Source organism: Ornithorhynchus anatinus, chromosome 19, assembly GCF_004115215.2.
Source record: "Ornithorhynchus anatinus isolate Pmale09 chromosome 19, mOrnAna1.pri.v4, whole genome shotgun sequence".
NCBI lineage: Eukaryota > Metazoa > Chordata > Mammalia > Monotremata > Ornithorhynchidae > Ornithorhynchus > Ornithorhynchus anatinus.
Genome location: NC_041746.1, coordinates 17,348,957 through 17,493,135, shown reverse-complemented (window position 1 = coordinate 17,493,135; position 144,179 = coordinate 17,348,957). Strand labels below are relative to the sequence as shown.

Below are 144,179 nucleotides of genomic sequence, written 5' to 3'. Positions count from 1 at the left end.
CCGTAGTGGCAAGGAATGAAGGTGGAACACAAGGCAGTTAAGAGCCCCAGGCCACAGCTGTCGATCAAGAGGACTACCAGGCCAGTTAGGTAGGAGTAGGCCATGAAGGCTACTCACTAGCCACACTGGCCACAACCCAGATTAGGTGCCATTTCTGGGGTAATAATAATAATGGGTGGAATTTGTTAAGCACTTACTATGTTCTTAAAACGGGCGCTGTGTTTTTAAACAAATCAGGTTGGACACAGACCTTGTCCCACACAGGGCTCATGCTCTTAATCCCCATTTTCCTAGATGAGGTAACTGAGGCACAGAGAAGCTGCCCAAGGTTACCCAAGCAGGATTAGGACTCGGGCCTTCTGATTCTCAGGTGCATGCTCTTTCCACGAGGCTATGCTGCTTCTCTAAAAGTACAGCGATAAGAGAAGAGAGGGATTGGTAGGTGAGACAGAGGGTGTGAGCCCAGGGAATGAGAAAGGGTGAGAACAGCCGATAGGCAGAATCTCCAAGAAATGCCCATTTGACTTCCCGTGGACCTAATCAGGTTTGCTACCACGGAACTAATCTAACTAAAAACGAATACGTGAATATGTAATGATTTTGGTATCTGTTAGGCGCTTACTACGTGCAGAGCACTGTTCTAAGCGCTGGGGCAGATACAGGGTAATCAGGTTGTCCCGCATGAGGCTCACAGTTAATCCCCATTTTCCAGATGAGGTAACTGAGGCCCAGAGCAGTGAAGTGACTCGCCCACAGTCACCCAGCTGACAAGTGGCAGAGCCGGGAGTCGAACTCATGACCTCCGACTCCGAAGCCCAGGATCTTTCCACTGAGCCACGCTGCTTCCCATAGATGAATGAAGCTATATCACTCATCCGTGATTGAGTACGTAAACCCAAATCATTTTGGTAAAACAGGCTCCCTATCTCGTTTCAGGAACCAACCCATTTATAACATTGTGCATGTGAGAAAACCCGTTTTGACCTACAACATTTTACAACATCGGGATTCACCCGTCTCATAAATCCAAAGATGGTCTATATTTCCTTTTGAGATTTGGTCCTTGGCCTCCTTTCCTAGTTTGAACACATTTTCTACCCCAGCCTGCTATGCCGGGAGATGATCCCTAGTCCCGCTTTGCAAATCACTTTCTTTCATTCTTGCCTTTTCCTTGTACTGGTGAATGTTTAACTGGGGTCAGTCAGATTCCATGATTGGTCTCTTCTCTTTTTGTAAACTAATCCACACATCTCTGCTCTAGGCCTCACCCTTCTGTCCAGTGTGTCTCCCCAGTTGTAACTCTTTCCCCGGCAGATGTATCGTTTTTCGATTTGATTTTTGAAGTTCCTCCTCCAGTTATCCGTCCTGTTCAATCCGTTTCCCAGGCTAACACTTACCTTCGTGTCTACCTGTATGTATTACAGCCTGTTTTTCTTGTTTCTCCTTCGCCGATCAAAGGTGAAATGGAGTAGAAATACTGAGGCTCTTTTATAGATGCAGGTGCATTTATCATGATGTACAAACACCTTAAAATGCTTGATAATCCGGTTATTGTCTGTAAAGAAATGGAAGGAAATGGGAGATGTAAGTGGTTTATATTTTTTTCTCCTAAATTACATTTTTTTTTTACTATGGACTGATCAAGGGTTTTAGAGGAATTTAAAGATCAAGCGTTCCGGGATTGGGGGATGGGGTTATTTTTAGTGGAATAGGAGTCAATCAAACAGTCAGGGCTATTTATTGAGAGCTTATTATGTGCAGAGCACTTTACGAAACACTTGGGAGCAGACAAAATACAAAAAGAGTTGGTAGATACATTCTCTGCCCACCAGGAACTTACTGTCTAGACGGGAAGCCGGGCATTAAAATACAACACAGACAGTCACGAGTGGTGTGGGGCTGAGGCGGTGTCAGAGCTTTCTTGTGTCCCCTCGGTTGTAACTCTTTCCCCCCAAGATTTATTGTTTTTCGATTTGATTTTTGAATTTCCTCCTCCAGTTATCCCTCCCGTTCCATCCCTGTCCCAGGCTAACACTTACCTCCGTGTCTACTTGTATATATTACAGGCTGTTTGTCTCGTTTCTTCTGCTGCGATCGAAGGTGAAATGCAGTAGAAATATTGAGGATCTTTTCCCGGGCGCGGAGCACTGTGCCAAGCAACTGGGAGAGTAAAGTAGAACAATATAATAGATACAGTCCCTGCCCACGGTGAGCTTACAGTCTAGTGAATATCGAGGGCCTAAAGGGTACAGATCCAAGGGCAAGCCGTTGTAGTAATAGTCATAATAATAACGATAGCAATTCTGGTATTTGTTCTGAGCACTGGGTAGATGCAGACAAATTGGGTTAGAAACGCTTCCTGTCCCACTTGGGGCTCATCATCTTAATCCCCGTTTTAAAGATGAGGTAACTGAGGCACAGAGAAGCAGCGTGGCTCAGTGGAAAGAGCACAGGCTTGGGAGTCACTTGGGAGTCGGAGGTCATGAGCTCGAATCCCGGTTCAGCCGCTTGCCAGCTGTGTGACTTTGGGCAAGTCACTTAACTTCTCTGTGCCTCAGTTACCTCATCTGTAAAGTGGGGATGAAGACTGTGAGCCCCACGTGGGACAACCCTCTGCCTTCAAACACGCCCACGTCTCCCCCATCCTAAAAAAACCCGCTCTCGACCCCACTTCCCCCTCCAGTTATCGTCCTATCTCCCTACTACCCTTCCTTTCCAAAATCTTAGAACGAGTCGTCTACAATCGATGCCTAGAATTCCTTAACTCCCATTCTCTCCTAGACCCCCTCCGATCTGGCTTCCGTCCCCTCCACTCTACCGAGACCGCTCTCTCTAAGGTCACCCGTGACCTCCTTCTTGCCAAATCCAATGGCTCCTACTCCGTTCTGATCCTCCTCGACCTCTCTGCTGCCTTTGACACTGTCGACCATCCCCTCCTCCTCCATACCTTATCTCACCTTGGCTTCACGGACTCCGTCCTCTCCCGGTTCTCCTCTTACCTCTCTGGCCGATCATTCTCGGTCTCCTACGCCGGAGCCTCCTCCCCCTCCCATCCTTTAACTGTCGGAGTTCCTCGAGGGTCAGTTCTTGGCCCTCTTCTGTTCTCCATTTACACTCACTCCCTCGGTGAACTCATCCGCTCTCACGGCTTCGACTACCATCTCTACGCAGATGACACGCAGATCTACATCTCCGCCCCTGTCCTCTCCCCCTCCCTTCGGGCTCGCATCTCCTCCCGCCTCCGGGACGTCTCCACCTGGATGTCGGCCCGCCACCTAAAACTCAACATGAGCGAGACTGAGCTCCTCATCTTCCCTCCCAAGCCCGGTCCTCTCCCAGACTTCTCCGTCACCGTGGATGGCACGACCATCCTTCCCGTCCCGCAGGCCCGCGATCTCGGTGTCATCCTTGACTCGTCCCTCTCGTTCACCCCACACATCCTATCCGTTACCGAGACCTGCCGGTTTCACCTCTACGATATCGCCAAGATCCGCCCTTTCCTCTCCACCCAGACGGCTACCTTACTATTACGGGCTCTCGTTATATCCCGGCTAGACTACCGTGTCGGCCTTCTCTCCGACCTCCCTTCCTCCTCTCTCGCCCCGCTCCGGTCTATTCTTCACTCCGCTGCCCGGCTCATCTTCCCGCAGAAACGATCTGGGCATGTCACTCCCCTTCTTAAACAACTCCAGTGGTTGCCTATCGACCTCCGCTCCAAACAGAAACTCCTCACTCTAGGCTTCGAGGCTCTCCATCACCTCGCCCCTTCCTACCTCTCCTCCCTTCTCTCTTTCTACCGCCCACCCCGCACGCTCCGCTCCTCCGCCGCCCGCCTCCTCGCCGTCCCTCGGTCTCGCCCATCCCGCCGTCGACCCCCGGGTCACGTCCTCCCGCGGTCCCGGAAGGCCCTCCCTCCTCACCTCCGCCAAACTGATTCTCTTTCCCTCTTCAAAACCTTACTTAAAAATCACCTCCTCCAAGAGGCCTTCCCAGACCGAGCTCCTCTTCCCCCTCTACTCCCTCTGCCATCCCCCCTTTACCTCTCCGCAGCTAAAGCCTCATTTTCCCCTTTTCCCTCTGCTCCTCCACCTCTCCCTTCCCATCCCCACAGCACTGTACCCGTCCGCTCGACTGTATATATTTTCGTTACCCTATTTATTTTGTTAATGAATTGTACATCGCCTTGATTCTATTTAGTTGCCATCGGTTTTTATGAGATGTTCTTCCCCTTGACGCTGTTTAGTGCCATTGTTCTTGTCCGTCCGTCTCCCCCGATTAGACCGTGAGCCCGTCAAACGGCAGGGACCGTCTCTATCTGTTGCCGACTTGTTCATCCCAAGCGCTTAGTACAGTGCTCTGCACATAGTAAGCGCTCAATAAATACTATTGAATGAATGAATGACAACGTGATCACCTTGTATCCTCCCCAGCGCTTAGAACAGTGCTTTGCACACAGTAAGCGCTTATTAGAACCCAGAGCCTCCCGACTCTCTGGCCCATGCTCTATCCACTAGGCCAAGGTGCTTCTGGATGTTAACCTGAAACAAATCCCTCTGGAAACAACTGGTTTGGGCAGAGCACTGGCCTGGGAACCAGAAAGACCTGGGTTCTAGTCCTCACTCCGCCACTTATCTACTGGGTGAACTTGGACAAGTCACTTCACTTCTCTGGGCCTCATTTACCTCATCTGCACAAGGGGGAATAAGACTGTAAGCCCCATGTGGGACATGGACTGTGTCCTACCTGCTTAGCTTGTAATTACCCCAGTGCTTAGTACAGTAACTGGCACATAGTATGCTCTTAACAAATACCATTTTAAAAAAACAATCAAAAAAATATTGTTATTTTGTCACAGCTCTTCGTCACCGTCTTGCCTTTGAGCTTCCCCTTCTTCTCTTGACATTTTCCTCCTCTTCCTCCTTCTCCCTCTCTTTCCTTTGACTTTTTCTTCTTTGCCCTCTTCTCCGGAGTCCCCGGCACAGATGGTCGGTTCTTTCCCTGGCCTCGGGGCTTCTGAAGAGTCTGCAGTGAGTACACACGGATAAGCTTAACTCCTAAGACCAGGATGAGGCAGAAGGATGTTTACTGAGCCTCCTGTTCTGTAAACTTGGCTCTTGTTCCCAATGGGAATTTTCCCATCGGCTGCGATGGATCTCTGTTGGCCTCTTTTGTTGTAACCGGGTGACCCCATTCCGATAAGCTTTGGTCTTTCCATTCATTCAATCGTATTTGTTGAGCGTTTACTCTCGCGGAGCACTGTACCAAACACTTGGGAGTGTACAAGATAACAAACAGACACATTCCTGCCCACCTCGAGCTCACAGTCTGTATAAAACAGGGTCCCTAATCGATTTTGGGGATTGTCTGACTAAAATCAGGATATCAAGTCTCTTTTTTGAAAAGATATCTGTTAAGTACCAGCTACGTGCCAGGCAGAGACGGCGAATAATCGGGTTGGACCCGGTCCCTGTCCCACGTGGGCCTCACAGTCTCCAGATGAGGTAACTGAGGTCCAGAGAAGGGAAGCGACTTGCCCAAAGTCACCCGGCAGACAGGTGGCGGAGGCGGGATTAGAACCCGGGTCCTTCTGGCTCCCAGACCCGTAGTCTATACACTAAGCCACGCTGCTTCTCATTCTAGTTTATTCTAGTATCTGACCAGGGCAGACTTTATTCAAAATAAATCCTGTTTGTTTTTATTGTTCTTCTGATTGACCCAGGAAATATATTTGCAGATTCAGTCAACCTTTAAAAAAACACACTTAGAGTTTTAAAGCCTTTCGCTTATACATTTATGTGTGTGCTTTTGCTCCTTTTATGTGTGTGCATTAAAGAGAACCGAAATATTTTTTTCAGAACCTGCCAAAACCTGAGATTAGCAGTCAGGCTCTTTGTTTTTCCAACAGATTTGAACCACGATCCAGATCCTCCCCACAGTTCTTTGACATGGGCATCTGTTAATGCACAACATCTTGGTTTTCTGAAATGTTCCCTTAACTTTGTGTTCACGGCCTACATTTTCTGAAAGTTCTTAGAGGGGACTTCCTTATATATAACAGATTGACTCTGCCACAGGACAGCTTTTCTGAATCCAATTTTAGCATCCCTCTCGAGACACTGGACTCGGTTTAACTCGAGGTCGTAAATTCTGAAACTTGGGCTAGGGAGAGAGAGGGTGTGCTTATGCCCTATTGATTATTAAAGAAATCCTCCAGGATGGCTACATGGGTTATCCCCGGCTTTACAAATGTGTATCCTAGACACAAATGAATAAAGGGAAGGCTTTTTTTTTTTTTAATTGTCAGGAATCTTTTTTAAACTTGGGGTTTTAAGCACAATCCGTGCGATTTAACCATCAAACCGGTAACTGTACAATTCACCCAATTCAAGCTTTTTTTCCGACTTTGTTTTATTGATTGTGCTACGGCTCTGCAGTTGAATGCTGTTTTTACTCCCTTTTGTCAGACCTATTGAGGATACAATGAAAAGGTCTTTGACAGAAAGCCATCCTGGAAAAGCAGTGCCATCCATTCAACCCTTTAGCGATTTAGAAGATTTAGAAGTTGCCAAACATCTTGCCATTTGCCGCAGTGGCACATGTCTTTCGGTTGACCATCTATTTTTTAGTTTGCTCGGTAGAGTCATCGTTGGTAAGCATAATTATCATCCAGCTCCTTGTCGATAATTAAATCTAAACGCTCTACTTTGGGTGTTGCTGAACACATGCAAATTCATCCAGCCGTGCTTTCCCAAGCTTGTACAGGGAGGTCTTCAGATTGAAAAGGATGGGAAAGACTTCATTCACAATGGCTGTGTAAGCCCCACTGTATAAACAATTTGTATTTTAATCAGACATCCTGCCTTTTCCTCGTTTCTTCTTTTGAAAACTCCAAGGAAGGAAGGGCGAAACGTGTTGCGCTCTCGAAATGCGTTCGAATCCGAACTTCAGGTTTCCCAATTTGCGTCCGAAGTTTTCTCGCCTTCATCTGACATCACTTGCTGAAGATTAAATGCTCCTTAGCTCAGAAATGGCTACTGTCCCAAATTAATAGCTACTTGTGTTGAAATACTCCGTGTCATCACTCCCTGTCTATCTCTATGATATCGCTGAAGCGGAACAAACATAAACATTGCAGTGAGGTCTTCACTGAGAAAATTAGAAGTGTTTAGAGCCAATTAAGATGTACTCGAATGTTTTATCAGGGTCAAATGATGAGAGTCAGTTTCACAACAAAACATCACATCAATGTAAAGCCTCCTAAAAAAAAAAAGTGAACTGGAATTTATCCCCAGTTGGCATAAAGAACTCTTACTGGGTCATAGAGCCAAAGGAAAGTTAAGGTGGGGCCAACCCCCTTTTTTTTTTCCAAATTTTGAATATAAATATTTGGACTCAATTAACTTCTCTCTCCATACTGAAATCCTGATTTAAACACAGTCAGTTAATGAAGGAAGGAAACATTTGTTGACATGCTCAAACCTCATATAAGGTATTTCTCCGGCACTATCATCTATCTCAATTACGCACGGTAGAATTTTCCCTCACAGTCCTTTTCACGGCCGATTATCTTATCCACGGTACGGCGCGAACGGAAAACGGAGCGTTTAACATCGACATAGTAAAGGATTCTGAGGAGTAAGCTGTTCTGCTTTAGGTAATGATAGTAATGATGATAACATTTGATGAGCACTTATTTATTTCAGCGTGGCTCAGTGGAAAGAGCCTGGGCTTTGGAGTCAGAAGTCATGGGTTCGAATCCCGGCTCGGCCGCTTGGCAGCTGTGTGACTCTGGGCGAGTCACTTCACTTCTCGGTGCCTCAGTGACCTCATCTGTAAAATGAGGATTAAGACCGCGAGCCCCACGTGGGACAACCCGATTCCCCCTGTGTCTACCCCGGCGCTTAGAACGGTGCTCGGCACATAGTGAGCGCTTAACAAATACCAACGTTATTATTATTTGCCAAACACGGTGTTAAGTGCTGGGGTAGATAAGAGTAATAATTAATAATAATTATAGTATTCGGTAAGCACTTACTATGCTCCAGGCACTGTACTAGCGCTGGGGTGAATGCAAGCAAATCGGGTGGGACACAGTCCCTGTCCCACGAGGGGCTCACAGTCTTAATCCCCCTTTTACAGCGGAGGTGACTGAGGCACGGAGAAGTCAAATGAGTTGCCCAAGGTCACGCAACAGGCAAGTGGCGGAGCCCGGATTAGAACCCGTGACCCTCTGACTCCCAGGCCCGGGCTCTATTCAGGATGTCATGCTGCTTCTCTAGCTTCAATGCGATCAGCTGAGAAAGAGCCCCTGGCTCATAAGGGGCCAGGGATCGGGGCCAACAGGTATCGGTCCCATTTTACAGACGAGGAAACCGAAGCACAAGGAAGTTAAATGACTTATCCGAGGTCATACAACAGGCACGTGATGAAGCTGGGAATTGAACCCAGGTCTCTGAGTCCTCCGGTATCTCCTCTAGGCCACGATGCTTCTACGGGGGTAGAGGTTAGCGTGGACTAGCCCCCCCCCCGCAGAGAGAATTTCCCAACTGGCCAAAATGAGATTAGTTTCAGCGGTGACCAGGGAGCCCGAGGGCTCTACGACGCTTGCCCTTTGGGGTCGCCTGCAACGCTTCCTCAACAGCTGGCTGCCTGGATCAGGATGGAATGCTTGGGGAACAACTGCTCCCTGGAAGGGGAATCTCACCGTTTCAGATGAATGTAGCCATCGGGCTGAGCTAGGATAAGTCAGGGCTGTTGCATTGGGAAAGCAGGCGTTGGAAACAGAGGACTATCAATCGGATCTAGAGTGAAAATAAAACTAGCAAAAGCCAGACAAAAAGGTAGTTTTTCTTGATTTGCACCACCCGTTCGGCCACCCTTCCCTGCCCAGTAGGGATAGCGCTGGGCATCTTACGTTCTCTGACTTCGTCGACTCTAAAATAGCACTCTCGGACCACCACAGGGTAATCGGATAACGTTGGTATCTGTTAAGCGCTTACTCTGTGCAGAGCACTGTTCTAAGCGCTGGGGGAGACACGGGGGAATCGGGTCGTCCCACGTGGGGCTCACAGTCTTCATCCCCATTTTACAGATGAGGTCACTGAGGCACAGAGAAGTGAAGCGATTATGGGACTTGTTAAGGGCTTGCTGTGTGCCAAGCACTCTTCTAAGGGCCGGGGAAGATACCATTTGGCCACCTTGGGCACGGTCCTTGTCCCACATGGGGCTCACACCCGATTCCCATTTTACAGAAGAGGCAACTGAGGCACAGAGAAGTCAATCGGCTTTCCCAAGGTCACACAGAAGACACGTGGCGGAGCATAGTACAGCGCTCTGCATACAGTCAGCGCTCAATAAATAGGAATGAATGAATGAGATGCATGGTATATGTCTAAGATGGACTCCTGCCCTTCCTAATCCTACCCTCAACACCCCACCAGCGTGGCTCAGTGGAAAGAGCCTGGACTTCGGAGTCAGAGGTCATGGGTTCGACTCCCGGCTCTGCCACCTGGCGGCTGGGTGACTGTGGGCGAGTCACTTCACTTCTCTGCGCCTCAGTTCCCTCATCTGGAGAATGGGGATGAACCGTGAGCCTCACGTGGGACGACCTGATGACCCTGTATCTCCCCCGGCGCTTAGAACGGTGCTCGGCACAGAGTAAGCGCTTAACGGATACCAACATTTTTTTTTTTCTTCCTTCCAGTCCCCAAAGAGCTTCTGAGTCCACTGCATTCCCTTCCCTAAGGAAATGGAATTCCCTCCCTGTGTGGACTTGGGAGACAATTCCACGCTGAGCCTCTTGGAATAACATTAGATTCCAAGAAGCAGCAGCGTGGCCTAGTGGCCACAGCACGGCTCTGGGAGGCAGAAGGAGCCGAGTTCTAAACCTGCTTCCATCGGTATCGGCTGTGGGACCCTGGGCGAGTCATTTCACTTCTCTGGGCCTCAGTTCTCTCGACGGCTCAAATGGGGATCACTTCTGTGAGCCCCATGTTGGGACGTGGACCGCGTCCAACTTGATTAGCCCGAATCTATCCCAGCGTTTAGTTCAGTGGCTGGCACATAGCAAGAACTTAACGAATATTATTTTTTTAAAAAAAAGGGCACCTCTGGCTTCCAAGTCAGAAGTTACCCAACCTTGGTCTAAAGCGATGTTTCACTCATTCAGTTGTATTTATTGAGCATTTACTGGGTGCAGAGCTCTTTACTAAGTGCTTGGGAGAGTAACAATAATAATAATAATAATGTGGGTATTTGTTAAGCGCTTACTATGTGCAGAGCACCGTTCTAAGCGCTGGGGTAGGTGCAGGGTCGTCAGGTTGTCCCCCGTGGGGCTCACGGTCTTCATCCCCATTTTACAGATGAGGGAACTGAGGCCCAGAGAAGTGAAGTGACTTGCCCCGAGTCACACAGCCGCCAAGTGGCAGAGCCGGGATTCGAACTCATGACCTCTGACTCCAAAGCCCGTGCTCTTTCCACCGAGCCACGCTGCTTCTCCTAAGTACGAAATCCCAGTGAAGTCACATTCCCCGCCCACACCGAGCGTACAGTCGAGAGGACGAGCTGACTCCCCAGCCAGCCAATCGTAATTATTGAGTACTCAACTGTGTGCAGAGCACTGTACTGAGCACGAGATTCCATCTACAGTAATACGAACGTTGGTATCTGTTAAGCGCTTCCTATGTGCAGAGCACTGTTCTAAGCGCTGGGGGAGAGACAGGGTAATCAGGCTGTCCGTCCCACGTGAGGCTTACGGTCTTAATCCCCATTTTCCAGATGAGGTAGCTGAGGCACAGAGGAGCGAGGCGACTTGCCCACAGTCACACAGCTGACGGGTGGCGGAGCTGAGATGCGAACCCATGACCTCGGCCTCCCAAGCCGGGGCTCTTTCCACTGAGCCACGCTGCTTCGGCCAGTCTTCTTAGTTCCATTCTTCCTTGGGCAAGGGTCAGGTTTTTCTCCCCTCTAGTCGTCTATATTCCAAACTCCCCTTGCGCTCTATCCGACGTAAGTATCTGTGTAGTATTTTCCCTTGGTACTGACAAGGCCTTTCCCTTCATTCTCGGCATGAGGCCGCGTGTGGCAGCTGGCTGCCTGAGCGTTCGCCAGCGTTTTGTTAGTAATCACGTCTTCCGACGCGGGGAAGTCTACGCTGGGGTGAGGATTTAAAGGAGATTTCGTTTTAAATGAATTTGGAAGATGCGGCCGCTCTAACCGGGCCTGATCTCCTGCCCACTTCCAAGCAAGCTCAAGGTGCCCAAATCCTTGACATCTCAAACGCCGTCGACGCCCCACTTCGCTGTCGCTGACCTTCTCGCTGGACCCCCGAGCTCGTCTACCTCGCCGCCGGCCCCTCGCCCACGTCCCGCCGCTGGCCTGGACCCCCGGGCCGCGTCCTCCCGCGGTCCCGGAACGCCCTCCCTCCTCACCTCCGCCAAACTCACTCCCTTCCCCTCTTCGAAATCCTACTTACAGCTCACCTCCTCCAAGAGGCCTTCCCAGACTGAGCTCCCCTTCTCCCTCTGCTCCCTCTACCAACCCCCTTCACCTCTCCGCAGCTAAACCCTCTTGTCCCCCCATCTCCCTCCGCTCCTCCCCCTCTCCCTTCCCCTCCCCTCGGCACCGTACTCGTCCGCTCGACCGTATAAATCTTCATCGCCCTATTTATTTTGTTAATGAGATGTGCATCGCCTCGATTCTATTTATCTGCTGTTGTTTTAATGAGATGTTCATCCCCGTGATCCTATTTATCGCCATCGTCCTCGTCCGTCCGTCTCCCCCGATTAGACCGTGAGCCCGTCAGTGGGCGGGGACTGTCTCCGTTACCGATTTGTCCATTCCAAGCGCTCGGTACAGTGCTCTGCACATAGTAAGCGCTCGATAAATACTGTCGAATGAATGAATGGATCACCCTCCCGCCTCATATCGGACGGACATTTGCTCTCCCCACCTTCAAAGCCTTCCTGAAGGCACATCTCCTTTAAGAGGCCTCCCCTGACTAAGCCCGCCTTTCCTCTTCTCCCACTCCCTTCGGGGGATGAGCTCCCTTTATCCAACCCCCTCTCAGCCCCACAGCGTTTACATCCATATGTGAAATTCATTTATTTAGATTCATGTCTGTCTCCCCCACTCTAGACTGTAAGCTCACTGTGGGTGGGGAATGTGTCTGCTTATATATTGTGCTCTCCCAAGTGCTTGTCTCTGTTTATTGATATACTGTACTCTCCCAAGTACGGTGCTCTGTAATAATAATAATGTTGGCATCTGTTAAGCGCTCACTATGTGCCGAGCACCGTTCTAAGCGCTGGGGGAGGTACAGGGTCATCGGGTTGGCCCACGTGAGGCTCCCGGTCTCCATCCCCATTTTCCAGATGAGGGAACTGAGGCACAGAGGAGTGAAGCGACTTGCCCACGGTCACACAGCTGCCAAGGGGCAGAGCCGGGATTCGAACCCACGACCTCTGACTCGCTCTCAGTAAATACAATCGAATGAATGAATGGCACTCCTCCCTGCTAAGCAGGGCCCATCCCTTGTGTCTGCTGCCGCTGTCAGGTTTCAGGCTTCTGATCTCCGGTAGCGAGATGGACGTGGATTGGGGAAGGGCAGAGGGAAGCGGATGGAGAGTTCATTTCACTTTTCTAATCCCTGCTCTTCTTCACGTCCGCCGTGTGACCTTAGTCGAGGCACGTCTCTGTGCCTCAGTTACAAATCTGTAAAATGGGGATTAAGAGTGGGGGCCCCCTATGGGACAGGGACCTGGTCCAACCCGAGCAACTTTTATCCACCCCTGTGCTTAGTACAGTGCTTGGCATATAGTGCTTAACAAGTACTATCGTTTTTATCATCGTCATCATCATCATCATCAGTCTGTTTTCCCTAGTAAGATCGGGAGTTGACAGGGATCGAGCGAGGGTTCCGGGCCAAGTCAGACGGTTCAGCGTGCTTCTCTTGGAAGCAGAATTGATTTGGGCCGAAGGGACGTAGGTGTAAGACTCCCAAGATCCAGTTCTGCAGAAAAGGATGCAGAGATTCCCGGGATTATGGATAGGAGGACTCTTTGGGGAAATACAGGGAAGGTCTGACAGAAACAGTTTCGATTATTTACCGCAGATAATTTCACCGGGAATTCTGGTTTAAAGGAACAGTTCCAAAAATACGCTATCTTTCTTGGAAGAACTGTCTTATTACATTAACCTTTTAGAATCGTGTCATGGGTTGGCAATTGGACAGAACTGAAGACTATATGTTTGCCTTCCAGCTTCTACAAAGCCGAGAACACCCTCCGGAGCACTTTAAGGGGAAAAATAAAAGTGTCTTTCCTTAAAAGCTCCAAATAAGATCAGTAATGAAAATCAACGTGCCTTTTCTCAGCACGGAACTACACGTTTCGGGTTTGTCACGGTTGGTTCCCTTCTCTCTTCGGTAAACTCCCGGGCTTTTCTTAAGGCGGCACATCGACAGAGATACCTCGGTATGGAATAGGGTAGTTTGTAGCAATGGACACCATTTGCATTTCTGTGGAAAAATTGGAATGACGCGCTCTCTCCGCTGGATGCTCTTTGTGTTTCTGTTCATGTTTTTCTAGTCAGCCAAGGCCACTTTCCCACCTTTCATATTCCGTTATGCACGTCAATCTCTTCAGTAGTCAGCAGGGGTTGTTCTTGTTGTTTTATGACTTTTAGACTCTCCTGGCGTGCCTCTGTTAAGCGAGACGCCCTTTTCTTTACATTAAAGGGTCGACACGAAGGGCATGTTGATATTCGATCTGAACACAGTTAATGTAACCCCAGTTTTGGCTGCCAACGTGAGAGCCTTTTTGAGATTGTTGAATCAGGTGTCTTATATCTGGTGTTGGTCCAGGAAGTTCAATTCATATTATGATTACAGTTTCAGGTTTGAGCATGAGCAGCGTGGCCTAGTGGAAAGAACATGGGGCCTGGGAGTCAGGGGAACTGGGTTCTAATCCCAACTCCGCCACCTGTCAGCTGTATGACTTTGGACAAGTCACTTCTCTATGCCTCAGTCTCCTCAGCTGTAAAATTGGAATCAAATGTCCTTTCCCCCTCCTATTTATTGAGCACACAGTGAGCGCTCGATAAATATGACCGAATGAAGACTAAACAGGTGAGCCCCATGGGGGACAGGGACTGGATCCAAACTGATTAACTTGAATCTACTCCACAGCTTAGAACAATCCTTGACACGCTGTCTTGTCTTAAGCTGTTGAGTTGTCTCTGACCCATAACGACGCCACGGATTCTTCTCTCCCAGAACACCCCACCTCCCTCTGCAATCGTTCCGGTAGTCTGTCCATAGAGTTTTCTTGGGAAAAATACGGAAATGGTTTACCTTTGCCTTCTTCCGCTCCGTCAGCTTGAATTCCCACCCTCGACTCTCTCCCGTGCCGCTGTTACCCAGCACGGGTGAGTTCTGACATGTAGCAGATTCCCTTTCCACCCGCTAGCCACTGCCCAAGCTAGGAATGGAATGGATATGCCTCTCCTTGACTCTCCCTCCCATAGTCGAGACTGGTAGAGGACTGGAAACTCTCCAGGCGCATCCCTGGGCGGGGGGGCTTGACACCTAGTAACTGCTTAACAAATGTAATGGTAATAATAATAATAACGAATAACTCAGGAAACCGGTCTTAGTATGGACTGTTCGCCGTTGCTAAAGATTGAAGCTTCAAGTGCCGGTGTTGACCTTTGAATACTGTGGCCATTGACCTGGAAATCATCCCTCGTGCTTTGAGTATTTATCATTCTTACCTCCTGAATGCTTTTCTGATTCCATAAGCCAAAATAGCAACAACTCCTTTACGTATTATTTCTCTGATAATTAAGTCAGCCAGTGTAGCTACTGTCTTTGGGAATATTACAATCATCTAGGGGTCCTCTTGCATAATAGTGATAGTGACGGTAACTGTTAAGCTCTTATGTGTCAAGCACTGTACTAAGCGCTGCGGTGGGTACAAGTAAATCAAGTTGGACACGGTCCCTGTCCTAGGTGGGGCTCGCAGTCTCAATCCCCATTCCACAGTTGAGGTAACCGAGGCCCAGAGAAGTGAGGTGACTTGCCCGAGGTCACACAGCCGACCAGTGGTGGAGCCAGAATTAGAACTCAAGATCTTTTGACTTCTAGGCCCATGATCTACCCACTCCGCCGTGCTGCTTCTCGTATGTACCTCACACCGCTAACGATCCATCAGTAGTATTTATAGAGAGCTTATAGTGTGAAAAGCATTGTACTAAGCACTTGGGAAGCAGCGTGGCCTAGTGGGAAGAGGACAGACATGTGAATCAGAGGACCTGGGTTCTAGTCCCAGCTCTGCTATTCAATTCTTTTAGGAGTCTGTTGCTTCGATTTTAAAATGGGGATTAAATGTCATGGGCTTGTTAATGAAGTTCTCATTCAGACGAGGATAAACGCAAGGGACAAAAAGGCTGATTCGTCCAGGTTTTTGTGCGTTGCGGGGGGGGAATCTGTGCTCTCCTTTGTGCTTTATGCTTTTTTTAGTTTATTTTGAATGATTAACCTTGAACGGCTTGGTGTGGTACAGATCACAAAGTGCCTAACCGAATCAGGGATAATAATAGCAATAACGGAAACAGTGGCTCACAACCTGTGAAGTATTCTATGTTCCTAAATTAATCTGCCCTGGTCCCCATAGATTTTGGTAAAAAAATACAATAGTGGTTTACCACTGCCGCCTTCCGCGCAGTAACCTCGAGTCTCCGCCCTCGACTCTCTTCCATTCCACTCCTGCCCAGCACAGGTGAGTTTTGGCAATGAAATTTCCCCAAATGCACAAGGTGTCTTAATATAGTCTCTTGATACCGTCTATAAGCAGATCGGAGATGTTTCTATACCCTGGTGATGAACGCTCCCTTTTTTTTTTTTTGCTCCTTAATGACTTCTTGGCACAGATTATATATGAAGTTAGTTATTCTTTAGGAGGAAAGTATTCAACTAGATGTGGTGCGTAAACTCCTTCAGGGAGATGTTCAGGGTGCAAAAAGCTAAAACGTATTTCCCTCATGGTTTTCTTCTCAGAAATGTTTAACTCATTCCAATTCATCACAGTTCCAGGCAACTTTGAATAAGAGGAAATATACTTTTAATATATCTTTTTTCTTATGAGAATCAGACCTCCCCCCACTCTCATTAGCCCCAGTAGCCTCGTCGATCCGTCAACAAATCATTGGTCTTTACTGATCCCTTACTTGCGTAAGAGCACTGTACTAAGCGCTCAGGAGAATACAAAAGAGTTGGTAGACATGTTCCCTGCCCACAAGGGACTTACAGTCTAGAGGGGGACTAACATCAGTATGAATCTGTTGCCAAACTGTATATTCCAAGCGCTACGTACAGTGCTCTGCACACAGTAAGCGCTCAAAAAAGACGATTGTTGAATAAATAAGTGGGGAATACGAACATAATTGCTGAGGGGATCTTTTAGGCTCATCTGTCCCTGTAGACCGTAAGCTCGTTGTAGTTAAGGAACACGTCTACCAACTCTGCTGTACTGAACTCTCCTGAGGGCTCAGTATAGCGCTCTGTATACGGTAGGTGCTCGATAAATGCACTCCAGAACGAAGATGGAAAGCAGCGAGGCCTAGTGGAAAGCGCATGGTCCTGGGAGTCAGAGGACATGGGTTCTCATTCCATCTCTGCCACTTGTCTGCTGTGTGATCTTGGGCAAGTCACTGCAATTCTCTGGGCCTCAGTTACCTCATGTGGAAAATGGGGATTGAGACTATGAGCCCCACGTGGGGTAGGGACTGCGTCCAAACGGATTCACTTGTGTCCACTCCAGCGCTTAGTACAGCGCCTGGCACGTAGTAAGTGCTTAACAAATAAATGTTGGTATTCGTTAAATGCTTACTGTGTGCCGAGCACTGCTCTAAGCGCTGGGGTAGATACAGGGTCATCAGGTTGTCCCACGTGAGGCTCACAGTTAATCCCCATTTTACAGATGAGGTCACTGAGGCCCAGAGAAGTGAAGTGACTCGCCCACAGTCACACAGCTGACAAGTGGCAGAGCCGGGATTCGAACTCATGACCTCTGACTCCGAAGCCCAGGCCCTTTCCACTGAGCCACGCTGCTTCTCTAATACCAAATACAAATACCACAGTTATTCTTCTTCTCTGGGCCTCAGTTACCTCATCTGTCCCACGAGGGACAGGAACTGTGTCAACCTGATTACCTTGCATCTACCTCAGCACTTAGAGCAGCGTTCGGCACATAGTAAGCATTTCACAGATACGATAACTATTATTATGATCATTATGGTAAGAACCTGGAATATCGTCACCAGTTAAATCCCTCAAAATGGAACTGAACGAGTGAAGAGGTAGATCTGTTCAAAGGCAGCTATTGAGAAACTCAACAGGCTAATTCGGTAAAGTGCCTCGGTATTGGTGAGTTACTTGGCCCTGTGAGATTCCATAGTGTTCTCCGCCTTCGGTCCTGGTGGAGACGAGAACGGTGAGGGGATTTGACTGGAGTTGAAGGAAGCCTCGCTCCCCCCATAAGAGGGTTGTAGGCCACGGGTCAAATCATTGATTTTATTTGACTGACGCAAATCACCGAGCTACCCGTGAAGGCATTCCAGCTATTTACATGAATAAACAAAACGCTACAACGCTATCTGTTTAAGGAGCCTTGAAACAGGCCAGTTGACAGTGGACAGGCTCTTCTGGCCTGTTTGAAGAAAGTTTCATTCCATTCTCTTGAGGTCCTCATTCAGAGATCTGCCCTCTGGTAATGGTTAGGGAATGATGATGGAGGAGTTTGTTAATCACCTCAGCTGTCTCCACCAAATGTGCAGATGACACGGGGGATGAGGCTGATGAAACCATTAGGGTCAAAATGAAGTAAACGCCAATAACGTGGGTTCCTGGTGTAATTGGTGGTAACGTGGTGTAATTGGGTCTTTGCCTACCTACTCCTCATTTTGTTTGATGCTTCTGTAGAAAAAGGTTGCCACTTCCGGTTTATTTTCTGGAAGCTTTGCCCCATTCTAGTTGATTCTGTCTGCTTAAAGGGGACTTTTCTCTCTACCTTTAATTAGTACATCTATTTTAATATCCCTCTCCCCCGTAGACTGTAAACTCTCTGTGGACAGAGATTATGTCTACCGACTCATTTGCATTGTACCTTCCTAAGCGTTTAGTAGAGTGCTCTTGCACAGTAAGTGCTCGACAAATACCATTCATGGATTAAGGCTGAGTGATCTGGAAAGAGTCATGGAGAACATAAGAGGATGGGCAGCAGGTAAGTCAGCCAATTCCCAAGTGGTTAATCAAAATTTACTGTCTCTGCTTGGAAAAGCTCCACGATAATGTCGAAGCTTAGGCTGAGGTTGGCAGAGAGATGTGGACTAGCTTTCGAGGTACCTATTCACTCTCTAGATAATTCTCCCAAAACTTCATTTAATGAGAACCTAAAATGAGGACCCAAAAGAATCTATTTTGCATTTTCTGTTTAGGCGGACTTTAAAAGAAGGACTCTGAAATCCATTTCTTCCCTGACCTTATCAAGAAATCAATCATCAGTACTTACGGAGAGGTTGCTGTGTGCAGAGCACTGAACCAAGTCCTTGGGAACATACAACAGATTCGATAGACAGTTTTCCCCTGCTCACAAGGAACTTTATAGTTTAGTGGGGGAGACAGACATTAAAAATGAATACATTTTATTGATTATGTATTTGTACATAATAGCTATTGGGTTGAGGGAGGGGTGAATTTCAAATGCTTAAAGAGTACAAATCCCAGTGCCAGAAGGAGTAGGAGAATTGAGGGTTTAGTCAAGAGGTGATGTGACTTCAGTAAGGCTGAGGAGATGGGTGGTCTGTCAGTTACAAAGGGGAAGGGATTTTTAGGCAAAAGGGAAGATGTGGGGGAGGGGTCAGCAGTGAGAGAGATGAGATTGAATTACCGTGAGTAGGTTGCTATTAGAGGAGCAAAGTGAGTGTGCTGGGTTGTAGAAGGAAATCACACCAATGAAGACGGCAGAGGTTGACAAAGGGAGGGGAACAGATACTTTCGCGTATTTTCTTGTCTTTAAGTACTCCAGAGATTGTATCAGATTCCTCAGTTCTACATTTTGGAGGTCAGTGCCCTTGATATCCCTTCCCTGTGATGAATAAAGTGAGGTGTGTGTATATTTAGTTTTAAAAACAACAGTGGTGTCTTTCTTCCAATTGGATTGCGTCCGATCTGGTTATTTATTTTTTTTTACCTCCCCCAGCATTTAGCAGATAGTCAGTAGTATTCATTCAAACATATTTATTGAGCGCTTATTGTGTGCAGAGCGATGTACTAGTGTCTGGGAGAGTACAATACAACAATAAACAGACACTTTCCCTGCATATAATGAGCTTACAGTCTAGGGCCGGGGAGACAGACATTGATATAAATAAATGACAGCTATGTGCATAAGCCCCGTGGAGCTGGGAGGGGAAATGAATGAAGGGAGCCAGTCAGGGTGACACAGAAGGGAGTAAGAGAAGAGGAAGGGGGAGGCTTAGTCATAGGAAGGCCTCTCGGAGGAGGTGTGCCTTCAATAAGGCTTTGAAAGAGGGGAGAGTCTGCTGGATTTGAGAAGAGAGGGCATTCTAGGCCAGAGGCAGGACATGAGCAAGGGGTCAGAGGTGAGATAGATGAGATTGTGGCACAGAAAGAAGGTTAGCATTACAGGAGCAAAGCGTGTGAGCTGGGTTAGCACCTAACAGACACTACAATTTTTTTTTTTTTAATCATCATCATCCAAATCACTTATTTGGTATTGACCTTATTTCACACAAATTGATTTGGTTCCTTGAAAATCTCTGATTTCTATAATGTTGGTATTTGTTAAGCGCTTACTATGTGCAGCGCACTATTCTAAGTGCTGGGGTAGATACAGGGTCATCAGGTTGTCCCAAGTGGGGCTCACAGTCAATCCCCATTTTACAGATGAGGTAACTGAGGCACAGAGAAGTGGAGTGACTCGCCCACAGTCACACAGCTGACAAGTGGCAGAGCCGGCATTCAAGCCCACGACCTCTGACTCCCAAGCCCGGGCTCTTTCCACTGAGCCCAAAGAGGGCCATTCAAGAAGCACATTTATAATCATGAGAAAGCGTCAATATATTCAATAGTATTTATTGAGTGCTTACTATGTGCAGAGCACTGTACTATGCGCTTGGAATGTACAATTTGGCAACAGAGGCAATCCCTGCCCATCGACGGGCTTACAGTCCAGTCGGTCTAATATATGTATATAAGCTCTAATATAGGTATATAAACTCGATGTGGGCAGGGAATGAGCCCATTAATTGTTATATTGTACTCTCCCAAGTGCTCAGTACAGTGCTTTGCACACAGTAAATGCTCAATGAATACGATGGAATGAATGAATGAACATGTATTAGAGCCTTTCATTTATATATAAATATATATATATAATTTGATAAAAAATCCATAAAAAATGCTCTAAAATATATGCATATAGGCATCTATGTCTAAATCTATACTTCCAAGAGCACTTTCATTGATTTTTTTGATTTAAGACCTGGGTTTTGAGATTATTTTCTCCAGATCAATGGCAAATACTATAGGACTGCCATTCCTGACTAGATCAGAATGGAGATGTGAGATCTATCATTTCTTTGATTCTTTCAAACAGATGGGAGAGTGATAAGGCCAATGAAAAGTAAACCAGTTAAGAAAAGTCTAATAAGCTCTTCTTCCCCCACCCCCCTGCCCCTTTTCGTTTTTTGAAATCTTTCAGTAAGAAAGAAATCACTTTTGGTTTGGGGGTTTTTTGTCTTTTTTTCCTTCCCTTTGGCAACAAACTTGCATAAGAAAGGGCTGTTGGTGCTAAATGTTAGCAGCTGAGACCCAAAGTGATGTATAAACAGAGTTCAAAGACTGAAATAAATTTACAAATGCATTGCTAACATATTTTCTTTCACCACCACAATATTCCACATATTAATCTGGTTTCTGGAGTTCTTTTTGGCATTTATGGTTCCTCTTTTTATAAAATAGAAACCCTCTGGATAATAGCAGAAATAATTTTTAAAGCCACTAATGGGATTTTGGAGACATCGTAGATTAGACATTGTTTTCTGACTTTTTTTTCTATTTCTATACCCTATACCCAACGTGGACTGGATTTTTCCAGTCCCTTTGGATTTGTTAGCATTGGGCAAGGGACAAATTTGAGGTTTGGGCCGAAAATTACTACATATTCCTGCATATGATCAAAATGGACAAGAGGGGACAAGGTTTCTCTCGGCTTCAGCCCAGTTGGCTTACCCGGATAAATTCTGCGCGCCTGGATTTTGGACAGTCAATCGGTGGTTTTTACTGAGTGCCTGTGATGTGCGGAGCACTGTTCGAAGCGTTCGGGACAGTACGATTCGAGAGAATTAGCAGGCATGTTCCCTGCCCATGATGAGTTTACAATCTAGTCGCAGACTGCAGAGAGCAGCAGATGAGAACGTGTCCTGAGAAAATCAAGTAGCAAACAGTCTGACAGCTTCCCCATCCATGTCACATCCTCTTTCCCCTTAAGGTTTCATCCCGCAGGCTCTGCTCTGCTTTGAGAGGAACACCTGATCTAGGCAAGTCTCCCTTCTGCAGACATGCACATTGAAAAAGCACCCAACCCCCTTTCCATCCCTCCCTGCGTGGCTTAGTGAAAAAAGCCCGGGCTTGAGAGTCAGAGGTGGTGGGTTCTAATCCCCGCTCTGCCCGTTATCGGCTGTGTGACTATGGGCAGGTCACTGAACTTCTCTGTGCCTCAGTTACCTCACCTGTCAAACGGGGATTAAAGCCCGTGAGCCCCACGTGGGACAACCTGATTACCCTGTATCTACCCCAGTGCTCAGAACAGTGCTTGGCATTTAGCGAGCACTTAAGAAATACCATTATTATTATTACTATCCTGAAATTATTAAGTATTCACCCCATCTCCCCACCCTCCACAGCACTTGTGGACATATCTTCAAACTCTGTTGCTCCTCTACCTCTAATTTATATTAGTGTCAGTTTCCCCGGCTGATCTGTAAGATCTCTGAAGGCAGAAATGGTCTGCTAACTCCGTTGCGCTTTCCTACACACTTAGTAGAGTGCTCTGCACAGAGTAAGCGTTCCGTCGGTTTGACTGATAGTTGGGGGTTCCAATAGATTTTTCTGCTAGTCTGGTCACGCCTGCACTATACTCCTGAGAATTCAATCATTTACTGAGCACTTATTGTGTGCAGAGCAGTTAGTACTACCCGTCTTCGAAACCCTACTCCCCTCTTCAAAACCCTACTTAAAACTCACCTCCTCCAAGAGGCCTTCCCAGACCGAGCTCCCCTTCTCCCTCTACCCACCCCCTCTTCCCCTCTCCGCAGCTTAACCCTCTTTTCCCCCCATCTCCCTCTGCTCCTCCCCCTCTCCCTTCCCCTCAGCACCGTACTCATCCGCTCAACTGTATATATTCCCATTACCCTATTTATTTTGTTAATGAGATGTACATCGCCTCGATTCTATTTAGTCGCCATCGGTTTTTACGAGACGTTCTTCCCCTCGACTCTATTTATCGCCACTGTTCTCGTCTGTCCGTCTCCCCCGATCAGACCGTGAGCCCGTCAAACGGCAGGGACCGTCTCTATCTGTGGCCGACTTGTTCATTCCAAGCGCTTCGTACGGTGCTCTGCACATAGTAAGCGCTCAATAAATACTATTGAATGAATGAACTAACTGCTTGGGCGAGGACAATGCAACAATAAATGGACACATTCCCTGCCCAAAGCGAGCTAACGGTCTAGACGTGATTTTTCTGCTAGTCTGATCACACCTGCCCTATACTCCTGAGAATTCATTCAATCATTTATTGAGCGCTTATTGTGTGCAGAGCAGTTAGCACTGAACTAACTGCTTGGGAGAAGCCAATGCAACAATAAATGGACACATTCCATAGCGAGCTAACGGACTAGAGATGAGTTTAGAATCTAGAATCAAGTTTTTTACTTATCTCTAAGGAGATTCTGGAAGAGAAGCTACCAAAGAGAATATATTTCAAGTCTTTCATTCATTCAGTCGTATTTACTGAGTGCTTACTGTGTGCAGAGCACTGTACTAAGCGCTTGGAAAGTACAGTTCCAAAGTCCTCTCCTCTCTGACGGGATTGTAAGCCTGCATTTTGGTAGTTATGTCCTCCATAAAGAAGCAATGTAATCATATCTAGGAGATGTCCTCTGCTCAAACTTTGCTCACAGTTCTCTCCTGTCCTCCCTTTTGAGCCCAGAAAAGTTTTCTAGTGGATAGGGCTCAGAGACCAGAGTCAGAAGACCCATGTCCTAGTCCTGGTTCCACCATTTTACTCCTGGGTGGCCTCAGGAAAGCCATTTAAATTCTCAGTGCCCTCAGTTTCCTCATCTGTATATCATTTCTCCCCTTTGGACCGTGAAAGCTGTGAAACAGACTGTGGTTATACTGAATTATATTAATTATATTATATTGATTAATTATATTAATCAGAATTAATCTGATTATACTGAATCAGCCTAGAGCTTTGAACATTGCTTCGAACAGAGTAAGGGCTTCGTGAATACCACAGCTATTCCTATCTTTAGATCGTTATCTTTGGCTTTGGATGAAAATCACCAAACTTCATCCGTGAGACTATCACCATCCATTCCTTCAAACTCCATGTGGCTCCAAGATTGGCGTTTCTTACGTTCTCACGTTTGAGAGGAACCCTGGCATTTATCTGAACCGTAGGCTTCCTCAGTTGTAGAACGGGCCCAGAAACCTGATCACAGGCTCTCATGTTAACGATATGGCATTTCCTGAGTTTGCGGAGCTCATGATCCTGAAAGAATACGCCTCTTCCTGTGAGATTACTGCCCTTTTGCATCTGCTCAGGTTAATCAATCAATCAGTGGTATTTATTGGGTGCTCACGATGCTCAGAACCCTATACCGAGGACTCGGAGGAGTGTAATACAACAGAATTAGCAGGCACATTCCCTGCCCCTAACAAGCTTAAAGGACAGAGGGGGACTATCTCTTGTATCTTGGGTCTGGCGAGTTATGATTGAATGCTCATGTTGGAAATTCAAATAAAAAATATTGTGGGATCTTTCTGGTCCGCCATGGGCCTAAAGATCACTCTATTCCCACTATGCAACAGCATGGCCTAGCGGAAAGAGTACAGGTCTGAGATTCAGGGGACTTGGGTTCTAATCCTGATTTGGCCATTTGCAAGAAAAGGTCAAGAAAAATAATAATGATTGTGGAATTTCTAAAGCGCTTTGGTTAGTCCAGAGAAGTTCAAAAGTGTCCAACCCTGAAAGTGTATAAAATTCAGGGGAAAGGGATAGGGTTTGGTAACGGTTTGAATATCCCCCCAACATTTGGAGGGGTACCTTAAAAAGTTAATTAGGAAGTTCTTTCTTTTGCGCTAATATTTCACTAGCCAATTCAACTACTTATTTGGTTGTAATGAAATACTCGAGGAATCCAGTCAATTGGAGATCACGTGCAGCTGAAAATCTTAGAACTGATGTAAAAGTAATAATAACTGTGGAATCTGTTAAGCCGATAGTAAAATGGCTTAAGGAAAGCAACAGTGTAAAATATCCTATTGTTTCTGGAGGGCTCTGCGTGTTTACGCATCCAGGTATATTTCAGGCAAAGTGTGCCTGACTGAGGGAAATAGAATTATGACTGGATTTTGGAAGGTATTTGAATGGCTGGACCAACTCTATCGAAATGTTTGGAATCTGTGTCTGGCCCAAGATGGGATTGGGATTTATATATAAACTGCAGTGTAAACTCACTCCGGATTTCCACTCTATTCGGGCCCCAAAGTCATTTTGCAAGAAGAAATAACCCTGTATTTTTTAAGGCATTCGGAGTTGTTTCAGTATTATCTCACTGCTTTGGTGTGAGGCCTCGCCGTGGATACGACCTGAGCGGGCTCTGGGAAGGAGGAACAGTTTTTTGGTGTGTGTGTGTGTGTGTGTGTTTTCATGGTGTTTGCTAAGCGCGTACTATGTGCTAGGCACTGTACTAAGCACTGGCAACATTACAAACAGACCTTGTATCGTATACAAACCGATCAGGATGAACACAGTCCACGTCAGAGCAGCAGCGTGGCTCAGTGGAAAAAACCCAGGCTCGGGAGTCAGAGGTCATGAGTTCTAATCCCAGCTCTGCCGCTTGTCAGCTGGGTGACTGTGGGCGAGTCACTTCACTTCTCTGTGCCTCAGTTACCTCATCTGCAAAATGGGGATGAAGACCGTGAGCCTCACGTGGGACAACCTGATTGCCTTATATCTACGCCGGCGCTTAGAACAGCGCTCTGCACATAGTAAGCGCTTAACAGATACCAACATTATTAGTTCGAATCCCAGCTCTGCCACCTGTTGGCTGTGTGACTGTGGGCAAGTCACTTCACTTCTCTGTGCCTCAGTTCCCTCATCTGTAAAATGGGGATTAAAACTGTGAGCCCCACGTGGGACGACCTGATTCCCCTATGTCTACCCCAGCGCTTAGAACAGTGCTCGGCACATAGTAAGCGCTTAACAAATAACAGCATTATTATTATTATTATTATTATTATGTCCCATATGGAGCTCACAGTCTTAATCCCCATTTTACATATGAGATAACTGAGGCACGGAGAAGTTAAGCGACTCGCTCAGGGTCACACAGCACCTGTTTGAGAGCCGGGATTAGAAACCAGGTCTTTCTGACTCCCAAACCGGGCTCTATCCACTAGGCAACATAACTCCAACAGTCGGTTCTTAAAATCATGTCGCCGATCAGTCAGTCAGAGGTATTTATTGAGCAGTTACTGTGCGCAGAGCACTGAACTAAAAGCTCGGGAGAGCTGGTAGACCCGTCCCCTGCTCACAAGGCGCTTACCAGGGCCGTGGTCCGGAAGGTTCCACGGGCTCTACTCATCGGGCCAGCAGAACGATCCCTCGATGGAAGCGGGAATCTTTTATATGAGCCTTTCTGTGTGCCTAGGCCTCTGGGGATCTTCTTCTGCATCTATGGCAGAGTGTGAGTGCCAGTCATATGCATTCATTCATTCAATAGTATTTATTGAGCGCTTACTATGCGCAGAGCACTGTACTAAGCGCTTGGAACGTACAGGTCGGCAACAGATAGAGACGGTCCCTGCCCACTGACGGGACCTTTCAGATATGCGAGCCGGACTCCCTTTCTTCTCACCACCCCATCCTCCCTTCGGCCCTCCTTGTGAGAAGTAGCACAGTCTAGTGGAAAGAGCCTAGATGTGAGAATCAGAGGACCTGAGTTCTAATCCCAGCTCTTCCTCTCCCCGCCGGGTGATCTCGGGCAAGTCGTCTCACTTGTAAGCTCCTCGGTTTTAATAAGAATAAATAATTGTGTTATTGGTTAAGCACTTACTACGTGCCAGACACCAAACTAGGCACCGGGGTGGATAGAAGCAAATCGGGTTGGACCCAGTCCCTGTCCCACGCGGAGCTCACAGTCTCGATCCCCATTTTACGGCTCTGCCTCTCCCTGCTGGGTGACCTCGGGCAAGTCGTTTCATTTCTAAGCGCCTCAGTTTTAATAAGGATAAATAACCGTGTTATTTGTTATGCACTAACTATGTGCCAGGCACCAAACTAAGCACCGGGGTGGACAGAAGCAAATCGGGTCGGACCCAGTCCCTGTCCCACGCGGAGCTCACAGTCCCGATCCCCGTTTTACAGATGAGGGAACGGGCCCGGAGAAGTGAAATGACTCGCTCAAGGTCACGCGGCAGACGCGGTAGAGCCAGGATTAGAACGCGTGACCTTCTGACTCCCAGCCCTGGCTCCGTCCGCTAGGCCTTGTGCGTCCCGCCAGTCTTCTCGTCTGTAAAATGGGGATCCTAAACCCGTTCTCTCTTTCCCACTTCAAATGCGTAGGACAGGTTCTGCGTCCAACCTGATTGATCTGTAGCCATCCCAGAGTTTAGTACGGTGCTTGGCGCAGAGCACGCACTTAACACGCGCCACGGGCATAATTTTCACTCCATTTCTCATTTTCCCCTTCTCTCTGGATCTGAGTTTTGCTCTTCCTTGCCTCTTTACTTCCTGTTTTTGTCCAACCGTGATTGTCGCTCCGCATTCTCAGCCCCACGCATTGGGGACCTTTAACCCCACACCCCCCCGACTTAATTTGGGCTTCTGGAACTGTGGTTATCTCACTCCGGCGCTCTCCCTCTCACTCCCCTTCAGGCAAGCGGAGCCGGTAACGCTGGGAAGACAGACCCTTGCCATCAGAATGAATGGGACGGGGCAAGCCGAGTCTCGCCCGGATAACAAAGGCCCGTTTCGACGTCAGCCGGGGTCCGACCACACCAACCGTGTGCAGAGCGCTCTCCCGGGTTCTGCGGTAGGAAGAGAAAAAGGGGGTTGAATAATCATAATGTTGGTATTTAAGCGCTTACTCTGTGCAGAGCACTGTTCTAAGCGCTGGGGGAGATACAGGGTCGGCAGGTCGGCCCACGTGAGGTTCACGGTCTTCATCCCCATTTTACAGATGAGGCACAGAGAAACCGAGGGACTTGCCCACAGTCCCACAGCTGCCGAGTGGCAGAGCCGGGATTTGAACCCATGACCTCTGACTCCCAAGCCCGGGCTCTTTCCACTGAGCCGTGCCGCTTCTCTAGACATGGCACCCTGTCTTCACTGTAGCTGGCGATGGAACGAGCAAGTCAGGACCATTCAAATACGAATAAACCTAACTGCCAAACTATTTATTTTTACATTCATTCATTCGATAGAATTTATCGAGCGCTTACTATGTGCGGAGCACCGTACCGAGCGCGTGGGATGGACAAATCGGCAACAGATAGAGACGGTCCCTGCCCACTGACGGGCCTACAGTCTCCTTCGACTCCCTTCCGTCAAAGCCGGCCCCCTTCGAGCTCCGTATGCCCCAGACCGATAGTGACGACGATAACGGTAACGATCCAGAAAGCTCAGAAATCTCCCTCTCACCTTAGGCCCGCGTATTTTACGCAGAGTGCGATCCGAAAGGTCCCACATGCCCCATAATAGTAATTGTAACATTTGTTAAGCGCTTACTATGTGCCCTGAACTGTACTGAGCGCTGGGGTGGATACAAGCAAATCGGGTTGGACTCACAGTCTCAAGCCCCATTTTACAGATGAGGCGACTGAGGCCCAGAGGAGTGAAGTGACTCGCCCTAATCCACACAAGTGGCGGAGCTGGCATTAGAACCCTTGACCTCCTGGCTCTAACAATAATAATAATAATAATAACGATGTTGGTATTAAGCACTTACTAGGCGCCAAGCACCGTTCTAAGCGCCGGGGTAGATACGAGGCAACCGGGTTGTCCCACGTAGGGCTCACAGACTTCGTCCCCGTTTCACGGATGAGGGAACCGAGGCCCAGAGAAGTGAAGCGACTTGCCCCAGGCCACACAGCCGACACGCGGCGGAGCCGGGATCGGAACCCACGACCCCCGACTCCCAAGCCCGGGCTCTCTCCACTGAGCCGCGCCGCCTCTCCCGCGTCCGGCTGTCCGGGTTCCGCGAAAGAAGCCGTCGGAAGGGAGAGCCGGACGGGGCGGATCCTACTGGCCTGTCGGGGGGGGAGGGTCCCTTGGGGATCATTGGCACCGGCTCTTCCCTTCTGGCTTCAATATTCTCGATTCCCAATTCATCTGTAGAAAGTTGCGGGCCCCGCTCGCATAATAAATAGGATGTCCAAGTATCAGATGGGAGACCGCTAATTGGCCCCATCCCTCGGCACGTCCGGCTGCCAACTGGCAGGCGGTCCTGGAACCCAAGAAGGCCTCTCGGCCAGAGAGGGGTCACAGCAGGAGACTTCGAGATGCTCCCATCCCTCTCCCGGGAGGAGAGGGGGGGATGAGAGGTGGGGGGCGAGAGCCGGCCCTGGGAATCCGAGTATCTGCCAGCAGAGAATCAAAAGGCTTCGCTGCCCTACCCGGCAACGGGCTCCGCTCCGATAACCGGCAACCAAACGAGCTGGCAGAATTACTCCTCTGCAGAGTGGTCGACGGTCACCCTCACTCTTCCTCCTTAGATTTCAGCAGAACGACCTAAACGACAATAATGATAATGATGGCGGTATTTGTTAAGCACTTGCTACGTGCAGAGCGCTGTTCTAAGCGCTGGGGTAGACTGTATATATCTTTACCACCCTATTTATTTTGTTTGACGAGATGTACATCACCCCGATTCTGTTCGGTCGCCACTGTTCTTACGAGACGTTCTTCCCCTCGACTCTGTTTACCGCCATCGTCCCCGTCCGCCCGTCTCCCCCGATGAGACCGGGCGCCCGTCAGACGGCAGGGACCGTCTCTATCTGTTGCCGTCTTGTTCGTTCCGAGCGCTCGGGACGGTGCTCTGCTCAGAGTGGGCGCTCGATAAATACTATGCCAGCCTCAATTCCCACTTTACAGATTAGAGAAGCAGCGCGGCTCAGGGGAAAGAGCCCGGGCTTGGGAGTCGGAGGGCATGGGTTCGAACCCCGACTCTGCCCCTTGTCAGCTGTGTGACTGTGGACGAGTCACTTCACTTCTCTGGGCCTCGGTTCCCTCGTCTGTAAAATGGGGATGAAGACCGTGAGCCTCACGGGGGACAACTCCGTTCCCCGGTATCTACCCCAGCGCTTAGGGCAGTGCTCTCTCTGCACGCAGTAAGCGCTTAACAAATACCAACATTATTACTATTACGAGGGAACCGAGGCATAGAAAACTGAAGTCACTTGCCTAAGGTCACGCAGCAGATCAGAGGCAGGATTAGAACCCAGGTCCTTTTGACTCCCAGGCCCCTGCCCTATCCACTAGGCCATGCTGCTTCTCATGTCATATCATGGCAAGGTCACAGACCCGGGAGTCGGAGGACCTGGGTTCTAATCTCACAGCAGCACCACTAATCCGCTGTGTGACTTTGGGTAAGTCACTTAACTCCTTTGGGCCTCAGTTACCTCATCTGGAAAACGAGGATTAGGACCGTGGGACTGTAACCAACCCGATTACATTGTAGAGAAGCAGCGCGGCTCAGCGGAGAGAGCCCGGGCTTGGGAGTCGGAGGTCATGGGTTCGAAACCCGGCTCTGCCCCTTGTCAGCTGTGTGACTGGGGGCGAGTCACTTCACCTCTCTGGGCCTCGGTTACCTCATCTGTAAAAGCCTCACGTGGGACAACCTGATTACCCTGTATCTACCCCAGCGCTTAGAACAGCGCTCTGCACAGAGTAAGCCAAATACCAACATTATTATTATTATTATCCATAGAGTAAGCGCTTAACAAATCCCGTAATTATCGTTAACCCCCGTCCCTACCTGTCAAGAAAACCCACTTCCTCTTCTGTCGTGTTTTTGCCGCATAAGAGGTAAAAGGAAGTCTATCGAATTCAAAGGTCCTCTTTTCAACGTTGTCTTCGACGTTTCCCCGAGTCGTAACGACAAGGCAACCGATGAGTTTGAGCGTGACGATCCGTGGTAAGCGAGTGTGTTTATTTGCATGCGATCCGAACTTAGAGCTGGCTTAATTGTGACTCGGGGCCCTGACCCTTTAAGTCGTTGCCAGTTCGTATGAAGATTTGTTCCCCGAATCTCACGTCACGGTCCGGGGCCGGCTCCGGGTCCTCCCGGGTCACGGCCGTCCCTCTGAACGCGTGACTTGTATTAAAGCAGCCCCGACTACCGTCGGGTGCTGGAAGGTGCCAGTCTGGAAGCCGGGCGCTCCTCAGGGTGGGATGACGGAGGGACCACATCGGTAGGTCAGTCATGTTTATTGAGCGCTTACTGTGTAGAGCACCGTACCAAGTGCCCGGCAGAGTACGATACAACAATAACGGCCAAACTCCCGGCCCACGACGAGCTTACGGTCTAGTCCGCCCTTCTTCCCCTGACAACGTAACAGATCCCAGCTTCCTGTCTCAGTTTCCATGGGGCCCTCTGGTTTTCCGGGTGCAGGTTTGGGGGAGGGAGACCCCGGCTACTCTTCTCCCACCAACCCCCCAAAATGGCAGGAAATACCACTCATGTACTAGGAGGGATCCAAGCCTTTCCCGTCCGTGAGCTCCCGGCTGCCTGCCCTGCATCTCAGGTAGCGGAGTCCCAAGGCCAATTAATGGATAGAGCCCGGGCCTGGGAGTCAGGAGGACCTGCGTTCTAATCCCAGCTCCGCCGCTTGTCTGCTGTGTGACCTTGGGCAAGTCACTTCACGCCTCTGGTCCTCGGTTGGCCTCATCTATAAAATTAGGATTTAGAGCGCGAGCCCCACATGGGACAGGGATGTGTTTAACCTGATTAATTTGTATCCACCCGAGCACATAGCGAGCGCCTAAACAGATGCCACTATCATTAATTATTAATCATATTTATTGAGCTCTCAAAGCGCCGTACTAAGAGCTTGGATTCGATGCAGGGAGGACGTGGTCCGAGGGATCTGTAGCGGGTGGGCGCCAACACTTCGTATCCCCTCGTATCCGCCTCGCGGCTGATGCGGACGGAGGAGGGAGAGGCCGGAGAGAGGTGAAGGTGAGATCCCACGGCGCCGAGAAAATCCTGGGCACCTATTTTTCCCAGAGGGCACCGGGAGTCCCTACTACTCTCCTCAGGAGTAGGACCACGCTGACCGCCTAGACTCCCAGCCATAGCGCTGACTCTCCTCCGTCTTTTATCTCCTCCCTGAAAGATTCCCCCAGTACTAGGTAGATCCTCCCTGTCGCATCCTCCGGGATCAGGCTTCGGGGCCCGCGGGGTGGCATTAGACCGTGAGCCCATCACTGTTGCCGCATTGTACGTTCCAAGCGCTTAGTACGGTGCTCTGCACATAGTAAGCGCTCAAATACCATTGAACGAATGAATGGCAGCTACAGGCTCCCATGGGCAGCGACTGGGGTTGGGGCTGAGCCCTGCCGGGGCTCTGCGTCCCTCTGGGTCCGGCGCCCGGGGCTGAAGCCGAGGTGAGGATTTGGCTCTCCATCTCTGCCCGCTCCACTCGCCGTTTTTCGTCACGCCTTGTCTGCCAGGCCGGGGCCCCAGCCCCCTCTCCCTCCCCCTCACTCTTCCGTTCACGCCGTACATCCTTCCCCTTCACTGTCCACCGTTGTCCTTCATCCCCGCGCCATTCAACGCTCCCGCTCGGCTTTCACAGCCCCTGTATAAAAATACCGAAAAGGCAAACTAATCTTGTGGCAGAGAACTTTTGATTTAAAGAGACGGCAGTTGCGGGGGAAAGAGAGACTCCCTTTTTAGGGACAGAATGTGCACGCGTGGTGGCCATCTCGATGTGTTCTCCATCTTGAACGTCCCAAACAGCAGCCATCTTAAATGCAGCGGGAGACACTGTCCCCCTGCGGAATCGATTAGACCGTAAGCCCGTCAAAGGGCAGGGACCGTCTCTATCCGTTGCCGACTTGTTCGTTCCAAGCGCTTAGTACAGTGCCCTGCACATAGTAAGCGCTCAATAAATACTATGGAACGAATGATCCTCTGTGGTGACCGCTTACCTTTCTTGATGTCTGAAGCCTGCGCAGGCCAGGATAAGACACAGGTATTAATTCATTTCACCTTCCTCCCCACAAACCAAGTGCTCTACGTCAGATCGGCTTTTCGTTATCGTGTCCTGCCTTTTCTAGTCAGCGGGCCCAAAATGATCAGGTGGAATAAGGCCAAAAGGAGGGAAAATGGAAATGGATTTTTTTTATTCAATTAGTTTCGAGTTTTGTCAACAGACACATAAACATAATTCACGCGGAGTTAGATGTGTAACCAAGCATCTGTGAACGGCTTATTCTAATGAGTGCCACACTGGTACATTGCAGACAAAAATCACCCTCCAATTCCAATTGCTATTTGACTTTTTAAAAACAAAATACTTACAGATTTTGTCTTAAAACCTTGCCTATATATGGCCCCCCTGTTCTTTAAATCTCTGAATTAGCACTTCCTGGATTTTATTGTTCGGTGTCTAGGCAGATCTAGATCCCCGTTTCAAGAAATGAATGCTGCCAGTTATTAGGAGCAGCACGGCTGTGATGTGGAAATGAAGGAGCAGGCATTGGAAGTTTTCACAACTTCCTTTTTTGTTTGCCCTAGAAGGTGGCTCACCAACGTAGTCCTGGGATACAGGGAAACACTTTTTCACATGCTTTATTGGAAAAAAAAAAAAAATCTGAAATGCTGGTTCATGGGAAATCCACAGTCCACCCTAGAAAAGATAAATGGCATTTAAGGAGGCTTTAAGAATGAGATGCTTATTGACATAAGGGAAGCTAATTGTCAAAAATAATGAGAAACAAATGGGAAAGGACTGTGTTTGGAACTTACAGGCCACATGGAGAGTTTAAACAAGCATATGTTGCATTTCCCAAGGAAAAAAAAACGTTTTTAGAAGTTGTCGCTATTTTCTCAACTGAATATCCTCTACAAGAAAGGAGAAAGAGAACACAAGTAAAATCTTCATCGGAGCTTCCATTTCGACCCCTCCAGGGTTCACTTTGGTATATTTTATCATCCGTTCACTGTCGGAGCTCTGCCGGATAGGCTTGAAATTGGATGTGCGTTTCTCAAGGAAAGAACCGCGGCACTTTTCAGCAGTGCCTTGGGAAAATCTGTCCGTCTGTGGCATCCTCAATACGTTCAACTAGAGTGGATTCTGACATCAGGTGAACAGCACTGAAATTAATAGAAGAAGTAGCTCATTCGTTCGGTACCACGGACCCTAACCTCATTGCTTAGCACCGGCGAAACTCTTTAACCTCTACGCAACTTTTTTTTTTTTAACGGTACTTTTTAGTGCTCACTTACGTGCCAGGCACTGTACTAAGCACTGGGGTAGATACAAGCTAATCAGGTTGGACGCAGTCCACGTCCCTCGTGGGGCTCCCGGTCTTAATCCCCATTTTACAGATGAGGTAAATGAGGCACAGAGAAGTTGAGAGACTTGCCCAAGGTCACAAAGCAGACGTGGGGCAGAGCTGGGATTAGAAACCAGGTCCTCCTGACTCCCAGACCCATGTTCTATCCACTGGGCGACACTGCTTCTAGGGAAGGGAACGTGTTCATATTGCACTCTCCCGACTGCTTAAAGGAACCTATTATATTTACTCTCCCAAGTGTCTAGTTCAGTGCTCTGCACACAGTAAACACTCGGTAATTATGATTGATTCAGTGTAATATACTTTCAGAATCAGAGTAGTTGGATTGTTCTTTTTTCCCTAAATCAATTCACTGACTGGCAGCTGGGGCTGAGACTAATTTAAATCTGCTTTCATCATGAAGCAGCTTCTACAAATAAACCGAAGCCCTTTCCCGGCTTCATTTTGACTTGTCTTCAATTATCTCGCATGTTGCCTGCAGCTCAGAGACTTCTTTAATTATTATTATAATAACCGTGGTACTCTTTTAGCCCTCACTACGCGTCAAGCACCGTACTAAGTGTTGAGGTAGAGACAAGATAATCAGGTCCCACATGGGGCTCACAGTCTAATCAACAGGGAGAACCAGTATTGAATCCCCATTTGGCAGCTGAGGGAACTGAGGCACAGAGAAGGTGAGTCGCCCAAGGTCACACGGCAGACAAGTGGCAGAGTCAGGATTAAAACCCAGGTCCTTGGGCTCTCTGAAATGCAGACAACCTCCAGCTCTGGTTTTCAGTGAGCGTTCACGACGACTTAGCCAACATCAGCTTCACGGCAGTTTAACAAACCACCAGGTCGTTTCGACGAACATGTTACTTGCCCTGCTGTTTGCTTCCCACACCGTACAAGTACAGTGTCCGTCGAAAAAAGAGGTCGGTTGGGGGACCCAACTCTTCTTAAAAACTGGTCGAAAGAGTCCTTCAGTACTAAGGGAGAGTTTTGTTTGTTTACAGCGTGTGTGCTTGGCATCAAACAGAGAAACACCAGCTTTGGAAGGAGAAAAAGAGTTAGTGAAAGACGAGAGACTCACTTCCTCGATAATTAAAAGGTTATACGAAAGCAAGTGACTTAAAAAAAAACAACCAAAGATGGAGAAGATATTCCCCTATTCAAGCCTGCTGACATTCCTCCACAGCCCATGTTACCTGTTGTGCTAACAGGAAGCCAAAAATTATTAAGGAAAGCAAAACTTCTGTATTCCAGAAGCACTTTTGAGTAGGGCAAGCCTTACATGTTTGAGGAAAAAAAAAAAAACAAATACAAAAACCTCCCTTCTCTGCCATCTTTTCTCCTGAACAGCTGTTGCACTGATTAAATCCTCTGTGGCACAAAAAGGGTGAACCTGTCAGAAGTTAGTCCTCAGAGACGTTACGCTTTCTGTTATTTCCTGCAGGGAGTCAGCCAAGTATCTGATTCGATGAGCCACGGCGGGGCTTTGTGATTTTTTTTAATGAAAGGTGGATGGAGGGAGGGAGGGATGGACCCGACAGACTGTCACTGATCCATTGGAAAGATCACAGGCCTGGAAATCAGGAGACCTGAAATTGAATCCTCATCCTACCTTGTGGGATAATTCCATGAGTGTGCCTCAGTCACCTCATCTGTCAAATGGGGATTAAGACTGTGAGTCTCATGTGGGACAACCTGATTACTCCGTATCTACCAGCGGCGTGGCTCAGTGGAAAGAGCCTGGGCTTCGGAGTCAGAGGTCATGGGTTCGATTCCCTGCTCTGCCACTTGTCAGCTGTGTGACTGTGGGGCAAGTCACTTAACTTCTCTGTGCCTCAGTTACCTCATCTGTAAAATGGGGATTAACCGTGAGCCTCACGTGGGACGACCCCATTCCCCTGTCTCTCCCCCAGCGCTTAGAACAGTGCTGTGCACATAGTAAGCGCTTAACAAATACCAACATCATTTATCTTTTTGGGAAGCAGCGTGGCTCAGTGGAAAGAGCCCGGGCTTCCGAGTCAGAGGTCATGGGTTCGACTCCCGGCTCTGCCGCTTGTCAGCTGTGTGACTGTGGGCGAGTCACTTGGCTTCTCTGGGCCTCGGGTACCTCATCTGGAAAATGGGGATTAACTGTGAACCTCACGTGGGACGACCTGATCACCCTGTATCTACCCCAGCGCTCAGAACAGTGCTCTGCACATAGTAAGCGCTTAACAAATACCAACGTTATTATGAGTGCCAGTGGTTTCTTTCCAAAGGACAACGGGCAGAGAAGCAGCATAGCCTAGTGGATAGAGCATGGATCTGGGAGTCAGAAGAAAGCGGGTTCTAATCCCTGCTCTGCCACAAGTCTACTGCTTTACCTTGGGTAAATCACTCGACTTCTCTGAGCCTCAGTTACCTCCTCTGTGCAAATGTGGATTAAGAGTATAAGCCCCATGTGGGACAGGGACTGCATCCAACCTGACTGACTTGATAATAATAATGACATCTGTTAAGCGCTTACTACGTGCCAAGCAGTTTTCTACGCTCTGGGGCAAATACAAGGTAATCAGGTTGTCCCCTGTGGGCCTCACAGTCTTACTCCCCATTTTACGGATGTAGTAACTGAGGCACCAAGAAGTTAAGTGCCCTGCCCCGGATCACACAACAGACGGGTGACGGAGCCGGGATTAGAACCCACGTCCTCTGACTCCCAAGCCCGTGCTCTTTCCCCTAAGCCGCTCTGCTTCTCTACACACACGCGGCAACTACAGCTCAGCCGCGTGTCCGCACGTCTGCCGAGGGAATCGGAATTGGGGCCTGGGTCTGCTGATCGGGCCCGTGTCGTCACACGATGACTCTGCCCAGGTAAAAGGCGTTTTTTTCGGAACCAAAGAGCTGAAATTCAGACTAGACGATTGAACATGCCTGGAATTGTAAGCCACTACAAACCATAGCATTTATAAAGCGGAAGACAGCTTCTTTTCAAACTCTGATGACTATCACCCATCCCTCAATCAACGGTATTTATCGAGCGCTTACTGTGTGCAGAACACTCTACTGAGCGCTTGGGAGAGTACACTGCAGCGGAATTAGCAGACGCGTCCCCTGCCCAAAACGGTCGTCGTCATCACCATCACATCGGTATCCATGAATGTACTCAATGCTTGGGAGGACGTATTAAAAGCGAGAGACACAGACTTTGACCTGAAGGAATCTACAATCTAACGGCTAATCCGCAGGACCCGGTATCGTATATGTGGCTTGCGGTCCCCTTGAAGCTCCTGTCTGATAAGAGCTTCTCCTTCCCCGGGCTGGAAGTTAAGCCAGAACCCGCCGGAAGTCGCTTTGGGTAGGGGAAAAAAAAAAATCATTCGATCGGTAGTATTTTTTGAGTGCTCACTGTGTGTAGAACACTGTCCTAAGCGCTTGGGAGAGTACACTATGAGAGTCGGTACACTCACTGCTCGCCCATAAGGAGCTTCCAGTCTAGAGGATCTAGATCAGCTGGACTGGCTCGGAGAGGTTGGTCTTCTCCAGCAAGACAGACTGTCCATCATCCGTTCGTTCGATCGTATTTATTGAGCACTTACTGTTTGCGGAGCACTGTGCTAAATGCTTGGGAAAGTACAGGGCAGCGATGAACAGCGGCATTCCCCGCCCAGACAACGGGTTCTCAGTCCAGAAGCGGGGAGAGAGACATTAATATAAGTAAAATGACAGGTATGTACATAGGTGTTTTGGGGTTGGGGCCCGGGGGAGAGCAAAGGGAGCAAGTCAGGGTGATGCAGAAGGGAGTGGGAGATGAGGAAAAGTGGGGCTTAGTCTGGGAAGGCCTCTTGGAGGAGATGTGACCTCAATTAAGGCTTTGAAGCCGGGGCAGGGCGGTCGTCTGTCGGATCAGAGGAGGGACGGTGTTCCGGGCCGGAGGCGGGATGTGGGCTAGGGGTCGGCGGCGAGACGGGGAGGTGGAGGCCCAGTGAGAAGGTTAGCACCAGTGGAGTGAAGTGCGCGGATCGGGTTGGAGGGGGAGAGAAGCGAAGTAGAAGGCAAGGTGATGGACTGTTTGAAAGGCAATTGGCCGATTCACGATAACGATTAAATAGCGATATTTGTTGAGCGCCCACTATGTGCCAGGCCCTGTTCTAGGCACTGGGGTAGATTTAAGATAATCAGGTTGGACGCAGTCCCCGTCCCACATGGGGCTCACGGTTCTCTCTAGACTATGAGTGCATTCTGGGCAGGGGTGAAGCAGCGTGGCTCAGGGGAAAAGGGCCCGGGCTTCCGAGCCAGAGGTCATGGGTTCGACTCCCGGCTCTGTCACTTGGCAGCTGTGTGACTGGGGGCGAGTCACTTCACTTCTCTGGGCCTCAGTTCCCTCATCTGTACAATGGGGATTAACCGTGAGCCTCACGTGGGACGACCCCATTACCCCGTATCCACCCCGGCGCTTAGAACAGTGCTCTGCACATAGTAAGCGCTTAACAAATACCGACATTATCATCATTATGTATCTTGTTGTTGTATTGAACTCTACTGAACATTTAGTACAGTACTTTGCACACAGTGAGTGCTCAACAAATACAATTGAATGAATGAATCTTAATCCCCGTTTTACCGATGAGGGAAGTGAGGCCCAGAGAAGCAGAGTGACTTGCCTAAGGTCACACAGCAGACAAGTGGTGGAGCTGGGAATAGGACCCATGTCCCCTGACCCCCAGGCCCGTGCCATTCCACTAAGCCACACTGCTTCCTCATAGACGTGTGTGTACGCGTGCACACACACACAATCGGTCAGTGGCATTTATTGAGCACTCACTATGTGCTGTACTAAGCGCTTGAGAGAGTTCAGGACAACAGAGCTGCGAGACACATTCCCTGCCCACGATGAGCTTACAGTCTAGATGGGCGAGACAGGCATGAATAGAAATAAATAACGGTCACGCACATGAGAGCCGTAGGGCTGAGGGTGAGGCGAATTCCAAATGCCCGGCGGGTAAAGAAGCGTACCGAGGGGTGCGCAAAACATTCACACTCGAGCACGTACTTGAGATTACAATTAAAGGTCCCGTTTGAGTCGACTGCCTGTTTCACATTTAGATTTTTAGCAGGATCATATTTTTGTGATTATTTTCTCTCTAATGAGCCAACAAAGGGAAGTTTGCAGACATAAACTCTCATCCGGTGACTTGCCGATCACTCGGATGCCTACAGCGGGGCTCAGCGTGATCAATCTTTTCTGTCGATGGAAGTGAAAAGGACAGACACTTCATCTCGTTATCATTTGGTCTTTTAATGGTTCGGCGTTGTTTAGCCTTTCTCTTTGCGGTCCCGACCTCGGAGCGTTGTAACTTCTCATTTGGTAAGGATGCCGTGGGTTAAAAAAAAAAAAAAGACCAGGCCTAGTCCTCGTTTCCTTTTGTGAAATTTTAAGTCAAAATTCACGTCTCCTAAGACCTATAAAGATGGATCGATAGGGTTTAAGAAAACGGATAACCAAAACTCATGGCGAATATGATGGGTATTTAAGATTTAAAATAACAGGCAACTGCATTTTAAAAGGCACAGGGGGAGGGTTTTTTGCCTGCTGCGTTCTCGGAGTTGAGATTGTCGAGCTACCAGAAAAAATGAGGGAAAAAAAATCCTACCCCCTTCATCTATAAGCAGGGCTTCTTTGGAGCCAAGTGGAATCAATCGATCATATTTATTGAGGGCCTACTAGGTGCAGAGCACTGTACTAAGTGCTTGGGAGAGTAGATGATAATAGAACAGATGCATTCCCTGCCCACAACGGGTTTATAGTCTAGAGGGGGAGGCAGACATTAATCTAAATAAATAAATCACAGTTATGTGCATAAGAGCTGTAGAGCTGAGATCAGGGTGAAAGGAAATAAATCAGGGAGACACAGAAGTTATTCTGTGTCTTATTGAATGTGGCTTCGGTAAGGGTTCGAAGGTGGGGAGGGTGGGTCAGATTTGAAGAAGGAGGGCCTTCCGGGCCAGAGGCAGGACACGAGCCAGGCCTCTGTGAAGGCGTAATCAGGCTAACCACCTTCCTCCCTGGCTATTCTGTGTTTGTCCCCCTCTGCTCCCGGAGGCTTTACAGCGCAGTCCAGAAGCAGAGTTCAGATCTGACCAACGACCCATATTGTAGAGACTTTATTACGCGGCCTGTCGGCTCACACATGGGGCAGGGTGGCATCGTGCAAACTCTATAAAGCAGCATGGCCCAGTGGATAGAGCACAGGACTGGGAGTCAGAAGGTCGCGGGTTCTAATCCCTGCTCCGCCACTTGCCTGCTGTGTGACCATGGGCAAGTCACTTCTCTGCGCCTCAGTTCCCTCATCTGTACAATGGGGATTAAGACGGTCAGTCCCACGTGGGACAACCTGATGACCTTGTATCTACCCCAGTGCCTGGAGCTGTGCTTGGCACATAGTAAGCGCTTAACAGATACCATCGTCATTATTATTTACCGAGCTCTTATGTGCAGAGCATTGTGCAAAGCACTTGGGAGAGTACAATAGTTCCCTAGAGTCCAGAGTCCGATCTTTTTTTTTTTTTTCTGAATGGTGTTTGTTTAAGCGTTTACTAGGGGCCAGACACTGTTCTAAGCGCTGGGGTAGATACAAGATAATCAGGTTGGACACAGTTCCTGTCCCACATGGGGCTCACAGTCTTAATCCCCATTTTACAGATGAGGGGAATGAGGCCAAGAGCAGCGAAGCGACTTGCCCGAGGCCAGACAGCAGACAGGCGGTGGAGCCGGCATTAGAACCCATGACCTCCTGACTCCCAGGTCCAGGTCAGGGAAGCAGCGCGGCTCAGTGGAAAGAGCCCGGGCTTCGGAGTCGGAGGTCACGGGTCCGACTCCCGGCTCTGCCGCTTGTCCGCTGTGGGACTGTGGGCGAGTCACTTCACTTCTCTGTGCCTCCGTCATCTGTAAAATGGGGATTAACTGGAGCCTCACGTGGGACGCCCTGATTACCCTGTATCTAGCGCTTAGAACAGTGCTCTGCACCTAGTAGGCGCTTAAACAAATACCAACATTATTATTATTCTTCCAATTCTCCCTCTAGACCGTAAGCTCATTATGAGCTGGGAACACGTCTGGTGATTGTGTTGTACTCTCTCAAGTGCTTAAGTACAGTGCTCTGCACATAGTAAGCACTCAGATACAATGATTGATTCCTTACAATACAGCAGAATTAGCGGACACGCGCTCTGCCCATAATGAGCTTACAGTCTGGAGTGGGAGACAGACACTGATATGGAGTAAATAAGTCATTTAGGATATAGAATTTCAAGATACACACGTAAGAGCCGAGGGGTTGGGGGTGGGGTGAATATCCAACGTCCAAAGGTCACAGATCCAGGTGCCTAGACGACGCGGAAGGGAGAGGGAGCCGGGAAAAAGAGGGCTTAATCGGAAGAGGCCTCTTGGAGGAGATGTGACCTTAATAAGGCTTTGAAGGCGGAAAGAGTGGTGGTCTGGCGTTTGTGAAAGGGGAGGGAATTCCAGGCTAGGAGGAGGATGGGAGTGGCCAAGAGATCGGACTATAATAATAACGTTGGTATTTGTTAAGCGCTTACTAGGTGCAGAGCACTGTTCTAAGCGCTGGGGTAGATACAAGGTCATCAGGTTGTCCCACGTGAGGCTCACAGTCTTCATCCCCATTTTCCAGATGAGGTAACCGAGGCACAGGGAAGTGAAGTGACCCGCCCACGGTCACGCAGCTGACAAGTGGCAGAGGCGGGATTCGAACCCCTGACCTCTGACTCCCAAGCCCGGGCTCTTTCCGCTGAGCCACGCTGCTTCTCAATATACCCAAGCAAAATGAAAGGGAGTCAACAGTCTTGGAGAGTAGAAAAGTACCTTAAAGACAAAATGCGGCATCAGCTCAAACATCGCAACGGAGCAGTGGATTTGGAGGAGACACTGCTGCAAGAGGAAGACGAGGCTGGAGGGCAGCAGCGGGGAAAATAATAATATCGATAATGGTATCTGTTAAGCGCTTACTACGTGTCAGGTACTGTACTAAGCCCTGGGGAAGATACAAGCAAATTAGGTTGGAAACTGTCCCTGTCCTGCATAGGGCTCATTTACAGGTGAGGTAACTGAGGAACAGAGAAGTAATAATAATAATGTTGGTATTTGTTAAGCGCTTACTATGTGCCGAGCACTGTTCTAAGCGCTGGAAGTGACTCACCCAAGGCCACACAGCAGAGAAGCGGTAGAGCTGGGATTAGAAGTCACGGCCTTCCGACCTCCAGGGCCGGGCCCTATCAACGACAACACGCTGCTTCTCCGTTGGGAAGCGGCGTGGCTCAGTGGAAAGAGCCCGGGCTTGGGAGCCAGAGGTCGTGGGTTTGAGTCCCGGCTCTGCCACTTGTCAGCTGTGTGATCGTGGGCGAGTCACTTCACTTCTCTGGGCCTCGGTTCCCTCATCTGGAAAATGGGGATGAAGACTGTGAGCCTCACGTGGGACAATCGGATGACCCTGGATCCACCCCAGCGCTCAGAACAGTGCTCTGCACAGAGTAAGCGCTTAACAAATACCAACATTATTATTATTCACTTCAACTGAAGACAGCAAAGCAGCAGGCCCCAAAACAAACAGATCCTTTATGGCAAAAATCTCGTAGGGCAGCAAGGTTCTCCCTTTCTAAGCAGACAGTGTGGGAGGGAAGATGGGTGGTCATCTTTTCAGCCCTCGTTGACTACGTGGATCGACCTCACGGTAGGTAAAATCAATCTTGAAAAATGCTGCAGCAGCGGGGAGATGAGAACCCAAGTTCTTATTGCTGATGCGGCAATAGTGAGGAATAGACAGACACCTTGTTTTAATAATAATAATAATGGCATCTGGTAAGCGCTTACTATGTGCCAAGCACTGTTCTAAGCGCTGGAGAGGATACAAGGTGATCAGGTTGTCCCGCGTGGGGCTCCCAGTCTTCATCCCCATTTTACAGATGAGGTCCCCGAGGCCCAGAGAAGTGACTTGCCCACAGTCACACAGCGGACAAGTGGCAGCCCTGTGATTAGAACCCAGGTCCCGCCGACTCCCAGGCCTGTGTTCTATCCACTAGGTGACGCTTCCCTTGAAACCTTTGAAACCGTTTCCCCTTTTCTCTACCGCTCTCATGCTCCACCCCCTCAGTAACCCCGGCCCCAGAAGGTAGTTCCATAGAAAAGCAAAATGTTGTCAAGCTGAAACCAAGATGTTGTAAAGACGCGACGGAGGGTACGTTCAGAAACTTAAGGGCCGTTTGTCTCAACGGCACTTGGAGAAGCAGCGTGGCTCCGTGGAAAGAGCACGGGCTTTGGAGTCGGGGCTCATGAGTTCGAATCCCAGCTCTGCCACTTGTCGGCTGTGTGACCGTGGGCGAGTCACTTCGCTTCTCCGTGCCTCAGTTCCCTCATCTGTAAAATGGGGATGAAGACTGGGAGCCCCACGTGGGACGACCCGATTCCCCTATGTCTACCCCAGCGCTCAGAACGGTGCTCGGCCCGTAGTAAGCGCTTAACAAATGCCGACATTATTAACTCACGACAGATTAGCCGGACAGTTACCGGTATGGCTGTTTGGATTCTCTTATCATAACATTTTCCCTCCTACTTGACCGTGAGCCCAGTGTGGGACAGAGACTATGACCTGCTGGACGTATAGAAAGCATTTAACACCGCAAAAAAAAAAAAAATAGCGTAACCTCCCTCTAGACTGTAAACTCACTATGGGCAGGGAATGTGTCCAAGTTGTTATATTGTACTCTCCCAAGTGCTTAGTACAGTGCTCTGCACACAGTAAGTGCTCAATAAATACGATGAACTGATTGATTTCCACACATTCATAACCGAATCGATAGCATCAGAGGAGGTATTCTTGGCCTTCTGATTTTGTGTATCACATTAAATGTAATTCAAAGTTTTCAGGAACCATAAAAAGCAGAAATCCAACCCATGAATTCAGAGAATTTGCTCATCTTTTGTAAAGCATCTTGAGGATGGAGATTCAGTTGTATTTACTGAGTGCTTACTGTGTGCAAAGCATTGTACTAAGCACTTGGGAGAGTACAATAGAACAGTGAACAGATGCATTCCCTGCCCACAATGAGCTTACAGTCAGGAGAGGATAATTTCCAATAACTCCAAGTACTTGGCACAGTGCTCTGAACACAGAAGATTATTCCAAAAGATACAATCGATTGGTGACTAAGATGTGTTTTACTCTCCCAAACACTCAGTACGGTGTTCAGTACAACGCTTCTGGAGAAACCGTGTGGCCAGAGGATAGAGCACGGGCCCGGGGGTCAGAAGGACCTGGGTTCTAATCCCAGCTCCACCGATTATCTGCTGTGTGATCTTCCCGAGTTGCTTACCTTCTCTGTGTCTGTTACATCATTTGCAGAATGGGGATTGAGACTGTGAGCCCTGTGTAGACCATTTCCTAAGATGGCTAATCGTTTGAGTAATTAACTTAGACATCTACCTAAAGTGCAATTGATGGGCGGCTCTAATCCACGTTTCCAAGTGTCTCGTTATTGGCGCTACGGGGGATGAATTCCGTATTGTATTTCCTCAACCTTCCCTTTGATCGGGTTTACAGGTAACGCCTATGAATCCAAAGGGCAGAAAACTGTGCTTGAAGATGACAGTCTCCCCAGCCACCACAGTGCGGAAAGCATTAACGTCCTATGGTGCACAGTGTGCTTTTGAGAAGGGCCTTAGAAGTCGCTGATTAAACGGTTCGTAAACCCATGTTTATGTTTCATAGCTGCTAGTGTCAAATATTAGTCTTTTAATATATCTTCTTTGACACTGGGTACTTAATGAAAAGGGATTACGGTGACACCACTCAAACGTCTACCCCCGTACTTGGATTCCCGTTTAGATCTGGGGTCGAAATTTATGTGGACTTTAAATATCTTTTTTTTTCCCCTTTTTCTATAGCCCAACAGTCTTCAGCTGAAAACGTTTCGGGAGCCAATATTTGGAAAGACCAATAAATAGCCTTGTAGTGGCTGCTGCTTTTGTTTTAATGCTCCCCTTCAGAGAAAGGTTAGAGATACGAATGTTAAAGTAGATGAAGACAAAATCTCGTGAGAATTTCCTGGAATAAACATTACAAAGATGATAAAAGGTGGGAGTTCCCAAACGAAAATCAAGATAAAAACGCAAGGAGCACAAGCACGGAGACATCTCAAGCAACTTTTACATGTATTTCAATCCACAGAAACTTAAAAGACCAGGAAAAATGTTAACTCAAAATATTTCTTCTGTTGGAACGTGTCTCTGCCACGTTATGCGATTGTGAAACTCTGTTTCTCTTATCCTTAGCGCAATGCAAAGAAGGAGGTTAAAATGAGCCTCTTTTCCCTCTTAAACACGGAAAAAATGTGAAGGAAGGCTGTGAGGTCAAGGACGAGTCAGGGAACTCAGTTCTACACTTTCCGGGACAACGTCTGGATGTTATTTTTCAGTTCCCATATGACTTAACTAGTGTGTCCTTTCCACAAATCTTTTGACTTCCAGAACCATGTCTGCCAAGCAGAATGATCCTGGTAGAGACAGGGAGATTCCTCAACTATTATAAATCCTAGAGGTCAGAGATTGGGAGATCTAAAAAATGGCTTGTTGGTGTCCGGGATAGATTCGCTCTTTAAAAAAACCAAACCAAAACCAAAAAAACCCCAAATTTCCTCTCTTCAGTGATTCTTTCCTAGCCTGGTGTTTGCTCTCCTTCTGGAACCGCCGTGAATAAGTCTTGACTGTGTACCTTTCACCTACCAGTTAACAGACTTCTTTCTCAGATTCAGTTCCACAGCGAAGGAGCCCGCAGATTTTGGAGTAAATAGCCCGAATTCCCGGAGTAAATAATTAACATTTGCCATGCTGATAGGTTTCATGCTACTTTTCCATGCTAATCATCTTCTTACGAAAAGAATAGAAAACCACTTGGATTGCTTTCTCCAGATTGCTCCCTGTGCAGAGAGGTACTGAAGGTTTAATGCCAACTAACCCCGAAGGTTCTCTTCCACTTTTATTGGGGGACAGATTAATTGAGTTCTCTGGCTTTGTCAGGGTTATTCTACCTCCCATCAACATACTGGAAAGGTTCCTGCTACCTAGTGGGGTTTCAAGAATCAGGGCTTCTAGGGAGAGAATCCTGGAAATCGCCCATATATCACATGCTATAATCAGTCTAAGCGTGTCTCTCCGGCTCAATATAAGCTCCTTGAGGGCAGAGATCGTGAATACTAATTCATCTGTACTCTCCCAAGAACTCAGTACAGTGCTCTGCACACAGTATGTGCTCAATAAATCCACTATTTGAGGGCTGAGTTAAAGGCAGGGCCCTGGCTCCCTCGGAGAAGTGAAAAAAACTCTGAACATTGAGGAAATACCTAAATCGCCCCCCGTGCAATCCAGCCCCAAAATATTACCCTCTCCTTGATTCGGCAGGTTTGGGAGACCTGACGCTTAATTATGGCTGTTTGCAGTCAGTCTCTCCCTTAAGCTTTGTTAACAGAAACCTTTGTTCATGCCCTAACCTCCGGGTTGCTCGTTGGACTTATCACTTGGAAATATTCTTGTCTGAGTCTTCCACCTCGTAATTCAAATAGAATTACCTTCGTAGTGCTTTTCGGCAAAACAACTGTCTCCCCTTTTCCAACAATTCAAAGGAATCTTAAAATGGGTCTCTGTCTCCAAACTGGGAAAACAAATGAAATAATATAGAGCTGTTCCTGACCTCCCCATCATAGACTTGATTAGTATTCAAAATGTGCAGTAGAATGAACATGGAATTAATTTATTCCCCCCACCCCCGATAGAATATTAATTTCTGGAGTTTGTAACACTCTTTAAATCAACACTGTATTAGGTCAGTGCTCCTGACAAACAGGAAGCAGGAGTCCTACAGTGGCTACCCTGCTGATATTATTTTGAACAAGGAGGGGATGCAAAGTCCGAGAATGGGGATCAGAGTTCCAATCAATCAATTGCATTTACTGAGTGCTTACTGTGTATAGAGTACTGTACTGGGCACTTGGGAGAGTACAGTGCAGTGTATGCTGTGCTGCTGTGTGACCTTGGACGAGTCACTTAACTTCTTTGCGCCTCAGTTACCTCATCTGTACAATGAGGATTATGACCATGAGCCCCATGTGGGACACGGACTGTGTCCAATCTGATTAGCTTCTATCTACCCCACACCTTAGTACGGAGCCTGGTACAAAGTAAGCACGTAAATACTACTTAATATATATATATATATATACATATAAATAATTGAGTTGATAGATATATCTGTCCTCAAGGAGCTTACAGTTCAATGAGGGGGAGATATATTTAAATATAACACAGAGAGGGGAAACAACAGGGTATAAAACTCCTCGTGGGCAAAGAACGTGTCTACCAACTCTGTTACACTGTACTCTCCCAAGCGCCTAGTACAGTGCTCTGCACAGAATCAGCGCTCAGTAAATATTATCGATCGATTTATTGATAGGCGCGTATGTTCCCTTCTCAGGATCGCCCCTGGAGAGTTTCCAGTACTCTACCAGTCCCAGCTATAGGAGAGAGAGTCAAGCAGAGGCATATTCATTCCATTCCTAGCTTGGCCAGTGGGGTTAGAGAGTGGAAGACAATTTGCTGTAAGTCACAACTCACCCATGCTGGACTGCAGCGGCACGGGGGAGAGTCGAGGGCGGAGACGCAAGGTTACGGCGCAGAAGAAGGCAATGGTAAACCGCTTCCGTGTTTTTACCCAGAAAACTCTTCCAGAACGACTGCAGATGGGAGCTTGGGGCATTCCGGAAGAGACGTGTCCATGGAGTCACTATGGGTGGGAGACAAGACAAAACGTAAGTGTTGCGGAGCTAGGGTTAGGGTGACCGCGGGTTAACGGAGATGCCCTGATTTGCTCAAACGGCCGATGGTTTTGTGAGGACTCGGATGGAATCCTTTCCTTTTTGGCGACAGCTAACCATTTAGCTCAGCCAAAGACACGGGACTGGTTTCCAACACACTAGAGTTTAAGCTTGGCAAAGGCAGGAATCATGTCTACCCACTCCCAAGCACTTAGTACGGTGAGCGGTCAGTAAATGCCACTGATGGCTGATAAGGATAACGTGAATAACGTTGGTATTAAGCGCTTACTCTGTGCAGAGCACTGTTCTAAGCGCTGGGGGATACAAGGCCCACGTGGGCCTCACAGTTTTAATCCTCATTTTACAGACGAGGTAACTGAGGCACAGAGAGAAGTTAAGTGACTTGCCCAAAGTCCCACAGCTGGCAAGCAGCGGAGCGGGGATCAGAAGCATTGGGAAGCAGCGTGGCTCAGTGGAAAGAGCCCGGGCTTCGGTGTCAGAGGTCATGGGTTCGACTCCCGGCTCTGCCACCCGTCAGCTGGGTGACTGTGGGCAAGTCACTGCACTTCCCTGTGCCTCAGTTACCTCATCTGTAAAATGGGGATTAACTGTGAGCCTCACGTGGGACCACCTGATGATCCTGTATCTCCCCCAGCGGCTTAAAACAGCGCTCTACACATAGTAAGCGCTTAACAAATACCAACATCACTATTAGAACCCATGACCTCTGACTCCCAAGCCTGGGATTTATAGGCCTCTTCTTCTTTAGACGCAAGTCTCAGAGATTAGCAGGTATAATGACATTGAATTTCAGCATGGAATTAATAAGAATAATAATGATAATTATGGTATCCGTTTAGCACTTTCTACGAGCCAAGCACTGTTCTAAGCAGTTGGGTAGAAACAAGATAGGTTGTCCCACGTGGGGCTCAGCGTCTTAATCCCCATTTTCCAGATGAAGTAACTGAGGCCCAGAGAAGTGTGAAGTGACTTGCCCAAGGTCATACAGTAGACAAGTGGCAGAACTGGGATTAGAACCCATGACCTTCTGACTTCCAGGTCCACGCTCTATCCACTACATCATGCTGCTTCTCCGAAATTAGTAAAAGACCGGCAGAAAGACCAAGGACCTGGAAGTCAGAGGACCTGGGTTCTAATTCCAGCTCTGCCACTGGTCTCTTGTGTGACTTTGGGCAAGTCACTTCACTTCTCTGGGCCTCAGTCACCTCATCTGGAAAATGGGGATTCAGATTGTGCATCCCCTGGTGGGACACGGACCGTGTCCAACCCAATTACCTTGTATCTAGCCCAGGGCTTAGTACTGTGCCTGGCAAATAGTAAGCACTTAACAAACACCACGATTATTAGTATTATTCAAAGGGTCCATCCCAGACAGTCATCCAGCTTTTTCTGCACCTAATAATAATAATGTTGGTATTTGTTAAGCGCCTACTACGTGCCGAGCACTGTTCTAAGCGCTGGGGTAGATACAAGGCAATCAGTTTGTCCCACGTGAGGCTCACAGTCTTCATCCCCATTTTCCAGATGAGGGAACTGAGGCACAGAGAAGTGAAGTGACTTGCCCACAGTCACACAGCTGACAAGTGGCAGAGCCAGGAGTCGAACTCATGACCTCCGACTCCGAAGCCCGGGCTCTCTCCACTGAGCCACGCTGCTTCACATGCACCTACCATGTCTCTTGCTCTTTCCCCATCTGTGCTGCTTCTGTTCTAAAACAGCCTCAACAGTTCTAGAGACGGAAAGGCAAATGTAAGACGTGATGTAACCACAAAACTCTCCACCCTCCTTGGCCACTAGCCAACCAGCACCATAAACCGATGCCCTGGGCCCCTTGAAAAATAGTAAGAGAGCAGAAGAGAAGGAAATTCTTGCCCAAAATGTGGGGTAAAATACGGGACCGTTAAACTTGGATTCATTTTCTCTCATCTCCCACCCCACCTCAGCTCCCCCGCTTCATTCCTCTCCAGACAACCTATTCCCCGTGGATGCCTGGTTCTTGTTTCTCTTGCTATTGGCCTCTTGCTCCCATCCCCAGTTCCTTCTGGAACTTCCTCACTCTTCCTCCTTGGAATTTCCTCACCCTTCACAGCCACCATTCTGGTCTCCCCGTCTTCCAAACTCTCCCTTTTTTATGTTATTTGTTGAGCACTTACTATTTACCTAGCACAGTTCTAAGCACCGGGATAGGCAAGTTTCATAACCCTGCCCTACATGGGGCTCACTGTCCAAGTAGGAGGATGAACAAGCATTGAATCCCCATTGTGCAGTTGAGGAAACTGAGGCACAGAGAAGTTAAGTGCCTTGACTAAGGTCACGCGGCAGGCAAGTGGCCGAGGCAGAATTGGAACCCGGGTCTTCGGGCACCCAGGTCTGTTCTTTATCCACGAGGCAGTGCTGCTTCCCATCTCCTGGAAACCCATCTCCTCCAGGAATATTTCCTTAATGAATCCCTCAGCTCCTCATGCTATTTCTATCTCGACTGTCACTTCCATATTACCTAAATCCTTGGCTACCCTCACTACTGTAGCACTTATCTTCATAGCACTTAATCGATGGTATTTATTGGGTGTATACTATGTGCAGAGCACTGTCCTGAGCACAGAATTAGCAGACACATTCCCTTCCCCTAACGAGTTTACATATCTTTAAACTCTATTGCTCCTCCCTTACCTGTAATTTATTTCAATACGTCTCCCCGGCTAGATTTAAAGCTCCTCAAGGGCAGGGATCGTGATTAATAACTATCTTGTAATTAATCACTCAGTGGTATATATCGAACACTTACTGTGTGCAGAGCCCTGTACTAAGAACTTGGACAAGTACAATTTAATAGCGGTTTTTTACGGTATTTGATAAGCACTTACTATGTGCCAGGCACTCTTCTAAGTGCTGGGGTGGGTACAAGCGAACAATAATAATAATGTCGGTCTCTGTTCAGGTTGGACACGGTCCATGTCCCATATGGAGTCCACGATCTTAATCCCCATCTTACAGATGAGGTAACTGAGGCACGGAGAAGTTAAATGACTTGCCTTAGGTCGCACGGCAGACAAGTCTTTCTGAATCCCGGGCCCGTACTCCAGTAGGCCACAGCACAGTCCCTGTCCGTGAAGAGCTTACAATTTATGGGGTGAGGCAGACGTGAAAATCATTTACAGTTAAGGGAAACAGAAGAATATAAGGATATGGGCAAAAGTGCCGTGGGACTGGGGTGAGTATCCAAGTGCTTCAGGAGTACTCCTCCAGATGCTCATCCCAGCGCTCGGCACAAAGTGCTCAAGACGCACTAATTATCGATTGCTCGATCGAGTGATTCTGTCAAGTTACACCTGAGTCAGGTTTAAATTCCTTCTGAGTCCAAGAACTATAGGGAACGTTAAACTTCGTAATTTTACGGAGCCTGGGACAGAAGGGAGGACCCTCTGACCCACCTAGAAAATACTGTTGACGCCGCCTCGGTCACAAGAGAATCCGAGGAGTAAGTCTAGCAACACGAGATGTTTTTGCGCTGACTAGGAAAGTATCTCAAAACACAATACGAGGCTGAAATCACCCCACCCAAACCATCTTGGGAAGCAGCAGGCAGGATGATTTCTCTGCTAAAGAATTTTACTTTTTCGTCGGAAGAAAATCATATTGTTTACAAATACTGTTGCTTATTGTAAATGTATTCAGACCACCCTCCCCTTCACCACTAAATAATTGCTTTGAAGGATCTAAGGGGGTTGTAAATAATAGAAGCATGTATTTGAGGCTTTGGGCTTTCTCTAAACATTCTAGAGAATGTTTATTTGAAAAGATTACATTGTTTTCCTTTAGGACTATATCATGGTCACTGTTTAAGGAATGCAACGTTTCTGATGGCTCTTCTGGGGACCCATCTTTAAAGGGAGAAAACACCAAAATGCGAAACAACAAAATCTCTTCTAGCCCACACAAGTCAAAGGCATTTTTCAAAAACCTAGATGTCGGTAGATAAGTACTACAGATATCATATTTGTTGGAAGGGATAGGGGAGTGGAGGAAATCACGCTGTTGCTTAGATAAACACTATTAAATGCATACTTCACCAGTTTATTGCTGCAGTTCCCCTTGGCACTCACTGACAAGCCTGTCTCCAGCTGTAAATTATGTTGCAAAACTTCCTGGTGAGAGAACTCACCCAGTTCTAGGTCAACAGAGACAGGAAAAAAAAAAAAATCAATGCCACAGAAATGCAATCGCCGGTATCAGGTCGAACGCAAGGGGAGAGATGTGGCTTTAAATTAATCATGATTTCTGAAAAAGAAAAATAGGCCAAAGGCATTCTGGGAAAGGCTAAAAGATGGAAGGGGAGCCTGCCACCTCTGTGTCTTCACGTTGACGTGAAAGATCAGAGGATGTTGCTCGCCCGCTAGAAACATTCTTTGGTGTTTACTCTGGCTGGATTTTTTTAAAAAAATGGTTATCCTGGGTAAACGGAGAAAATGCAATACTATTTCAGCTGCCTTAAATATGTGGCACAGTGGTCAGAGGCCCTTATCGATATGAGAAGCAGCACGGCTGAGTGAGAAGCGGCGTGGCTTCGTGGATCGAACCTGGGAGTCAGAAGGACCTGGGTTCTAATCCCCACCTCGCCGCAAGTCTGCTGTGTGAACAGTGGCAAGTACAATTATCATTATCATTATTCATATGGATCTGTGGCAGTTTCACATTAGCCCTGTCAACTTAAATACTGAATAACGAATTGGGTTTTCCCACATATTGATTTCAGTTAGCCATACCTACTCAGTTAGTTGCTGCGTTACCTTCTGAAAATGCACTTGTGTTCTCTCACCTACCTCTGTGAAAACTTGGGAAGGAGCATGGCCTAGAAGAAGTAAGAGCTCAGTAAATACTATTGAATGCATGAATGAAAGGAGCGCAGACCTGGGGGGTCAGGAAGATCTGAGTTCTAAACCTGCTCTGCCTCTTATCTGCTGCGTGACCTTGGGCAAATCACTTCACTTCTTTGTGCCTGTTAACTCACCTGTAAAATGGGGATTAAAACCCTGAGCCTCCTGTGGGGGACAGACTGTGATTAGCTTGTACCTATCCCACCATTTAGTGCGGTGCCAGGCACATAGTAAACACTTAAATACCATAATAATAAAAAAATGAGTCTGAAAATGGAAGAAAGTTTCTGGCTGGGATTCATTAAGAGTCAACGAGGCTACTATTGAAAGACAGCTTTCGTATTATCTCCACTAGAAAAGTGAAGGAAATTGAGGCATTAAGACTGTGTCGAGATCATCCTCGGATGCCTTTCACTTTTACGTCAGTAAAACTCGGTTTTCAGACCGTCCATCATCTATTTACAATCTAAATAGTGGAATCGGCAGCTGGCAGTGGAACTGCCGATATCAGCATATTCCATTGGTAGCGATTATAATACTGATGATCAACCAATCGTATTTATTGATCGCTGACCGTGTGCAGAGCCCTGGAAGAAGCACGTGGGAGAGTAAAATATAGCAGAGTTGGTAGGCACGTTCCCTAGCCGTAACGAGACTACAGCCCAAATGATATCTGCTAAGTGCTTACTACGTGCCAAGCACTAAGGGGATGATTACATTGGTCACAATCCCTGTCCCACATGGGGCCCTCAGCCTAAAAGAGAGAGAGAATAGGTATTTACTCCCCATTTTACATTTGAGGAAAATGAGGCATGGAGAAGTTAAGTGATCTGCCCAAGGTCACTCGGAGAAATCCAGCCCTGATCTCTCTCCCTCTCTGCAGTCTCACATTTCCTCTTGCCTTCAAGACAGGTCACCTCAAGTTTAACATGTGTGAAACAGAACTCCTTATTTTCCCACCCAAATCCTGTCTTCCCCCTGACTTTCCCATCACTGTAGACAGCACCACCCTCCTTTCTGTCTCACGGGCCCGTGACCATGGTGTTATCTCTGACTCCCCTCTCACATTCAACCATCACTAAATCCTGTCAGTCTCACCTTCACAACCTCACTAAAAGCCATCCTTCCCTCTCCGGCGAAAATGCCACCGCATGAATACGATCAGGCAGCCTACCTCTCCTGGATTACTGCGACAGCCTCCTTGCTGACCTCCCAGCCTCCAGTCTCTACTCCAGTCCATACTTCACTCTGCCGCTCGGATCATTTCTCTACAGGATCGGAAAACTCCAGTGGTTGTCCATACAGCTCCACATCAAACAAAAACACCGTACCATTGACTTGAAAGCAGTCAGTCACCTTGCCCCCTCCTAACTTACCTCGTTACTCTCTTCCTACCACCCAGCCCCCACACTTCGCTCCTCTAATGCTAACCTTCTCTCTGTGCCTCGATCTTACCTATCTGGCTGCTGACCCCTCAACGACGTCCTCCCTCTGGCCTGGAACACTTTCCCTCTAAGGGACAATTACTCTCCCCCAGCTTCAAAGCCCTACCGAATAATCACAACGTTGGTATTTGTTAAGCACTTACTACGTGCAGAACGCTGTTCTAAGCGCTGGGGGAGATACGGGGTCATCGGGTCGACCCGCGTGAGGCTCACCGTTGATCCCCATTTTACAGATGAGGTAACTGAGGCGCGGAGAAGTTAAGGGACTTGCCCCAAGTCACAGAGCTGACGAGTGGCGGAGCCGGGATTCGAACCCATGACCTCTGACTCTCCAGCCTGGGCTCTTTCCACTGAGCCGCACTGCTTCTCTAACTGAAGGCACATCTCCTCCGAGAGGCCTTCCCTAAGCCTCCTCTTTTCCCTTCTCCCACTCCCTTCTGTTTCCTGGGTCACCCTGAGTTGCTCCCTTTGTTCTTCCCCTCTTGCGGCCCCACAGCATTCAAGAACTTCCCTCTAATTCATATTAACGTCGGTCTCCTCTCCTCTAGCCCGTAAACTCGCTGAGGGCAGGAAATGGATCGGTTTATGGTCGTACTGCGCTCTCCCAGTTGCTCAGTACAGTGTTCCGCACACAGTAGGCGCTTATTAAATTCATCCCAATGAATGAAATGGCGGAGCTGGGATTAGAATCCGATTTAAATCTTGACTATCAGTCCTCCTGCCCCTCCTGCAAAACATATTACCCAGGTCAGTTTGTGAAATGTTGAACGTGTCCCTTTCTTCTTCAAGTGCTATGGAATCATTTCCGATCCACGGCGACTCCATGGACATCCCTTCTCCAGCGCATCCCACTTCTACCATAAAGTCATTCTGGAATAGGTATCCATGAAGTTTTTTTGATAAAGATACAGAAATGGTTTACCACCGCCTCCTTCCTCAAAGCGTGCTTTATGACAACTTAATTTCCCTGTATCCCTCTCCCAAATTTGCCTCGTTGCAGTAGGTCACGTGAAAATTTTTATCCAATAAGGAGACATTTTCCAAGTTAATGGTGCCCTCAATCATATTTACTTGATGAATCTCCTTGTGCCCTGCCTCCATGATGCCTGGAACTACCCTCAGGAGTCAGATACACTGTGTTTTGTGCCAGCTGTGTCTGGCAACAATCGAGATATTTACTTGCCTCGGGAAATCACACACAAAAAAATTCTGGTTCAGTTATGGAGATCCAAACTCATCTGGTAGATTGTTCTTCGGTTCTTTGCTTCAATCGCGGGAGGATAGAGACAGAGTCGATAGAAGTGGAAATAATTTTTGTTTGAGAAACCAAAAAAAAATTACAAATAATAATAATGATAATAATGGAATTTGTTAAGGGCCTACAATGTGCCGGGCACTGAACTAAATGCTTGGGTGGAGGCCAGCAAATCAGGTCGACCCGGCCCCTGTCCCACATGGGTCCCGCAGTTTCAATCCCCATTTTCCAGATGAGGCAACTGAGGCCCAGAGAAGCGAAGTGACTTGCCCAAGGTCACATCCCAGACAAGTGGTGGGGCCAGGGGTAGAACCCATGACCTTCTGACTCCCAGGTCTGTGCTCTATCCACAAGGCCATGCCCATGTTTGGGCTTCATAAAGCATCGTGAATGTCGGTAGTTGCTTAGTGGAAAGAGCCCGGCCTTGGGAGTCAGAGGCTGTGGGTTCTAATCCAAGCTCTGCCGCTTATCAGCTGTGTGACTTTGGGCAAGTCACTCCCCTTCTCTGTGCCTCAGTTACCTCATCTGGAAAATGGGGATTAAGACTGTGAGCCCCACGTGGGACAATCTAATCACCTTCTATCTACCCCAGCACTTAGTAAGTGCTTGGCAAATAGGAAGCGCTTAACAAATGCCACCATCATCATCATCACGCGGATATTTACCGTTGGAGCAAGAATGAAACTATTGTAAGGTTTATAGGACAGCAGTGAATTTCTGAAATGGCACATGACAAGTTTGGAAACGGTCCTGATACAATCAATAAATCATATGACCTCCAGTTTGGGTTTCATGGGGGTTTTCTAGATGATATGGGAGGTGGCTGCCATCTTTATCTTCAAATTCCATTTATTCTACGATACCACGTATCTTTTATAAGGCGCTACGTTGGGGGGGTTTTGAACTGAGAGGGACCAGGCATTTTGCAATAAGAAGAAGCCTTTTAGATGATAAGGTACTTAGCCAGCCTAAGCCAGAACTATATGACTGCTGCCAACCTGTGAATAAAGATGTTGAAATCGTGAGGCAAAATCAGCAGTCGTCTGAAACTGTTACGTCATTTTCACTTAGTTACATTCCTTTACCCGTTTGGCAATCCAGGCCCGGGGTGAAATCATTTTATTGCACAACCTGAACCTTGAGGAACTTCTCCAGGGGCCTGAAGAGAAATGACCTTCCAATCAACCAGTGGTATTTATTGAGCACTTAACTGGGTACAGAACATTGTACTAAGTGCTTGGGAGAGTATAATTGAGTAGGCACACCCGACCCCTGCCCGCAAAAAAAAAAAGTATAATCTAGAAGAAGAATTTACTATGTAATAATAATAATAATAATGTTGGTAATTGTTAAGCGCTTACTATGTGCAGAGCACTGTTCTAAGCGCTGGGGGAGACACAGGGGAATCAGGTTGTCCCACGTGGGGCTCACAGTCCTCATCCCCATTTTACAGATGAGGGAACTGAGGCACAGAGAAGTTAAGTGACTTGCCCACAGTCACACAGCTGACAAGTGGTAGAGCTGGGATTCGAACTCATGACCTCTGACCCCAAAGCCCGGGCTCTTTTCCTCGGAGCCACGCTCAGTAGGGGATTGTAATGCAACTTTGCAGAACTGACTCCAGTTTATAACGTGGTACAGGCACTGGAGAGAAAGACGGATTTATTTGACTTTTCTCGCTCTGTTTCTTAACTTTATATAATTATAAATGATTGATATTAATGTCTGTCTCCCCCTCTAGACCATAAACCCGCTGTGAGCAGGGAACAGGTCTAGCAACTCTGCTGTATTGTAATCTCCCAAGTACTTAGTACAGTGCTCTGCACACAAAAAATACCACTGATGATGATGGTTAAAGACAAACTGAAAATGTCTAAGTCTGGTTGATTTAAGGCCTTGGAGGAAGAATATTTGATGTTTCTCTCAAGATATCCCATTCTAGGTCTTCAGAAACTTGTCCCCATCGATCAATCGATCAGTTGTATTTATTGAGCACCTACAGCGTGCAGAGCACTGTTCTAAGCCCTTGGGAGAGTGCAGTACAAGAGTTGGTAGATATGTTCCCGGCCCACAAGGAATTTACAGTCTCTAGGAGGGTACAGCCATTAATATGAATCAATTAAGGTTATAATAATGATAATAATAATGGTATTTGTTAATAACGTTGGTATTTGTTGAGCACTTACTATGTGCAGAGCACTGTTCTAAGCACTGGGGGAGATCCAGGGTCATCAGGTTGTCCCTCGTGAGGCTCCCGGTCTTCATCCCCATTTTACAGATGAGGGAACTGAAGCACAGAGAAGTGAAGTGACTTGTCCACAGTCACACAGCTGACAAGCGGCGGAGCTGGGATTCGAACGCATACAAGTTACACAGGTTGGACACAATCCATGTTCCACAGTCTTAATCCCCATTTTACAGATGAGGTGACTGAGTCACAGAGAAGCGAAGTGACTTGCCCACAGTCACACAGCTGACGGGTGGCAGAGCCGGGATTCGAAACCACGACCTCGGACTCCCAAGCCCGGGCTCCTTCCTCTGGGCCGCGGAAGCGCTTGCTATATGCCAGCTACCGTACTGAGCGCTGGACTTAAGTGTTGCGGGATTGAGGCTGGGGTGAACATCAAGTGCTTAAAAAGGTACGGATCTAAACGTAGAGCCAACACGGAAGAGAGAAGGAATAGAGGGATTAAACGGGGAAGGCTTCTTGGAGGAGATGTTCTATTATAATAATAATGCCATTATTACAATTCCTACTCCAGCCTGGGGGAAGGAATTTATTCTCTATTTCAGAAGCAATACTGGTAGCATTTTCTGATGGCTATGCCTCGTATTTGAGTTCAGTTTAGGTATATTTACTTCTGATGGATTGGTTGCGAACCCATCCCAAGTGAACCTAAAAAATTCAAGCTACATCTCCTTTCAATGCATTTTCTTATAAGGGAAAACGTATCTTGCTCCACCCAAACTCAGGTTTTTGAGGAACCGAGCACCTTTGCAATACCTGAAGAAAGGCTGTATTTTATTCTGAATTATTGTGTTTCGTATCCATGGAATTCTCCATTCCACATTCACTCTATCTTTGCTCTAACTAGCGATTCTCAGAGCTGTATTTCTAAGAGCACGCAATTTCCTTAGAAGACATTCTGCCAGGCTACTAAACAATAAATTACAATAATCAAGTTTCAAGATTACAAAGGCATGAATTCATGTAACCCTATCAACAGAAGAGAAGATATTTTAGTCTGGAGATGACCCAGAGATAATAAAAAAAAATTATGAATGAGATCATCAGATACGGAACAATGCGATTTAAAAATGTACTGATCCTTTCCCTATAGTGAGCTGTCTTTCAATGCACGAGAAAACTAAAAAGAAAATTTACTGTTAAAAAACTGCAGTTTTCCTAACCCCTTTATTTGCCATTCAACTAAATTAGAACTAAAAGCTGAATAAAACACGCATTTTTTTTTTCATAGGCTCTGTGTTGCCAAGACCCATGGAAGTTCTCTGCGTTTTGATGCAATTTATTTAAACATATACAATTCTTCCTTCTTTTTTCCCAAAGCAGAAAGAAAAAAGATACCCTGTGCTTCAATTATGTGGTGTCATGAATTCTCAGTTTGTATCTGTGCAAATTAGCTAAATAAAGATAATATTTTCATGATGAAATGGAAATGGGCAATCGGCTCACTGGAAATTTTGTTTCAAATGGGTTTTACCTCTCGATCCATTTTTATATCAAATTGATTTAGGATTATGTGTCCTAATAAGCATTAACATCATGGGTATGTCCTATAATCTGTTTTCTCTTCATCTGAATATTTCTCTGCAGGTTGGAATAATTTTCCTCCATGATCAACCCTGCAAAAGTTCACCACTTGCTTCAGAGCTGTCCTTGACTCCTGGATTTTCAAGAGATTTTGTGACATTTAAGAGCATTATCAAGTTATCCAGTGATGAAATTTGTAGAAATCCACTAGTAGATTTTGGGATAAGACACGTAGTCCGCTATCTTATTCACTGATTACCAATGAATAATTGGTAATCACCCAACCTGAAACTGGTCAGGGGCCAGAACGGAAGAACAGACATATGAAACCATCTCTCTTGAAGCCCAAAAATCTTATCAATAATAATATTTATCAATGCTAAAATTATTGGTAGTTAAAGAAATCAAACACTGAGGAGAATAGGCGAAAAAGGATTTGGGCACAGTATCTGATCCACAAGAGACTCCAAATTTAAACACAGGGAAAAATCAAAAATCAATTCATGGAAAAATGACAGTAATATAATAATGATAATAATGTTGGTATTTGTTAAGCGCTTACTATGTGCAGAGCACTGTTCTAAGCACTGGGGTAGATACAGGGTCATCAGGTTGCCCCACGTGAGGCTCACAGTTAATCCCCATTTTACAGATGAGGGAACTGAGGCCCAGAGAAGTGAAGTGACTTGCCCACAGTCACACAGCTGACGCTTGTCGGAATTCGAACCCACGACCTCCGACTCCCAAGCCCGGGCTCTTTCCACTGAGCCACGCTGCTTCAACAGTAATGGTAACAGTTTTTTAGGGCTTGCCTCCTACGGCTTCCACCAATTGCAGGCAGGACATCATCACAACCTTTGGGTTTTTTTTAATGACATTGGTTAAATGCTCATTTCGCGCGAGCACTGTTCTAAGCACCAGGGTAGATACAGGTTAACCAAGTTCTACACAGTTCCTGTCCCACATGGGGCTCACGGTCTCAATCCCCATTTTACAGACGAGGCAACGGAGGCACAGAGAGGTTGTGACTTGTCCAAAGCTCACGCGGTGGCGAAGCCGAGATTAGAACCCACGTCCTCTGGCTCCCAAACCCGTGCTCTTGCCACTGAGGCCACGCTGCTTCCCTCAGGGATGCGTCTCCTGACTTTTGCCCTCCTTCCTCAGCGGCAGCTGGGCCTTTTCCTCCTCAAAGGCTGATTCCGTCTCTACCTCATCGCCCCGAGCTCCTCCGCCAACCCAACCTACAGACTCCGATCCTCCGACGCCAACCGACTCTGTACCTCCGTCTCGTCTACTGACCCCTAAGCCTACGTCCTCTCTAGGAACTCCCACCCCCTTCATATGCCACGAGCCACCTGTCTCCCCCCCTTCAAAACACTTCTCAAATCACGTCTCTTCCAAGAGGCCTTCCCAGACTAAGCTCTTTATTTCCCCTCCTCACCCTCCCCTCTGCATTGACTATGAACTCGGTCGTGAACCTCTTAAGCAGTTCAATAGTCACCCTAGTCCCACAGTCCTTATTCTACCACTTCCCCTATCTCTCAACGACTTTAATGTCTGTCTCCTCCAAGAGACCTTCCCCCAATTAGGGATTCTTTTTCCCCAACTCCCTCTCTCTTCTCCATCTTCTATGCCCTTGTATCTGTACCCTCTGGGGATCTGCCATTCACCTCACCGTCTGCTCCACGGCATTTAGGAATATAGCTTCCAATTATTTATCTCCATTACTGTCCGTCTCCCCATTTCAGACTGTAAGCTCCCTGGGGGCAGGGAATGTGGCCACCAACGTGGCGTATTGCGAACTCCCAAGCGCTTCAGTAAAGGGCTGCGCTCGAAGTAAGCACTCAGTAAATACCAATGATTCAAGGTCAAGGACAACACAGAAGGGAGAGGGAGGGTGGGATGCAGAATCAACTAATGCCTTCTGCTCCTGGGAAGACTATCAGTCAATCAATAGTATTTTTGCACCCTCACTATGTGCAGAACACTGCACTAAGCACTTGGGAAAGCACAATACTGTGGAGTGGGTAGACCTGATCCCTGCCCACAAGAAGCTTACGGTCCAGCCTACAATTTCAAGTCTCTTTCAGGCTTTCTAACAGAATGATTAAAGCTCCTTTCATTTCCGTTCCCTAAAGTTACAAAGGAGCAAAGCCGTCAATGAACCTTCAACTCTGGCGGTGAAGAAGAATGAGTCTTCTCACTTTATCAGAGTTTGTTTGCCATCGCCTCCCTAGGAAATGGATATTGATGGCAGCCTTTTGCTTTCCTATAAAAGTGTTTGTTTGCAGAAAAGCTATGTGCTTGGTTTAGCATAATTGACCACAGTAATTACAGTGCAAGAGAACTTATGTTTTATTTATAAGACTGCTGGATGGCTCTTTTTTCGGCAGGGCATAAAATTTAAGTCCATAATCCACAAAACCATGTTTTCTATGGTCTACACTGGAAATTATAGGTTTTAAAAGTATCTGTGCTCGTTCAGATGTTCCATAACCAAGAATTTCCAGATTTCTATTAGTTAAGTAAACAAACTGCTTTCGAAAGGTGTCGTATTTTCAACCCCAAGAATTCTGTATTGATTCCCAGATCAGCTCCAGCACTGAAAAGATGATACAAATGATCTCACAAGACTTCCATTACAGTGTCCCAAGCCTATTGCTAAGAGGCTGGGGGAAAGAGACAAGCGTAATTTTCCAATAAGAGTAACTGCTGTTATTGCTTGTCCTATATCTGTTACTTCAGAGTCCATCCACCCCCATTAATTTATAAGCTCCTCGAAGGCTGGGATTGTATCTACTTACTCTCTTGTAATCTCCCGAGTGCTCGGTACGGTGCTCTGCTTGCAGTATATGTTCGATTGATTGATGATTTGGAAATGGCCTTCGACTCATCCACCATGGCCACAGAACTGAGGGCGGGTGAGATTGTTCCCCATCTGAATTTAAACTGGCACACTAAACCAACTCCCCATTTTATTTTCCAATAGTTGGGCCACAGAAGCTCCCAAATCAAGAAGAACTGATTTCAGGTAATAATTTTGCCCCTTAAGCTCACTATGGGCAGAGAAACACATCTACCAACTCTATTAGACTATTATTATACTATTCAGTGCTTAGTACAGTGCTCTGCACACAGTAAGTGCTCGATAAATACGACTGAATGAATATTATACTGTAATCTCACAAGGGCTTAGTACAGTTCTCTGTACTCAGTAAGCACTCAATACGTGCATTGATTTGAACTTAAAGTAAGAGCTACTTTCAAATGATTTGGCTTGGGGCCATTTTGAGACGAATCATTTTGGGTAAGACTATTGGAAAGAGGGGTTAGTGACAGGAGGAATCTCCCGGGTCGAAGATTTGAGTTTCCTCAGGCCAGTGACAGTAGCAAGCACGTCTTCACTTCGCCTCAGTCTATCCTGGGGCCCAGGAGAGTGTTATGATGGGGTTTCCAAGAAAGCACTTACCCCTCTTCCCTCACTCTAGGTTTGTTACTGGAACTGGGGTGTAATGAGATGTTACTTCTGTGCCTCAGTGACCTCATCTGTAAAATGGGGATTAAGACCGTGAGCCCCCACGTGGGACAAGCTGATTCCCCTCCGTCTACCCCAGCGCTTAGAACAGGGCTCGGCCCATAGTAAGCGCTTAACAAATACCAACATTATTATTATTATTCTGTTCAGAAGGGCAGTTAATCCATCCATAAATAGTATCGAGTGAATACCCACAGTGTGCACAGTACTATAGTGAACATTTGGAAGAGTACACTTGTAGTTTACCGGGTGGACGGATACTAAAATAGATTACAATTAGGAAGAAAAGGAAAAAGGGATGTCAACGGGAGTTTGCTTTTAACTAACAGGGTATGTGAGAAATGTATAAATCTACTAGTGACCATCGTGATCAAATCAGTGCTTAGGTAGCACAAAACTACTGAGGTGGCAGGTGGGGGAAATAACCTGGGAAAATTATAAATAATAACAATAATTGTGATATTAGTCAAGCGCTTACTGTGTGTCCCTCACTGTACCAAGCACTGAACTCGTTTCAAGATCATCAGGTCCCACTTGGGACTCAAAGTCTAATTAGGAGGGAGAACAGGTATTGGATCCCCATTTTTCAGAGGAAGAAAATGAGACCCAGAGAAGTTAAATGACTTGCCCAAGGTCACAGGGTATATAAGCGGCAGACCTGGGATGAGAACCCAGGTCCTCTGACTCCCAGGCCCGCGTGCTTTCCACCAGGCCATGCTGCTCGCCAAATGGGGAGATCTTTTTGGAGAAGATGTGATTTGAGAAGGGGTTTGAAGATAAAGGAAAGCTATGGTCGGTTGGATTTGAAGTGGGATGGATTCCCGGACAGAGGGAAGGGCAGGAGCGAGAGGTCAGAGGAAGAGAAGTTAAGAATGAGGTACAGAAAATCAGTTAACTTGAGAGGAACTTCCCATAATGCGCTGCATTACACTCAAGTGTCAGGTGGGGGAAATAACCTGGAAAAATTATAAATAATCACAATAACAATTGTGATATTAGTCAAGCGCTTACTGTATGTCACTCACCGTACCAAGCACTGAACTCGTTTCAAGATCATCGGGTCCCACTTGGGACTCAAAGTCTAATTAGGAGGGAGAACGGGTATTCAATTCCCATTTTTCAGATGAAGAAAATGAGACACAAAGAAGTGAGCTTTCCACTAGGCCATGCTGCTCGCCAAATGGGGAAATCTTTTTGGAGAAGATGTGATTTGAGAAGGGGTTTGAAGATAAAGAAGAGCTATGGTCAGTTGGATTCGAAGTGGGATGGATTTCCAGACAGAGGGAAGGGCAGGAGTGAGAGGTCAGAGGAAGAGAAGCTAAGAGTAAGAAAAGCAGTTTACTTGAGAGGAACTGGAGAGTGCGAGCTGGGATGAAATGGGAGAAGAGAGTGGATAGTTAAGAGGGAGAGAGTTGATTGGGTGTCTTAAGGACAATGGAAGACGTTTCTGCTTGAGGTTGAGAGGAACGAGGAAACAGACCCTGGAGGTTTTGGAGAAGTAGCGAAAGTACTCAGAATAGCTCCTCGGAAAAATCTTCCGGACAACAAAGTGAAGTGTGACCTGGAGGAAGGGAGGTGACCGAAGCAGTCCCCTCCCCTCTCCTCCGTTTGAAGAGGCGTGACTTGTAACAGGCAGGGACCCTGACCCTTGGCATACCCTAAGAAAATTGCCTCACCCTTTCACTATCTGAAGATGGCCTTGTGGCCACACCTTGGGAATAGAAGCAGTCTATTGTACTTGACTAATGGATTTGGGTTGGCTTAAGGCCCAGGTCTTTCTGAATATGGAAAGTTTCTTGTGTAATAAACTCGATACTGAAATATTCAGACCCCAGAGGTAATTGAGTCATTCCTCGATAAATTATTGCAGAACCTGACCGGCTCACCTTTTGAACCAGAATGCTCGCAGATCACCAAAGTGCTCTTCCACGGAGCTTTTCCTCTGACCCAAAGAGGACGAAGGCTAAAGCTGCCTTCAGGTGTAAATCGCTTTTGGAAAAATCTCTAGACCACCCTGGGGGGTGGCGTTCAAGACCCTGGCGTTCTTTGCCGGAGACGGAAAGGTAGATTCTGAGTCAACAAAGCTCATGTGATCGTGTGCTAATTCAATAGATCATGCTCCTGGGGAAAAAAAATACACACAAAACACTTTCAGTGCTTGGCACGTAGTAAGCGCTTAACAAATACCATCATCATCATTATGATTATTAACAACGGAGAGACTGGATCTAGTCTGCTCTTCTGTGAGAACATTTTCTTTCAGTGTAAACAAGCTAAGGGTTGAGAAATGAGGCGCAAATACGCTTTCTCCGAGTAAACACTCAAACCAGTTTAGGATGTGATTTTCCTGGAATGTGATAGGCAGGCACGTACTTGTCAAAGATCCACGGCCTGACTTACGATTAACCGTGACCCCCGAACTTAAATGGAAACGTATTTACATACTAAATGTCCCAAACCATGCCGCAAAGTGCAAACATTTCCAATAATGCTTTCAAATATCTATCCACACCTGGAGTTTCAAGGAAAACATATTTCATGAGTAGTCGTCACTTCAGTGAATTAATTAGTCCTAGAAATCGTTATCTTTTTCAACCATGCTTATTTTGCTCAATGCTTTTTAGTCATTTCCTGTATCTCTAAGGCCTTGTCTTCTCTTCCTCTTAAAGGGGACCAGAGAAAGACAAAAACGAGGCTTAGCTTCTGTCGACCGAAGACCAAATTCACTTACACGATCGTGAACGGAATATCTCGTTGGAGTCTATCGATGGCATTTACTGAGCGCTTTCTGAGTGGGGAGCACTGTACTAAGCGCTTGGGGGAGTACAATACAACAGAGCCGGCAGACCTGTTCCCTGCCCACAAGAAGCTTGCAGTCTAGACAGGAGCTTCCAATTTACAGTTAGAACAGGGGTATAATCGATCTATCAAACAGTGGCAATTAGTGAACACTTACTGTCCAATGGACAGTTCCAGCTGGCAAATTTTTCAGTGGGAAGTTTCCTCTCAGCAGCTCAGTGGAAAGAGCCCGGGCTTGGGAGTCAGAGGTCATGCGTTCGAATCCCAGCTCCGCCGCTTGTCAGCTGTGTGACTGTGGACGAGTCACTTCACTTCTCGGTGCTTCAGTTCCCTCATCTGTAAAATGGGGATGAAGACTGTGAGCCTCACGTGGGACAAACTGATGACCCAGTATCTCCCCCAGCGCTTCGAACAGTGCTCTGCACACAGTAAGCGCTTAACAAATACCAACATTATTATTATTATTTAATGCGCTGACCTTGAGAAGATGTGTTCTAAAATGTCTCTTTGGAAGAAATCAGCTCCATCGTTAAGTCACTCCCATCGTGGGATTTCTTCCCTGCAGAAATGTCTGCTGGGTGACCTTGAGCAAGTCACTTAACTTCTCTGTGTCTCAGTTCTCTCATCTGTAAAATGGGGAGTCAGACGATGAGCCTCACGTGGGAAAGGGACTGTGTCCAATCTGATTAGCTTGTATCTATCCCGTTGCTTAGTACAATGCCTGGCACATAGTAAGTGCTAACAACATATACAAGCGCTGAACAGATACCCTGAAAAAAATGATCCCCCGCTTTGATCTTCAAAGTTTTATGGCACGAACTGGGTTCATTCATTTCACTTCCGATTTGTTTATATCATTTTCGATACGCATTCCTCATAAATGTTCCATTTGCAAAATATCTGTGTTTTGCTTTTGGTTTCCCGGCTGCCTTTAGCTGAAATTGCTTTTTCAGTGGCTTATTTTTAAAAATGAAAACGAGAGATTCCGTTGTCGACTTTATCCGGGAAACGCCTGCTGCTACTCTTCACAAGTCATTCAGAAGAGCTGTTGGTATATCACGTGGACAGTGGTCTAAAAGTAAAAGATTCTTCACAGCCCGGTTCCCAGAGTTCATTCATTCAATTGTATTTATTGAGCGCTTACTATGTTGGAAGCCGGTACTAAGCGCTTGGGAGAATGTGAAGTCCATTCATCAGTGAAGAAACTACCCAAACCGAGCAAGAGTAAAATATTCCAAGAATTGCTTTGTTTGGAGGACAGTTAGCTGCACAGTTCCCACAAAACTCAAGGGAATTTTAAGATGTCATCCACAGATTCTGCATAACTATGAAAATACATTTCTTTCGAACCAGTACTTTCCTTTTCCATCCTAACATCCAGTAACAAATGCTAGAGGAAGTAATTAAGAAAGGTTAAAACATTTGTGGATGAAAAGGATTGTGGTTTCAGCGGTTCCTTGAAATACACTGGGTCATCATCACGACAAAATGTATTTTTAGATGTTTGAATCTGGCCAGTAAATTTCTCAGGGAATTAAAAAAAAAAAAAAATGACCCAAGGGAAAACTACTGGGAAATCTGATGATTGATCCCAGAATTAATTTTATGACATGTCCATTTCAAGACGGCTTTGATCGAGTAATGCGTTGTATCTTTGATGAGCCTTTGACACTGGATGTATTAGTCTTTTCTTTTTGTCTTCTTGGACTCATGGAAAAGAAACCTTGGGCTTTTACTGATGCAAATTGTGGTGAAACATTATCCTAGAACTCCCTCCCAACTCCATATATGCTAGCCCAGCACTTTCCCCTCCTTCAAAGCCTTATTAAGGTCACGTATCCTTTAGACTGTAAACGTACTGTGTACGGGGAACATCCCTACCAAATCTGTAATATGGTACCCTCCCAAACGTTTAATGCGGTGCTCTGCACACTGTAAGAGCTCGATAAACATGATCGATCGAAGCCTTCCCCAATTAAACCCTCTTTTCGTGGCTCAGTGGGAAGAGCCTGGGCTTCGGAGTCAGAGGTCATGGGTTCGACTCCCGGCTCTGCCGCTCGTCAGCTGTGTGACCGTGGGCGAGTCACTTCACTTCTCTGTGCCTCAGTTTCCTCATCTGGAAAATGGGGATGAAGACTGTGAGCCTCACGTGGGACAACCTGACGACCCTGTATCTACCCCAGCGCTTAGAACGGTGCTCTGCACGTAGTAAGCGCTTAACAAATACCAACATCATCATTATTATCATTATGGTGGAGATTACACACGATAGTGTGATAATAATAATAATACTGTTGGTATTTGTTAAGCGCTTACTATGTGCACAGCACTGTTCTAAGCTCTGGGGGAGATACAGGGTCATCAGGTTGTCCCGCGTGAGGCTCACAATTAATCCCCATTTTACAGATGAGGGAACCGAGGCTCAGAGAAGTGAAGTGACTCGCCCACAGTCACACAGCTGACAAGCGGCAGAGCGGGGATTCGAACCCATGATCTCTGACTCCCAAGCCCGGGCTCTTTCCACTGAGCCCGGCTGCTTCCCTTACCTTTTTGCTTCTTTCTAGGCTCATCCGTTCTCCATGAAGAGTCTTCCCTATCGAGTATTTATTCATCCATCATTATGCGGTATTTCATGAGCGCTTACAAAGCACCGTACAGAGCACTTGAGAGAGTTCAGCACAGTAAAAAAAAAAAGACACATCCCCTGCCCACAGTCTAGAGGGAAAGACACAAATATACATAAATAGATGATATATAAAATAAATTACAGATTATATACATATATGCTGAACGGAAGGGAGGGAGGACGAATGAAGGGAGTAAATCGGGTTGACGCAGAAAGGAGGGGGAGAAGAGGAGAGGAGGGCTTTGTCGGAAGGCGTCTTGGAGGAGACGTGCCTTCAGTGAGGCCTTGAAGTGGGGGAGAGCAATTATTATATGAGGAGGGAGGGCGTACCAGGCCAGAGGCAGGACACGGATGAGTGGTCGACGGCAAGACGGAAGACACTGAGCTACAGCGAGAAGGTGAGCATTAGAGTATGAGTGAGTCGGGTTCACAACTCCATTTGCTCAACGCATGTTACTGAGCGCATTAGCTACGGGGGGAGACTGAGACATTAGCTGCACGTGATTTACAGGTTTTTAACATCCAAGCCCCGCACGCAGGCAATGAGAGAGCAAAAGGATGAGGAAGAAAAGAAAGGGGGGGGGGGGGGGCCGGAGGGATTCCTGGGCGGAGGGAAGAGAGAACAAAGAGGAAATGGGTGGGAAGGGATGTTAATGTTTATTTAGACCACCACTGAAAATAGTGTTAAAGTATGCTTTTCTGCTTTTAAAATGAAGACAGAGAGGCCCGGGGCCCTTCGTGTTTGGCAATGTGCTGAACGTGGAATTCTAACCAAAAGTGTCAGGTCAAGACGGCACACTTATTTTTGAGCATCAGTTATTCATTCAATTATAATAATAATGTTAGTATTTGTTAAGCGCTTACTATGTGCCGAGCACCGTTCTAAACGCTGGGGTAGGTACAGGGTGATCAGGTCGTCCCACGTGAGGCTCACGGTTAATCCCCATTTTACAGATGAGGGAACTGAGGCACAGGGAAGTGGAGTGACTCGCCCACAGTCACACGGCTGACAAGTGGCCGAGCCGGGAGTCGAACTCACGACCTCCGACTCCCAAGCCCGTGCTCTTTCCGCTGAGCCACGCTGCGTCTCTAATCTCTATGTCCGTCTCCCCCTCCAGACTGCGAGCTCGTTGTGGGCAGGGAATGTGTCTGTTTATTGTTACAGCTGTCGTGTTCCAAGTGCTAAGAACAATGCTTCGCACACAGTAGGCACTCGGTAAATACGACTGAATGAATGAATGCATTTTCCCCTTAAAAGTGGGGAATAATACAGTGTCCATTTCCCCACATGAAGGCCGCTTTCTTAAAGAGCCCCACGTTAGGGAAAACTGGTGTCGCAGTATACACCCCTTGGACAGTGCCACGCCCGAGGACCCCAACATTTCTTCTGACCTTACACTCTCCATTCCGTTCACAGGGACGCGCACGTTGTCGGAAGACCGTCCCGTAATCTCCTACAGCGGTCAAAGCTCGTAATGTGAACTCACAAGATGGGGCAACGTGGTACCTGAAATGTCAACGCGCAAAGCAGCACGGTAGAGCAAGAGCTGAAATAATGAAACGGGGGAAACGGCACGGCCTAGTGGAAAGAGCACGGGCCTGGGAGTCAAAGGACCTGCGTTCTGATCCCAGCTCTGCTATTTGTCTGCTCTGTGACCTTGGGGAAGTCACTTCACTTCTCCGTGCCTCCGTTTCCTCACCTGTAAAATGGAGACCACATTCTACCGCCTCCTACTTAGGCTGTGAACCCCCATGTGGGTCAGGGACTGTGGCCAACCTGATCGTCTTGTATCTACCCCAGTGCTTAGTACGGCGTGGCTCAGTGGAAAGAGCAGGGGCTGGGGAGTCAGGGGTCACGGGTTCGAATCCCGGCTCGGCCACTTGTCAGCCGTGTGACTGTGGGCAAGTCACTTCACTTCTCTGTGCCTCTGGGATAGGAACTATGTCGAATCTGATTCTCATGTATCTACCCCACCAGTTAATAGTGTTAATCAATAAACCTAGTCCATGAATCGCACTTTAATTCAGAGCATTTACAACGGATCGCCAAGAACCGTACCATTTTAATGCTGCTCTCCTGGCAATGTGTGTTGATTGTGGCGAGCAAGTTCAGAATTCACCACACATTCACAGCAGGGAAGTCACAGTTACTGCGGTGGACTTGAAAACAAAGTGCATCCGTCAGTCTGTCAGTCAATCAGTCGGTCTTTCAGCCAAACAGACACTCGCTCAATACTCCTTCTGTGTGCAGAGTTATTTAAGTGAGCACGCGTCAAAACATCAATATACCACATAGGATATTACTGGCATTTTGCTCCATTTGCTCTCTGCCTTCCTTCTTCTGAAATCTAAAAAAATTTCACAATTCTTAGGCATAATCGTGCATAGTAAACACGCCGCTTGCCACTGTCTTTTTCTGCTCCCTGAGCTCTAGCAGAAGGGCCTTTTTATTCTCTAATGCCTGGGAATTTTCATAAGTGCCGGCAATTTAAAAATAGCCCAGTTGTGAACAACCAATCTCAATCGATGAGGGTGCAATGGTTATTTTTAGCTGAAAACTACGCCATCATCAAACCCTGATAAGCAGCATCCCTCTATTTAAACAGAAATGAACTCTTCCTCTTTAATACACACGCTCTGACCGCTAGCTTAAAACCAACTGGAATCAGCAGGTTTAATCCTTCTCTGTGCAATAAAAATAATCAGTAATCTTGCTTTTTGCCTCTGTTCAAGACTTTTGGCATCCTAAACATTCCTTGGTGGTTTCTCAAGCAACTGCAATTGTTTTTACTGAGTTTTACAGCATTTTGCATGTCGTTCTCTAACCTACCTCTGAAACTGTTAACCTTCTGCTCCTTCTTTCCTTTCCCCAACCCACTCCCACCCCTGGCTGAATGAGGCGCTACTGGGACAGCCTTTACCCACACCTTTCCGAAGTCATTCAAGCTAAGAATAGGTTGACATGAAATGAATGCTACTAAAACCATCACACACTCTGAAAAGCCACAATTCTCATGGATTGGAAGCTGATTATCACCGGGTACTTCCTAGGGAAAATACCTGAAAACACTGCCCAATAATAATGACATTTATCGATTGCTTACCGTGTGCTAAGGTGGATAAAAAGTTTTGAGATTTGGACACGGACTCTGACCCACTTGGGGATCACAAATCTATTCCATCTCCATTTTACAGATAAGGAAACTGAGGCCCAGAGAGGTTAAGTGACTTTATAGATTTAACATGCGCCTCCACCACCCCGACCATCTCCTAAAATCACCTGTTCCTACTCTCCTCCCCTCCCTCATTGCCACCTCGAACCTCTCATTCTCCCGTGACTCCTTAGTTTTCAAAAACTCTCGAGTCTTCCCCTTCTACAAAGCCCTTCCTTGACACGCTATTCCCCTCCAGGTATCACAGTGAGTGTGTGATAAACACCTACTGTGTTCCAAGAACTAGACTGAACGCCGGGGTAGAAGCGAGGTAATCGGGTCGGCAACCATCCCTGCCTAACACGAGATTCATAGCCTAAGTAGGAGGGAGAACAGGTATCAATTCCCCATTTAACAGATGAGAAAATTGAGGCGCAGGAAGTTAAGTGACTTGCCCAAGTCACCCAGCAAGGCAAGAGATTGAGATGGGATTAGAACCAGGTCCTCTGGGCTCCCAGACCGGTGCTCTTTCCACTAGTCCCTCAGCCACTCTCCCTGCTCTTATTTGTCTGAAATTCTAGAACAGGTTGCACAGACTTCCTGCCTTTAATGATTTCCCTTTTTTTTTTAAAAAAAAAAAAAAAGGTATTTGTTTAGCACTTACTATATCTGGGGTAGAGACAAGCTGGTGAAGTAGGACATAGTCCATATCCCCCATGAGATATGGCCCTCTCTCTGATCTCCCTTCCTCCTCTCTCTCCCCACTCCAGTCTATACTTCACTCTGCTGCCCGGCTCATCTTCCCGCAGAAACGCTCTGGGCCTGTCACTCCCCTTCTTAAAAACCTCCAGTGGTTGCCTATCGACCTCCGCACGAAACAAAAACTTCTCACTCTAGGCTTCGAGGCTGTCCATCACCTCGCCCCTTCCTACCTCTCCTCCCTTCTCTCTTTCCACCACCCACCCCGCACGCTCCGCTCCTCCGCCGCCCGCCTCCTCGCCGTGCCCCGTTCTCGCCCGTCCCGCCGTCGACCCCCGGGCCACGTCCTCCCGCGGTCCCGGAACGCCCTCCCTCCTCACCTCTGCCAAACTGATTCTCTTTCCCTCTTCGAAACCCTACTTAAAGCTCACCTCCTCCAAGAGGCCTTCCCAGACTGAGCTCCCCTTTTCCCTCTACCCCCACCCCCCTTCACCTCTCCGCAGCTAAACCCTCTTCTCCCCCCTTTCCCTCTGCTCTCCCCCTCTCCCGTCCCCTCCCCTCAGCACCGTACTCGTCCGCTGGACTGTATATATCTTCATCACCCTATTTATTTTGTTAATGAGATGTACATCACCCTGATTCTATTTATTTGCTATGGTTTTAATGAGATGTTCTTCCCCTCGATTCTATTTATTGCCGTCGTTCTCGTCTGTCCGTCTCCCCCACTTAGACCGTAAGCCCGTCAAAGGGCAGGGACCGTCTCTATCTGTTACCGATTTGTACATTCCAAGCGCTTAGTTACAGTGCTCTGCACATAGTAAGCGCTCAATAAATACTATTGAATGAATGAACGTGGGACTCACGGTCCTAAACCACATTTTACAGATGAGGGAACTGAGGCACAGAGAAGTGAAATGAGTTGCCCAAGGTCTCACAGCAGAGAGCAGGCAACTCCTCAGCCAGTTCTAGCACTTATGAACGTATCTGTGGCATCCTCGGCACTCTCGTCTGTTCCAGTGATTGAGTCTGACGTCCAATTATCCGTTTTGACCACTCTAGTTTTAATATTTTTACTTTACACTGGACTGTAAGCTCCTAGTGAGCGGGCAACATGTCACTTCTTCTTTATTTCCACAGCACCTACTACACGTGTTGCATAAAGTGGAGTTCAATAAATTCTACTGCTACTACTCACGAAGGAAGGTGCCCCTTTGACAGATTACGTTCTACTGTTTAAACAGCTTACGTCTGGTCTATTTTATTCTAATGTTCTCTGTTCTCTGTTTTAAGTTGCTTCACCACAGTTCCTGAGGATCAATGAATCCTCTCTCGGGAATGGTTAGTTCATTCACTCACATTGATAATGAGCAGTAAAGTCCCTGCCAGGCTTGACCTCCAGCTGTAGATTTTTTATGACTAATTTTATTGATGGATGTCCTAACTTTTTACTTACTTTAAAATTTCCCATTGACTTTGATTAAAGCTTCCCTTGGGTTGTTTATGAGATAGGCTGAGCATTTAATGTTCAGGCCATGTCTCCCCGCTCCTCAAGAACATCCACTGGTTCCCCGTCCCCTTCCCCAAAGAAAAACTCTTCACGATTGACTTTGAAGCACTCAATCACCTTGATCCCTCTTTACCTCATCACTCTCCTGCAACAACCCAGCCCTCACACTCAGCTCTTCCAATGCTAACCTTCTCACTGTAGCTCTTCCCGTCTATCTCACCGCCGACCTGTTGCCCATGTCCTGCCTTTGGCCTGGACTGCTCTCCCTCCTCCTATCTGACAGACAATTAGTCCCCCACCGCCCCCGCTTCAAAGGCTTATCGAGGCCCAGCTCCTCCAAGAGGCCTTCCCTGGCTTAAGCCCTCTTTTCCTCTTCTCTCACTCCCTTCTACATTGTGCTGCCTTGCTCCCTTTATTCTCCCTCCCTCCCAGCCCCGCAGCACTTACGTCCAAATCTGGACATTATTTATACTGTTGTCTGTCTCCCCCTCTAGATAGTAAACTCATTGTGGGCAGGGAACGTGTCCCCAATATTGTTATATTGCATTCTCCCATGCACTTAGTGGGTAGGGAACATGTCTGCTAAGTCTCTTGTATTGTACTCCCCCAAGAGCTTGCACACAGGACCTCAGTAAACAAAAAATTCCTCACCGTTGGCTTTAAAGCACACCGTTACCATGTCCCTCCTATGTCACCTCGCTCCCCTCCTTCTAAACCCAGCCCGCACACTTTGCTTCTCTAGTGCTGACCTTTTTACTGTACCTCAGTCTCATATGTGTCACCACCATTCCCTAGCCCACATCATGCCACTGGCCTGGAATGCCCTCTCTCCTCTAATCCAAAAGACAATTATTCTCTCCCCCTTCAAAGCCTTATTGAAGACACATCTCCTCCAAGAGGCCTTCCCAGACTAAGCCCAACTTTCCTCACTTCCCACTCCCCTGGGTCACCTTGACTCGCTCCCTTTGCTCTTCTCTCCTCCCAGCCACATAGCACTTTTGGACATATCCATAAATTTATTTATTGTATCGTCTGTCTCTCCCCTTCTAGACTGTAAGCACGTTATAGGCAGGGAATTTCACTGTTAATTGTTGTATTGTACACCTAACACACCTTTCATTCATTCATTCAATACTATTTATTGAGCGCTTACTATGTGCAGAGCACTGTACTAAGCGCTTGGGATGAACAAGTCGGCAACAGATAGAGACGGTCCCTGCCGTTTGACGGGCTCACGGTCTAATCGGGGGAGACGGACGGACAAGAACAATGGCACTAAACAGCGTCGAGGGGAAGAACATCTCGTAAAAACCGATGGCAACTAAATAGAATCAAGGCGATGTACAATTCATTAACAAAATAAATAGGGTAACGAAAATATATACAGTCGAGCGGACGAGTACAGTGCTGTGGGGATGGGAAGGGAGAGGTGGAGGAGCAGGGGGAAAAGGGGAAAATGAGGCTTTAGCTGCGGAGAGGTAAAGGGGGGATGGCAGAGGGAGTAGAGGGGGAAGAGGAGCTCGGTCTGGGAACGCCTCTTGGAGGAGGTGATTTTTAAGTAAGGTTTTGAAGAGGGAAAGAGAATCAGTTTGGCGGAGGTGAGGAGGGAGGGCGTTCCGGGACCGCGGGAGGACGAGACCCGGGATAGGCGAGACCGAGGGACGGCGAGGAGGTGGGCGGCGGAGGAGCGGAGCGTGCGGGGTGGGCGGTAGAAAGAGAGAAGGGAGGAGAGGTAGGAAGGGGCGAGGTGACGGAGAGCCTCGAAGCCTAGAGTGAGGAGTTTTTGTTTGGAGCGGAGGTCGATAGGCAACCACTGGAGTTGTTTAAGAAGGGGAGTGACACGCCCAGATCGTTTCTGCAGGAAGATGAGCCGGGCAGCGGAGTGAAGAATAGACCGGAGCGGGGCGAGAGAGGAGGAAGGGAGGTCGGAGAGAAGGCTGACATGGTAGTCTAGCCGGGATATAACGAGAGCCCGTAATAGTAAGGTAGCCGTTTGGGTGGAGAGGAAAGGGCGGATCTTGGCGATATCGTAGAGGTGAAACCGGCAGGTCTCGGTAACGGATAGGATGTGTGGGGTGAACGAGAGGGACGAGTCAAGGATGACGCCGAGATTGCGGGCCTGCGGGACGGGAAGGATGGTCGTGCCATCCACGGTGACGGAGAAGTCTGGGAGCGGACCGGGCTTGGGAGGGAAGATGAGGAGCTCAGTCTCGCTCATGTTGAGTTTTAGGTGGCGGGCCGACATCCAGGTGGAGACGTCCCGGAGGCGGGAGGAGATGCGAGCCCGAAGGGAGGGGGAGAGGACAGGGGCGGAGATGTAGATCTGCGTGTCATCTGCGTAGAGATGGTAGTCAAAGCCGTGAGAGCGGATGAGTTCACCGAGGGAGTGAGTGTAAATGGAGAACGGAAGAGGGCCGAGAACTGACCCTTGAGGAACTCCAACGGTTAAAGGATGGGAGGGGGAGGAGGCTCCGGCGTAGGAGACCGAGAATGATCGGCCAGAGAGGTAAGAGGAGAACCGGGAGAGGACAGAGTCCGTGAAGCCAAGGTGAGATAAGGTATGGAGGAGGAGGGGATGGTCGACAGTGTCAAAGGCAGCAGAGAGGTCGAGGAGGATCAGAATGGAGTAGGAGCCATTGGATTTGGCAAGAAGGAGGTCACGGGTGACCTTAGAGAGAGCAGTCTCGGTAGAGTGGAGGGGACGGAAGCCAGATCGGAGGGGGTCTAGGAGAGAATGGGAGTTAAGGAATTCTAGGCATCGATCGTAGACGACTCGTTCTAAGATTTTGGAAAGGAAGGGTAGTAGGGAGATAGGACGATAACTGGAGGGGGAAGTGGGGTCGAGAGCGGGTTTTTTTAGGATGGGGGAGACGTGGGCATGTTTGAAGGCAGAGGGGAAGGAGCCCTTGGAGATCGAGTGGTTAAAAATAGAAGTTAAGGAAGAGAGGAGGGCAGGGGCGACGGTTTTAAGAAGGTGAGAGGGAATGGGGTCCGAGGCGCAGGTGGAGGGGGTGGCACTTGCGAGGAGGGAGGAGATCTCCTCTGAGGATACTGCAGGGAAGGATGGGAAAGTAGGGGAGGGGGTTGTTGGGGGGGAGGGGAGAAGAAGGAAGTATGGCCTATCAGAAAGAGCCTGGGAGTCAGAGGAACTGGGTCCTAAACAGGCCGACGCCACTTGCCTGCCGGGTGATCTTGGGCAAGTCACTGAGCTTCTCTGTGCCACCGTTTCCTCATCTGTAAAATGGGATTCAATACTCGATTCCCTTCTAATGAGCTCCGTGTAAAAAAGTGACTGCCAGATCTGGTTATCTTGGATTTATCCCGGTGCATGGCACCGGTACAGAGTAGCGTGTATCAAATATTATTATGTATCGGCCACTATTTTCAGTAATTCTGCAGATTTTGCCGATCTTAGAGCATTTTTCCTCTAGAATGGAAGCTCCTTGGGGGCTGGGCACATGTCTACTAATTCTGTCATATTGGACTCTCCAAGCGCTTAATACAGTGAGGGTTGCTCTCGTGTGCTCTGAAACCGCACACTTTGGGACGCTGACTTGGGCCTACATGTTTGATTCTTGGAGAACTCTGTCACCAGGATGTGGTTAGGAGACAATTTGAGCTTCCTGTTTTGGCATGCTTGGAATTCCTGACCTTTAATGTCAGAAGGTCAAGAGGTCAGGCCAGAGGAGTCTGGCTCCAGTATGTATGGTTTCTGACTTAGAGACCAAGCCTGTAGCAGCCTTTGAAGATATATATTTTGGGGGGGGGGGGGGAGGGGGAAGGATTGCTTTTTAAGGTTGCTAGAATGTAATTAGGTCTACTTCTAAAAAGTGCTAAAGTTTTCAACCTCTCTCGGGTGAACACATTCACTTGTATAATGATCTTTCTGTGGGCAGGAATGCGTCTACCAACTCTGTTGTTGTGTGCTCTCTCAAGTGCTTAGTACAGTGCTCTGCACAAAGTAAGCGCTCAGTAAATACCATTGATTAAATGACCGACTGACTGGAATTCAGTCCAATCCAATTCAACCTGAAGGCGGTGGGGATTCTGTTTTCCATAACCTCAAGACCTAAGGAGTGCACGTTCTTTTTTTTTGATGTTATGTATTATGTGCTTACCTTGTGCCAAGCACCGTACTAAATGTTGGGATAAGTACAAGCTAATCAGGTTGAACACAGTCCCCGTCCCACATGGGGCTCACGGTCTTAACCCCCACTTTATAGATGAGGTACTGAAGTACGGAGAAGTTAAGTCACTTGCCCACCGTTACACAGCAGACAAATGGCAGAGACGGAATTAAAACCCAGATCCTCTGACTCCAACGGCCGTGCTCTTGCCACTGGCCACTCTATTTCTCAATACCAAACCAACTCTAAAACTAATTTTAAGCTTGAAAAATCATTCCTTTGGGCTCAATGACCATATTTTAGGGAATTCACGGTGGGGAAAAGATGTGATTTCTGGTAGGGAGGCCAAGGGCAAAAAGGAAAAAAAAAAAAAAGATCAGAGACAGATAAAAAGCAAAGAGATAGATGGGAAGGCAGAGTGACAGAGAAACTGAAAGAAATAGGGAGAGACAGGAAGAAAGAGAAAGGCTGATAGAGAGTAGAGGCAGAGAAAAAGAAAAACACAGTAAAGGGAGCGGGAATTATGCAGACATAGATACACATGTATAATAGAGGAAAGGCATACCATTCCTTTCCTCCAAAAGCTTGTAATCTAATGGGGAAGACACATAGATAATGCCAAGTTTACAGACTTGCGGAGAAGGGATGAAAGTGCCGATGTCTACCGTGATGGAAAAGACAGGGGGAGGACAGGGTTGGAGTGGGAAAATGAGAAGTCCTGTTTAGATATGTTACATCTGAGGTGTAAGCAGAACATCCAAGTAAAGAGGTCCTGAAGAGAGGAGGGAATGTGAGACAGTAGAGAAAGAGAGAGGTCAGGGCTAGAGAGGTAAATTTGGGAATCATCTTTATAAAGACGGTAGTTGGAGTCATGCCTGAGCTCTACAAGAGAGTGGGTGTTGCTGTGTTGGATTGAATTTAAAATATCCCTAATAGGTTTCTGAGTGATCGTTTCTGAATATGCCATATTGTCTGTCAATCAGCCAATCCAACAATGGTATTTATTGAGAAATTACTATGTGCAGAGCACTGTACTAAGCACTTGGGAGGGTACATTATGTCATCCCTCAATGAGCTTACAGTCTAGTGCCACAAATATACTACCATTTCAACTTTTGCACGATCACATACAATAGAAACAGTTCACTGCCAAGTAACAGTTTAAGAGAGGAAATGATAAAAAAAAATTTCAGTTCTCATAGGCAAATCTGCTACCCTCATTTCTCACGTGAGTTTGAAATAGTTTGAGAACGCTGACTTTGAATGGCAACCTCATTAGGCCATTAACGATTTCCTTTTTAGTATTAGCAGAACCAGCAGGCCATTAAAGCTTAATTCATTGTGATTTTTTCTGACAGAAAATTTCTATCTAGCTCTCTAAGTAGCTATCTGCCCGCAACAGAGTCTAGCAAGCCAATCTATGCCTAGATCTGTTTGGCACTGTTTGTTTATTGGTTTCTAGAAATTTTAAGTGTGGTTGTTTCAAATGGAGGAAAACTAAAGGTTGGGAGGAAAACGAAAGGTTGGTACCTAGGTCCGTTGTCTATCCCCGGGAATTTCTGAATTTAGAAGTAACTTTAAGTTCCTTCAACTCTTTTAGATTACATCGGTGAGCACACACATAAAAATGATCTTAAAAAAAATGAAGGCTTCAGCTATTGCATTTTAATGAGATTTTAATCTAAGAATATTTAACTGAGCAAACTAACATTTTGCAAGCAATTAGCCTCTAAAAAATCTTGTCTACCTCCCTGAATCCTTAAGGCCAGTCTCTGCTTATGACATTACATAGTACTATTTTTGTGGTGTCTCATATCCTGGTTGCTTCACCCTAAAGCAGCAAATTAACCAGTCCAAACACAAAGCGAGATAAAAATCAGTTTAAAATCAAACAATGGCACCTGGCCAAATACTTTCCTAAATAAAAAACAAAACAAAAAAAAAAAAGAAAGAAAGCTTTTATAACCCTTCTCTGAAGATGCCAGATTTCTCCTCTTAAGAGATAAAGAACATTTCACAAGCCCAGGGCAGTTCTCACTCTCACCCTCCCTGAGACCAAAGCCGACTCTGGCTAACCAAGTCAATCCTTTTTGGGATTTTCCTTTCTCAATCATTATTTCTCACGTGCACGAAAACACCATCCAGTCCCAGTGTTCATTCCCCATCTGAATTGCGATGTGGCTGTCGAAGAGAAACCCGAGACCCGTTTATCAAAGGACATCATGGATTTTTCTTCTGTAGAGGTTTTTTCTGGATGAGATTGGAGTAGACAACATTCTGAAGAGATTAGCTGGTCTAGGGCAGGAAAATAAACTTTTGTCAATTTGCCCAGGGTTAAACTAAATCAGGGAAAGCGATGTGACCAGTGAGAAATTGATGATACTCTACTTTTCTCCTGTATTCCTTTCTGGTTTGCTTTTCTTGGAAAACAGGGTTTACTACTAAACGAAGGAGACAAGCAGCACGCGTAGGGATACAGCACAGGTCCGGGAGTCAGAAGGACCTCGGTTCTAATCCCACTCGCCACTTGTCTGCTCTGTGAGCTCGGGCAAGTCACTTCTCTGTGCCTCAGTTACCTCATCTGTAAAATGGGGATGAAGAATGTGAGCCACATGTGGGACAGGGACTGTGTCCAACTTAATGAGCTTGTATCTACCCAGTGCTTAGAAAAGTGCTTTACACAAAGTAAGTGCTTAACAGATACCATCATTATTATAATCACTGTTATTAACCTTGTGCACAGGTTCTTCAGAAATGCTTTGACAGACATGTCCTTTCACATAGCTGCAATACCACGTGCCCACAATCTTTTTATTTCCAATTTTGGAATAATATATAAGGGATCTCTTCATTTAGGGGTGTATCCAGGTTCATTAACCCTCTGAGAATATACCTATCTTCAAAAAAGAGGTCTTTTTTTTTTCATTTCTCAGCAGTTCAATTGCACTCACTGAGACCAATTCCCCCAGAGACTAAATTTATGCTTTGGAAGTAAAGAAGGCCCTTTCAAATCTCCAGGAAGCTTTTGCTGAACTCCAACCTACTGTTTTTAATCTTGACATAATGCAATCTCAAACCACAAAAATCCTAGTTCTTTCCATGAAGAGTTTAATTGTTTTTATTTGGCAAACCTGCACATCCACGAGCATCTTCCAGTCTGTGACGGAACACAAATTGCTAGTCCTGTGCTATTTTTTTTTTTTTGGGTAGTTGTTGAGCTCTTCCTCTGTGGCAGGCCCTATACTAAACACTGGGATAGATACAAGCTAATCAGGTTGGACACAGTCCATGTCCCACATGGGGCTCGCAGTCTTAATCCCCATTTTACAGATGAGGGAACTGAGGCACTGAGAAGTGAACCCAGATCCTTCCGACTCCCAGGTCTGTGTTCTATCCACTAGGCCACGCCGCTTCTCTATTATCAGTGTGTGATAATACAGAGATCTACCTACCTTATAGTACTAGTACATCTTTTGTTGGACATCCAGAATACAGAGAAGCAGCATGATGAGTGGATAGCGCACGGGCCTGGGAGTCAGAAGGTCATGGGTTCTAATCCTGACTCCTCCACTTGTCTGCTGTGTGACCTTAGGCAAGTCACTTTACTTCTCCGTGCCTCGGTTACCTCATCTGTATAATAGGCATTGCGACTGTGAGCCCCACATAGGTCAGGGACACTTTCCACCCCATAGTGCCTGTCACATAGCAGGCACTTAACAAATACCATCATCACCTCCCAGTAATATTTTAACTGGAGCATTTGAGTGTCCTCTCTTTCTTAACAGAACTTGAAAGAGGTTTTATTATAAAGTGTGTGATTAACAGCAATCAGACATTGTGAATCTAGATGTGCAATTATGTTGAGTCATTGGAGAATACACAACTACAGGATGTATTTGAGTGCTAACACGGGAAAGATAAATACTATGCCCCTGGATTTGCTTTTGAGTATTTTCTGCTCTGCACAATTGATTGATAGAATATGGCGAATAACTGCTTCACAGGAAAAGATCTAATGGTGCAACATTTATGATGTAGACTTTTTCATTTCCACCAGTCTAGGAATGTTAGCCTTAATCTTGAAATTTGCACTTAAGGATCCAAATATTCAAGTCCAATAATGAATTTTTAAAATCACACTTGATCACCACCTTAATTCTAAGTTTTCTAATTCATTTCATGAATTACATCTCCCAAAATGGCATTAACTACATTAATCATATGTGCTTTTAACAGTTTAAGACGAGCTGATTCTTTCCTTCAAACTTAATTCAACCGATGAGTTTACGAAGACATCACTCACCTACCCAATCAACCAGTTGGTGATATTTATTGAGCGCTTATTACGTACAGAACACTGTACTAAGTGCTTGGGAGAGGACAATACAGCAGGGTTGGCAAATACAGTCCCTGCCCACGGTGAAACTATTTCCGTTACAAAAGCGGAAGGTTATATTTTCCAAAAAGGAAAAAAAAAAAGGATGTGAGCAAAGCAAGCCACAAAAACGATAGAACCTAGGGAAATAAAATCTCAGCCTCTGGCTTGTTTACCTTTCAATAGCTTTGTTTTTTTAGCCTCCTTCTTGTCTGTGTGAACATATGTTCTCCGTTTGACAGGAAACAGTTAATTTCAACATAATGCATATTCCTGAAGTCAGTCGGAAGGGAGTTCTGAGAAAGCTAAAAAGTGAGGTAAATACTCTATTTCCTTCCCACAAGCATAAGTAAATAAAGAAAACATGTGAAAGATGTATTCAGGCTCTCTCCATGTGAAGTGACTCTGGAAGGGGATTTGTAAAAGATCGTGAAAAAGTCCTTAGCTTTTTTTTTCGGGCTCTGTGGGACTGGGCTTTAAACCACTAGAGGAATTTATTTGGCTTCAACGAGTAGGCTTGACTAGATTACTTCTTTAGTTGGAATGCTTAGAAAGAAATTTCATATCTCACTGGAACTTGCTTTCTTTGTCAGCGCTAATTTTTCATGTGACTGATTCGTTCGTAAAGTCATCTTTTGATCGTGCTTTTGGTTCTGGTAATCCTTAGGCCGTGGCTAAGTAAGGTGGAGAGTTGAGGCGATTTTCTAAGTCATTCAAGCCAAAAAGTCTATTATTGAGAGCTTGAATGATCCAATTTGGTCGAAATGGGCCTGCATTAATACAATTATCCGGATAATTGTTCTACCCTCCGCTTTACCATGCTTACGGCTTGCTGGTGTAAATGTAGTTTCTGTGAATTCCAAAAATGCCCGTAGCACCACAGTGTAACTAATACCGGGATCTGGGGGACAGGAGAAGAGGAATGCAGGTTAAAGCCGTGAGTTTTATGCCACGACCACATCGCACAGCAAGCAAATGTCAGGATAAAGAATTAGCCTGTGCATTCAAGAGTTAAGAATGTTAGTTATTAAGCAGGGATCTTGGTCTGGTCTATGTAAAATCCATTTCCAATCACTGTTTGCTGCTGTATTGAAGGGAGTTTCCCTCTGAAAGCCAGCTAAAAAGACCAAAACCTCTGAATTAGCTGCCAATTATCATTTCTACAGCGGGTGAACCGTGTGGCAGTTTTTGAAAATAATTAGAAGGATCTAAGCAGGTACCATCTGCTGCAGTTGTAGTATTCCCAGTCTCGTTTTGAATTCAGTGTAAGGAGAATGAGTTAGCTAATTTTTTTTCTGCCACAAATCAGCCCGATTCAGCGTTGGAAGTGGCATGGCCTAGTGGAGTCAGTGAACCTGGGGCAGTCGCTCAAGTTCTCCGTGCCTCAGTTCCCACATCTGCAAAGTGGGGACTGTGTCCAAGCTGATTAACCTGCATCTACCCAAGTGCTTTAGCGTAATGCTTAGCACATAGTAAGCTCTTAACAAATGACACAATTATTGTCATCTCCCAAAGGACATGCAGAAAGTGTCTGTTATATTGTACTCTCCCAAGTGCTTAGTACAGTGCTCTGTCCACAGTAAGTGCTCAATAAGCACGATTGATTGATATCTACCTTTCTGTGTGTCTCAGCTTCACTGGCGATGTGTTGTCCAGGTAGCAGATTTCAGTATCAGTTTGTACTACCGTGATTCATCATCCTGGTACATTGCATCAGCGTTCAGATTAATAATCAGAACTTAATATGTTGTTGATTCACAGACATCAGGGCATTTTACGTATGTCCTTTCCAAGCTCCCCTCGCAGGGTCTCACCCGGAGAGGTTCCAGTACTCTACCAGTCTCGGCTACGGGAAGGAGAGTCAAGCAGAGGCGTAATAATAATGTTGGTATTTGTTAAGCGCTTACTACGTGCAGAGCACTGTTCGATACGGGGGAATCAGGTTGTCCCACGTGAGGCTCACGGTCAATCCCCATTTTCCAGATGAGGTAACTGAGGCACCGAGAAGTGAAGTGACTTGCCCACAGTCACACAGCTGACAAGGGGCGGAGCCGGGATTCGAACCCATGACTTGTGACTCCGAAGCCCGGGCTCTTTCCACCGAGCCACGCTGCATATCCATTCCATTCGTAGCTCGGCCAGCGGCTACCAAGTAGAAGGCAATCTGCTACAAGTCAAAACTCACCCGTGCTGGGCAGCGGAGGCATGGGAGAGAGGCGAGGGCGGAGACTCAAGTTGACCGCGCCAAACCAATTCTGTATTTTTACCAAAACGACTCTGTGGACACACTACTAGAACGATTGCAGTGGGGGGCGGGGCATTTTGCAAAAGATGTGTCCATGGCGTCGCTGTGGGTCAGAGACGACTCGACAACGTAAGACAAGACTTTCCAAGCACATTTATCAGCGTAGAGAGTGACCTCGAGAATTTCCCAACTTCCTGAATGGCCTCTCTCCGCCCTTCGGTCTCCTGTAGCAGTCTTCGGTTTCCTGATTCTCTGGTGAAATTGCCTGCATACCAGGGTCCCCGAGGTCCAATGTGTTTTATGCTAAACTTGAAGAGCCAGCCTGCTCCTCACCATCACGTTTTCCCATATGGAATGACTTCTGTAGTGATTCTTTCCCCCCAGTCCTCAAATAAGGATTTCCCCTTTAGTATGAGGCTCTTGAAAATCACATGCTAGCAGCATTTTACTCTAGTTAAATCTTGGGCCAATGATTCTTGTAGGAGCATTAAATTTCCCATATGATTTTTATTGAGTTTCTGACTAACCCGAGTCAACAATGCGTAGTAAATAAAATCTGGTGGATCCAGGACCTTTTCTTAATTAGGTCTTTCCTTCATCCATTAAATCATGGTGGGAGCATCTGAGAATTGCCTCTTGAAGTTGTTAGCTTTGGGTAGCTTCGGGCGTCAGGTATCGTCATGTTGCTACGATTGTGGGCGTGTTTATTGTTTCAGAAGGTATGAATCATCACTCGGCTTTTACTTAATAAATTGAGGAATTTAGGATTCCATGATATAGCGATTTAATTGGACTTTGAATTATCTGTCAGATAACAGATGTTCTGCTTTCAAGCTCCTCACTGCCAATCCTGAAACACGTTGGGGCTTGTGTTATTTTATTTGGAGTTGGAACTCTTATTGCATGCAACTCTTTCCTAATAGCCAAGTGTTCGTGCAAGGTCAAAAATCTTTGAAGATACGGAGTTAGTCATGTTTGCCTACATGTAGTCCATTGCTGCCAAACATTACTCAAGTTCTACAGAGCCAGCAAGGCTAACAAAGGGAGCGGAGATAGGACGACTTTCTATAGAAACAATACCGGGTAGGTTTCAATGGTCGTGCGATCGAATGAAAATACTTCAACTTAAGAAACCTCACCTCAAATCTTTACGTGAGGGCTAATGATGCAAAAGTAGCTTCAGTTAGGTTCTAATTTGTTTACTAATGAAGAACGTAGCATTCCACTTTCCGTCACCATGCTCTTATCCATCCTTTAGTACTAGAGAGCTCTTTCTTTAGATTTCAGTTGTCACACTGGAAGAAAATTAATCGGTTGACCAGTGGGGTCAATGTGTTGGGGTCGATAAGCCGTCTAGTTTTCAGTCTAAAGTGACTAATGCAAAGGGTCCCAGGTGCTGCAACTTACCGTGTTTCGATCTCGACTCTCTCGCCTTGGAACTCTCGCCTGTGTCTTCCCTTCATTCTGGAACTCCCTCCTTCTTTGTATCCACTCCCCCCGCATCATCAGAGCCCCATACAAATCATATCACCTTCAAGAAGCGTTCCCTGACTAATCTTTCATTTCCTCACCCTATTTGCCTCCCCTTCTGCATTGTCTATGTAGCTGGATCTCCCTAAACCTCTATCCCCAACCCCACCGCACTTACGTACACACCTCTAGACGACAAGCTCGTTACGGGCAGGGAAAGTGTCTGGAAATTCTGTTGTATCGTGCTCTCCCGAACACTTAGTACAGTGCTCTGCACGTACTAAGAGCTCAGTAAATCCCATCCATCGATTGATTGATGTCTTACACTCTAATACATCTCCTATCTAAATTATTTTCATGTTTTTCTCCCCTACTAGCGAATATGCTCTTAGAGGACAAGGAATGTGTCTATCAACTCAGTTGTATTGTACTCCCCCAAGTTCTTATGAAAAGTGCTTTGCATACAGTTGTTGCGTGGCTCAGTGGAAAGAGCCCGGGCTTTGGAGTCAGAGGTCATGGGTTCGAATCCCGGCTCTGCCACTTGGCAGCTGTGCGACTGTGGGCAAGTCACTTAACTTCTCGGTGCCTGTTCCCTCATCTGTAAAATGGGGATTAACTGTGAGCCTCCCGTGGGACGACCTGATTACCCTGTATCTACCCCAGCGCTTAGAACAGTGCTCTGCACATAGTAAGCGCTTAACAAATACCAACATATATATATTGTCTTATGCTGTAGCATCATCTCCGACCCATAGCATACAGGAAGCGCTTAAATTATACCACTGATTGAGATGTCACTTAGTTTTATTTGCCTCAGTCTTTCAGAGAAGTTTACGTTTAGGAGAAGATCTAAACACTTGGTGATATAGAGTTAAAAAACTAGAATTTATTGACAGTTTTAACTACAGTTCTTCAATCCTGATAGAGAAATATATCAAAATGGGTGCGGGGGAGACACTATAACCCAATCAAGCAATCAAATGTATTTCCTGAGCGCTCATGATGTGCAGAGTGCATGGGAGAGTATGATACAACAGAATTGGTAGTCATGTTCCGTGCCCACAACACAAACCTGTCTTTCCAGGAATTTTATTTCCTTTCAGGTTAGCTGAGAATCATAGAACTTGCAATGAAAGTTGTTTCAAAGATGTAGATGATTGGGGAAATATTTATTATGTTCAACTGCCAAGTAAATTAAGGCTAAGGCTCTGGAGGCTACTGAACTCTGATGGCACTGAAGCTCAAACAATTAAAAAATGAATCACTCAGTGATATTTGTTGAGCGCTTACTCTGGGCAGAGCACCGTATTAAGAGCTTGGGAGAGAAAAAGAAAACAGAGTTGGTAGCCACATTCCCCACCCATGAAGAGCTCATAGTTAAGCTGCTAGGTCTAGAAAAAATGTGAGATTGAATAAGAAACCAGTTCAGTCTGATTTTTCCAATCCTTCATTTTCCAAGATGACACCAATGACAGTGAGATATTACCCATTCGGGTGAATGCAACTGAAAAGGTCAATGTGGAATTTACACACGTTCCAACATTGTTTGCAATCAATCAATTAATCGCATGGAAGTGAGAGGATGGCCTAGCGGACAGAGCACGATCCTGGGAGTCTGAAGTTCACGGGTTCTAATCTCAGCTCCGCCACTTGTCTGCTGTGTGACCTTGGGTAAATCACTTTCTGTCTCTGGGCCTCAGCTGCCTCATCTATAAAATGGGGATTGAGACTGTGAGCCTCATGTGGGACCGGGGCTGTGTCCAAAACAATTTCCTTATATCCACCCCAGCCCTTAGAACAACGCTTGGAACATAGTAAGCGCTTAACAAATACCATAATTATTATTTTTATTGAATACCTACTCTTTGCAGAGCACTCTATTACGTGTGGGAGAGTACAATACTATAAAGTTGGTAGTCACAATCCTTGTCCCTGCTGAAATCAAGTGTAGAGCAGGAACAACATTACCATAAATTACGGATATGCGTAAAAGGGCCGTGGGGCTGAGAGCAGAATGAATATCAAATGCTTAAAGGGTACGGATCCAAGTGCGAGGGTGATGCAGAAGGGAGAGGGAGTAGGGAAAATAAGGGCTTAGTCAGGGAAGACCTTCTGGAGATGTGATTTTAATAAGGTTTTGAAAGTGAGGAGAGTGATGATCTGTCAGATATGAAAAGGGAGGGAGTTCCAGGGCAGAAGCAGGATGCGGGCGAGGGGTCAGCAGCAAGAAGGAAGAGATTGAAATTCAATTGGTAGGTCGACGTTAGAGGAGAAAAGTAAGCATATTGGGTTGTAGTGGAAAACAAGAGAGGTAAGATAGGAGGGAGTAAGGTGCTTTGAAGTCAATAGTAAGGAGTTTCTGTCCTGATGAGGAGGTGGATGGGCAAACACTGGAAGAGAGGGGAAACACGTACTAAACGTTTTTGGAGAAAAATGATCCAGGCAGCAGAGTGAAGAAAGGCCTGGAGCGGGGAGAGACAGACAGCAGGGAGCTCAGTGAGGAGACTGATGTGGTAATCAAGGTGGGGTAGGATGGGTATAGTAGCAGTTCGGATGGAGAGAAAAAGGCAGATTTTAGAAATATCGTGAAGGTAGAACTGGCAGGTTTTGGTGACAGGTTGAAAATGTGGGTTGAAGGAGAGGGATGAATCAAAGAAAATGCCAAGGTTAAGGGTTTGCGAGACAGGGAGGATGGCGATGCTCTCTGCCACGATGGGAAAGTCAGAGGGAGGACAGGGTTAGGGTGAGAAGATAAATTCTGCTTTGGACTTTTTAAGTTTGAGGTGTCGGAGGGACAACTAAGTAGAGATGTCCCGAAGTCAGGAGGAAATGTGTCGGAGAAAGGGAGAGATCAGGGCTGCAGATGTAGATTTGGGAATCGTCCTCCCAGAGATGGTAGTTGAAGTCTTCGGGGCGAATGAGTTCTCCGAGGGAGTGGGTGAAGAGGGAGAAAAGAGGAGACCCAGTACTGAGCCTTGAGGGACCCCAGCGTCGGCGAGTGGGAGGTAGAGGAGGAGTCCCCGTAAGACTGAGAATGAGCAGCCAGGGAGGAGAACCAGGAGAGGACTTGGTCAGTGAAGCCGATGTTGGACAAATGTTTCCAGAAGAAGGGGGTGTCAAAAGCATCTGAGAGAAGGATTAAAAGGGAACAGAGGCCGATGGATTTGGCAAGAAGGAAATTGGATTTGGCAAGAAGGAAATCACCGGTGACCTTTATGAGGGCAGTATCTGTGGAGTGAAGGGGTGAAAAAACAAACTTTCCATGCTTATCTATATATCCTGGTTGAGGTATTGAGGTTTTCTCCCTTCAGGCAGATCTCTGTTTTCTTATTTGCCTCCTTACAACCCATTCCTGCCACTCTGGGTCTAGGAGAGCAGCCTCTCTCATGAGTCCTGCCTGTTACGTTACAATAATAATAGTAATAAAAATAATAAGCACAGGAGTTGATAAAAGATCTACGATCTCTCCCGCAGGGAGATTCCAGTCTCCATAGGAGGGGGAACAAGGATCGAATCCTCCCTTTATAGATGAGGAAACTAAGGCACTGAGAAACTAAATGACTTGCCCAAGGTCAAACAGCAGGTAAGCGGCAGAGTCGGGAACCTACGGCTTTTGTCAGAGATGTTGAATTTTTTTCATTGCCACGTACAATTTTTTTCATTGCCTGGGCGCCGCTTCTCTACCTCACACCCCAGACTCTCGAGTTTGCCATGAGAATGGGGGAACTGGGTATTGGGATGGGAGATGGGAGTTAGACGGAGCAAATTTTACCTGGCTAGAGAAGTAGTACATTTGGAAATGACACAACTGAACATCCACCCGCCGCTTCTCTTTCGAATGTCACAAATTCACAATGTGACAATGGGGAAGCAGCGAGGCCTAGTGAAAAGAGCATGGGCCTGGGAGTCAGAAGATCTGGGTTCTAATCCTGGATCCGCCACTTGTTTGCTGTGTGAGCTTGGGCGGGTCATTTCACCGTTCTGTGCCTCAGTTCCCTCCTCTGTAAAATGGGGATGACGACTGTGAGCCCTAGGTGGGATATAGACGGTGTCTAACCAGATGGCTTCTATTTATCGCAGATCTTAGTACAGTGCGTGGCAACCTAGTAGATGCATAACAAATATCATAAATTTTTTTGGATCAGCTCTTGTTTGTCCCCAAAAACCTATTTAGAACTTCCCAAACTCGTATTTATTTATTTTGGGGGGGGTAAGTGCATAGTTAAGCACTTATACTATGTGCTAGCCACTGAACTGAGTGTGCTGGGGGTAGACACGAGCTAATTAGGTTAGATATAGTCCACGTCTCATATGGGGCTCACAGCTTTAATCCCCCTTTTACAGAGGTAACTGAGGCCCAGAGAAACTAAGTGACTTGTCCAGAATCACAGAGCAGAGAAGTGGGGGAGCCGGGATTAGAACTCTTGTCCACACCCAGACACCTGTACCTCTCACCCGCCCCACCCCCCGGCTTTGTCACTTGGTCTTTGAGGGAAAAATCATGATCAGGAGGAGTGAAATAAGCAGACTGGATTGTAAACCCCTCTAGAATATAAACTCACTGGGAGCAGGGAATAAATCTGTTATAGCGCTGTGCTGGACTGTCCCAAACACTCTCTTCAGTGCCCTGCGCACGGTAAATGCTCAATAAATATGATTGATCGGATTGCCAGTAACGTTTAGAGATACTGTCATCCGTGCATCTGCTTCAACATGCGGTCATTCTATCGATATGAACAAATTTGCCCCTTTGGTCCTTTCTAATCGACCTTAGACCCCCTGAAGGCGGGGATTTGTCCGTTCCTTAGCTTAAGCCCCCTATCCCCAGTGAACTCAGCAGAGCAACTCAAATATTTCCACCTCTGCCAAAGCGTTCTACAAATGCTGGATGCCACAAGCGACGAATGAAGTTAAGCTGCACCTCTTGCTCGATACGCTTAAGGAGTGAAGTTAGTCTAAAGGAATGCGTTTATCACCGAAACACTTTTGGAATGACGACCCTTTCCGGGAAATCCTTCAGGTGAGATAGTGGATTTCTTAGGGCATTTCTCAATGCTTTCAAACAAACGATAAGACCCTCTCTGATGAGGTGTAGGACAATGATCATTTGATACCATATATTACTGCAAACAGTAAGGCAGTAAAAGACACCTCACTCTAGATCAAAGGTCTGGAAGCCGGAGGACCCGGGTTCGAGTCCGAGCCGTGCTGTTGCAACCTGCCAGGTGACTTGGGTGAGTCACTAAGCTTCCCTGTACCTCAGTTTCCCCATCTGTAAAAAAAAGGGATGACAATCCCTGCCTTCTCACCCTACCTCACGGCGTTCTTGTGAGGGCTGAAATGAACTAATTAATGTGAGACTGCTTTGGCAATTAAAGTGCTCTATGATACCAAGGTAATTTTAACATATCTGTAATTTATTTCTTTATATTAATGTCTGTCTCCCCATCTAGACTACCCGTAAGCTTGCTGCGGGCCGGGAACGTGTCTGTCGTATTGTTACAGTGTACTCTCCCAAGCACTTAGTACAGTGCTCTGCACACAGTAAGTACTCAATAAATATGACTGACCGACTGACATGAGCTGAACTCCGGCCACTAGCCATAGAAAGGTGTTCCTGCCCTCCCTTCCCCATCCTCAAAGATGTTCTGGGAAACCACGTTTCCTCACATAAATTCCCACCTCATCCAAATTTCCCCCCAGCCCCTCAAGGGCCCCCAGGCATCTCCAATCAAATAAGACTATTCTGGGCTCCGTGCAGGGTCGGGGAGTGGGAGAACAGTGTGGTCTAGTGGGTAGAGCACAGACCCGGGAGTCAGAAGGTCCCGGGTTCTAACCCCAGCTCCGTCACTGCTGTGACCATGGGCAAATCATGTAACTTCTCTGTGCCTCCGTTACCTTATCTGTAAAATGGGGATTCAGTCTGCGAGCCCCATGTGGGACATGGACTGTGTCTGACTTGATTAGCTTGTACCTACCCCGAAGCTTAGCACAGTGGCTGGCACATAGTTAACACTCAAATGATATAAAAAGGAAGAAGAAAAAAAAAAGAGTCGCACCTCTGAACAAGTCGTTTGCTCCCCCTTTGACTCATTACCCAGAGTTTCCCTCACCAGAAAGTAGAGGGCTAACTAAGGCAGGAAATCGAGAATCGTAAGGTGTCCTAGTGGGAAGCAGCGTGGCTCAGTGGAAAGAGCCCGGGCTTGGGAGTCAGAGGCCATGAGTTCGAATCCCGGCTCTGCCACTTGTCAGCTGGGTGACTGTGGGCGAGTCACTACACTTGTCCGTGCCTCGGTTACCTCATCTGTAAAATGGGGATTAACTGTGAGCCTCACGTGGGACGACCTGACGGACCCTGTATCTCCCCCAGCGCTTAGAACAGTGCTCGGCGCATAGTAAGCGCTTAACAAATACCAACATTATTATTATTATTAGTGGGTGAGGTGAGGAGCCCCAGAGAGGTGTGAGTCCAAAGGCAGGGAGGGGCAGGGTGAAAAAATTGAAGGGTGGCACCTCCTCTGTTTAAACATCACTCCCTTAACCCAGTGGAACAGTGGGACCCTGAACCCATCGATTTTCAGGATCCCTTCAGAGGTATAGATGCACGACCTTCCCACGTATCCATACTCAACCTCCATTCACATACATACACGACCTTCACAGGTGAACGTACGCAACCTTCATTCACGTATATACACGACCTTCATACCTATACATGGACGACCTTCGTTCACACAAATGCACAACCTTCTCACACAGACATATACGCAACCTTCGTTTACATTCGTACATGACCTTCACACACATACATACACGACATTTCTTCACATACATACACAGTCTTCACACATATTCACGCACGACCTTCATTCACATACCTACACAACTTTGATACGTAACCAAACACAGATGTCATTCACAAACATTAGCTTCGTATATATACATTCACAACCTTCCTTCATCTACAACCTTTATATGTAGATGCTTATCCTTCATACACATACAACCTTCACATATGTATATATACACAAGAGAAGCAGCGTGGCTCAGTGGAAAGAGCACGGGCTTTGGAGTCAGAGGTCATGGGTTCGACTCCCGGCTCGGCCACTTGTCGGCTGTGTGACTTTGGGCGGGTCACTTAACTTCTCGGTGCCTCAGTGACCTCATCTGTAAAATGGGGATTAAGACTGTGAGCCCCATGTGGGACAACCTGATTCCCCTGTGTGTCCCCCAGCGCTTAGAACAGCGCTCGGCACATAGTAAGCGCTTAACAAATACCAACATTAGTATTATTATTAACCTTCATTCATATACACATAAACAACCTTCATTCATAGACCTGCATATACGCACGTAATAATAACGTTGGTATTTGTTAAGCGCTTACCATGTGCAGAGCGCTGTTCTAAGCGCTGGGGGAGATACAGGTTAATCAGGTCGTCCCACGTGAGGCTCACGGGCTTAATCCCCATTTTGCAGATGAGGTAACTGAGGCACAGAGAAGCCAGGTGACCTGCCCACGGTCACCCAGCCGACAAGTGGCAGAGCCGGGATTCGAACACTTGACCTCTGACTCCCAAGCCCGTGCTCTTTCCACTGAGCCACGCTGCTTGCAACCTTCACACCAACACATAGGCAACCTTCCTTCAAATATATATATGTACATCCTTCATACATATACCTCATTCATATACACACTCAAAATTCGTTCATATACCGGCACATCCTTCCTTCATATACAACCTTCAGATATAGAACCCTTCCTTTCCTTTCCAAACTGCTGCCCTCTAGACTGTAAGCTAGTTGTGGGAGGGAATGTCACCGTTTACGGTCGTATTCTACTTTCCCGAGAGCTTGGTACAGTGCTCTGCACACAGTAAGTGTTCAGTAAATACCAGCGGTTGAATACCGCGTTAATCTAATCGATCATCTCTGTCGGCCTCCTTGCCGACTTCCGAGTCTCCTGTCTCTCCCCACTCCAGTCCAGACTTCACTCTCCTGCCTGAATTGCTTTCCCAAAAGTGTTCAGGCCGTGTTTCCCCACTCCTCAAGAAACTCCAGCGGTTGCCCATCCACCTCCACATGGAACAGAAACTCCATACCATCGGCTTTAAAACGCTCGCTCTGCCCCCTCTTACCTCACCTGTCTACTCTCCTACTACAACCCAGCCTGCGCACTTTGCTCCTCTAGGACCCCTCACTGTACCTTGATCTCAACCGCCTCACTTCCAACCTTTCACTCACATCCTGCCTCTGGCCTGTAACACCCTCCCTCTTCATCTCCGACAGACAATGACTCTCCCCACTTCAAAGCCTTATTTCAGGCACGTCTTTTCCAAGAAGCTTTCCCTGACTAAGCCTTCATTTTCTTCAACTTCCTTCTGCGGTTGTCGCCCTGACTTGCTCTCCTTATTCATCCCCCCTCCCAGCCCACAGCACTTCTGCCCGTATCCGTAATTTATTTATTTATATTAATGTCTGCCTTCCCGTCTAGACTGTAAGCTCATTATGGGTAGGTAATGTGTCTGTTTTATCGTTATATTGTACAGTGCTCTATACATAGGAAGCGCCCAATGAATACGACGGACTGACCGACGTAGACACACAACCTACACACACACATTCACCCTCTAATGGTTGTAGGAACACATTGATCATCAGGAGGCATCATGCCACCATGCCATGGTCAATCAATCAATCAATGGCATTTATTGAGTGCTTACAATGTGCAGACCACTGTACTAAGCGCTTGAGAGAGCACAGTGCTTACGAACGGCACCTGGCTGTTGAACCACAGTCTTTGTTCCCCTATTTGGGTTAGGAAGGAGGCATTGAATGCTTACATTTAATACCGATCCATATTCAATGAGCCAAGAATCACCCGATCTTCACAGAATCAAAGAAAACAGCCATTTGAAGAAAATCCCAAATCCCCTATAAAGTTGTTGGCAATTTGACTCACAGTGCAACAGAGGAGGGATCATCTAAAGCATATTTTCCCCCCGGATAGCGTGGATCTGCCAAAAACTGTTTGTTTAAAACCACTCAGAGAAGTTTATTTTGGTGGTGAAATTGCATCAACGGTGTGATTCCTAATATCCATATGAACATTATTTCTTGGGTGGGAGCACCTTGCAGAAAAAAAAGGCATGGGGGGGGAAAGAGAAGAGGTATATCAGATCCTTATCTTGTCTCAATACTTATCCACTAGTGGACTAATTCTTCTTACTATTGCCTGAGAGGCCTTAATTTGGACAGTGGCCAAGCTGGGGACAGAAGAATTTTTCACACTTTCTGGCCAAAACCAAACCTGTCTACTCCTTTTCTTTCACCTTTCCTCAGCATTACGGTCACTCTCATTCACTAAAGACGGTCTATTCCTCACAAAGCCCAGCTGGAAAACAGGATTAGAGATGAAAACCTGAGTATGGGATAAAAATACCAGTGCGACTGAGCATATTGCGCTGATCCTCCCTCTATACCGTAAGCTCACTGTGGGCAGGGAACGTCTACCAAGTCTGTTGTACTCTCCCAAGTGCTTAGTACAGTGCTCCGCACGCTCTAAGTGCTCGATTAATAGTTGATCGATTGATTGATGACACAGCTTTCTGAGAAATCTCTAGGGTGGTCCACCAGCTTGCACAAGAATTCGGTCTCTACAGGACGACTCTCCCGCACGTTAATATAGCTGTAGGTTTCTGGGGCGGGGCGCGTTATTTTGTTTTTCGTTCCTGTTCAGATTTAGGGCAAAAAATGATATTTCTTCCAAGTACATTCACTGTCATACCTCCTTCCAGTTTCCTCTGAAACGTGTAAGTTAAATTTACTCCAATTTAAAAAAGCAGGAATCGTCTACCTCCACTGCATTGTACTCTCCCAAATTCCTAGTACAGTGCTCTGCACGTGATAAGTGCTTTATAAATACAGTTGACTGATTGGTTGACAGGAGAGAGATGATCTGCTTAGTCTTTAAATCTTTCATAAATTTCTTTCATAGCTAAGACTGTATAGGATCATTTTTTTCTATAATTTAAAAAAAAATGTTTTCTGCATGAGTGCAGTTTGTTTTCTTTCCTGATGACAGCTTCCAAAATTCCCAGCTCACTGGCTCAGCTGAATTCAGTCACCAGAGCCAGAAAAACCTGGGCTCAAATCCCACACCCAACGTAACAAGTTTCATCTTTGGCAGATCCCTCTCTCCTAACGTGTTCAGACTACGAGTTCCTCCCCACTGAGATTTCTTATTAATTAATATCTTCAGGTGAGTGACGACCTTTGTGTGATAGGCTAGATCCAAAAATGGCAACTCCAATTAGAGGAAGACCTCAAAAGATCGGGCAATCTGATGGATAGCGTCGCTTATAAAAAGACTAAAAGCAACTCAAACTGGCAACATCTGGGAAACTGTAAACTCTCCTGGAAGCGACAAAATAAAAGGATTTCGAAGATGATCGTCTATTCGCCTCCTACGCGCCGTAAGCTCTAGGTGCTGCAAAGTTCTCTTGAATTTTTTTTTTACCTTCATTCTACATGGAAGACTTCAGAGCTAATGATTAAGCTGTAGGCTATTTCTGACTGGTTGGGAAGATGGTTGCAGACTGATTTATCAAGACTGAAACCCAAGAGAGGATTAGAATCCATTGCCAAACCCTGCATTACCTCAGACAATTGTCTTCATTGAGTGCTTACTGTGTGCAGAGCATTTTACTAAGCGCTTGGGAGAGTACAATATAACAATAAATAGACATTCCCTGCCCAGAGTAAACTTACAGTCTAGAGCAGGAGACACATTAATATAAACTAATAATTTATAATATATAAATGACAGATAATACTTTCATTCTGCATGAAAGACTTCATAGCTAATGATTAAGCCGTAGGGTATCGGTGACCTGTAGGGAAGATTGCAGAATAATGATTTATCGAGACTGAAACCCAAAAGAGGATCGGAAACCATCTCCAGATCCCGCAGTGTGGTCCAGTGGATAGAACACAGGCCTGGGGGTCAGGAGGACCCGGGTTCTAATCCTGCCTCTTGGGCAATTCTTGGGCAAGTCCCGGGAAAGTCATTTAACTTCTCTGTCAGTTTCCTCAACTGAAAAATGGGGATACCTGTTCTCCCTCCTGCTTAGATTGTGAGCCCCGTGCAGGACAGGGACTGTGTTCTTCTTAATAAACTAGTACTTTCTTCAGGGCTCAGAACAGTGTTTGACACATAGTAACAAATCTCCCCTAGAACGCCCCGCTCTCCATCTGCCTTCATTCTGGACACATTCATTGTAATGGAAAGAGCACTAAACGCAGCTCAATCACTTGCCTGCTGTGCCTGACCTTGGGCCTCAGTTTCCTCAACTGTAAAATGGGGATTTGATACCTGTTCTCCCTCCTCCTTAGATTGTGAGTCCAAGTGGGACAGGGACTGTGTCCCATCTGATTAACTTGCTTCTACCCTAGCACTTAGAACAGTGCCTGGACACACAGAAAGTGCTTAACAAATGCCATAAAAAAGAACTATATTAAGCCCTTAACAGAGTACGACAGAACTAGAACACCAGATCCCCACCCCAAGGGGCTTTCCATCTAACGGGACATACAAATTCTAAAATAAATTTCAGATTGGTGGAAGTAGTAGAGTATCTAAGATGTGCATGTAAGTGCTACAAGGTGGTGTCGTCAGGGGGTTGTGAGTCAGTCTACAGAGCTGACTGTAGTAAGCGCTTGGGAAAGTACAATACCACAATAAACAGTGACATTCCCTGCCCACAACAAGATCACAACGAGATCTCTCTGCATACTTCAGAGAGTACAGTGGAGATAACAGTCATGATCCCTGCTCTCTAGGATCTAACAGTTTAATGGGCTAGATGGACAATAAAATAGATTAATAATAACGATAATGACGGAAATTTTTAAGTGCTCACTACGTGCTATGTGCTGGGCACTGTACTATAGCGCTGCGGCGGACACGCGGGGAAGCAGCGTGGCCCAGTGGAAAGAGCCCGGGCTTCGGAGTCAGAGGTCATGAGTTCGACTCCCGGCTCTGCCGCTTGGCAGCCGTGTGACTGCGGGCAAGTCACTTCACTTCTCTGTGCCTCAGTTCCCTCATCTGTAAAATGGGGATTAACTGTGAGCCTCACGGGGGACAACCTGATGACCCTGTATCTCCCCCAGCTCTTAGAACAGTGCTCTGCACATAGTAAGCGCTTAACAAATACCAACATTATTATTATTATTGTTATTACAAGCAAAATAAGTTTGACACAGATCCTGTCTCACATGGGGCTCCCAGTCTAGGGGAAAACAGATATTGTTATATTGTACTCTCCCAAGCGCTTAGTATGGTAATATGCATACAGTAAGTGCTCAATAAATATGATTGAAAGAATAATCAATCCCCATTTTGCAGATGAGGGAACTGAGGTTAAGTGATTTGCCTACGGTCACACAGAAGATAAGTGACATTGGCAGGATTAGAACCTGGGTCCTCTGACTCCCGGGCCTGGGCTCCTACCATTATGCCACACTGCTTCTCTGTGCACAGCACAGAGGTGATAAAGAAGAGTAGAGGTGACATTCAGTTACTTTTCATTTATGATAATAATAATAATATCCGTTAAAGTCTTACTATATGCCAAGACACAGTATTAAATGCTGAAGTAAATACAAGATAATCAGGGTGGTCACGGTAGTCCCATATGGAACTTACAGTTTAAGAAGGAGGGAGTTGGATTTAATCCCCATTTTACAGATGAGGAAACTGAGGTATAATTTTAGTAATTTGCCTGGCTGGGATTTCACCCAGGTCCTCTAACTCCCAGGCCTGTACTCTTTCCAAAAGCTATTTCCCAACTTTTTTATGGTATTTTTAAGTGCTTACTGTATACTAGGCACTATATTAAGCACTGGGATAGACACGAGCTAATCAGGTTGGACACAGCCCATGTCCCACAAGGGTCTCAGAGTCTTAATCCCCATTTTACAGATTAGGTAACTAAGGCGCGGAAAAGTGAAATGACTTGGCCACGTGGCAGAGGCGGGATTAAAAGCCAGGTCCTCTGAATCTCAGGCCCGGGTTCTTTCCGCTAGGCCCTGCTGCTTCTCTTTGCACAGCTCATAAGTGATAGAGAAAAATAGAGGTGACATTAGAGATGCATTTCATTATTAATAATAATAATATCTGTTAAGGGCTTACTATGTACCAAGTACAGTCATAAGTGCTGGGGCAGGTGCAAGGTAATCAGGGAAGATCCAGTCGCTGCCCCATATGAGACTCACCGGTGAAGTAGGATGGGAGTTGGATTTAATCCCCATTTTACCGATGGGGAATTTGAGGCACAGAGAAGTTAAGTGATTTATCCAAGGTCACAGAGCAGGCAATTGGCTGAGCTGGGATTAGAACCCAGCTTCTCTGATTCCCAGGCTCTTTCCACTAAGCTATTTCCCCACTTCAACCCCCGATCACCCCGGTGAGGTAAAATGAGGGAATGGAGGCCAGAAGAGGTGAAGCAACCTTTCCAGAGTTTTGGAAGAGGCAGAAGCTGAGCCAAGATGTGAACTGTGACTTTTTGGCTCAGTCGGTGCTGGACTCCAAATGTCTGCGGAAAAACTCCGGAACATTCCATCACTCCTCCCCTACCTGCAGGCTTCCCACTTGAAGGCAAGTTCCTAGCAGGCCCCGGAACAATCACCTTAATCCGCTTCCCTATAAGGATCTTGCCCTTTTTTAATTGGACACTTGATTCGTGAAATGTCATGATTAGCATTCCCTCCTACCTAGATCGTGAGCCTCACGAGGGAAGAAGACCGTGCCCAACCTGATTAACTTATATCTACCACAGCGCTTAGAACAGTGTTTGACATATAGCGAGTGCTGAAAGGGCACGGGCTTGATAGTCAGAAGACCTGGGTTCTAATCCGCGCTCTGCCACGGGTCTGCTCCGTGACCCTGGGCAAGTCATTTTACTTCTCCGCGCCTCAGTTACCTCGTCTGTAAAATGGGGATTAAGACTGTGAGCTCCATGTGGGACAGGAACTGTGTCTGAACAAATTTACTTGCATCCACCCCAGCGCGTAATACGGTACCTGGCATATAGTAAGCATTTATCAAATACCACAATTAATAATAATAACGTTGGTATTTGTTAAGCGCTTACTACGTGCAGAGCACTGTTCTAAGCGCTGGGGTAGATACAGGGTCATCAGGTTGTCCCACGTGAGGCTCACAGTTAATCCCCATTTTACAGATGAGGGAACTGAGGCACAGAGAAGTGAAGTGACTCGCCCGCAGTCACACAGCTGCCAAGTGGCAGAGCCGGGAGTCGAACCCATGACCTCTGAAGCCCGGGCTCTTTCCACTGAGCCAAGCTGCTTCCAATTATTATTTTTAGTAGAAGTATTCACCTTTTCCTCCTAAAAGATGCTAAAATAACAGGCAAAGACTCTGTACTAGGTCCTGGAAAGGACGATTCTTAGTCACCGGACTATCGAAACCAAAGATTACAGACCCCTTTGGAAAATCCTAAAGTTACGTAAAAATCCGTGGGCATTCAATGGCCAAAGAAGGAAGGAAACATTTGGGTCAAGTTCCAGTTTTGAACTTCGTTAATGAGAAGGATTGTTGCTCCAGCTTGCTCGCTTTTTCTGTTGTTACACTAGGTACCGGTGTGTGTAACCACCCTAAATAAACTGCGTGCGGCCTAGACAGATGACACGCATGAAAGACAAACACCTACTCCTGTAGAGCCACTCCGTGATAATAATGTATTTTTGCCCAGCACCTTTCATCTGAGGATTTCTAAGTTCTTTGCGGGCTGTAATTAAACCTCACAGCATTAGGCAGGGTAATATAATAGGTATTTTGCAGAGAGGGTAGACGGAGAGGTTGAAAATGGCTTCTGCCTCACTCCAGGAAGTTAGAGTGAAAGTAGAGGCTGTAACATGGAGAGCCAGGATTATTGTATCCTCCTCAGAGATAAAAGATTACGCCGCCTAACCGGTGTGAGGACTGCTCTGGAAATCAAGAAGATCAGAGAGGGACTATACCCCGACTGTGATTCCGACGGAACTTCTCTATTTCATCTGTTCTTCCTTTTCGATTTCTGTTCTGTTTCCCCCAACCTGTTGTGACGGACGCCCGAAGCTGGAGACGTGATCCAAGCCAATACAGACATGATCAGATAATTGTCTTGAATATCAAAAACCTCACGCTCCGTTTTCAGGTCATTCATCAGCCAGAATGGGTTTCCAAACATACCAAAATCTCTTTGGAGAGAAGATTCAGGTAAGAGTGTTTTGCCCCTTAGGCTCCTTTCTAGCTTCAGTAGAAACTCCAAACATTTGGAAATGCGGCATATTCAAGCAGTGCGATATAGAATATCCCAAACCTTGCTGGCTGATTGCTACGGGTTCACAGATCTCCCTGCCCGCCCCCCCAAAGCACACACATACACTCCACAAACATACATACGGACTGGCTTCTCTTTGATGTCAGCAGACAAGAATGCTTGGTTAGAGAACCGTTGGCTTCCCAGGTTAGTTTTAAAAGCTAGAGCACTGCAAAAAATCAGGTTTAGGTCGATTTGCAGCAATGCTTAGAGGACAGCTCAAATATTAATTTTTCAAATACTCTCTTAATCCTGTTTGAATTTGAATTTAATGAATGCCATTGCTCTACTCTCCTATCTTTCCGAATGAGAATTTTGAGGTGAAGTCTGGACGGCTAAAGTAAAGACTTCTCCATATTATTCGGATTGAATTTACGGACAAGACTGTGTCCACCTCCCCAACCTGTAACTCTTCTGTAAGAAGGCATTTTCTTGCGAACTACCCTAGATTCAACAGGTGAACTTCACGGCAAACTGGGGAAAGAAAAACCACCTGAGCAAACTGGGAAGCAGCATGGTGTAGTGGATCAGGCATGAGCCTGGGAGCCAGAGGACTTGGATTCTAATCCTGACTCTTCGCCTGCTGTGTGACCTTGCACAAATCACTTAACTTCCCTGATCCTCTGTTTCCTCAACTGCAAAATGGAGATTGAATGCCATTCTCCCTCCTACTTAGACTGTGAGCCCCATGTGGGACAGGTTTTATATCTGGCTTGAATAACTCGTATCTCCTGCAGTGCTTAGAACAGTGCTTGACACATAGTAAGCTTTAAAAAATCTCTCTGAAAAAGAAAATAAGTTAAAAGAAGAATAAAAATTTAAAAAAGAATAAAAACCCACCTGCGGCATACCACCTAGAATAATAATTGTGGTATTTGTTAAGTGCACTTAGAACAGTGCTTGGCACCTAGTAAGCACTTTACAAATCATTCATTCAATAGTATTTAGTGAGCGCTTACTATGTGCAGAGCACTGTACTAAGCACTTGGAATGTACAATTCGGCATCAGATAGAGACAATCCCTGCCCAGAGGCAGGCTCACAGTCTAATCATCATCATTATACGCCTATACTAAGCACTGGGATAGATACAATATAATCAGGTCGCACATAATAATAAAAATAATAATAATGTTGGTATTTGTTAAGCGCTTACTAGGTGCACAGCACCGTTCTAAGCGCCGGGGTAGATACAGGGTCATCAGGTTGTCCCACGTGAGGCTCGCAGTGAATCCCCATTTTACAGATGAGGGAACCGAGGCCCAGAGAAGTGAAGTGACTCGCCCACAGTCACACAGCTGCCAAGTGGCAGAGCCGGGAGCCGAACCCATGACCTCTGACTCCCAAGCCCGGGCTCTTTCCACTGAGCCACGCTGCTTCCATGAGACCCGCGGTCTAAGTAGGAGGGAGAACAGGTATCGAATCCCACTTTGCAGATGACAGAATTGAGGCACAGAGAAGTTGCCCAAGGTCACACAGACACGTGGTGGAGCCAGGTCTTCTGACTCCCCGGTCTCTGCCCTCTCCACTAGGCCACAGTGTTTTTCTTCTTGGAACCAAGAAGATACACGCTGTCAGCTGTTGCCCCTGGGTGCTGGAGCTCCTGCTTTGCCACCATCCTGTTCGAAATCCGCAAATTACAAACCCCTTGCACCAAGGAGCCGAGAAGGTAGAGGGTGGTAAAGTCCATGTAATCAGTGGTATTTATCGAGCACTCACTGGGTGCAGAGCGCTGTACTTAGTGCTCGGGCGAGTACCATAGAATCCAGGAGGCTCTCTGTCAAACAAGGTGATGTCCAGGTCACCTCATTCAGATCAGAGGTGGACCAGTGGCTCGGGTCCCACCCGCTTTTGAGGCCGGGGGCTAAACCTGTCACCTGTCCAGTATTGCGGTGACCTGGGGCAAATCACTTCACTGGGCCTCAGTTGACTAATCTGCAAAATGAGGATTAAGACTGTGTCCAACCCGATCTCCTCGTATCCAAAACAGCGCTCGGCATATAGCAAGCACTTAACACGTACTGTTGTTATTATTGCGGCTAAAATGGACGTCTTTTCTGAAAGGTTTGGTCATTTCTCCCTGTCTACACTGTAAGCTCCTGGAGGGCAGGCAACGTGTCCACCAACTCTGTTATACTGTACTCTCCCAAAATCTCAGTGCAGTCCTCTGCACGCAGCTAGCACTCAAAAAATTTTAGTTTCTTGATTTATAGGCTACCAGACATCTAGACGCTGTTTGCAGTGATGGGTGAATACTGCATATGGAAATGAAGAAACTAAGTAATGCTGTTACAAATGAACCCCATGAAACAGGAGGGTTAAAATTCCTTGAAAATGTGGTTGAGTTATGAATGGTTGAATCATGGGGTGTGTTTTCCCTTAGACTTCAACGTACTTAATTAGGAGCCAATCCAGGACCAGCTCTGACACGTTGGCCAAGCCCTACGAGCGCATGACATTTGCACTCGAAATTTCTCCCTCCCTTCATTCCCTTGCTCTGACCCCACTCAACCCTCTCCCATTTCCAGACTTCCCGGACCCCAGAACTGCCTGCAGAACTCAGCTCCCCTCTCCTCTGTCTCCTCAGCCCACCGACCAAATTTCTGAATTTATTTTGCTGGTCTTTGAACTTTCATCCAAACAACAGAGCTTACGCTACCACTGTCCCCCTTCCCCGCTTCCTTTTCCCTTCCTGTTTCCCGTTTCTAGCCCCGCCTACCTGCCCTGAGCCAAACCGTGGGAAAGGGAATGGGCTGGGATAGACTGGGAGAGGGAAGCAGCAGAGACTTGGAAGAAGGGGGTACCTCCACGTTCACCCCCACCCCCAATCCTGTCTTGATCCTTCATATGATGAATCAAATTCCTGTGGCTTTCGGGGGGATCGAGGAGGTGAGGTTTCAAGCCGAAAAAGGGGAAGATTTGGTGCATGGCAACGGTCTGGGCCCACAGAAATTACCGATGCTATAAAGTTCCAACAGAGAACAAATACTAGGGAACAAGAGAGATCGCAGTTGGGAGTGGAGGGTGGCGAGGGGCCGGGGTGGGCGTGAGTGGGGTGAGGAAACACCGGGCAAGAAATCTTCTGAGGAAAGGAGAGAGTGGAGAGGGAGCAGGGTGACGAGAGGAGGGACGGGAAAGGAAAAATAATTGTGGCATTGAAGTGCTTACTATGTGCCAAGAACTGTACTAAGGGCTGAGGTAGACGTAATCAATCGATGGTATTTATTGAGCACACTCTGTGTGCAGAGCACCGCTACTAAGAGCTGGGGAGAGTCCAATACGATAGAGTTGGCAGGCAAGACCCCTGACCCTCAAGGAGCTGACAGTCGAAATTATAATGATGGTAATCGTTAAGCGCTTACTATGTGCAAAGCACTGTTCTAAGCGCCGGGGGGGGGGGAATACAAGGTGATCAGGTTGTCCCACGTGGGGCTCACAGTCTTAATCCCCATTTTCCAGAATCAGATAATAATCAGATCAGATCATTGGATCAGACTCTCCTCGTCCCCTCCCCCGGGGGCTCACAGGGAGGGAGAAGGCGGAAGAATCCTCACTGACTTTAAAGCGATGACAGCATTTGACATCGGGGATACCGCCGGCCTGAATTGAGGGGGTCACCAGATAGTGCCGGTCCTGTCTCCTGGTTGCAAATTTTGCGCGGTGGTTGCAATCGTGGTTTAGTGGCTAGAGTTTGGGCCTGGGAGACAGAAGGACATGGGTTCTAATCCTGGCTCAGCCACTTGTCTGCTATGTGACCTAGGGCAAATCACTTTACTTCTCTGTGCCTCAGTTACCTCAACTGTAAAAGGGGGATTAAGACTGTGAGCCCATGAGGGACAGGGACTGTGTCCAGCCTGATTAGATTTCATCCACCCCAGGGTTTAGAACAGTGCTTGACCCATAGTAGACACTTAACACAAGCGTTACCATTCTTCTTATCGCTATCCCTAATCTATTTAAAGTCTGTCTCCTCTTGTAGGCTATAAGCTCCTTTATTAAAAAGAAATGTTTTTTGTTAAGCACTCAGTATGCGCCGGGTACTATAATAAGCACTGGGGTAGATATGAGATAAGCAGGTTGTCCCACTTGGGGCTCACAATCTTAATCCCCATTTTACAAATGAGGTAACTAGGGCCCAGAGAAGTCCAAGGTCACCGAGCGGACGAGTGCCAGAGCTGGATTAGAACCCAAGCCCTCCGACTCCCAGCCCTATGTCCTCTCCACCAGGCCACGCCGCATATGTTGCCGAATTGTACTATTTCCAAGCGCTTAGTACAGTGTTCTGCACACAGTAAGGGCTCGATAAATACGACTGGATAAAACGAAGGAATGAATCTTCGTGGCTAGGTATCTTATCTACCGAATCTATTATACTGGGCTTTCCCGACTGTCTAGTACAGTGCTCTGCACTCGGGAGAGCTTAGTAATTACCATTACTGATTGATAGATTGGTACCGGCTAAGTACTGTGTCTCCAACAGTAGCAGTAAGAAGGAGAATAGCAAGGAGAAGCAGCGTGGCTCAGTGGAAAGAGCACGGGCTTGGAAGTCAGAGGTCATGGGTCTGAATCCCTGCTCCGCCACTGGTCAGCTGTGTGACTTCAGGCAAGTCACTTCACTTCTCTGGGCCTCAGTTACCTCATCTGGAAAATGGGGATGAAGACTGTGAGCCCTACGTGGGACAACCTGGTTACCCTGTATCTCCCCCAGCGCTTAGAACAGCGCTCTGCACCTAGTAAGCGCTTAACAAATACCAACGTTAATAAGATGCTTCTAGGCACTTGGTAATCGCTGCCTTCTTATTTTGCAATGTAAAAAAAATACTGATCTGAAACTACATGTGCAAACATGTGTGTTTGTGGGTGGTGGGTGACTCACCAAAGGATGCTCTCGTTAATATAAATATATTACGGCACTGCTATGAATAGCACCCAGATGCCCTTTGGCAGGTCAGGGGAATAAGAGCTCTGTCTACATCTGAGGGCTGATCGATTGGATAAAATTCATTCTAAATTGGGGGAGAGAAAACCAGATAAGACTCAGGATAGGTCACAGAACTTTTGAGCTGGGTAGAAAAGGACAATGCGTACATCTGCTCTTTGGCTTGGTTTAGGGGAAATCAAAATGAATTCGCTTGAGAAGCAGTGTGGCTTAGTGGAAAGGGTCTGGACCTGGGAGTCAGGGGACTTGGGTTCCGTGTTCTGGGCCAGTCACTTCACTTCTCTGTGCCTCGGTTACCTCATCTCTAAAATGGGGATTAAGACTATGGGCGTCATGTGGGACGGAGACTGGGTTTGGCCTCGTGGCGAGAGCCCAGGCTTGGGAGTCGGCGGCCATGGGTTTCTAATCCCACTCCTCCATTTGCCCGCTGTGTGACCTTGGGCAAGTCACTTCACCGCTCGGCCTCAGTGACCTCGTCTATAAAATGGGGATTAAGACTGTGAGCCTGCGTGGGACAACCTGATTACTGTGTATTACCCAGCACTTAGAACAGTGCTTGGCACACAGGAGGACTTAACAAATACTATAAATACTCTTATCTTATATCTAGCCGGTCAATCAATCGTATTTACTGAGTGATTACTGTGTGCAGAGCACTGTACTGAGTGCTTGGGAAAGTACAATATAACAGACACAGTCCTCCGCCACAGCGAGCTTACAGTCCAGCGGGGGAGACAGATATTAATATAAATAAAACTACAGATACGTACATAAGTGTTGAGGGGCTGAGAAGGGTGATGAATAAAGGGGGCAAGTCAGGGTGACACCGAAGGGAGTCGAAGAAAAGGAAAAGAGGGTTTAGTCAGGGAAGGCCTCTTGGAGGGGATGTGCCTTCAATAAGGCTTTGAAAAGCGGCACAGTAATTGTCAGATATGAGAAGGAAGGGCGTTCCAGGCCAGAGGTAGGATACGGGTGAGAGGTCAGTGGTGACATAGAGGAGATCGAGGTACATTGAGAAGGTTGGCATTAAAGAGAAGTGAAGTGTGTGGGAGGGATTCATTCATTTGTTCGATCCTATTTATCGAGCACTTATCGTGTGCAAAGCACTGTATTAAGCATTTGAAAAGTACAGTTCAGCAGTAAAGAGAGAGAATCCCTGCCCACAATGGGCTTACAGTGTAGAGAGGGGAGGTAGAAGGAGGAAAGGTGATTGAGGGCTTTAAAGCCATGGTATGGAGTTTCTGTTTGATGCAAAGGTGGATGGGCAATTACTGGAGGTTCTTGAGGAGTGAGGAAACGTGGCCAGAACATTTTTGTTGAAAAAGGGTCTGGGCAGCAGACTGAAGTTTGGACTGCAGTGGCGGAAGAGACAGGAGGCTGGGAGGTTAGTACGGAGGCTATACAGTAATAATAATAATGTTGGTATTTGTTAAGCGCTTACTATGTGCAGAGCACTGTTCTAAGCGCTGGGGTAGACACAGGAGAATCAGGTTGTCCCACGTGGGGCTCACAGTCTTAATCCCCATTTCACAGATGAGGGAACTGAGGCACAGAGAAGCGAAGTGACTCGCCCACGGTCACACAGCCGACAAGTGGCAGAGCTGGGATTCGAACTCATGAGCCCTGACTCCAAAGCCCGTGCTCTTTCCACTGCTCCACACTGCTTCTCATAAGCTTCTCATGCTAATCGAGGCAGGATAGGATGAGTGCTTGGATATTTACCCCAGCACTCACTAGGGTATCCGACACATGACAAGCACCTAAATAACATTGAAAATAAATATCAGAACCTTCCCACTGAGAAGAGAGTGGTGAATTCATAGTTCCATGGGCCATTTCCCATGTTTCCCTGCATTATTTCTCTCCTTACGCTTTATCGAACACCTACAGCTTGAAGTTTACTCAGGAGCTTACTCTGAACTTTCCCAAGCACGGTTTTTTGCCGCCTTTCAGCCGACTGATGGTACCACGGGCAACTGACGACAACAACTGAAGCGCTTACTATGTCTCAAGCGCCGTAGTAAGCGCTGGGGTAGATACGAGTTAATCCGGTTTTACACAGTCCCGGCAGCAACTTAAATACCCCACCGTCCTGCTGGCGAAGGTCTGGGCGGTTCATGTTTGGCAGTCGTGTTCAAGGTACATGTCCATCACACCAAGCAACAAAGAGGATGCCAGACTCTTGCAACGCTACACAAGGTCTGTGAAAAGCATTTCTAATTTGGGGATTGAAATCCAACTGGCCTCACATCCGGGGAGTTTTATTTATTTATTTTTTTAAAAAAGCAAACCTCTTTTCTGTTGACCGTCTGGCAAAAGAGAAGCAGCGTGGCCTAGTGGATAGAGCACGGCCCTGGGAGTCAGAAGGACTTGGGTTCTAATCTGGGCTCCGCTACTTGTGTGCCGGGGAAGCTGGGGCAAGTCGCTTCACCTCTCTGGGCCTCAGGTGCCTCATCTGGAAAATGGGGTCTAATTCTGTAGGCTCCCTGTGGGACAGGAACGGAGTCCAACCTGATTAGCTTGTATCTACCCCAGCTTGCAGTCTGACGCCTGGCACATAGTAAGGGCCTAACAAATACCATTTTAAAAAGGGTGGAAAATGCGCACTGAATGGTGTTGAGTTTCTCTCTCCCCACCCCCTGCCAAAACCTTACTAATTAGAACATAATATTCTGCAGTGCTTTTAAGCCCCTGCCAAATTCCAACTCAACCCTCCCCATGGCAGGAAGAGTGAAACATCAAGAAATAGCAGAATTCGTCCTGAGGCCAGACCATTGATGCCGTAGGTCTGTGATTGGAGAAAACCAGATGTTCGGCCAGATTCAGCAAGACTTCGGAAAATTGGTGGCAAATTGGAGCTATAGACTATTCTCTACTTCCCGTTACCAAACAGCTAATTTTGGCTTTCTGAGCAGTTTCTTCAACATCGCCGATAAACCATAATTGTCAGGAGAGAAGCAATGGTGTCTAGTAGCTCAAGCATGGGTCTGGGAGTCCAAAGACCTGGGTTCTAATCTCAGCTCTGCCACTCGTCTGCTGGGAAACCTGGGGCAAGTCACTTAACTTCTTGCTGCCACACTGACCTCATCGGTAAAACGGGGATTAAGACTGCGAGACCCATGTGGGACATGGACTGTGTCCCACTTAATTAGCCTGTATCTATCCCAGGGCTTAGAACAGTGCCCGGCACATAGTAAGCGCGTAACGAATACCCTAACAAAATAAAGAGGGGAATCGGCAACGACAGTTTGAGGAATGAAGCCAGGCCTCAAAAATTAAAGCAAGGTTCGTGGCATCCCACATCCACTTGACAAGTAGAGAAAAGATGACAACAGCAGAGCCCACCAGCTGCTGCGTGGCAAACTGAAGGGAGTGACCTCCCTCCTCGGGAGCAAGAAACTTGCCTACCTACTCCGTATTGCCCTCTCCCAACCACTTCGTACAGTGCTGTGCGCGAACATTCAGCGCTCAGTAAATATGAATGCTGATTGTCAAAATAAATGGGCAGAAGAAGCAGTCTTATGACAGTCTAAAATGTAACCTCTGCTGACTATTTGGAAATGCATATCGGTTAATTGGAGAAAACAGCAGTTTGCCACTTGGCCTAGAAATCAATCGATCACATTTATTGAGCGCTTACCGTGGGCAGAGCACTGTATTAAGTGCTGGGGCGAGGATAATACAACAAAGTTAGCCGATACGTTCCCTGCACCCAGTGAGCTTGTGTGGATTTAATCAGACATGAGTTAGTGTCCTTTGAGGAAAGGCTTCCATCAGACCACAAGACAAAGTCATAAATGGCCCTGGGGACTTTGTGTAGTGTGTGTGTGTGTGTGTGTGTGAGAGAGAGAGAGACGGCCACAAACCAAGGTGATAACAATAATAATAATAATTGTGGTATTTGTCACTTACTGTGTGCCAGGCTCTGTACTAAGCGCTGGGGTGGTTACAAGCAAGTAGGTTGGACCCAGTCCCTGTCCCACATGGTGCTCACAGCCTTAATCCCCATTTTAATAATAATAATAATAATAACGTCGGTATCTGTTAAGCGCTTACTATGTGCCGAGCACCGTTCTAAGCGCTGGGGTAGACATAGGGGAATCGGGTCGTCCCACGTGGGGCTCACAGTCTTCATCCCCATTTTACAGATGAGGGAACTGAGGCACGGAGAAGTGAAGTGACTCGCCCACAGTCACACAGCCGACAAGCGGCAGAACTGGGATTCGAACTCACGAGCCCTCAGCCCGTGCTCTTTCCACTGAGCCACGCTACAAATGAGGAAACTGAAGCACAGAGGAGTGAAGTGACTTGCCCAAGGTCCCAAAGCAGACCAGCGGTGGGGCCAGGATTAGAACATGCAACGTTCTGACTCCGAGGCCCTGCCGTTTCCACTACACCATGCTGCTCCTCTTAGCGAATAAGGGATTCGTCATGCGTCACTTCAAAGTCCTTTATTCATTTACACACACACCCAGATTAATCAGTCGGCAGTGTCATCCTTGTACACATGGGACACCAAAATATCAAATTAGCATACTTAGTCATTCTTTGGGCATATTTCAGTAGATAGAATGAGGGAGAGAGAGAGAGAGAGAGAGAGAGCGACACACACACACACACATAACCCACTCAACAACATAAATACACTACTCACGCAATTGCACACAAACCAGAGTTGAAAGTACCGGACGGTTCTAACCGAGATTCTGGGAACCGCGTTTTCATTTCCTCCCGTCCCCGGATGAACCACACCCTGAGCGCCAGCGGATCTGCTGAGGAGTACGATGGGGGTGAGGGAGCCGTGCAGAATGAGAAAAGTTTCGGGGTAGGGAGATTGAGGGAGTAGCCGGCCTTGAGGCGGGGTGAAACGGCGGAGACGGGCCCGGTGGTACTGTAACCCCACTCCTCTCCCCACCCATTGCTCCCCACTGGCGGCGATAGTATCTAAGCACTTCCTGGGTGCCAAGAACTGTCCCGAGATCTGGGATGGATGCAGGATAATCAGGTCAGACGCAGACCCTGGTCCACACGGGACTCGGCGTCTAAAGGGGAGGAGGAACAGGTGTCGCATTCCCATTTCACAGATGAGGGAACTGAGGCCCCGGAGAAGTGAAGTGACTAGACCAAGGTCACGTAGCAGACAAGTTGCAAAGCTGGAATTAGAACTCAGGTCCTCTGACTCCCGGGCCCAGGCTTTTTCCGCATTGTGTCTCACTGCCCATCTCCACCCCTCCACCGCTCTGGAAGGCCCACTTGGGGACTTTTCCTTCCACAGAGGTCGAGTTCAGGTCACTTCAGGCTCATCTGGGGCATTGATGGAAAGACCCTTCCTTCCTCCCTCTCCCTCTGATAGGACCAGGCACACTATACTTGGGGAAGCGGCGTGGCTCAGTGGAAAGAGCCTGGGCTTCGGAGTCAGAGGTCATGAGTTCGACTCCCGGCTCTGCCACTTGTCAGCTGGGTGACTGTGGGCGAGTCACTTCACTTCTCTGGGCCTCAGTTCCCTCATCTGTAAAATGGGGATGAACCGTGAGCCTCACGTGGGACAAACCCGATGACCCTGTATCTCCCCCAGCGCTTAGAACAGTGCCCCGCACATAGTAAGCGCTTAACAGATACCAACATCATTATTATACACCCACAAGCTCACACCGAAAAAGAGCAATAAATGATCATCAGTGAGGGGCCAGGACCTCTACCATGACAAATCCACTCTCAGGCAAGTGCCCAGGCCTGGGAATCAGAAGGCCTGAGTTCTAATCCAAGCTGTGCCACTCAACTGCTGTATGACCTTGGGTAAGTCCCTTTTCTGTGCCCAAACTGCACAATGGGGATGCAGTACCTGTTCTCTCTCCTACTTAGACTTTGAGCCTCATGAGTGACCTGATTATCTTGTATCTATCCCAGCGCTTGGTACAGTGCTTGGCACAGAGTAAGCACATAAATACCACATTTATACTGGACTGGACTCAGGTCAATTCAAGTTCCCACTGAAATATATATATATATATATATATGTGTGTTATATATATATGTGTATATATACACATACATATAAAAATATACCTATATGTGTGTGTTTATATATACATATATATAATAGAACATATTTCCTTTGAGACACTTGGTTTCATAAATGAATATAGGAATATAACTAATGTCTAGAAAGGGTGACTACCTCCTTAATTTTCCACCAAAGAAAAAGCTCATTCAATATCTTTAAATTAATGCCAGGTGTACAGGAAATGAGATAAACCAAATAGGTGGATAGATGGAAGATATTTTTTCCAGGATGTCAAATCTGGGGGCTTTTTTTTTTTACTGGAATATAAACGTAGATAGCTCTCCCAACATAAAAGAGAAAGAAGGCATAGTGAATGCATCCGAGATATTTGTCGGAAAGGTAGAGCTCTACAGTTCCTATGAAATTAATGCTATTTATTAAGTGTTTACTGGGGGGCTGAGCACTGTACTAAGCAGTTGGGAGAGTACAATACAAGAGAGTTGGTAGATGCCTCTAGACTGTAAGCTCGTTATGGGCAGGGAACATATTTGCTAATTCGAATGTATTGTAGACAAGAGCTTAGCACAACGCTCTGCACGTAGTAAGTGCTAAATAAATACGATCGATTGGTAGACAAGCTCTCTGCCCATAAGGAGCTTACAGTCTAGATGGAAGATAACTGATACTCGAGCTACATTTCAGGTTAAAGAATCACAGGAGAGATACCCGAAGAAGCCGTGATGGATGGGGTGCGGGAGTATAGACGATTAAGGATGATCAAGGGTGTATTTAGACTAATCTCCATTTGTCATTATTGAGATCAGGGACGCCAGCCACCGTGAACGACTGCGATTCCACACTGACAAATGTAAAAGACTTCACCTCTATAAGGAAGGATCTCCACAAGAAACATATTTTGAGGAACGAGGTGGTGTTTGGAACTCGGTGCCAGAAAATAAAGTCGTAGAATCCGGGCAGGTGGAAGGTAGCTGAGATCTCCCTCAGACGAAGATATCCTCAAGGTAAAGTCTAAATTCCTAAATAACTGTGAAGTACTAAAAGCATCTCATATGGCTTCTGGAGGAGTATTTCTGGACAAAGTGGAAATACTAATGGCCCACCATAATCGTTTAACAAATGTAACTATCAAAATTAAGGAAAGAAGAAAGCTACTGTAGCTGCCTATGTATTAATAATAGCGATTTACGCTTATAATAATTGTGGTTTTTGCTAAGCCTTTACCAGGTTCCAAGCACTGTACAAAGTGTTCCGGCAGACTCAATATAAGCACATCAGACATAGTTCCTACCCCTTACGTGGCTTACAGTGTAAAGGGGCAGGGAGAACATTTACCACATTCCCATTTTACAGATGAGCGAATTGAGGCAGAGAGAAGTTAAGTGACTTGGCCAACGGTCCTCGACAGGCAGACAGAAGAGCAGGATTAGAACCCAGGCCTCCTGACTCCCAGGCCCAATGAACCTATTCTCTTAAATTAGCACAGAAAGGCAATAATAATAATAAGAGTACTTAAGTGCTATTACTAAGCAATGCGGTAGATACAAGTTAATCAGATTGGATACAGTCCCTGTCCCACATGGGGCTCACACGCTTATTCCCATTTGACAGATGAGGTATCTGAGGCACAGAGAAATGGAAGGACTTGCCCAAGGTCACACAGCAGACAAGCGGAGGAGCCGGGATTAGAACCCAGGTCCTTCTGACTCCCAGGCCCGGGCTCTGTGGGTCAGTGTCTTCTACCATTCACCCTCTCTTGCATTTTAGGTAGGGGTTTTTTTTGCCAATCATCTTGGTATAATCCCACCCGACTCCTTTCCCCACATTGAAATAGTTTAGTATCTTGCTGGCAGCTCTCTCACTCCCACTCTCATTCGTAGTGGGATATTTCCGACGAGAGAAGAAATTGCTGCTGGACCGTCGAAGGACACTCCCAGCACTGAAGCTTTTGAAAAGATATTATTATGAGTTAACGCAGCCGGCAAACAAAATCTGGGAAACAGTCGCTCCGAAGTGATTATGGGAAACGAGGGGGTCAGAAATTGAGGTCCTTTTCACTTTGAGTCCTCTAAAACCCCTTCTTCCAGGCAAAGAGATGATTAACAATTGACAATGAAAGTTAAATAGGGGTGTCACAAAAGGATTTGCCAATGCCTTTCATTTTTTCAAGACTCCATAAATAGGTTGGAAATAACCCACCAGGGATTGAGTCACAACAGCTGGTGACCCAGTAGCAGTAATTAAGAATCCAAACAAAATGCAATCTTCTCCTTAAAGACCAACAGTTTTTTTCCTTTTTCTTTAAAACTATATTTCTCACCAGCTTCCCCAATTCATTAGTTGTATTTAAATTATTCTTTTCAGCCATATGAGCCGCTTAGTGAACCAGAAGAAAAACATTTTCTTTGATCTATGATCTTTGATCATTTCTATGATCTCATTTTAAACGTAGCAATGTTGATAGGAGTGATAAAAACAATTATATCTGGTTTCTCTACTCATCTCTCACATGAAAGAACATCATCATGTGACGGTGCTGCTTCTCTCTTTCTGGTGAGCAGAAGGGAGAATAGACAAACATGCTGGATGATTTAAACATTTGTCAAATCTTACTCCCTCCTACTTAGACCATAAATCGCATGTGGGACAGAGACTGGTTATCGTCTGACAACACAACACTTCGTTCAGTGCTCGGCACCTAGTAAGGTCTTAATAGGTACGATAATTATTAATTATTATGCCACTCTGAGCCCGTAGGGAAGCTCAGTTCAATATGATTGGCTCTCCCCCCTCTAAACTATAAGCTCACTGTGGGCAGGGAACGTGTCCAGTGATTGCATTGTACTATCCCAAGTGCTCTACATATAGTAAGTGTTCAATAAATACAATTGACCGATTAGCTAGGTTCTCAAAGTCTACTACATGTCCATTTGAAAACACCCTCCAGAACCTATAATAACGTTGGTATTTGTTAAGCGCTTACTATGTGCAGAGCACTGTTCTAAGCGCTGGGGCGGATACAGGGTCATCAGGTCGTCCCACGTGAGGCTCACAGTTAATCCCCATTTTACAGATAATGATAATGATAACGTTGGTATTTGCTAAGCGCTTACTATGTGCCGAGCACTGTTCTAAGCGCTGGGGTAGACATAGGGGAATCGGGTTGTCCCACGTGGGGCTTAATCCCCATTTTACAGATGAGGGAACTGAGGCACAGAGAAGTTAAGCCACTTGCCCACAGTCACACAGCTGACTGGATTTGAACCCATGACCTCTGACTCCCAAGCCCCGGGCTCTTCCCACTGAGCCACATAGGCTACTTGAAGGCGCCAGTGTCTTAGCTTCATTTTCATCGCCTAAGATGGGGGTTTAGCAGTGACGGTCACATTTTATCTGTATCTTTCTGTTTGAGTTTTGTGTGCAAATGTTCCCCTTTATCTTATTTTTTTTTTCATCTGCAATCTTGCAGGCTCAGTCTTCGCTCCTGAGGGATTCTAATGAACAGGGGCTTCCTGGTTTAATGACATTAGGTTCCAGAGTAATTTCAGTCCTTATTTCTTAATGATATCTAATTTAAGGAGAATAGAGCAGAAGTGGCCAGGCGTCACAATAATAATGCTAATAATATAACTGATTAAGCTCTTACTATATATGTTAATCACTGGGATTGATATAAAATATTTAGGTCAAACACCCTTTCTGACCTGGGGCTCACAAGTTTAAGAGGGAGGGAGAACAGCTGCTTTCTCCTCATTTTATAGGTAAGGAAACTGAGGCTCAAAGGGATTAAGCCACTTGCCTCAGGTCACAAAGCAGACTGGTCTACTGGCCTCAAGCCATAATATAGCTGTAGTTCTGCCCCTCCCCCGGCCCCCACCCTATGCCCTTCTTGATGCCAGGCGAGATTAGCTGTTGAAGCAGATGACATGGCTGGTCCCAAATCTCTGCTTGGCATTGTGCAGCCTGGGTCCACACTCCAGAGAAGGAAAAAGAAACGTGTCCATTTTGTTTTGTTCTTTTTCATTCATTCAATAGCATTTACTGAGCGCTTACTATGTGCAGAGCACTGTACTAGGCGCTTGGAATGGACAAATCGGTAACAGATAGAGACGGTCCCTGCCCTTCGACGGGCTTACGGTCTAATCGGGGGGGACGGACAGACGAGAACGATGGCAATAAGTAGAATCGAGAATCACTTCCCAATCTCCCGAGGCTTCGGAGTCGCCCCCCGGCTCTGCCGTTCCCAACGGACTTCCAATCCCAATCCCGTCCCAATCCCGTTCCCCCGGGCCCTTGCCCAGGATCCCCCTTCCCGACAACGGGCCCGGGGCGCTCGCCGTCGGCCGGGAAAGGGGACCTCGACCGAGCAGCCCAACGGATCGAGGGAAGGCTTTCCCCCAGCCCCGGGAAGTGAGCAGGGCCCGGGTTCGGTGGTATTCGTTAAACACTATGTGCCAGGCACTGTACTAAGCACTAGGGTAGATGCAAGCTAATCAGGTTGGACCCGGTCCGTGTCCCGCGTGGGGCTCTCGGTCTTAACCCCCATTTTACAGATGAGGTACCTGAGGTGCTGAGGAAGTGAAGTGACTTGCCCGAGGTCACACAGCAGACAAGTGGCAGAGCCTGGATTAGAACCCAGGTTCTCTGACTCCCAGGACGTGTTCTTTCCGGTAGGCCAGGCTGCTCTTTTTGTAAGCTTGCTGCGGGCGGGGGATGTGCGTGTTGTAATCTCCCAAGTGCTTAGGAGAGTGCTCTGCACACAGTAAGCGCTCAATAAATATGACCGACATTGACTGCTGGATGGACATAATAAAAATAATAATGTTGGTATTTGTTAAGCGCTTTCTATGAGCAGAGCACTGTTCTAAGCGCTGGGGGAGACACAGGGTCATCAGATTGTCCCACATGAGGCTCACAGTCTTCATCCTCATTTTACAGATGAGGGAACCGAGGCACAGAGAAGTGAAGTGACTCGCCCACAGTCACACAGGTGACAAGGGGCAGAGCTGGGATTCGAACCAATAACCTCTGACTTCCAAGCCCGGGCTATTTCCACCGAACCACGCTATTGTTTTACCTATTGCGTAGCATTCCCAATTCCTCTAGCCTAATACCTCCTTCCTCTGCTCCCGTTCCCAGCCATCAAAACCTCCAGTCAGCTCCTTGAGATAGGCTGCCCGAGGTAGCCAGGTCAAGCCAAGCAGGATCGATTGATCTGATTATATATTCGTTAATGGTATTTGTTGAGTGCTTACTTTGTTGCAGGCGCTGTAATAATAATAACTATTATTATGATACTTATTAAGCACTTAGTATGTGCCAAGAAGTGTACTAAGCACTGGGCCAGGTACGAGTTGATCGGGTTGGACACAGTCCCTGTCCCCCGTGGGGCTTACACTCTTAATCTCCATTTTACAGATGAGGTAACTGAGGCCCAGAGAGAAGTGATTTGCCCAAGGTCACACAGCAGACAGGTGGCAGATCACAGATTAGAACCCAGGCCCTTCTGACTCCCAGGGCCGTGCTCTGATTTTCCATTTGCTCCCTTCTCCCAGGGCAAAGGAAACAAGCAAGCAGATTCAGTCGAGGCGCCAGGACCGAAACACCGTATTAACATGTTGCAGGCCTCCAGATGGTAGAGACCACACGTCATATAAATACTTGGCAACGGGATGCCTGCAAGTGGCTACTGCTGCTTATTGTTACCACCACCAACCCCACTCCCCCTACACAAATGCAGAAAAAATACCATCTGTCGAGTGTGGGCCCCGTCAGCTCTTTCCAAGTTCCTGTCCTAAGGATTGACACTTAGCAGCCTTACCCATAGTGAAAAAGAAGAATCACGAGCTGCCTCAACACACTATCCAACGTTGAGGAAGTACTGAATTGGGAAGCTCCGACTCCTTTCAATCAATCAATAAATCGAACAGAAACTCCTCACCACTGGATTTAAAGCTCTCAGTCACCTTGTCCCCTCTTACCTCACCGCGTTACTCTCCTACTACAAACGCAGCCCACACGCTTCGCTCCTCTAACGCCAACCTTCTCACTGTACGTCGCTCTCGTCTATCTCGCAACCGACCTCTCACCCATATCCTGCCTCTGGTCTGGAACGCCCTCCCTCCTCATATCCGACAATTACTCTTCTGCCTCGAAGTCTTATTGGAGGCCCATCTCCTCCGAGAGGCCTAAATCCACCTTTCCTCTTCTCCCTCTCCCTTCTGCATCGCTCAGACTGGCTCCCTTCGTTCATCCCTTCTCCCCCAGCCTCACAGCACTTATGTACCTATCGGTAATTAATTTACTTATATTAATATCCGTCTCCCCTTCTCGAGCAGAACTGTAAGCTCGTTGTTATACTGTACTCTCCCGAGCAGTTAGTACAGTGCTCTGCACACAGTAAGCGCTCGATAAATACAACTAAACGAACGAATACCAGTCAGTGGGACTTTACGAGCACTTACTACGGGCAAGGCAGTGTACTAAGTGCTTGGGAGAGTACAGTGCAATGGTGCCGGTAGACAGGATTCCTGCCTACTACAGTCTACAGGAGGAGAAAGACATAGGAATAGATTAGAGATAGGGAAATAATAGCGTATCAGGATAATTAAACATGTGTTTGAGGGCTGAGGTGAGAATCAAGGTGCCTAAGGAAAACACGGTCAACTTCATAGTCGACACGGAGGGGACGGTGGATAGAGAAAATAGAGGGCTTAGTCTGGGAAGGCGTTTTGGAAGAAATGGAATTTTAGGAGGGTTTGGAAGGTGGGGAGAGTGTCGGATATGAAGCCGGAGGGAGTTCTAGGGGCAGAGGCATCAGGTGGGGGATAGAGGAGATCGAGATACAGAGTAGATTGGTGTTAGAGGGTCAGGGCATGCCAGGTGTGATGTAGTAGGTGGGTGAGGTTAAGGAGGAGGGAGAGAGCTGATTTAGTGCCTTAGGGCTGATGATAGCAGGGTTTTGTTTAATATGGAGGTGGAAGGGCAACCACTGGAGGTTTTTAAGGCATCGAGGGGTACAGACTGAACATTTTTTTTTCAGAAAAATTACCCGGGCAGTACTTACCCCATCCCCTTCTCGTAGTGGAGACTACCTCCTTTCAGGAAGGTCTCTCCTCTGGGAGATTCCAGCAGCAAACTGGTCTACCTTTCTCCCTTCTGATTCCAACAAGAGAGCAAGACAAACTCAATCAGCTACCCATCTCTATTAGACAACTGTGCTAAAAAGCCATCGACACGTGAGAGATTCAAGCCCCACAGATAATGACAGGAAAAAAAAACCCACAGCAGATGGGTAAAGGCACAGAGGACAGTTCCCCTGTCATGTTTTTTCATCGTTATCTTTTGTTCCTAGGAACATGATACCTCGTTCAAAAGAAATAATTACCTCATTAAAAAAAAAAATGTTATTTGCAGCATCCTATTCCTACAGGTTTCTCGAATAGGGCTCTGGATTTGAATGCTATAAAAATTTGAAATCACAAAAGGTTTTCATCAGTCACTTTTGGATTTCTAATATGCTGATCTTAAACTTGAGTTAAAACGGTAGAGGTAATCTGTTATCGGTGTAGCCTAATGGACAGATGAGAGAATGGGAATCGGAGGATTGGACTCCAATCTCAACTCTGCCATTTACCTTCTGCCTTATCTTGGACAAGTCACTTGACTTCTCTAGGCCTCAGTTTCCTCATTTGTAAAATGAGATTCAATACCTATTCTCCCTCCTACAGAATGGGAACTCCATATAGGACAAGGACTGTTTCCGACATGATGGACTTGAAGCTAGCCCAGCATTTAGAACCGTGCTTGGCATAAAGTAAGCATTTAACAAATACCTTTATGAGCAAATTAGAAGTATAAGATCTTGAATCTCTGGCTTCCAGACTGTAAGCTCGTTACGGACAGGGAACGTGTCTCTAATTTTGTTGTACTGTACGCTCCCAAGAGCTCAGTACAGTGCTCTGCACATAGCAAGCACTCAGTAAATACCACCGATTGCTTGCTTTCTCTCCAGGAGTTTCCTGAACTGATAAGACTTCTTTGTTTTCCTGCTGTTTCTCCTCCCTGTCTGGGAAGCAGCAAGAAACCAAAGATAATACTAAATAATAATAATAATTATGGCACTTAAGCTCTTACTATGTGCCAAACACTGTTACAAGTTCTGGGGTAGATACAAGATGATCACATTAGACACATGTCTTAACCCCATTCTACAGATGAGGTAATTGGGGTCCAGAGAAGTAAAGTGATTTGCCCAAGGTCATACATCAAACACGTGGCGGATGTGATGGTGACGGACCAAAACTCATAGCCTCTGAATTGGCATCAGGCCTTCTGGAAGAACTCAACAAACGTTGATTCATGATTTGATGGTGAAGATTATGATGATGGCAATTTTCCTAAGAATTTGAATTCTAAAATTTCAAATCATCAATGAAACGTTAAAAGTACTTGCACTGAAAGAAATGTCAAAATATAACTGTTACTAACTGGTGCGAGTTCATAAAATGGATTTGCATTTATCTGGAGTTTACTGGAGTTTTGCTTGTCTGTTGTGATGGTATTTGTAAAGCACTTACTCTGTTTCAAGTACTGTTCTAAGTTCTGGGATGGATACAAATTAATCACGTTGTACCGAGTATCTGTGCCATGTAGGGGTCACAGACTAAGTAGGAGGGAGAACAGGTATTAAATCCCTCTTCCGGAACTGAGGAATAGAGATGTTAAATGACTTACCCAGGGTCACACAGCAAGCAAGTGGCAGAGCCAGGTTTAGAACCCAAGTCCTCTGAATTCCAGGCCCACGCTTTTTCCGCTAGGCCATGTGTGTCTGCCCAGCTAGACTGTAATGAGGACAGGGATCATTCATTTATTCAATTCTATTCATTCAACGCTAACGATGTACGGAGCACTGCCCTAAGCACTTGGAAGAGTACAACAATTAACAGACACACTCCCTGCCCACAGCGATCAGGAGTGTTAATTCTATGGCCACTGGACAAGTACAGTCCTTAGCACACAGTAGATGCACGATGAATGCCAGTGTTTGATTTTATTAAATATTGTTTTATTCACTCTTATTATTAATTGTGATTTACTAAACATGATGTTACTTTGTTGAAGTTTGAAATTGGGGAAACTGAATCATGTTGAAAGTACATTCAGTGAGCTTGAGGATCTAAGAGAAATATACATTTCTCTATATAGAGAGAGAATTATATATTGCATATATATATAATACAGGGACCAGCGTGGCTCAGTGGGAAGAGCCCGGGCTTGGGAGTCAGAGGTCATGAGTTCTAGTCCCGGCTCTGCACTTGTCAGCTGTGTGATTTTGGGCTTCACTTCTCTGTCCCTCAGTTACCTCATCTGTAAAATGGGGATGAAGACTGTGGGACAATCTGATTACCTTGTATCTACCCCAGCGCTTATAACAGTGTTTGGCACATAGTAGGCGCTTAACAAATACCAACATTATTATTATTATTATAAATGATGGAGTACTACAGGAAGATGCCAAATCTCCTCATCAGAAGCAGTGAGTGTGGATTGAAGTAAAGACTGGGTTATAATCTACAGAATCCTGTTTATCAAAGAACATTTATATCTCCATAGGAGATGACAAGAGGATGGGAAGGAAAAATTTGTCTCAGGCTGACTTTTAGAATTTGTTCTTTTTGGGGGGTGGGAAGACTGTATTGCTTTTTTACTAGATACAGAAATTTAAGATAAAAACTGCCAAGTGACCAAGTTGACAAAATGCACTGCAGAAAGTTGCTTCTGGTGTCTTTCAGGGCTTAGGGCCAAATTCCATTGGATGAAACTTTGTGTCACTTTACCGTGAGTTAACTACAACCTTGGTGACTGCTCTGTTTAAATATGAGCTCAGAAAATATCTAAAGACCCAAGGCCAAGCACGGAAACAAAAAATACATTTTCAAATACTGCCTCAGAAAACTACTTGGGGGTTTCTTGACATTTTTCAGTTTTAAGTATAGTTGTTCCAGAAACACAGGAACCTCTGCTTATTTGAATACTTATTCTGACAGCAATCTTGCTACCAATCATTGATTACAATATTGTGAGGAGAATTCTGATTCAGTAAATCAAAATCTACCAGCTTCCTCACCACATGGAGGAATCCTGATTGATCTAGTTAAAGAAAAGAGTCTCATTCCTCTGGTAAATCAATTTTGGAGTAGTGATAATTTTTACAATGCATTTTTTTTCATCTTAAAGTACATTAAAATGCTTCTGGAGCTTGTGCATGAAATAATTCGAATCATGTTGTATAGTTCACTTGGCCACTGCAGTGAAACACGCCAGCAGATAAAATAGAGGAGAGCAATACCGTGAAATAGCTTAAGTGATGAAGTTAGAAACTATGCCTCATACACCTGTAGATAAATACGTAATCTCGGCTGCAAAGGTGAAGACGTTTTAGAAAAGCCGGCTGAAATGAGCTGAATTTCGGCTAGCACACCCTTTAATCAATCAGTCACTGAAAAGCAGCATGGCCTAGTGGAAAGAGCATGGGCTTGTGAATCAGAAGGACCTGGGTTCTCATCTGTCTGCTGTGTGACCCTGCACAAGTCACTTGGCTTCTCTATGCCTCGGTTACCTTACCTGTAAAGTGGGGATTAAGACTGTGAGCCCTATGTGGGACAGGGACTAGGGCCAACCTAATCTGCTTGTACGCACCCCAGCTCTAAGTAGGACGCCTGGCACATGATAAGCACTTAACACCACAATTACCATGTTGGTATTTGTTAAGCGCTTACTATGTGCAGAGCACTGTTCTAAGCGCGGGGGTAGATACAGGGTAATCAGGTTGTCCCACGTGGGGCTCCCAGTCTTCATCTTCATTTTACAGATGAGGTAACTGAGGCACAGGGAAGTGAAGTGACTTGCCCACAGTCACACAGCTGACAAGTGGCAGATCTGGGATTCGAACCCATGACCTCTGACTCCCAAGCCCAGGCTCTTTCCACTGTATCATTAATGGTATTAATTGAGCACTAACTGCAGAGCACTGTACCAAGTGCTTAGGAGAGTTCAATATAGCAGAATCAGCATAAACATTCCCTGACCATAACGAGCTTACAGTCTATAAGTTTCTTAACTCTTAAATAATAATAATAATGTGGGTATTTGTTAAGCGCTTACTATGTGCGGAGCACTGTTCTAAGCGCTGGGGTAGAGACAGGGTGATCAGGTTGTCCCACGTGGGGCTCACAGTTTTAATCCCCATTTTCCAGATGAGGCAACTGAGGCACAGAGAAGTGAAGTGACTTGCCCACAGACACACAGCTGACAAGGGGCGGAGCCGGGATTCGAACCCATGACCTCCGACTCCCAAGCCCGTGCTCTTTCCACTGAGCCACGCTGCTTCTCTTACGTGGGGGATTTTTAATGCCCCAATCTCCAAGCGACTAAGCGTTCGGGAGAGCACAGTATAACAGAGTTGGTAGACATGTCCCCCGTCCACTGCGAGCTTACAGTCTAGAGACCAGCTTAAAAGAGGGGACTGCTTTGGTTTCAAAGTTCACTCTAGTCCTACGAAGATATGATTTTATTAATGGCATTTGTTAAGCACTTAATATGTGCCAGGCACTGGACCAGGCTCTGGGGTAGATACAAGCTAATCAGGCGTAACACAGTCCACGTCTCAAAAGTCTTGATGCCCATTTTACAGATGAGGGAACTGAGGCACAGAGAGGTTAAGTGACAGAGACAAGTGGCAGAGCAGGCATTAGAACTCAGGTCCTTCTGACTCCCAGGCCTGCGCTCTATCCACTAGACCACACTGCTTGCAAGTGTTACATTAAAATGGGTCCTTAAGACAGTCCATACGGAGCGAAACCTACGTACTCCAATGCGGTTCTTTTAGGCCCAAAGGAATACGTTGAATGAACCACCCTTCTTCGATGCCAATATTCTTGTCATTTCACAGACTGTGATTCTTCACGGCTACAACCTTCCCATTTCTTTATGAAATGAGAGGCACGTAAATGATCCAATCAGAGTTTCGAGAAAAAGATAAGCATCAATTTTGTAGGTACTGATGTGAGTACTACATAGCCAATACTTTAGACACTGTCGATTCTTTTGTTAATCTCTGTAGCATGACCATTCGTCTTCGTGACGAATCTTAAATTGACTTTGTTAATATCCTTGAAAGTTGACATTCTATATGTATCCTTTTGCCATGAAAGCGCTTTTGTCCATTCAAACAGAGAAAACTGTCACAAATAGCTCAGGGTACATTTTCTGGCAACCATGAAAAAGAGGGGAAAAAAGAGGAATTTGATGTCATTCATTCAGTCATATTTACTGAGCGCTTACTATGTACAGAGCACTGTACTAAGCGCTTGGAAAGTACAATTCGGCCACAGATAGAAACAATCCCTACCCAACAACGGGCTCACAGTCTAGAATGCGATTAAACTCTAGGGAATAAGCTTAAGTGAGGTTAGCCCCAGAATTGGTGCACTCAATCATATTTATTGAGCATTTACTCTGTGCAGAGCACTGTACAAAGCGCTTGGGAGAGTACAATATAACAGGCACATTCCCTGCCCACGACAGCAATCAATTGATCGTTAAGAGTTCAGTATAACAGAGTTGGCAATATTCATCACTTCACACTCTATTATAACTGGCTAGAAGGAACAAATTGCACTTTCAATGAATACAGGTGGATTTTTTTTTCCCATTGGTTTACATCAGAGGCTTCACGACCTACATTTCACTTTTCATTCAATCGTATTTATGAATAAATACTTTGTCTTCCCATAAGATTGGGCAGCTAGGATCGATTTCAGTCCAATGGTGAGGAAAGATCCAGAAATGGAGTTTGATGGCTGGCATTGTTTTCCTCAGAAAAGTTCAGGGAAAACATGGAAGAGGCAGGCCAGCAGCTAGATGGCTAGAAACTATAAACAGTGAGAGTGCAAGGACCATTGCGAGGTTACAAATTATGGCAAAAGATAGGACTTTCTGGAGAAAATACAGAGCCACTGTGAATCGGACGTGACTCGACGGCATTTGTTCATAATAATAATAGTAATTTTTCTTCTTTTGCTACTTCAACATGTCACTGAAAAAAAAAAAATCATAGACTTAGACTATGAGCCCCAAGGGAGCCAAGGATTGTGCTTGTTCTGTGGATCTTGTATCTAGCCCGATGCATAGTACAGTGATTGGCACATAATGACTACTTAACAAATAAATTAGTAGTAGTAGTAGTAGTAATAACAAAACGTGGTACATGATACATTCTTTGTAAACTTCAATTCTTCAATCTACCCAGCTGAAAATTCCTCTTAGAACCCAAAGATAAAGGCCTTCTCATTCATTCAATCATAGTTATTGAGCACTTAGTGTGTGCACAGCACTGTAGTTGTAGTGCTTGGCACATAGTAAGCGCGTAACAAGTACCATCCTTATTATTACTAAGCGCTTGGGAAAGTACAGTGTAACGGGAAAGGGACACATTCCCTGCCTCCAGTGAGCTTACAGCCTAGTATCTACCCCAGCGCTTAGAAACGTGCTCTGCACATAGTAAGCGCTTAACAAATACCAACAAATACATTATTATTAATATAAAATAAGTTACAGGTATGTACCTAAGTGCTGTGGTGCTGGGAGGGGGGATGAATCAAAGGAGCAAGTCAGGGTGACACAGAAGGGAGTGGCGGACGAGGAGAGGAAAGGAGGCCTTTAAGGCCTGTAATAGATGCTTTCCAGACGGATAACTTCCTAAAAATGGTTTCTTTCTGTAATCCCGTAACCTTGCCACTGATTCAAAGTCTTGATTTCAGCTTCCCCATGTCCTCAGTACAGTTCCTCACACACAGAAAGCACTTAAATAGCATAATTAAAAGGGAGAGGGAAGGGTTGTGGGGAGCGAGTGGAAGAGGAGCAATATTGAGAGGGAAATTGGGATTCCTAAAGACTTACATTAATTAGAGGCCGACTCTGCCCTGTTTCAGGAAGGGCTTGTGGCAACCTGCCACCAGATACCTTTAATAGGAGCGGGAATTTCTGCTGTTATTCTTACAGACCCTATGAATATGTTGTGATCCTCCCTCCTGGTGAAGCTTTGTTTTCAGATGCTTTTTTTTTTTTCCCCCTCAATGGTTGTCATGGAATCAACTGATTATCATATGAAAAGTGTGAGAGCACACAGTCCCCTCCTCCCTATCCCCCAAACCCGCCTGTTGCTAACTCTGAAGATTTTGATTTTCACGTGAAGGAGGTGGAAGAAGAGAAATCAAATTCTGAGGGAGAAAATGGGGCGTTTTCACAGCCCCCCCTCCCCTGAAAAATGGTTGTTCTTGAAAAATGAGTTATCAATTTTTTCGCTTATATTTCCCCAGGATCTTTTCCCTAATCGTGGTAACTCTAACCTCGGCCTGCTACAACCCATTTTGACACCAAAATTAGTTTTAATTGCCTCGTGAGTCAGAGGAGAGACATGCATTCGTCCTACTTAATGCATTATGCACACTGTTTTTACTTCGTTTTGAATTATGGTTTCAATTATAAATTCCCACACTATTCCTAAAAACAAAATGTCTGGGAGCTAGGAAATGGTCTTTCTTAATACCTCCTTTTATATTCAGAAAAGTCAGCAGCTGCTTTCCAAACCAGGGACGGTGTCAGGGACCTGAACTGCAGCTCTGGGAAAAGGAGAATGGGTCTCCGGTATTTTTCAACTGGGGCACAAGCCTGGGAGTCAGAAGGACCTGGGTTCTAATCCCTGCTCTGCCACTTGTCGGTTGTGTGACTTCGGGCGAGTCACTTCATTTCTCTGTGCCTCAGTTCCCTCATCTGTAAAATGGGGATTAAGACTGAGCCCCACGTGGGGCAGAGATTGGGTCCAACATGACCATCTTGTATCTACCCTGGTGCTTCGTACAGTGCCTGGCATTCATTCATTCAGATGTATTATTGAGCACTTACTGTGTGCAGAGCACTGGGCTAAGCGCTTGGGAGAGTACAAAATAGTAAGACACATTCCCTCCCCATAAGCACTTAAACACTATTACCATAAACAATGTTTTTTTGGTTATTTCTTATTACCATTTGGGGATAGATAAATCACTGCTGTGGCTTCTCCCAATTTGATCATTTGATTTTTGAGGAATAGAAATAGAATAAAAACAGAAATCCTTAACCTACTCCAAAAGTTGCTTGCAAGCAACCCAAAATTAAGACAAATTAATGAACAATGGAGTTCTGTCGCACAGTTAATAATAATAATTATGGTATTTGTTAAGGGTTACTATATGCCAGGCACTCTACTGATCACTGGGGTGGATACAAGGAAATCAGGCTGGACAGTCCCTGTCCCACAGGGAGCTCACAGTTTTAGTCCCCATTTTACAGGTGAGGGAACTGAGGCCCAGAGAAGTGAAGTGACTTGCCCAATGTCATATAGCAGAAACGCGGCAGAGCCGGCATTAGAACCCATGATGGAAGCAATGTTCGTCACAACACAGCTTTCCTGAACAGAAAATGTGAGAAGAACAGCTAAGCACCTAAGTGATTCGATTCAACAGCATTTAAAGTTTACAGTGTGCAGAACACTGTACTAAGCGCTTGGGAAAGTACAATATAATAGAATTGGTAGACGTGCTCCCTGCTTATAAGTAAGCGATTGCCGTATAGAGCACTGAAATGGGGCACTGTGGGACTAGCAGTGATATTTATTGAGCTTCCACTTGCTGTGGTATACTGTGCTTCCGAAGGACCCAGCAAGGAGGTGACGTATTCCCTGTCCAATATAGCGGGGAAGATGGACAGAAGAATATTTATAAACCGAAAAATCAAGATGAATAATTGGAGACACAATTGAATAACTGAAAAGAGAAAAGTTCTGAGGATAGGATAAATAAACATGTAAGGACAAGAGACGGTTGATGGATTTATAGAGTTTAGAGTGCTGGTAATTCACGGGGACGATTTGCCGGAGGAGGTGAGATTCGAGGCGTGATTTGAATGCGGGGACAGCTGTGATCCTCTAGGCCTCTAAGCTTCTCGTGGGCAGGGAATGTGTCTACCAACCCCGTCTTTTTATACACGGAAGTGAACGATTGATCTATGATCCACCCCATCTCAAACCTTGGATTATAGCCCGCACCTTCTTTCAACCCCATATCTACCCCTCCCTCAGTTATCTAATAGTAATAATAATAATGTTGGTATTTGTTAAGCGCTTACTATGTGCAGAGCACTGTTCTAAGCAGTGGGGTAGATACAGGGTGATCTGGTTGTCCCACGTGGGGCTCCCGGTTTTAATCCCCATTTTACAGATGAGGTAACTGAGGCACAGAGAAGTGAAGTGACTTGCCCACATTCACACAGCTGACAAGCGGCAGAGCCGGATTTCAAACCCGTGACCTCTGACTCCCAAGCCTGTGCTCTTTCCACCGAGCCACGCTGCTTCCCCATTTTTTAAGCACTCACTATGTGCGGAGCACTGTTCTAAGCGCGGGGGCAGATACAGGGTAATCGGGTTGTCCCACGTGGGGCTCACAGTCTTCATTCCCATTTTACAGATGAGGGAACTGAGGCCCAGAGAAGTGAAGTGACTTGCCCAAAGTCACACGGCTGAGAAGTGGCAGAGCCGGGATTCGAACCCAAGACCTCTGACTCCCAAGCCCGGGCTCTTTCCACTGAGCCATGCTGCTCATCTCTTCAAGCACCCCGGTGTCACCCCAACATTTGCTTATCCACGCCCCTCTCCCTGTCTTTTCTCCCTCCCATCCTCCACCTCCTTAATAATAATGTTGGTATTTGTTAAGCGCTTCCTATGTGCCGAGCACCGTTCTAAGCGCTGCGGTAGACCCAGGGGAATCAGGTTGTCCCAGGTGGGGCTCACATTTTGCAGATGAGGTAACTGAGGCACCGAGAAGTGAAGTGCCTCGCCCAAAGTCACACAGCTGACAAGCGGCCGAGCCGGGATTGGAACCCATGACCTCCGACTCCCAAGCCCGGGCTCTTTCCACTGAGCCGCGCTGCTTCTCTTAACCCTTATGTCCTCCTCTTTATACTTTAGTTCTTCCTCCTCCAATTTATTTTACTGTTGGCCTCCCCGTCTAGAATGCAAACTCCTTGAGGGCAGGGATCATTTGGACTGATTCTATTACACTCTCCCAAGTGCTTGGTACAGTGTTCTGCAGGCAGTAGGTGCTTAATGAATACTACGGATATTTCGATTGATTACAGCGAGAAAGTTAGCTTGAGAGGAATGAATAAAGCGAGCAGGGGTGAGGAGAACGGAAAGATAACGTGGGCGAGCTCTGACATCCGTATTTTCAAGTCGTATCATCTCTCAGAGAACCGTAGACGGAATATAGTTGCAAATAGGCCGCGCGAATAAGCAACACGCAGCAGCAGCAGGGCCTAGTGGATAGAGCCCAGGCGTGGGAGTCCAAAGGACCCGGGTTCTAATCCCTGTTCTGTCACTTGTCTGCCGTGTGACCTTGGGCAAGTGACTTAACTTCGCTGTGCCTCCGTCACCTCATCTCTAAAACTGGTCAGCTGTGTGACTTTGGGCGAGTCCCTTAACTTCTCGGTGCCTCAGTGACCTCCTCTGTAAAATGGGGAGGAGGTCTGTGAGCCCCACGTGGGACAACCCGATTCCCCTGTGTCTACCCCGGCGCTTAGAACGGTGCTCGGCCCACAGTAAGCGCTTAACAGATACCGACATTATTATTATTAAAATGAGGACGAAGACTGTGAGCCCCAGGTGGGACAGGGACTGTGTCCCACCTGATTAGCTTATATCTACCCCAGTGCTTAGATCAGTGCCTGGCACTTAATAATATCTATTAAGCACTCCTTATCATATTATTATGAGATAGCAGTCATGAGTGGGTTTGCTCTCCTTGACCATAGCATCAGATGCCAAAATGTCCATTTGAAACTAGCGCCAGACCCTTCAGACGAGTGTACCGGTAATAATGATGATGATGGTGATCCCGTGGCTCAGTAGAAAGAGCACGGGCTTGGGAGTCAGAGGTCATGGGTTCGAATCCAGGCTCTGCCACTTGTCAGCTGCGTGACTGTGGGCAAGTCACTTCACTTCTCTGGGCCTCAGTTCCCTCATCTGTAAAATGGGGATTAAGACCGGGAGCCCCGCGTGGGACAACCTGATTCCCCTGTATCTACCCCAGCGCTTAGAACAGTGCTCTGCACATCGTGAGCGCTTAAATACCAACATTATAAGGCTTATTCTGTACTGTGCGCTGGGTACAAGGAAATCAGGTCATACTAATGTAATAAGTTGTGGTATAATAAGTTGTGGTATTGGTAAGGTGTTCACTAAGTGCCTTGCACTGAGCTAAGCACTGGGGTAGATAAAAGATACTCAGGTTGGACAGAATCCCTAGCCCCATGTGGGACTCACAGCTTGAGGAGGAAGGAGTAAGATTTAGTCCCTATTTTAAGCAGCGTGGCTCAGTGGAAAGAGCCAGGGCTTGGGAGTCAGAGGTCGTGGCTTCGAATCCCGGCTCCGCCACTTGGCAGCTGTGTGACTGTGGGCAAGTCATTTCACTTCTCGGTGCCTCAGTGACCTCATCTGTAAAATGGGGATTAACTGAGCCTCACGTGGGCCAACTTGATTACCCTGTATCTCCCCCAGCGCTTAGAACAGTGCTCTGCACATAGTAAGCGCTTAACAAATACCAACATTATCATTATTATTATTAAATGAGAAAACTGATGCACATAGAAGTTAAATGATTTGTTCTAGGTTACACAGCAGTCAAGAGATAGAGCCAGGAATAAAACCCAGGTTCTCTGGTCTTTTTTCTTCCACTAGGCAACAAGACTTCTTTAAGGGAAGCAAAAGATAATCTTTTACATTCTGTTAGTGTAGAATGGGTTACCAATCTTATGCGGATAAGATCTCACCATCACCACTAGACTCTTCTAAAATAGTACAAACGAAAATGGGGGGGGGAGGGGGTGTGATGTGTGTTTGTGTATGAGACAGTCTTTTCAGGGTGTTAGTAATACAGAAGACATATTTGAGAACAATCAAATCTCAAATATATTTTATTCTTTAACCTCTGCGGTGATAAATCTCTATGAACGTTACAAGTGTTACACGATTACTGAATAAATAGAGCCTGTCTATTTGCGTTTCCAGACCCCCTGATGTGGACTGAAAATCAGAATGGCCCAGAATCGGGCTCTATAAAGACGCACAGACACCTGAAAAACCGAGGAAGAGACGAGGCAGGAAGTTGAGGGAAATTTTTTGGAAACAAAGTCAAAGAAATCCATTGTGCCCAAAGTATTTTCAGGCAAGTGGCTCTCTTTCGTCTTTTCCTATTGGTTATCACTGATATGCCTGTTACCTTGAGAGTAGAACAGAAACAGATGTTGATGGTCACACACGGTATGGAATTAACCATTCAGGAGTTCTTGGAATTCTCCTTTATCAAGCATCTGGTAAAAAGATGATGGAGGAAGGAAGTCTGTGCCAATAGAGAATGACATTTCATCACTCTCACATTCGCTATCCTCAGTGAAACTATGAAGAAATCTGGACTTGGAAATTTTTAAAACTATTTCCTTCACCCGTGAGCTAGCAACTCTAAATGTCTTAACCTAAAAAAGACACTTTTAGGATGAATATTTTATTTGAACGAGACAGACTGGGCTAGCATCCATTTACCCCTGGTTCTCTTAAGGGAAGCCGATAGAAATACACAGTTTCCCCCAGCCCACCCTCCATACCAGGCGGCTCGGGATACCAGAAGCAAATACTGGATGTTGAGATTCAAAAAAGCAGACACGATTTGAGGTTGCATTTTTTTAAATAGTATTTGTTAAGTGCATACTGTCTGTCAGGCACTGTATTAAGCACTGGGGTAGATACAAGCTAATCAGGTTGCACGCAGTTCCTGTCCTACATGAGGCTCACAATCTTAATCGCCATTTTAAATTTGAGGTGAATGAGACACGGAGAAGTAAGAGACTTGTCCAAGGTCACCACAGACGGGTGGCGGATGTAAGATTAGAACCCAGAACCCCTGCCTCCTAGGCCTGTGTTCTTAAATTAGGCTACAGTGCTTCTCAATATATATATATATATATATATTACTGAATTACTAGGAATATAGCGTGAAGAAACTATAAAGTAATCCACCCTGATAGGCTTGGACCCACCCCAGCAGCAGCGTGGCTCAGTGGAAAGAGCTCGGGCGTGGGAGCCAGAGGTCATGGGTTCGAATCCCTGCTCTGCCACTTGTCCGCTGTGTGACTGTGGGCAAGTCACTTCACTTCTCTGGGCCTCATTTACCCCATCTGTAAAATGGGGATTAAGACTGGGAGCCTCACGTGGGACAACCTGATTACCCTGTATCCACCCCAGCGCTTAGAACAGTGCTCGGCACATATAGTAAGCGCTTACCAAATACCAACATTATCATTATTATTACGGATGGTTGGCCCGTAGTAAGCACTCAATAAATGCCATTAAAGAAATCACATCTATGATTATGATATCCCCCCCTTCTCTCCTCCCCACCAGCACTAACAGCGAAAGTGATTCAGCCTCTTTTCTAAATGGAGTCTTGTCTTATGCCATCGAGTCGTTTCCGACCCATAGCGACTCCATGGACACATGTCTCCCAGAACGCCCCGCTCTCCATCTGCAATCATTCTGGTAGTGGATCTGTAGTTTTCTTGATAAAAATACACTAGTGGTTTGCCATTGCTTTCTCTGCTCTAAATGGAAGAACTCAAGTAAATGGAAATCTCAGGCAAAATTCCTAACACTAGCCCACCTGCCCGGGATTTTTTAAAAATGACCAGGCTTAACAAAAATCAGGCAGGACACCCCGTTCTTTCCGTTACCCCCCCCCCATCTCTCCCTGTTCTTTCCATTACTTTTTTGCTTCCGATTTCACTGGACCCTAATTTGTGGGAGAATCTGAGTCCATTAGCTGTTGGCAGAAGTGATCTTTCTTTGGGACTGCTGTAGGTCCTTGAGCAAGTCACTTCGCTTCTGGGCCTCAGTTCCCTCACCTGTAAAATGGGGATTAAGAGTGGGAGCCCCATGTGTGACAGGGACTGTGTCCAACCCGATTACCTCATATCTAACCCACTTCTTAGTACAGTGCCTGGCACACAGTAGGTGCTTAACAAATACCATCATTATTTTAGTTTCTGGACAGAGGGAGCACTGTAAGGCAAAGAACAAGATAGATGCTTCTAGTAAATGGAGATGGGGCCCATGAAAGTTTCGTGAACTAAAGGTAATTTTTTTAAAAATGATTTTTAAAGCTCTTCACTGGGCCAAGACTCCTTAATGATGATGATAATAATAATAATAATAATGGTAATTGTCAGTTATTATCCTCCAGAACCACCCTGGAATTTCTCAGACTGTAAAGATAAGACGGGGCATTGCAGAATGTTTAGCATTAAAGATCATTTCTATAAGATGCGCATATCATGCAGATCGCATACGGGCTGTGTAATCTTTGGGTAGGGCTGTGAGTGCTCTCAAGAAATTTACTCCTGGGAAACAAGTGTTTGTTGCACCGGTTCCTCGGTTCACATCTTTATAACGAGGAAATTTTAACTGGCTGCTTTTGTCTTCCCGTATTTAGAGTAGAGTGTGTTGGCTTGGAGAGAGAGATTTCACACCCTTCACTCCTTTCCTTAAGCTCCAGGAATTTTATCACTGCAATTGAGTTGTAATTTGCTAAATCAGGCCTTGCTATGGAACTAGAGAAGCCGTGTGGCTTAGTGGGAAGACAACCGGCTCCGGAGTCGGAAAACCTAGGTTCTAAACCCCGCTCTGCCAACTGCCTGCTGTGAAACCTTAGGCAAGTCACTTAACCTCTCTGTGCCTCAGTTCCCCTGTTCTCCCTCCTATTTAGAATATAATACCCATGTGGGACAGGGACTGTGTCCAACCTAATTAACCAGTACCTACCCCAGCTCCTAGAATAGCAATGGACATGTATTAAGCCCTTAATACCATAAACAAAAAAAGATGTTTACTGGTATTAGTTAAGTGTCTACTATATGGCTTAAACAGTGGGGTAGCTATAAAGTTGGACACACTACCTGTCCCACGTGGGGTTCTCGGTTTAAGTACCGATTCCCCGGTTTACAGTTGAGGAAACAGGCACAGAGAAGTGAAGTTATCTGTCCAGGGTCACACAGCAGACGAGTGTCAGAGCCAGAATTAGAACCCACTTCCTCTATCTCCTAGGCCCGTGCTTTTTCCCCACTAGGCCACACCGCAGCCTGAATATCCACGTTTTCAATACTGTATCTCTTTTAAGATTCTGATGGAGACTGACTTCTAAAATGTCATGGACTTGCCGTCGCAGGACTTGAGGCAGAGACTTCATGGTGGAAAATAAAAGATGTGAATTCTGGATCCCATTTTCGCCTCAGAGAGCACACTCTCTACAGTGCAGCATGGCTCAGTGGAAAGAGCCCGGGCTTGGGAGTCAGAGGTCATGGGTTCGAAACCCAGCTCTGCCACTTAGCTGGGTGACTGTGGGTAAGTCACTTGACTTCTCTGTGCCTCAGTTACCTCATCTGCAAAAGGGGGCTGAAGACTGTGAGCCTCACGTAGGACAACCTGACGACTCTCTATCTACCCCAGCGCTTAGAACAGTGTTCTGCACATAAGTGCTTAAGAAATACCAACATTATTATTATTATAGTGAGACTGACCTGGGAAGCCTTTGTTCGAGATTGGAATGAGCTTCACAAATTCAATTCCTCTTTCTCCGAGAAGAGCTAAAGCATCCCATGATTATCCTTCTTGTACAGAGCATTTCTAATAGGCAAGAGAGTCAGTCAATCATATCTATTGAGCACTTACTGTGGGAAGAGAACTGTTTTATGCTATTGGGAGAGTACAATATAAGAAAACAACGGATACATTCCCTGCTCACGGCGAGCTTACAATCTAGAGGGGGAGACGGACATTAATATAAATGAATTACAATAAATTACAGATATGGACATGAGAGCTGTGGGGCCGGGAGAGTGGATGAGTTAGATGTGGTGCTAGGCACTGTACTTCAGAGTTTTCAGGCCCTATTCAAGGCTGGCTCCAAATTCTAAATTCCCCTTAAAGATCTGCTTCAGTGTCTCTTCAACTCAAAAGGATCTCGCCTGCTGTGGACAATTCACTTGGCTTCTCTGTCCCTCAGTTTCCTCATCTGTAGAATGGGGATTAAATATCTTTTTCCTACTTAGACCGTGAGGCCTGTGTGGGACAAGAACTGTTTCATCATGATTTTGGATCTACCACAGTGTAGATCTACCACAGTGCTGGGCACAAAGTAAGCAAAAAAGATTATTATTATTATTATTCAGCTTGCGCTAGGGGATAGAGTGTGGACATAAGATTCAAAAGGATTTGGGTTCTAATCCCTGTCCTGCTGCCTGTCTGCTGTGTGACCCTGGGCAAGTCACTTAATCCCCATTTTGTAGCTGAGGCTCAAGAAGTTAAGACTGTGAGCCCCACGTGGGACAGGGACTGTGGCCAACCTGATGATCTACAGTGACTGTTTCATATTAAGTGCTTCACAAATGCCATAATTATCATCACTAATCATTATTTGAAGGTACAACTTCTGGTTGCCACATAAGCCATTTACTCTTCGTGTAACATGAAGGAAGCCAAAAAATAAGCACTTACAGGACAGTTGTCCTTAGAATAACCCCAGATGTACTCAAAGATAGAGGCTGCTGTGAAACTACCCCTCAGTATTCTTTCCTCCAAATGCAGATAAAGTGACATCATTGCCATTTTCTTTTGCATTCCATTCAAATGTTTGTAATCTTCCAACTTTCCCTGTTTTAAATTGCTGTAGTAATTATTAGTGAGCTTCTCTGCCTTTTTCACCTTATTTATACCGTTTATAAAAAAAAAAAGCCCTTTAACAGATTACAAACATCCTCTAAAAATCCACATCTAAATCCATAATCTAAAAATTATGATACAGCGAGCATACGTTTTATAACTTAATTGACCCTGACTCATGCATACATATATCCTGATGTCACAAATTGGCACATGATGAATGTTAAGTAAACCGTGATAGATATATTTCAGTTAGACTGAAATAAAGCAGGCAGGCACACAGAACCGTAACAGGCCTATATCTAAACTGGAGAGTTGGTCAACAGGTTCAAAAATAAAATGGATGGAAAAGTCGTAAATATAAGTTGTCTTGGGCTTTTTAAATACGCTTCCCGCTTGCCCAAAAATCAGGGAAGGGATGCTGTTGGAGTAGCTCAGGATGAGCTGTTGTGACGCATCACTGCCTAGTGGTTAGAGGACGTCCCCGGGCACTGGAAGGATGAAGCTTCTAATCCCGGCTCCGCCCCTTCTCTGCTGCGTGACCTTGGTCTCACACATGAACACTGACTTCTCTGAATCCTTGAAGACTTTCAGCTATCCATTGATATTTATTTCAGATGCTTATTCATTTCTTATCATGTCCAGGGTGCTACGTTACGCCACGGGGAAAGGCAGAGTGTATAGCAACAGAGCTGGACACTATCAACCAATGGTATTTATTGAGCACTTACCGTGTGCGGAGCACTATACTAAGCACGTGAGTGAGTACAATACAAACAGAGCTTGTAGACACATGCCCTGCTCACACCAAGCTGAGAATCTATAATGACTTTTGGACCATTTCAGTCCTTTAAATGGAGAGAGGAAAACTGGGCAGGGATTTCATTTCCTTGCGATGAACTTCAAAAATAATCTGTAGTTGGCAAAGCCTTTAGGTAGTGATTCTGAAACAATTGTGTACAATTTTTTTACGTCATTGACTTTCTCTGCCCCTCAGCTTCCTTAGCTCTTTTTTTAAAATGGTATTTATTAAGTGCTTATTCCGCACCGGACACTGTGCTACACACTGGGGTGCATACAAGATAATCAGGTTGGAACCAGTCCGTGTCTCACGGAGGACTCAGAGTCTTTATCTCCATTTTACAGATGAGGTAACAGTCACAAAGGGAAGTGACTTGCCAAAGGTCACAGGAAGACAGATCGTCGAGTCGGTATTAGAACCCAGATCCTCCAACTCCCGGGTCCACGTTCTTTCCGCTAGGCCGCACTGCTTCTCCTCTAGACTGTGAGCCCTATGTGGGCTGTGTCCAACCCACTTGGCTTGTATCCACCCCAGAGCTTAGTACAGTGCCCAGCACATAGTAAGCACTTAAATACCATAATTATTATTATTTAAAAATGGGGATTAAATTCTACTGCACGGGATAAAGACTATGTCCAAGCTGATTACCTTGTCCTGGGTCCAAAATAGGTCCTTTTGGATGCGTAAATGTATGTGCATAGAAATTAAGATGACCAAGAATTAACAGTGTTTAAGACATCCTTCATCAATAAACAAGCCCATGCACACAATTTTTTCTCTGTCTTATTTTTTAGGGAATTTATTCAGGAAACAAAACCATTTACTCGACCGTAGGTCTTAGTGTGGAATATAAATATTCTGATGCTTATCAAATTTGTTTAACTGGAAATAGAGCCTTCAAAATTAGTCCCCCTTTTCATGAACATTTCAGCCTAAGCTTGTGCGCTTCTGAGTCCAATCAAATTAAATATGGACAGGAAAGATTTGAAAATCAATTAATCATATTTATTGAGCACTTGTGTGTGCAGAGCACTGCATAAAAAGCTTGGGAGAGCATAACACCACAGAGATGATAGAATTATCCTCTATCCTTACAGTCGAAGGGGGGAAACGGACATTAAAATTAATTACAGACATGAAGTGTTGTGGGGCTAAAGGTGGGAGTGAATAAAGGGCACAAATCCAAGAGTAAGGATGACACAGAAAGGAGAGGCAGTAGGGGAAATGAAGGTCCAGTTGAGGAAGGCCTCTTGGAGGAGTTGTGACTTTACTAAGGTTTCGAAGGAGTGGAGAGCGACTGTTAGATATGAAGGGGGAGGGAGTTCCAGGCCAGAGGCAGGACATGGACAAGGTGTCAGCAGCGAGATAGACAAAAATCCAGGCATAATCAATGAATCAGTTGTATTTACTGAGCTCTTACTGTGTGCAGGACCCTCTACTAAGCGCTTGAGATTGAACAATAAGACAAGGTTGATAGAAATGTTCCCTGACCACAATGAGCTCACAGACTGAAGCTTTACCATCTAGAGGTAGAATAAGTTTGTTGGCATGATTCATTCCATTGTATTTATTGAGCACTTACTGTGTGCAGAGCACTGTACTAAGTGCTTGGGAGAGTACAATAAATAATAAAAGACACTTTCCCTGTCCACAAGGAACTTACGGACTAGAGGCATTAAAGGAGAGAACTGAGTAGGTGGGATTGTAGTAGGGAATCAGCAAGATAAGATAGGAGGGGATAAACTGAGTGCTCTAAAGCCAACAGTAAGGAGTTTGATGCAGAGGTGGATGGGCAACCACTGGAAGTGTTTGAGGAGTGGGGAAACATGGACTGGGCTTTTTTTTTTAAAAAAAAGAAAACGATCCATACAACAGAATAAAGTACGGCCTGGAATGGGGAGAGATAGGAGGCTGGAAGATAAGCAAGGAGCAAGCAAGGAGTCTGATGTAATAGACAAGGTAGGATAAAGACAAGTACTTGGATCAGCAGGGTAGCAGTTGGGATGGAGAGGAAAGGAAAGCTTTTAGGGAGGCTGTGAAGGTAGAATCGACAGGATTTGGTGAGAAATTGAACATGTGGATTGAATGAAAGAGTTGAGCCAAGGAAATTGCCAAGGTTATGGGCTTGTGAGACGAGGAGGATGGTGTAGCTGTTCATACTATTAGGAAAGTCAGAAAGAGGACAGGTTTGGGTTGGAAGATTTTGGTCAAGTTTGAGATGTCGGCAGGACATAAAAATGTAATTAAATTAGCCTGATTACGGTCATCCTAACAAATATTCTCAATTGATTTTCAGGTTCTGATCAAAATTTAGAGCAATTCTCAGCTTATCTAAAGTCCCTCATCTGTCCCTAAGGGAAACGGCATTACACAGCTATCTACAGTGAGTCTAAAGCGAGATAGTGCTGAACAGATGATGGAAAAATGAGAGAAAAGGTCTTTCTTTTATTCCTGGGGATTGTAGATAGTTGATAGGGAAGACTACATGGGAACAAAGATTTCATTACAGACCCAGGGAGCTAATACATCATTTATACCACATTATTCTGAACTATTTTCTTGTTTTGTTACAATGGAGTGTTTGTTTCTAGTATACAGAATGCCTATAGAATCTTCCTCCCTCTGGCTCCCTTTCCCGGATGCCTTCAGATGAAGTAAGGTTTCCAGTTTCAGATTTCTGAAAGAGATGTGCCCAAGTAAGAAGGTGTAGACCAGGATGAGCCCACACTCTCTTGGTCACCTTTCAAAGTCCGATCGTTCTTATGTTGCTGGGATGGAAGAAATTGCTTCTGTGTTAATTCCTTTGAAAAAGAGCGAATCGTTTCCCAGCCCGACGCTAACAAACCAGCGGGCGTGAGAAGAGGAGGAGCTGGAAGGACGATTCAAGTTTCAAAACGTGTGAGAAGTCAGCAATCCGTCAGTGATATGTATTGAGCACTGACTGTGTGCAGAACACTGTGCCAAGCACTTGGGAAAGCACACTACCACAGAGTTGGTGGTTGGGATTCCTGTTTAAGGAGCTTGCTGTATAATGATGTTGGTATGGTTAAGCGCTTACTATGTGCAGAACACTGTTCTAAGCGCTAGGGTAGATACAGGGTAATCAAGTTGTCCCACGTGAGGCTCACAGTCCTAATCCCCATGTTACAGATGAGATAACTGAGGCACAGAGAAGTGAAGTGACTTGCCCACAGTCACACAGCGGACAAGCGGCAGAGCCGGGATTCGAACCCATGACCTCTGACTCCCAAGCCCGGGCTCTTTCCACTGAGCCTCGCTGCTTCTCTGTATACAGGGGAGACCGGGGAGAAAAGAGCGAGGGAAGGAAAGAGACAGATAGAGGGAGGAGGGAGGGGCAGAGCGAGAAGGGAAGGAGAAAGGGAGAGTTGTGGGGAGAAAGAAGAAGGGTTTGGAGAGGTAAAGGAGGAGGAAGTAGTCGAGAGGTAAAGAGGAAAAGAATGGGGGAAAAGGGACAAGAAAAATAAGGAGAGGGAAGTCAGGGATAGGAATTTGCAAGCTCCCCGTGGGCAGGCTGTGTGTCTACCAACTCTACTGTACCTTCCAAGTGCTTAGTATAGTGACCTGCATGCTGCTCATTAAATATCACTGATTGATTGAGATGTATTGAGTCACCTTCCACCACAGTCTTCCTCCACCCCAGCCTCCGCAGGCACTGTCCTGTGCTTAACAAATACCCTAATTGCTATTATTATTTTGACCAGGGACTCCGTCTGACCTGATTGTCTTGGATCTATCCCAGTGCTTAGTAGTGTTATGCTTGGCTCATAGTAAACACTTAAATATTCTATTATTATTATTAGTTAATCTTAATAATTGCATTCAAAGACTCCTTGTAGTAGTCGAGGTCTTCCGTTCTTTCCTTACTTCCCCTTCCCTCATACTCTTCCCCCCCCCCCAACTTTTTTTAAAAAAATAAATAAGTGGTAGAACGGGGGGGGGGTAAAACAGCCCACACCGACAAAGTCAAAAATGAAGTCTGTGTTCTATTTTTCAATTCCCCGCAGTGGTCCTGCTTTGTTATCTCTTCCTTCTTCCATATCTATCTCTCCCTTAATCTCTCTTTATTCTCTCTCTCTCTCTGTGCCTCTTTTAATTTTCTTTCCAGGCTGCTCAGTCTTTCTCTTTGTCAAAGGAAGAACTTCTAGACAGTTAGAATGATAAACATTTGCCTTGGTTGCCCTGGGATCTTATGGAGTCTCTATCCTAGGAGATCTTTAAATAAAGAAGAGACACCCGTCCGCCCTGGAGATTTAGTCATTCACCTGGCAAATGATCTCTTGAGGCCCAGCTCCTTCAGTCTCCGATTCCATCTCTTTCCTGTACTTCTAACGTGAAGCAGCGTGGCTCAGTGGAAAGAGCCCGGGCTTTGGAGTCAGAGGTCATGGGTTCGAATCCCAGCTCTGCCACTTGGCAGCTGTGGGCAAGTCACTTCACTTCTCTGTGCCTCAGTTACCTCATCTGTAAAATGGGATTAAGACTGTGAGCCCCACGTGGGACAACCTGATTCCCCCGTGTCTACCCCAGCGCTTAGAACAGTGCTCAGCACATAGTAAGCGCTTAACAAATACCACCATTATTATTATTATTCTCCGTATGAGTGGATTCCCATAGACATCGCATAAAAAGGGATGTAGATTGCCAGCTCAAGGATACCAAATTTAGAAGGAAGGTAAAGGAGAAGGGAAATTTATGAAAACAGGCCTCAAGTGGTAGGCAACAATTAGGGAGGAAAAGGTGAGTAGAGGGTTGAATTATTTGAGAATTGATTATTGAACTTTAGATAGTGGAACAAAATCCTGAAACCAGGTGGACTTTGCTAAGGAATAATGGATGGGTGTGTGTACACTACTGTTATAGATCCTATCTACGTACCTATAAATGTATAATAATAATAAAAATTTTTAAAATAGATATTTAATAGATAATTTATTGATATATCGATAGACAAGCAAGCACTTGAATAGGTTAGCATTCCCGCAGAAATCTGCAAGGAAGTGAGACGTTGCGTGGCCTAGTGAAATAATAATAATAATGATGATGGCATTTGCTCAGCGCTTACTATGTGCAAAGCACTGTCCTAAGCGCTGGGGAGGATACAAGGTGATCAGGTTGTCCCACGTGGGGCTCACAGTCTTAATCCCCATTTTACAGATGAGGTCACTGAGGCACAGAGAAGCTAAGTGCCTTACCCAAAGTCACTCAGCTGACAAGCTTCTGAGCAGCGATTTGAACCCATGACCTTTGACTCCCAAGCCCCTGCTCTTTCCACTGAGCCACGCCTCTTCCCTGCAAGAGCACAGGCCTGGAGTCATAGGACTTGGATTCTAATCCTGCCTCTCCCACTTGCCTCCTGTGTGAGCTTGGGCAAGAAACTTCACTTCCCTGTGCCTCAGTTCCCTCATCTATAAAATGGGGAATCAAAACCTTGAATTGTGAGCCCCATGTGGGACCTGATGATCTTATATCTATCCCAGTGCTTAGAACAGTGCCTGACATAGTAAGCGCTTACTAAATACCATCATCATTATCTAACAGCCATCTGAATTATTTCTGCCCAGATTTCGCCCTTATTCCCGGGAAAAAAAAATTGTACTTAACATGTGAAAGAGTACAATGAAGTTAGCAAATATAGTCCCCAATCCAACATTTGAGCACTGAGGAGAAGCCACAAGACTTCAAGATTTTAGGAGAGGCAGCAGAGCCTAGTGGAAAGAGCACAGGCCTGGAAGTCAGAGGACCTGGGTTCTAATCCTGGCTCTGTCAGTTCCCTGCTGTGTAACCCGAAATGTACATCGCCTTGGTTCTATTTAGTTGCCATTGTTTTTACGAGATGTTCTTCCCCTCGACTCTACTTATCGCCATCGTTCTCGTCTGTCCGTCTCCCCCGATTCGACCGTAAGCCCGTCAAACGGCAGGGACCGTCTCTATCTGTTGCCGACTTGTTCATTCCAAGCGCTTAGTATAGTGCTCTGCACATAGTAAGCGCTCAATAAATACTATTGAATGAATGAATAACCTCGGACAAGTCACTTTAGTCTGTGTCTCAGTTTCCTCATCTGTAATATGAGGATTCAATTAGCCTGTTCTCCCTCCCACTTGATCTGTGAGACCCACGTGGGAATGGGACTGTGTGTGACCTGATTAACATGAAGATCCTAGCACTCAGCACAGTGCTGGACACATAGTATGCGCTTAGTATAGTATATATAATATTAATGAGTATAGTAATAACTTCAAAGATGCCACTATAATCATCATTTTCAAGGAGAGACAGCTGTCCGTGGAAACTCTAAAGGAATCTGTTTTCCAAGGCAAGAGTCTAGACAAAATCCATCTAAACTTATAAGAACATCAACCAGCTCCATCTGGATCACAATGAGGCTTCAGAACTAAAGTCAGCACAGCAGATATCACCTTTGCACTCTGACAGAGTTAGAAAAGAACAGAAAGCAGCGCCTTTGATCTTTATATTGTGTTCGTTGACCTTACAAAAAGCATTTGAAATCATCAACTGGGCCCAGGTTATGAGAAGCAGCATGGCCTAGTGGATAGATGGTGTGCCCGGGAGTCAGAGGACCTGGATTCTAATTCCCCATCTGCTACCTGCCTGCAAATGTGACCTTAGACAAGTCACTTCACTTTTCTGTAAAGTGGAGATGAAGACTGTGAGCCCCACGTGGGACTCGGACTGCATCTAACCTAATTAATTTGTATCTAACCCAGAGCTTAGAACAGCGCTGGACACATCGCAAATGCTTAATACATTCCATTTTAAAAGACAAAAAAAGTGGCTAAGTAAATTTGGCTTCCCTGTGCAAATCTTGGAGGTTTTCCTGGTGGAATGGCAGGTGGGGCTGGAATTGAAGGCGTCCTCTCTGCTCCTCTTTTGCCTGTTGCCAGAGGACTGCTTGGTCTTACGTCACCTATTCTGTGACAGTCTCTCTCTGACACCCTCACTGAGCCCTTACAAGAAGTCATGCAAGAGCTTGATTAGACGGGGACTGTGTTCAATCTGATAAACTTGTTTCTACCCTTGTGCTTAGAACAGTGCTTGACACATAGAGCCGACGATAAAAAAACAACAATAATAATAACAACAGAAAACATGTTCTAGTGGTTGGGCCACAACTGGCTTACCTCAGTTGCATGTTGACTTCATTTCAGGTGCCTTTCTGGGCCTAAGGGACAGCGTCACTTAACGGAAGGGACGCAGGCCCAGGAGTCAATCCTGCCTCTGACACATGGCTGCTGTGAGACCTTGGATCAGTCACTTCACTAATCTATGCCTCGGTTTGATCAACTGTAAAACGATGGACTATTGTCTCTTCTCCTTAGATTGTGAGCCCCGTGAAGGATGAGGGACTGTGTCCGACCTAATTATCACGTATCAACGCGGCGCTTAGTTCAGTTTGTCATGTAGTAAGGACTTAGCAAATAACGACAATTATTATCCTTACTGCAAGGCAGGTCAGCTACAGCTGACTGCCCTGATCAAAAATGAGGATGCAAA

At 46.4% G+C, this 144,179-nt stretch overlaps 1 long non-coding RNA gene across 1 annotated transcript; it reads left to right on the top strand.

The window, feature by feature from the left end:
• The first annotated feature begins 44,487 nt into the window (after positions 1–44,487).
• LOC114805651 lies at positions 44,488–44,890 on the top strand. Its single transcript, XR_003753641.2, has 2 exons — positions 44,488–44,615; positions 44,821–44,890. It is a non-coding gene; the product is annotated as an uncharacterized LOC114805651 (long non-coding RNA).
• The last annotated feature ends 99,289 nt before the right edge of the window (positions 44,891–144,179 follow it).